At 41.0% G+C, this 125,798-nt stretch overlaps 2 protein-coding genes across 3 annotated transcripts; one reads left to right on the top strand and one right to left on the bottom strand.

Annotated features, from left to right (window-relative positions):
* Window positions 1-6,853: 6,853 nt before the first annotated feature.
* SMAP1 (small ArfGAP 1) lies at window positions 6,854-82,841 on the top strand. Of its 2 annotated transcripts, XM_073000039.2 has the most exons (11): window positions 6,854-7,531; window positions 31,184-31,317; window positions 33,818-33,903; window positions 35,758-35,833; window positions 42,750-42,827; window positions 43,495-43,575; window positions 57,909-57,993; window positions 72,601-72,731; window positions 76,603-76,768; window positions 78,550-78,881; window positions 80,700-82,841. In XM_073000039.2, exons 1-11 carry the CDS (start codon window positions 7,414-7,416, stop codon window positions 80,832-80,834), a joined length of 1,422 nt encoding a protein of 473 aa, XP_072856140.1. In that variant the 5' UTR covers window positions 6,854-7,413; the 3' UTR covers window positions 80,835-82,841. The 2 variants fall into 2 exon arrangements, with proteins under 2 accessions (XP_072856140.1, XP_072856143.1); XM_073000042.2 differs by lacking the exon at window positions 42,750-42,827 and having other exon boundaries at window positions 7,033-7,531.
* Window positions 80,291-111,262, bottom strand: B3GAT2 (beta-1,3-glucuronyltransferase 2). The gene is given in 6 exon segments (XM_020785810.3): window positions 80,291-82,136; window positions 82,226-82,374; window positions 94,305-94,449; window positions 110,004-110,402; window positions 110,405-110,483; window positions 110,485-111,262. Coding segments are annotated over 6 exon segments (960 nt in total). The 5' UTR covers window positions 110,586-111,262; the 3' UTR covers window positions 80,291-82,049.
* Between the last annotated feature and the right edge of the window lie 14,536 nt (window positions 111,263-125,798).

Raw genomic sequence — 125,798 nt, 5'->3', positions numbered from 1 at the left:
TAGACAAAGATATTACAGAATATTGTCTAACTTGTCCAGAGTGCCAGAAAACACAGGCTAAACCAGGACCAGGAGCAAACTTAATTCCCATGCCCCTGGTGGACCTACCTTTCAGCATGGATATCATGGGATCATTGTTACAGTCAGCTGGGGGACACACTCACATCTTGGTTATCATAGACTACGCCACTCGCTATCCAGAGGCTATCCCTTTGAGATCCACCACAGCTAAAGTGTTAGCAAGAGAACTGATGCAGGTGTTTTCATGACTGGGTTTCCCCAAAGAGGTCTCAATTGATCAGGGCACAAATTTCATGAGCCAGACATCCAAAGAAATGTCACGCTTGTTGGAGGTGAAACCAGTCCATACTGCTGTTTATCACCCACAGACAAACGGACTAGTGGAAAGGTTTAACAAGATCTTGAAAAGCATGTTGAGGAAATTGGTGATGGACAAACCACAGAGGTGGCATCTGTTGATAGCTCCCTTGATGTTTGCTGTTCAGGAGGTGCCACAAACCTCCACCGGTTTCTCCCCATTTGAAATGATGTATGGGAGGAACCCCAGAGGAATCTTATTTCTGTTGAAAGATAGATGTTGAAAATGAGAACGTGGGAAGGATGAAGCTGAGACAGTGGTGCAACAAGTGATTGAAATGCATGAACATCTATGAAAGGTGGCCAAAATAGCTAAGGACAATCTGATGAGAGTGCAACAGGGGCAGAAAAGGAGATATGATGCGAAGGTTAGGCCTAGACCTAGACAATTTGTACCAGGACAGAAGGTGTTACTGCTGATGCCCGCCGAGAATGCTAAGTTATTTGCTAGGTGGCAGGGATCATACGAAGTCCTCCAGAAAATAGGACAGGTAGATTATGAAATTTCAATGCCTGACAAAACAAAGAAAAAGGGGGTCTTTCATGTGAACCTCTTAAAGGAATGGAAAGAATGGGAGGCCCTATGGGGAGAGGTTGGAAAGGAGAGCTTTGGCCCAGAGGCAAAGAATTGTCTGCAAAAAGACCTTAAGATGGTTCTTAATGAGGAGCTAGAAGAGGGACAGCAACAACATCTGAAGGAGATAGAACAAGAGTTCCAGCATGTATTTTCAGGTTTACTCGGGTATACAACTCTGACCAAACATCCGATAAAAACATTGCGATCAAGGGGTGGTGTGATCAAGGGGAAAGAATTGGCCTCACCATTTAAAGGAGACAAAAAGGAGATTGAGAACAGAATGTTTTAATGAAAAAGGTAAAAAAATGAATTGTTTCTAAGAGGCACATAGAAATGTGGTACACGTGGAATGTCAGTCATACATACTTGTCCTTCCATCTATCTATGTGCTAGAGCGGTGCTTCCCAATTCCGGGTCCCCAGATGTTCTTGGACTACAACCCAGAAATCCTGGCCAGGACAGCTAGTGGCAAAGGCTTCTGGGAGTTTTAATCCAAGAACATTTGGGGAACTATGAATGGGAACTACTCTGCTAGAGATTGGTTTCAGGTGGACACAATTAAGACTTCTTTGCTGTGCAATGATATTCTCCACAGAATTATATTATCTTACTGCAGCGAAAAGCCCTGCCCTCACCTGTCCGTCACAGTACAACATTGAAGAAGGAGCCAATGAGTGGAAGGCGGAGCCAAGGGGGGAGGGAGCTGGATATATAGACTGGTATATGGAGTCTGAGCGAGATTCTGGGAGAGAGAGACTGTGCGTAACTTGAAAGTGTCTGGAAAGTGACTTAGAGATCTGTAAGAGTCTAGATGGAAACAGAGGGTTAAAAGTACTTTAAAGTTTATATCAGATTTGATTCAAATATAAGTGATTAGCAGCCTGTGATTTATCTATTGAATATTAATCATATATTAACTTCCCTGATCTAATAAATGACTTAAGTTTTAAAAGCACACATGTCCCCATGATTAAATGGTATTAAAGCAGTAATACCTTGTGGCAGTGAAGAAAAAAGCAGAGCGAAAACCTCATGAAGGCCTGGGGGGATAGCGGCTTCGGAGGGGATCGCCATACTTACATATCACTATCAGGGTGCAATTCAGAAATGTTTTGAAACTGCAGGCCTTTTTCTGGTCTGGTAGGGACAGATTTGGTTGTAAGCTTTACAAAGACATCATCACTGTCTTGATAATTTGGGATGGGAAGATTCCTTTTTTGGAGGCTGTGGCGTTCGCCCTTGTGGCCCCTGCCTGTTCTTCTATCACAAAGGCTCACATCGTGTTTTCCTCTCGCTGCCACCAGTGGATTACCTCAATCCACAATATAAATGATGTCTGTCTGAACACTTGACTTGTTAACAGAAACAGAACTTGTTTATTGAAGTGAAGCAGATTGAATAATAACAGATGTTTCTCAGATAAACAATATCCACAAGCAAATTAACAGTTCTCTCAGTATATACTTCTTTTCTCTTGCTATATCATTACCACCTTCTCTAACTATTTTCTAACCAGCTCTATATCTCTCAGTATGTTCCCTCTTTTTCTGACTAAACAGCCCTATTTCTCTGACTCTTTTTCCCGCCAAGCCTCATGTAGCTGCTGACTCAACCTCTCCAGCCCTCTCATAGGCTCATGCAAATCAGCTTCTGAATATGAATGGCATGAGTGACATGGGCGATCATCACAGAGGGCAACTTCTAGAGACCAGGAGTTCAAAAAGCAGTTTTTAAAGCTGTGATCTGGAGACTTGGAGGGGGGCAGTAGTTGAGAGCAGTGAGAAAGGAACAATGGGATAAGGGAACTAGGGGTCATAAAGCTAAGGCAAGTTCTATATAAACTGCCAAGAAATGTAAAAAATTTGAAGCTCCAAAAAGTGGAGAACCGATGTAGATAAGGAAAGTTATTAAGACGAAATTAGGCATGATCATTGGGCTTGGCGTGAAGGAACCAAGGACTGAAAGTTTTTTTTTTAATGATGTCAGAAAACAGACAAAAGAGAAGACAGATTCTGTATTATAACAAATTGTTCGGGTGGGGGAACAAGATGCTGCTCTGATGTACTATTGCAAAGGAAATAAAATATGGTTTCCTACTGAAATGTCAAATCTAAATAAAGAACTGTCAGCTTCAGAGGAGTGTGAGAATATTGAGGGGCTGCTAAGATTTATGAAGCTGATTTTGCCTATCATAACAATGCATGATTGCATTGCATAGCCAAGAAATGACATACTGCTAGCTTAATTTTCACACAGCACAACATATAATGTATTGATGTAAAAATATTCTCATTGCTATAGCAATTGGCTTTGAGCATGAGTTGAAGAGTATATTGATATAATCCATCTGTTCTGCAGATAGAGAGAGATGCCGCATGTTGCAACGTGGTTTTTAAAAATTCTACAGCATTTACATGTGTGAATACAGGAAGGTTTCTAGTTGCCAAGGAAAAAGAACCAAAAACCTAGAGCACTGGTTGAGATATAATCTAGATATTATTGCCTATGGAAAGGTTTATGAGCTGTTATTCTGAGTTTGATATTTTCAGAGGAATAATGCCACTAGATTTTTGGAAACTGGAAAATGTAGACCACAATCTTCTTCTGATATACTTCCCACTAAATATGTTTTGAAATTCAGTATTCAGTTATTGTTAGACACAGCAGACCTGGCAGTAAATTCAAATCTTTGTTCAGGTATGCGTTGCTCACATCCAATAAGTGTGTTTCCTAGCCTATCTTCCCCATTTCTAAAATACAAATAGACATCAGTACAAACATCTTCCTGAGCATCATGGATTGGATGTATGAATAGTATATATTTAGAAGGAATAATGTGCTAATAATATATATTTAAAAGGGGCTGTGCAGATACAGAAAGCTTTTACTACCACACTTTGTCATTTGAAAAAGTCCAAATCAAAATAGAACAAGTGGTATGGAGCAGGAAGTTATATGAGCCTGGAAGGGGCCACAGCTGTCCCACTTGGCACTAGGATTCTGTTCTCCTGCTCATTCCCCACACTGTAAGGCTCAGAGAATTTCTTTTCCCTTTCTTTGGCTTACTGGAATTTATTCCTTTCATATCCCACAGCTTACTGGAATTCAGTTCAGATCCCACTGCTGCCACCACTTACGTTGCGCATCACCAGTGTCCCTAGTTTGTTTCCCTCATGCCCAGGTCCACAACTTGCTTATTTCTCCTTTCACCAACTGCCACCAGTGGATCTTTATCCACACTTTACCAATAATGTTGCATAGACACGCGTTGTCAAATATAACTGATTATTTGATTGTTGAATCACACAAGTAGGTTCATAGATGTTTCATTATATTGCACTCATTAAACTTGGATATTAAACACATTTCTTTATGTGTATTACTTCACATCAATCACTGGAATCAGATATGATGACTGTCTATCTATTTTATTATACTTCTATCCTTTAACTTTTCTTTAATCTCTGTCCCTCTGACTCTGCCCTCCTGTCCTCTCATAGGCTCCAGCTCTAGAGCTCCACATGATGGACAGGTGGGACAGGGATTCCACCACAGCCATCTTGGGTCCTTTAAGGAGAAAAGTGGTCTGTCTGTCTGTCTGTCTGTCTGTCTGTCTGTCTGTCTGTCTGTCTGTCTGTCTAAATAAATAAATAAATAAATAAATAAATAAATAAATAAATAAATAAATATTTTTAGTCCTCCCACATATACTGTACTTGAATATATTGAAAAACAGGATATAATAGAAAATTGTATTATTATTATAAAAACATAAATTGTACTAGATATATCCATTTATTATAATTTAAGATACTGTAATTCTGACACAACATTTTAGACATTTGCACAGCATTAGAGGTCAGGATAGAGAAGTTGTGCTCATAATACTACTTTTGCAATATATTAAAAGAATGGTGAACTTTTAAAAGCAGCAGTTAATAATACCTCTGGCTACTTCCCAGAAATTCAAGTTTTAATCTTCATTACAATATTGTCTGGCTTCAGCTGCCCTTTGTGATTGTGGCATCAAAGCTATTATATAATTTCTGTAGAGACTTAGTACAGTCAGTGCATGACTCATCTAGATGCCTCAAACATTCTTTTAAAGATATAAATACATTCACAGTGACTCGGAATTGCAGCTCTTCATGAAAACAGAAAACTCAAAGTGCTGCATGGCCACTTCTGGCATCCCAGGATGCAATCATCTGATTTAAAATAGCAGCACCATGCAATGCACTTGCATAACACAGACATATGTGGAGAGATGGCAAGGCTGCCTATGATTCACTTACCATTATAAGATCTTCATACACCAAACTACACACTGATATGTTGTAGCAATTCTAATAGGAATGCAACTGATAAGACATTAATGGCATGCCCCTCCCCCTATGCCTCTCCCCTTTTCATAATAGCTCTCCTGTCCTTCAAGATCATGATTTTCATTCCTATGATTATTTGGAATCACAAATGGCCTGTGCTAGCTGCACTGCATTAAGGGTTGCATGTATTGATGTGACATGCCAAGAACCCATTGCATTAAGTAATATATGATTGACACTAGTTCCTTATAATTACTTTCTAATCTACAGTACAGTATATGCTTTATACTGTATGTAGCCAGACAAACAGCATAGCCATTATTCTGAAATTATATATTGTTCATCTATATAATATCTATCTCTTTTGGAAGAATGGTGATTTGGGAGGTGCACTGACAATGGATTTTCATGTACTGCACTAGACCAGTGGTACCCAACTTTATGTACTAAACTAGTGGTTCCCAACTTTGGCCTGGGAAGCACAAGTAGGCAAAAGGTTTGCATTGCTTTAGTTGTGTCTGCAGTGGTCCCCAACCTTGGGCCTCCAGATGTTCTTGGACTACAACTCCCAGAAGCCTTCATCACCACCTCTGCTGGCCAGGATTTCTGGGAGTTGAAGTCCAAGAATATCTGGAGTCTGGGGAGCATTTTAGAGAATGTTCTTTCCACTTTTATGCTAGGTACTGAGGATGACCTGATATACTCTAATTTCCCAGGTTAAAATCTGAGTGTTCACTCTATCATTGCTAAGAAAAGAAATCAGGCCTTGGCTTCAAATTCTTAATTCCTCTAGTTTGCTAGGTTTTGCCCTGATTGATAAGGGAACTTGAACTCTCTGGAATGAGACATCCGCACTTCTCACCTAACGATAGGCAAGGCCACAATCCCCAGCCCACTAGCAGTACACCTTGAAAAGCAGGATTTACTTCTGAGAAAACGTTGCTTAGGCCTGTGCTGCACGCCAATCGAGTAAGAAAGATACAGAACCCATTGGCTTATTAGCTTCCCAGGGGAAGGTGAGCCGCAGTTCCTTTCCAGGTGCACTATGTAGAGACCTTCCTAATCCCCCGATGCTGCCAAAACCTCCTTCACTTGCAAAGGCCATCTGCCTCCTTCTGTTTCCCCGTCTGGGAGCGGGCATTGGGTGGAGCGGTGCTTCAGAGCAGTCGGGCTAGGCTAGCACGGAAAAAAAGAAAAGGGCAAGACGGGCCCAGTTTCCCTCGTGGCGGCTTCTTGCGGGCGGGCGGGCAGCCAGGCGAGGAGGTGAAGCCCAAGAGGGCCTGGGCGACCCTGACGTTGGCGCCCGTCATTCCCAGTCCTCTTGCGGGCGGGAAAAAGAGGCTCTTCTCTCCGGACGTACCCCCCCCCCGCAGGCCTCGTAAGGAATGACTACCTACTGCCCATTTTAAGCCCCTCGGCGGGCGAAGGTGGCCGCATTCAGGCTCCTGAGGTGAACGTACCTCACCCCCCCCCTGCTAGTATAGGCCTCTTTCATTCAGACGCTCCAGTCCCCCGCCCCGCCCTCGGATGTACGAGGGATCTGTTGCCACCCTCCGGCGGAATTCCCTCTCTTTCTCCCTCAGCCTCGGCGTGGCCGCCACGACACACACCGCAGGGACTACTTTGTACCGAGTAGGGAGACAAAAAGACTTAAGAGACGCGTCATCCCAAGGAAGGACGGAAGACGACGAGGAGAAGGAGGTGGTGGTCCTGCGAACGGATGGCGCCCCCTCGCCAGGATTAGTTCCGGTGGCGGAAGCCGAGCGGGCCTGCCGCGTCCCCTCCTCCGCCTCCTCCTCCTGCCGGCCTTGCCCGACTTCCAGGCGGCCGCTGGTTGGCTGCGCTCGCGAGGGCTCCTCTCGCTGTTGGCGTGACGGAAGCAGAAGAGGTCGGAAGCTCGGCCGCCGCCGCTCCTCTTGGGCTGCCGGCTTCGGCTGAACTTCTTCCCTTTCGGTGCTAAGTGTCGGCGCCCGCCCGACTCTCCTTTTTTTTCCCCTTCCCCCCCCTCGGGGCCCCCATTTGAGCGCCTGCTCGCTTCAGGCCACCTGCCGCGCGGCCGGCCCCCCAATATCTCTCCCCTCCCTCCCCCCTTTCTTCCCCCCCCCTTCCTTCCTTTCTCTGCCCTTCTGAGCCATGGCCACCCGCTCGTGCCGGGAGAAGGCGCAGAAGCAGAACGAGCAGCACCAGGCCATCCTGGCCAAGCTCCTCAGGGAGGAGGATAACAAGTACTGCGCGGACTGTGAGGCCAAAGGTAGGCTTGTCTTTCTGAGGGGGGGTGGGGGCGAAAGGGAGGGAGGGAGGAGGGTGTTTCGGGTGGTCGCGAGGCCAGGCGAGGGAGCGCGCGCGGCAGCCGACGAAGGTGGGGGGGGAGGGAAAGGCGCTGGGGGTGTGGCTTGGGGGTGGGGGCGGGGACAGGTGAGTATGGGTTGGGGTGGGTGGGAAAGGTGCCCAGAGGGTCGTGGTTTCTGTCAGGGTGGTTGGTGGTGAAGAAGGTGGCAATGGAAAGGGGCGATGAGGAGGATTTAATTCAAGGATGCTGCTTGGCCTGCTTCTACTCAACCTGTAGTATGTGTACTCTCCTGCTAGGATATAGTAGCAGCCTAGTTGGGAGAGGATTTTTTATAAGGGTTGCTAAGAATTCACTCTTTTTCAGTTCTCATTTTTTTCCCCTCACACTCAAGTGTGGCTTCTACCAACCCAACCAGCTACGGACTGTCCTTCTGTGACCATTTGATAGGCCAGCAGTGACTTTGACTTTCTTAGTTTCTCCTAGTTCATTATTTGTCTTTACGATAAATGGTAAATATTTATTTATTTAAAATAGGTTTACTCCTTTAAAAGACCCAAGGCTCTTTGCATCGTTTGAAAAGGTAGCTTAAAAAATAACAATACATTGTTCAATTGCCTGTGAATATATAAATGTACAGTAGTTGAAAAAAAGCATGTTTCTTGTTTATCTCATAGTGACGTGTATGTTCTTGGTGGGACTTAAGGTACAAAAGCTGATGGGGACAGCTTCTGTGGCTGTTGGCTGTCTTGCAGTTTCTTTTTTTTATCACGGATGTCTTTGAAACTACTGTTTCCTGAAGCTGATATTTGTGGTAGCTTGTGCACTCTTTCATTCTATGCTGAAAACATAATTGGAAGTTATTTTCAGTTTTTAATTGCCATTGCCAGTACTTAACAGTTTTCAGAAGTACTTAAATAAGTGTGTCTCTGCTTTGGAATATAGGGCTTAATCTGTCCCAGGGATCACCAGATGACAGGCCCACAAAGCCTTCCCTTCCCATACTTCCCGTACTATGATTTGTTCCTGAGTCAGACTCAGGAATGATACAGGCTAAGTTCCAAAGAGCTATATGAAGTGTTCAGGTGTATTTAGTAGGATTTTTGACATTAAAATAAATGATTGGTGGTCATTCCATATAGTAAATTGCTGTTAAAATTATTCTTAGCTTTGAAATAGTTGCTATGTAGACACAGCTCAATGGAAGGGCTCCTATTTGCATATAAAACATTCCAGTCCCTTGAATATCTGAGTAGGTAGGGCTAGAGAAGAGTCCTGGTGAAACATGGAGAGTTGCTGCCGAACTGTTGAGAATACAGTGGTGCCTCGCTAGATGATGATAATCAGTTCCACTGAAATAGCTGTTTAGCGAAATCATTGTCTAGTGAAAAGCATTTCCCCATTGGAATGCATTGAAACCTGTTTAATGCGTTCCAATGGGGAAGAATCGTCGTTGTCTAGCGAAGATCGGCCATAGGAAAGCCGCTTTGTGAACCACCGATCAGCTGTTTAAATCGCTGTCTTGCGAAGCTTAGGTCCCCAAAACACCTGTTTTGCGAACGCGGAGGAAGCTGTCAAAATCGTTGTCTAGCGAAAATCGGTTTGCGAAGCAGGGATCAAACATTGTCCAGCGAAATTCCCCCATAGGAATCACTGTTTTGCAAATCGCTATAGCAATTGCAAAAAGTCAGTGTCTAGCGCAAAAACTGTCATGCGGGTTAACTGTCTAGCGAGGCACCACTGTACTGGGCCTAATGAGCTAATGATCTGAATCAAAATAACATACATTTCCATACTTCCTTGTACAATCAAAGTGCTTCTGTTTAAGATGCATAGGACTCCTCACCCCCCAGAATCCCTTGGTTTTATGGACTTACTTGCCCCATGCTTTGGATTTTTGTTTGTTTGTTATTTGGAGCAGGCTACTTCAGTGTAGTGAACTGCACATATATTGAGGTACAACTCTCCTATTTCCTGGCCAACCAAGCTTAATAGGAGTTGTTCAACACATGTGGGTTGCAGCAGCTGAAGAAGACTGATTTAGAGTAATGTTTAGGAGGGAAACTTTTGTGAATTTCTCGTGAAGACCCTGTGACTTGTTGGGCTGGACATACAAAGATTTCTGTACTGTACTGTAAACAACTGGAGGCCTGAATTCTAAATGTTTTTTTTTCCTGAATGTTTTTTGGTTTTGATGCCTGAAGGTCCTGCTCCTTACACTGAGCTTTACGTTTCAGAAATGTGATATAAGATTGTTTTTCCATCGTGTTGCAGCTGTATTTTCTGCTGAATAAAGGCAGTGAGTCCCCATGTATATGAGAACTGGATTGATTGACTGTAGAATTGCTTGTGCAATATGTAGTAGGTTTCATTCATTTTTTACTTTAGATATTGAGCAGCGTATCAAAAATTTAGCAAGGATATATTAAGTTCTTTCCTCTTGAGTGACATGCAATCTGAAATTTTTTTATTTTGATATATTTTAAAACTGGTTCTTCAAAAATGGATTTCAGGCTCATAAACATTCATTTTGGAAATGTTTGAGTGCATATAAAGTTTGTAATGGGGTGCTGAAAGGAGAGCAGTAATAGCACTAGGTGTGGTTCTTTAAAGAGGGCAGTCCAGAATTAGGTAACCACTTCTCTTTCATACGGATATAATCCACCTTTATTATTTATGAAATGTCCAAAAGGGCCTTCTCTTATGATCTCAGTGTGCAGACATGGTTTTATGAAAGGAGGTACTCCTTTAGATATCTGAACATAAAACTGCTTTGTTACCTGTAAGCACCAGCACTTTAAATTGAATTCAGTACAAAATGTGATTCCTTCTCAATAATTTCATCTAGATAAACCACCCCCAATTTTTGTAGTTGAATTCTGTACCAGTTACAGTAAAGCTTTTGAACTGCTCTCAGGAGTAGCTTCATATAGAATAAACATGGAGGGATCCACATTGTCAGACTGAAGCTGATCCCACAAAATAGGACCAGCCAATGCTCTGGGTAACACCTTAAGATCTGTACTAATGTTAATGTCCAGAGCGGGATGAATTTGAGTGCTCTCAGAGTGCCTTGTAAACTTGTCATAGCAAGGTACTCTTTTGTGCAGATGGACAGAGCTAAAATAAATGTGGCTGTTTGAGCATGTGATCTAAATGACAAATGATAGTGAATCCAGAAATTATCAAAGGGAAGGCAGAGGAGGGCCATTATCACAGTCTTCGTATTGTGGAACATTCGACTGTGGAAGAAAAGGAGAATCATTGCATTGGGATCTTAGTTTAATTAGTTAAAGTTGATGTTGGTTAGGCATGATGAAACATAACTATGTCAGTCTCTTCAGTCAGTAGTGTATTAATAAGACAATTCCTAGTTTCATGGCAGAACTCTACAACTGAATTTTTTTTTCAAGGATTCCCTTTCTCCTAGTTCTGATGATCCCCTGTCATGAATATCCATCATGCTATCCATCGCAGAAGAGAACTGAGGTATTGCCCTTACGGTGAAATTCAGAAGATTGTGTTTTACCTGTTAGAAACATGTGTTAAATTTTTTGAAACATCTGTCTTGTTTCACATGTTGGTTTGCACCTAAAGCTTTTTAGTGAGGTTATCCAGCACTTTGAAGTGTCCTTGGAATGTTGATGACAGTCAGTTCTATATATTTTCATCAAGATGACGTGAGATTAAATCTGTGTTTTGGTTCAATGATGGGCTGGATGAGCGCTAGCAAAATTTAGTCTCGACATCTGTTGTGGAGTGGTTCATTTATCTAATTATTCAGTTTGTCCTGTCAATATTTAATTCTTTCTTTATTTTTTCTTTCATTTATTATTTGTTTTATTATTGTATGTGTTATGGACTGTTTGTAAAATTCTTATGTTTTATCTTATACACCTTATTGGAAGCCGCCTAGAGTGGTCGACCAGACTAGATGGGGTGGGATATAAATCAAATAAATAAATAAATAAAAAAATAGAGTTGTAGTCCCCGTAAAATACCTGGTTATGAAGCTTGAGGGTGTTTTTGATGCAGCCTTACCATTGGATGAAATCTGTGGCAAGTAGTGCCCTCTGCCAGGCAGAATATGTGCCAATTGCAATCTATCATAGAAAAGATCTGACCACTATTATTTGTATTCTCATGACATCTAGATTATGACACTGCAGTGCATTGAAATGGCCAGGTTACATTTGAAGAGGATGGAAATACAAGTGGCTTAAATGTAATTTTTAAGTTGGTGATAAAGACTGGCTGAGTGAAACCAATCTTTTCCAAATACCTGCCAGACTGTTTCTAAGCACAGTCTAAATATGATGGTGCTGATCAGGTTATGTGATCTTTAAAAATATATGAAATACTGCCAGCTCCATCTGAGGATGTAATTGCACTGGATTTGATTTGCATCCTGTATTATATTTGAGATTGCAGTCAGTGCTTACAAAGGAGGTGCAGATTGATTTTGGAGTTCATTGTTCATACTGGATGTGATGGGATTCACATTCCAGCCCACAGCATTCCTCCCCCCCTTTCCTGTAGTCCCACCTATGCTGATCCTTCCTTTTGTCCTGCCTCTCCCGACAGGGAACTGACGGAGGTGTAAATATGGGAAATAATAATGATGACCCAACAATAAGACAATAGGATGATCTAGTGCTAATCTCATATATGTAAGAGGGTTTTTTTTAAATGTGAAAGCCAGAGTATGATTGGGGAAAAGGAAAGAATGCAGGAGCTTGTTTCCCCGTTCCTGAACACCTCACCCCAACTGCCTTCATTACTGATACACTACCTGCAGACCCACCCACCCCACCTTTACTAGATCATGTCACAACTAACCATATGGGGAAAAATCCTGTTTGAATCATTCTGACTTTAAAAAGTAGATGCCTCCCAATGGCAGGAAAAGAACCCACTTTGGGAACAAAAAGGGCTGGGCCAATTTGAATCACCTTTGCATCATGTAGTCAGTAATTTTTTTTAGAATTCATCCAGTCTATAAGCAGAAAAAAAATCCTGCAATATTTGACCATGTAATCACAGCCTGAGTCTGCCCAAATGGTAATGTCTGTAACTTGAAGCCCATACTGTATTGAACTGTCACTGCCTTTACAGAAGGTGTGCTTGGTAAATGGAGAAGGGGCCTTCTCAGTTGTGGCTTCTCAGTAGATGTCTTTTAATTGCATCATTAGATTGATTTTATCCTCTGAATTTGCTCTGGTATTCTGCTATTTTAACTCTGATTATTTTTGTATTATGTTTATTTTAAATTTGTACTGATACTCTATACACATTCTAGAAATCAGAGTTCAACAATTATAATAACAATTCTGAGAAAGAATATACTGTATACAGAGACTTCCAGTATTAAAGAAGCCCACAATTCCTTGAATAAATTAGCTTGTTTCATTATTTCAAAGTCAGGGAAACAGGCTTTGTTGTTATATATAGTGTTTTACCTAGAACTTCCTTGACATTTCCTTGGCTTTGTCCCTCCTCTGCTGTACATAACAAGGCAGAGAAATGAATCATATTAGTGAGCTGATGTTTGCTTCATCTTAATACACATCAGCAAGGTGACTCTCTAACGGATAATGAATTATTTGTGTTGAGTGTTGAAATAGAATAAAAGAAGGAATCGTTTCAGAAGTCAGAATAATTTGAGCCTAGAAACACTAAATGTTGCAATGACTCAGTTCATAGAACAGCTGCGTTCCTTACTTAGTTTTCCAAATTGAGTATGTTCTTTCCATGTAATTTTCCTAATGCTTTGAAGGTTTATAGAAAAAAAATCATTTTGTTTGATCAGGGAACTGTCCTAGCGATTTGTGTGCTCCTGCAAACTTAAAATAGTATTTTCTACACTAGTTGAGGAAATCAATTTCTATGTTCAATTAGTACTGTAGTGTTTTATCTTGGAATTCTGAGTAACAAATGATGAAATGTTGAGTGAATGATCAAGGCAAATTGGCACCGTAATGAAAATGACAGAACTATGCCACTGAAGAGCTACCGTGTTTCCCCGAAAATAAGACAGGGTCTTACATTAATTTCTGCTCCAAAAATGCATTAGGGCTTATTTTCAGGGAATATTTTATTTTTTTCATGTACAACAATCTACAGTATGTTTATTCAGATACAGTCATGTCATCTTCTGGTTGCTGCACAATGGTGGAGGGCAGGGTTTCACTTCACTAGGGCTTATTTTTGGGGCAGGGCTTTTATTATGAGCATCCTGAAAAATCATACTAGGGCTTATTTTCAGGTTAGGCCTTATTTTCAGGGAAACAGGGTATGTGAGATAGTAGCTTCAGGTGTATAAATCCCCTGTAGTACAATCATATACATATCTTTTGATTTAAAAAAAACAGTTAGTTCAGTGGAGCTCATTTCTGAGGTAGCATGCATAGGAGTACACTCTTTAATTTTGTAGTAAATAGTTGCAAAATGAGGGTGAAAGAGGAGAGTGCAAAAAACGGTATGAAACTCAACATAAAAAAAACTAAAATCATGGCCACTGGTCCCATCACCTCCTGGGAAATAGAAGGGGAAGATATGGAGGCAGTGACAGATTTTACTTTCTTGGGCTCCATGATCACTGCAGATGGAGACAGCAGCCACGAAATTAAAAGACGCCTGCTTCTTGGGAGGAAAGCGATGACAAACCTAGACAGCATCTTAAAAAGCAGAGACATCACCTTGCCAACAAAAGTCTGAATAGTCAAAACTATGGTTTTTCCAGTAGTGATGTATGGAAGCAAGAGCTGGCCCATAAAGGCGGCTAACCACAGAATAATTGATGCTTTTGAATTGTGCTGGAGGAGACTCTTGAGAATCCCCTGGACTGCAAGGAGAACAAACCTATTCATTTTGAAGGAAATCAACCCCGAGTGCTTACTGGAAGGACAGATCCTGAAGCTGAGGCTCCAGTACTTTGGCCATCGCATGAGAAGAGAAGACTCCTTGGAAAAGACCTTGATGTTGGAAAAGTGTGAAGGCAAGAGGAGAAGGGGATGACAGAGGATGAGATGGTTGGACAGTGTCATTGAAGCAACCAACATGAATTTGACACAACTCCGTGAGGCAGTGGAAGATAGGAGGGACTGGCGTGCTCTGGTCCATGGGGTCACGAAGAGTCAGACATCACTAAATGACGACGAGTTGCAAAATTAGAAACTGGCAAAACATTTCAAGATGATTAGATAATATACGTATAAGAATGTTTCTTCAATGCTGTAGGTTATTTTGTATTAAAATATCTTCATAAAATGGATTTTGACTAATTACTTGTCTTAGAAAAAAATTCAGTAATTCTGAAGGACAAAATAGGATCCCCACTTCTTTAATTCTGAACTTACAGTTTTCCTGTTAGATACTCTGCATGTTTTGTTTTATATATATACAGAGTGGATGTGATCGGGTTCTTCATGAGCTGGTGATGGTTCCCTCATTTTGGCAGGAATAAGAGATGGCGGCGGTTTTGAAAATCCAACGGGCTCAACTTTATTCACATCAACTTCTGATTCAACTAAAACGGGTCAAAACAGCTCAATTCGGGTATCGTCTTGTAACTTAAAATCTTAGTGTCTGGCGTAAACAGGTCACTTCTTACATAGGGGCTGGACCAAAGAGCTTGTGATCGGTTATCACCCTCAAGGGGGTACTCCTTACCGTGCATACTGTCCCACAACAGGGATGTCTCGCCCAGTCCCCTTCAAGAGGTGGATTGTTGTAAGAGGGACTGGGATGAATCACTTTCCTCCCTCCACCTTGGTTGTGGGGGTAGACCACCACCGTCCATTCTAGTGGTCTAACCCCCTTCCCTCTGTGACTAGGTAAGCCTGGATCCGGGAGCAATCCTCCACTGGTTTTCAGGTTAGGGAAATCCTTTAACAGATCACAGATGTTGTCAGGTATCTCCTCATTCTTTTCTGTTTGAACCACACAATCTCTAGTAACTTTCTGTGTCTGGTCTGTTCCCACTCTAAACTCCCGTGCATCACCCCACTCTTTTATAACCTCCTCCCTCGCTATCTTGCTCCTCCCCTTTGTCCTCCTCCTTGTCTTCCACCAGACATACTTCTATCACCTTCTCTTTTACTCCTTCCTCTTCTATCTCTATAAGCACTCCCTCTGCACATCCATTCGTTTCCTCCTGTACACTTTTGGTTGAAGACGGCTCACTAGCCTCCTGTCCTTCACAGTGGATATTAATAAAGATATCTAATAAAAGATATGAAGGCTGGGATGTGGATAGAAATTCCCCTCCCTAAACACGTTATATATAAAAAACTATATATAACTATATATATAACAAAACATGTTTAGGGAGGGGAATTTCTATCCACATCTCAGCCTTCATATATTTTATTAGATATCTTTATTAATATCCACTCTGTACCCAATTAAAGCGTTTACAAATCAGGGGCAACCACCTTGTATTGTTTAGGAGGTGTTCTGACCCACTTCTTCCCTAGGTCTGTAACATTTTGTGTGTGTTTTAAAATCAAGATCATGTTTCCAGATAATTGATTTTTTTAAAATGAAATCCATGGATGCAAGAACACACAAATGGCTATGACTTGGTGGGAGGAGACTATGCAGCATCCTGGCGGTATGAACTGTCCACTCAAAGCCTGTACAACAGTCATCTTTCTGCAGTTTTTTACACACATATTCAATCCTCATGATGTAATAATATTTTAGAAAATTTTATTAAACTAAGCTGAATGAGAGAATGGAGAAAAAGAAGACTACTACAGAATGCAGAAAGGCTTTCTAAACAGCAACAAAAGTCTTTCTCTTTGCCCTGCAACTGCTCAAGACTGTTGGCAGGGCAGCTGCAAAGGGTAACATATGCATATTGGCCTCAGTCTGAGCCCCTCCTATTGCCTTAGTGGGAAGTGTGCAGGGAAGATATTGGGCTTTATGGATGAGGGCTGTTTTGTTTTCCCTCATTTCCACCTTTGGTACCAGCTGTTCAGTCTATCACTGCTGCTGTATTATTCTCAGTTCTCCTTTCTTTAATTCAAATTAATGACCATTTTTTAAATCCTACAAATTTGAAGTTGGATGTGAAGTAACTGTTGTGGTATTGTTCTCCCTTGGGGTGATCAATGTCTTCTTTCTCCACCCAATAGAGTGGAGAAACCTGGCACAAATACTCAGGTTTCAATGTTTTTGCATGGTTGTCCTAAGACAGTTCATAAGACTATACGAGCCTTATCTTTATTTAAAAATAGTTGCCTTAAAAACAAAAAGAGAAGAGAGTATGATGATTTCACTGCCTACCTGGTGGTCTCAAGAATTGATAATATCTACTCTATAGCCTGTTTGTGCAGTAAATAAAGATTGTGCAACTTTTGAATGAACTCTGATGCAATTTGGTAAAACCTTTAGGCTTTACATTTCTCTACAGTTAGCAATATTGAAAGTGTAATTTTTAGTAAATATACATATAATTTTACATTTAAAAAGTATCATTAATATCAAACAGTAATGTCAACGGAGAAGTTTGCACTGTTTCATAAAACTTTTTAATGAGCAAGCGAGAAAACTGAAACATCACTGTTGTCTTCAGTATTGGAAGTGTAAACTATAAATTAGCAGTAGTAAAGAGTAAGCTTACTATCGAAATGGATGCATATAGAAATAGTAATAAAACAGCATGTATTTCTATATTTGAGTTAAACAGTTACTCAAGAAGTATGTCAGCACTAATATAACTGATCAGAAGTCAGATTCATTGATGAATGAGGCATCTGAAAGAAGCTTTGAAGAATGAAGTAGCATCTGTATCCTCGATTTTCAGCCCAGGAAAGATCTGTTAGAGAGACAAAACACTTCAAAACACCTTTGAAACTGTACTTGGGGAATTTACTTTAGAAAGAACTTGTTTCAAGTGTGGTCTTTTACTAGAATTTCACAGGTCTTGATCTTTACAAGTCTGCAATAAATGGTGAAAGTATACGGGTCACTTGCAGTGAATGATGGCGGATGTGCCATTTGATAGATAAAAAAGGAACAAAACCAGGAGTAAAATGTTGCATGTTATGTGCCATAAAGGTGCAACTAGCTTAGAGTGACCCTAATAGGGCTTTCAAGGTAACTGAAATGTTTCAGGAGTGGTTTTACTATTTCCACCCACTCAGTGAGCTTCTATGACTGAGTGGAGATTTGAATCCAGACCTCCTAAATCGTAGCCCATTACTCTATCCACTACACTACAGTGGGTAAAATGTTGCATAGCTACTACTAAAGAATATGTGAGAGTTTATATGAGGTAAAGATCAGTGATCACATGGTAGAAGTAAAATTTATGTTGTAAGCTCTTTAAAGGCTAACAATTTTATTTTAATGTTAGCTTTCATGGATCAGAGAAGCAAGAAGTCAAGCACATGTCCTCTGTGTTTGTCTAGGGTGGTGAGGCATTATGTTGAATAAGGATACAGAAGGTTATGTTTTGTTAATTCAGGAATGGGAATATTGAGCTGTTAGTTACTTCAGATTGCAGGTTCTAACCAGAGTGATAAGCTATATGCGGCTGCAGTTGTTTTGACTTATACACTGCCCGATAGTGGTAAAGCACTTTCTGGGCGGTTAACACTCCGTGCTCCCATCAACCTAGGTACTCAATTTACCGACCTCGGAAGGATAGAAGGCTGAGTCAACCTTGAGTCGCTACCTGGGATTGAACTCCAGGTTGTGAGCACAGTTTTAGCTGCAGTACAGCATTTTAACCACTGCGCCACGAGGCTCATTTGTCTTGCGAAGCATGGCCATAGGAACATTTGTCTTGTGAGTCATCAACCCCATTGCCAAAACCATTCGTCTTGTGAGTTTTTCATCCTGCGAGGCATTCGTGTTGCGAAGCACCACTGTATATATTTGCTATTGGCCAATTGGAAAGCTTTTTTACTCTATTGAGGTCAAATCCTGATGATTGAAATAATAAAATCTCTGTAGAATTTTGTTATACGCAAAAATAAAATGTGGATTTTAATAATTTTCCTATTAATAGAGTGAGTGTTCTGTGTGCGGACATGTCTAGAAATGAGGATGTGGCTGGACGTTTGAGAGGGTGGGTGAAGTATATGGTAAAATTCTTTGTTTTGTTTTGCAGAGAGGTCTTCCTCTCCATGTCCCCAATCTAGTGGGGTCAAGGGCTGTGTGTATGGTGCCCTCGTGTTGCAGTGAACATTTGCAGTAGATAGTGGCATGCAAGAATGAGTTCTCTTACTGAGACTGGGAATCAGAGTGTAACTGGCATTCTGTTCACAATTTGAAGGACTGGAGTGCATTAAATGTGCTTCCAAATTTATTTAAATTGTTTGGCTTTCCACCTTTTGCTTGTACAGTTGTGCCTCGCTTAGCGATTGCCTCGTTTAACTATGTATTCGCTTAGCGATGAGGTTTTAGGAGCGATCTTGCGCTCCGTTTAGCAATGTTTCCAATGGGGCAATTTCGCATAGCGATGTTCGGGACCATGCCTCGCATAGCGATGACAGTTTGTTTCACTTAGTGATGTCCGTTTTCACTATTTTTAAAGTGTCTTAAAATGTTCAAAAACTGTTTAAAATGCTTGGAATCGTTAGTGCACCTTGTAAAACCTTTGCAAACTTAATTTGGCTTTGCAAACTTAATTTGGCTACAGTTCAATGCATTTCAATGGGGGGAGAAAAAATTCACCAAAAATTAACGAAGACTCAGAACAAAGCCAAATTAAGTTTCCAAAAGTTTTACAGGGCGCACTGACGATTCCAAGCATTTTAAACAGTTTTTGAACATTTTAAGACACTTTAAAAATAGCGAAAATGGACCTGTCAAAACCATTCCAATGGGGGAACCGCGTTTCGCTTAGCGATGTTTCCTATGGCGAGTTTCGCTTAAGGACGTTAATCCGTTCCCATTGGAACGGATTATCCGGTTTTCAATGCATTTCTATGGGAAATGGTGTTTCGCTTAGTGATGTTTTCCCATAGCGATGTGTTTTTTGGAACCAATTAACATCGCTAAGCGAGGCACCACTGTATTGACACCCTGAACAGATTTGAGTACCAAGGAATATTATGTTATTCTAGTCACTTTGATAAGGTCAGATGGAGAAAACCTGGTTGTTTTTGTGGCTTAGGTTCTTCCAAGGCATTCCTTACCAGAAGGTGGTCTGAGAGTTTCACCCCATTGAGTTTGGTTTACGGGGTTGTCATATGAATTGATCTCGTTCCATATCTTATTCATCAATTACACTGACAGACGACTTCTGGAAAATTGTTCTGAAGTATGATCATACTTCATTTAAGTTTCCCTAAGTTTTTAAGTGTGACAGTGTTCTTTTTATGGGATGTATATCCAGTCCGAGCAACTACTTATTCTCCAGAAAAGCAATGTATGTCTGCTAATTCTTCATGTGGTCAGCACTCAGATGAATCCAGAGAAACAATTTTCTTTTTTTTTCTAGTTAATTAAGTACTGTAATTCCATTTCTACACTGCCCCATTAATGTTGCCACTATCTGAGCACTTTACAATATGTAATAAAAGCATAGCAACGATATATAGTAAATACAAGAAACAGCAGTTAAATATAGTTAAAACCACTTTTAAATAAAAATATACTAATTAAAACACATTTGAACATTTCAGGACAAATGTACATTAGCAGAAGGCAGTTTTGTATAATTCAGCCTTAATTAGTTTCCTAAATGTAGGAAGGGATGGCACCTGGCAAACCTCTATAAGAAGCTTGTCCCAGAGGAAAGAGGTCAAGACGTAGAAATTTTGGTCTCCTTAGGTGTTACAGTTCTTAACATCACGGACTGCAAAGAGTGTGTGGGATGGGTAGTTATTTTTGGGAGGTACGTTCTGCTAAATATTCACCAGTCTCAACTTTTTTAAAACATTCAAATGTAAAACAGTGGTAGCTTTTACACTGTATCTTAAGTAAAATAAATGGCACTCATTTTATGCCCTCCTCTGGCAGAAAGATTTATTACATGGGGGAGATAATATGGGAAACAACACACACAGTTGTTGTAGTGCAGAATTGGAGGAATCACTTAAAATTTAAAACAGAAGTACTTGGTTTAGCTCCATAAGCTACCAGATGTGCTTTGTAATTGATAAATACTAATTACATGCCATCAATCTCCTTCCAGGATTTTCTAGGGGTGGGGGCTGGCACCATGCACAAGATTTTAAAAGCCATGGTGTGAGACCCACTTTCTCTAGGTTCTTGCACACACTTTTGTTCCTATCTCTGTTTCCAGAGACTGTGGTTGTACTGTCTGTTGCACCAGCACAATAGAGTCCTATAGCACCTTAAAAATTAAATAGTTTTATTTGGCACAAGTTTTCTAGGCTTTAGTGCAAGATTTCTTGTGTCTGGAGGTGCAAAGAAGAATTTTGTACACACACACACAAACATATTTATACACCAAATTTGGCATAGGTGTAGCAGACTGACTGCTCTTTGCTCTGTGCCTAACCTGCTGGGCAAAGGGTTTTCAAGGTATCATTTTTTTAAAAAGTAAAACTGTTCCTCCCTCATTCTGAAACAGGCAACCCTAAAAGTCCCCAGATTTAAAATATATAAATTGAAAATACCAGTCTTGCTTATTTTCAGAGAGAATGGTTGAGCCTACATACTTTTTAAAAAAAATTGAAAAGAATCCAGGCAGCAGAGGCTAACATACCAATCCTCAAAACAGACCTTTCAAATGGGACAAACAGTGGCTTTGTTATAAACTGTGAGTGTGTGGTATAAGCTTACCAGGCAGATATTACAATGTATTGTATGAGTGCAGGAGAATTACTGGTCAGCAAAAGTTCACAGCTATAATAGAAAGAGTTTTAAAAAGGGCTTGCTTTAAAGAAGGTAATGGGGTGACAGTCCGTCAGAGCAGGGGACATTTTTCCATATACCTCCACGGAATTAGCATATGATTTTATAAAGCACATTCAAAACATTTCTGTATTAGAAAAGCACAGAGCAGTGTGTTTGTCCCAGCCCTGAGTGCTTTCAGTAAATAGTATCTCAGGTTTTCTGGGACCAGACTCCTGAAACAAATTTTCGAAGGGGAAATCAGCTTCATCTTTGGGGGTAATTTGAACTTTTAATCCTGTCACTCAGGACCCAATTGAATTTTGTTTCTTTTTTTATATATATATCAAAATATAACAAAAACATAAATGATAAATAGAATCACAACCGAAATACACAGTGTAACCTATCACCATTGGAAATATAAATTTATGAGAATGTGTGTGTGTTTGTGTCTGTTTCCAAAAATGATTCTTGTGTTGGGATATAATATTTATGTTTTGTAATGGGCTCGATTGAATTTTAACTCTTTCCTAGACAAAGAGGGTTTGTGCTTGCAAAGCATTTTTGTTGTTGTAAAAATATTTTAAGGGGTATTTTTAAAAGAATAGAGAACAAATATTCAGAAGCACACTAATTTAAGCTGTGAAATTACTGCTTTTTTGTGGCTAGGAATATCTTGCTTGATGTTAACAGAGCTTTGGTGTCCATACCCAGTCATAGTCTCAACCATTTCACCTGTCTTATCACTATACAGTTGTTTGGTAATTGAGAAAAAAAACCTCCAAAGGTGTTATATGCTATCAAGTTGTGCACTGACTATGTCAGTTAATAACTTCAAAACTGTCTTATCATTAATAGCTCTGCTCAGATTTTGGAAACCAAGAGCATCTCATGTTAAGTTTTGATGGCACCTCTAGTGTTCATTTCCATTCACACTTGTTGAAAAACAGCCATGAGAATTGCTTTGTGTTTGCATGAGAAATTGTTAACTGTTGAAAAAAGGAGTCAGCTTGTGTGATTTTTCTCTTGCATACTGTCACTTTATGAATGTTAGCAAGCACATCTTATAGACCGAGCACATCTTATAGACCGTTTTGACTGTTGCCATTGGTGTTGTCGACACTCAGGCTGCCCTTTGGTATGTAAAGCTTGGCATCCTTTATTCTGCTAGCAATATGGTCACAATATTGTGGAAAAACAACAGGCCATTTCCTGGCATTTTGAAATTTGGATGCAGAAGCACAATATGTCACATTCATAAACCAGAGATTTTTTAAAAGAATTGAATAACTTCAGATGACAGCACGTTATGGTCTTTAGTCGCATTTTATAGGTTCTGTACTTTGCATACTCTAGAAGAGGAGCTTCTCTGCATTCATCTAACACAAGAGGCATACAGGTAACGAATCTCCATCACAACAAATGTAGTTGGCTAAGATTCTGTATTAGGGTCCTTTTGTTGTTTGTTCTTGTGGCTCTCTTATAGAGCCTTTCCCAGAACAGCAACAGAAAATGTTGGATAGTTAATACCAGGTACTAAAAGATTTCCTCAAAAAATCAAGTTCCACATTACTTTTGTTCAAATCATTGTGACTGAGCTTTCCAGTAGCAGCACACTTTATTTATTTATTATTTGAATTTATGTCCCGCATCATCTGGCAACCAGGCCACTCTGGGCAGCTAACAACAATATAAAGATGTTAATATTAAAAACACAATAAAAATAAAGTAATACATCATTAGGGAAATTAAAACAGATGGCAATAAAAGTGATTAAAAGAGTGATGGAGGGCATGGCAAAAAGAATGGTAAAAAGGGAAGGCGAGATCCTAGTGCTCTGGGAAAGCCTGGTGGAAGAGCTATATGTCTTATAAGCAAACTGGGCATGCATGCGCATATGCATGGCTCCGCTTCCACACCACTGTCTTTCTCTGTGCAGCTATCGCGTTATGTTCCAGTTGCAATGAAACCCAACACATTGGGGGGCAGAGTTATATGCACATGCAGGGGAGAAGTCGCGCACGTCAGAGGGTATGAAAATTAGAAGATATGTTGCTTATAAGCATTTGGAAGTGAATTGAAAGTCTTGTGAACATTTTATGAAATATTGGCTAAATTCCAGTAGTAAGCCACAACTACAGTGGTATCTCAACTTATGAAAGTAATCTATATTGGAACAATGTCTCTAACTCGAAACATACGTAAGTCGAAGCACCATTTCTCATAGGAATGCATTGAAAACCGATTAATCCATTCTGGCCGAAGAAAAAATACCCCAAAAATAAAGCAAGAAAACACTGCAAGCCCCATAGGAATGCGCTGGGGCTGCAAAAAACAAAACAAAACCCAGGAGAGAAAGGGAGCCTCAAAGGCTGGCCGAACCTGTCCGGGAAGCGCTCGCCTGCCTGCCCGCCTTGCTCCTCCGGAGCCCAGCAAGCCGAGTCGGAAGGTGCTCCCTTGTTGAGGCTTTAAGAAAAAACCTCAAAAAACAGACACTAGAGCCACCTCCATTGCTGAGGCATAAGAAGGAAAAACACCCTCAAAAAATACAGACACACACACTCGCTCCGAAGCAGAGCCACCAAACCCAACCAGAACAGTTTTTTTAAAGGAGAAAACAGCAGCTTACCTCCCTGCAGACACACACACGAAGCAGGAGGCTCTCTCAAGCCTCCAACTGCGACACACCCTATAACTGCTGAAAGAGCTACAGCACAAACAAGCAGCCTCATCACCATCTACAGTTAGAAAGTTGAATTGCCCGCCTTTTTCCCCTGCCTGTTTCTGTTCGTAAGTGGAAGCTCCATTCGCAAGTCGAAGCAAAAATTTGTGACCGGAGCTGTTCATAAGTTGAAATGTTCATAAGTAGGGACGTTCGTAAATCGAGGTGCCACTGTAGAATAGGACCATTAAATCAGTTGAATTTACAGAGAAATTGACTTACCAAATCCTCATTAATTCAGCAGGTCTACGCAAATTCCAACTCACTGCTGGATTGCAGCTGCTGAATTTAGTGGAGTTTCCTTGTGTTTTTAGTGAAAAAAGGACAAATATTTTCTTTTAACAATAGTTTCAACAAATAATTAATTTTGAACATCTTATACTGTAGTAGTACAAATAGCTATGTATATTTTAGTAATTTGGATGCTTGTCCCATTGTGTAATTAGCAATGAGCAGAGTGAGATGTCTAGAATTTTGTGGGGTTTTGTGATCACCATGCTTTCAAGCTTCTTCCAAGTGGTATTCCATAACAATAGCAATTTTAGAGAAGGGATTGGAGGTTACTGCTTCTGAAAGGAATTCTCTGTTCTTGAGATGTGTTCTTTCATGGTGCTACGTAGTGCTGTTGAAGAGTCAAACTGGGGGTAGTATGTCTGTAAATGCATTTGACTTGCTACTAAAAGATTCACTTGTTTGCCTGGTAGGTAACCATGGGTTCATAGCACTTTTCAAAATTGTGGTTACAGAAGTCTGTGGGATTGTGGCATCCTTATAATTGCACAGAGAAATAGAATAGACCTTGAAAAGATGCAAGGTAACAAGGTTATTCCACAGGAACTTGGTCAGTAGATGCATGTAAAAGAGGCATGATAGTTCATACATGAAGGCTACATTAAGTTCTGTTTTGCCACCAAGAATGTAAAATTACTAAGAGTACTGCTGTTTTACAAAAATGTTCTAGTATTCAGCAGCCTTTAAAGGGCAGATTTGCTTGTTCTGTATATGTACAAATTCACTATGCCACTAGATGGAGCTATTAATCCAAGTGAATAAAACTTATCAGTAAACATCTAATTTGGTTTAGTGAATCTGAGTGTTGTTAGGCTGGCTGTAATGAAGAGTAGATGAGTTACTGGAACCTCTAATATAGATTAATGCCAAGAATGCTATTTACCTGCTGTGCCTAATGATCAGATGTCATAAAGAGTGTGTAAATAAAAGTGTTTCTCAATATATGTTTATGCTGTGGATAAAAAACTTGTTAGAATGTAATAAAAATAATCCAAGCTACACAAATGAGATGTTTTTATATGGTTCCTATTTTTGTTATTTGTACTGAATAAAGTAAGTTAATATTGGAAGAATCTGAAAATGTTTTATTTCTTTATATTGATATCAAGAACGTTGATAGGAGGGTTGGGTTTTTTGGCAGTAATATAACAGGTGTCAACACTGGTCTTGGCTAGAATTTTTAAAATACATACTTATTATGAGCAATCAGCTTGTTGATTCTGCTTGATCACTCCTTTGGGCTTCTACTGCAGACAAGAAGAGCTTAACAAGTGAAGGGCTCTCTTCCTCACACTCAGCCAAAAAGGAAGAAAGTTTGTTTTATTTGACATGAAAGCTAGGCTGTACCTTGAACTGTATGCCTGTCATTTTGAAAAATATTCTTTGAGTTAAAACATATAATTCACCTTTAATTTGTTTGCTTATGTTTGAAATTTCTGCTGTACAAATTCTTTAACAGTTTAGTCCACAAAACATCAAATGGAAATAAGCTGTATTAACTGCTGATTGTATTCTCAGCACTCTTTCAGATTTCCTATTCTTTGGTTATAATTCAGTGGCACAGTCTCCTGTGAAACAGTCCTCAAACAAACACTGTTAGACACTCTTTGAGCAAGAAAGAAGAAATTTGTGTTAGTTGTCAGATATGTTATGCATTAGCAGAATACAAACATATAATATGTGCATTGTAGTAAACATAGCAATTTTCTATTTAATATATTTTTATCTTCTGGTAATTAGCATAGGAAACCATGATACAGTAACAATTTATTGTTATTCAGTTGTCTGACAGATATAATTTTGGGGTGAGTGAATTTTTTAAAAAGCTCAGTTCTAGCATTTTGTTTAGAAAATCTGTCATTGAACTCTATTCAAAGCACTATGAAGGAAAGGCAAATAGCTGCTAATGATTTTCTGCAAATCCATGGTTCATGCAGTAAGGTTCTGTAACAGCTTTCATGCAATTGGTGGTACAAGAATTTGCAATGGAAGAACAGCCTCGGCTATGTTTTCAAACCTAATATAAAACTCTAGTGCAGTGTGTACAATATTCCTTCCATGGCAGAAGTTTCTTTGTGTGCGCAGAAGGGCACTTTTGGCTCAACTGCTCATCCTTTAGTTTTTAATGTGGGCCAAAGACTGTTGTGTAAAAACAGGAGCTGTCTTGGTCCTACAAGAGATCTCATACCCTTTATTTATACTTCACCCATTCACTTGGCCCCTCTATCCCATCAAATCAATTGAGCAAGGATTTTCCAAACTAAGGAGGAGACTTCAAGGAAACAGTAAGCTTATTTAATACTAGATTGAAGCAAATGTAACATGCCCTACTCCAGGCACTGGGTGTTAGAGATGCCTCTCCCTCTTTTGCATCAGATTACCCCTTGCTGGGTCAGGGGATTTATTGATGCTACTTAATGATATTGGTCCTGCCTTTGAAAGAGACATATATCAGAACCCAAGACTGTTGCCTTTAGAGGAAATAAGCCTAGATTCTCCAATTGTGTCTTTTAGAAGCATTCACAAGTATCCTGATATGATTTTTGTATCAAAATAAGATTCAGCCTTGTGTTTAGTTTTTTCTCATTTGATGTGCTCCTCGTAACAGTATAGATGATAATTACATCTTGGGGTGGGGAGATGAACAGATACTTTTATGCTGAAGTTGAGAAGAGAGTCATGACTAAGGCAAGGATTTTTATGACCTAAACTGTCAGAAATATGCAAACACATCGTTATGCGGATTCTTCGTTAAACGGGGCGCTCGTTATACGAGGCACCACTGTACCATAGTTCAACTGGAATGCTTTCACCTCCACTGGCTTTGTTGTTAGCCGCACTTTCTAAGTTCCACTGGACTTCACTCTCCAGGATGTCTGGCTCAGGGTCAGCAGCCACACTATCTGGGTTGTCCGGGACATCCGGATCTTTCTGGTATAATTCCTCTGTGTATTCTTGCCACCTCTTCTTGATGTCTTCTGCTTCTGTGAGGTCCCTCCCATTTTTGTCCTTTATCATGTCCATCTTTGCACAAAATGTTCCTTTAACATCTCCAGTTTTCTTGAACAGATCTCTGGTTTTTCCCTATTATTTTCCTCTATTTCTTGGCATTGTTCATTTAAGAAGGCCCTCTTGTCTCTCCTTGCTATTCTCTGGAAATCTGCACTGCATTTTCTGTAACTTTCCCTATCTCCTTTGCCTTTTGTTTCCCTTCTGGTCTCTGCTATTTGTAAGGCTTCATTGGACAGCCACTTTGCTTTCTTGCATTTCCTTTTCTTTGGGATGGTTTTTGTTGCTGCCTCCTGTACAGTGTTATGAGCCTCCTTCCATAGTTCTTCAGGCACTCTGTCCACCAAATCTAGTTCCTTAAATCTGTTCTTCAGGCACTCTGTCCACCAAATCTAGTTCCTTAAATCTGTTCTTCACTTACACTGTGCATTCATAAGGAATTTGGTTTAGATTATAAAACTGAGCCTCGTGGCGCAGTGGTTAAAACGCTGTACTGCAGCTAAAAAACTGTGCTCACGACCTGGGGTTCAAATCCCAGGTAGCCGGCTCAAGGTTGACTCAGCCTTCCATCCTTCTGAGGTCGGTAAAATGAGTACCCAGCTTGCTGGGGGGGGCAATGTGTAGCCTGTATAATTAAAAATTGTAAACCGCCCGGAGAGTGCTTGTAGCGCTATGGGGCGGTATATAAGTCCAATAAATAAATAAATAAATATACCTGACTAGCTCAGTGGTTTTTCCTACTTTCTTCAGTTTAAGCTTGAATTTTGCTATAAGAAGCTAATGATCATAGGCACAATCAGCTCCAGGTCTCGTTTTTGCTGACTGGATAAAGCTTCTCCATCTTCGGCTGCAGAGAATATGATTAATTTAATTTCGGTACTGCCCATCTGGCGATGTCCATGTGTAGAGTCGCTTCTTGTGTTGTTGGAAAAGAGTGTGATGACCACCTTGTTCTCTTGACAAAACTCTATTAGCCTTTGGCCTGTTTCATTTTGAACTCCAAGGCTAAACTCACCTGTTGTTCCTTTTATCTCTTGACTCCCTACTTTAGCATTCCAACCCCTATAATGAGAAGAACATCTTTCTTTGGTGTTAGTTCTAAAGGTGTTGTAAGTCTTCACAGAATTGGTCAACTTCAGCCTCTTTAGCATCTGTGGTTGGTACATAAACTTGGATTATTGTGATGTTGAAAGGTCTGCCTTGGATTCATATTGAAATCATTTATTTTTGAGTTTGTATCCCATTACAGCTTTTCCCATTCTTTTGTTAACTGTGAGGGCTAATCCATTTCTTCTACAGGATTCTTGCCCACAATAGCAGATATGATAATTGTCTGAATTGAATTCTCCCATTCCCGTCCATTTTAGTTCACTGACATCGAGGATATCAATGTTTAATCTTGCCATCTCCTGTTTGACATTAATATTTTGTAGTAATTTTTCCAGTAGATTTTTATATTTATATGTTTTCAAGGCATCTCTGACTTCACTGTGTAGATTGAAAGGGTTTTCATACATTCAAAAAATCTACAGAAAAGCCTGCCTGAGGGTTAGACACCAAAGCCCACTTTGTTTCTAAATGGATAATTTACAGCCATTCACTAGTAATATACAAGTCCTGTCTCTTTTCACAGTATGTACCTATCAATCTTGTTTCAAGACACTTTACCACTTTTATATTTGGTACAGTCAGAATTTTCTTAAGACGACGCCAGCATGCTTCACTTGTTGAAAGTAGATTTCTTTGTTTTGAATATCCTTCCATCTCAAGCGTCAGCTATGCTTTTAAGCAAGTAGGCAGACTTTTCGGTTCTTTCTGGAAAGCTCCAAAAACTGCCGTTTATAGTAATAGTCAACAAAGCAAATAAAATGCTGGATTTCATTCATTTGTTCTGTCTCTCCCAGTGAACTAAAGACAGCATATATCACTTTCTTGTTCCCCAGTTTATCCTCTTAACAACCTTGTGATGTAGTCTAGACTTGAGAGACAGAGAAAGTTTAGCTCAAGGTCAGCCAATTAATTTCATAGCCCAATGGGGATGAGAAACTGTATCTTTCAGGTTCCACTACAAAACCACAATACCACATGTTTTCTTTTCTCCCTAGTGCTTTTTAGTTGTGAAGAGAGTTGTGTATAAGTTAGTTTCCAACATTACATAGAAGTGTGCAGAACAGAGAGCATTTCTCATTCTCATCTTGTTCAGGGATGTCAGAAGCAGTTCTTAGATCCTAGAGGTGCTTCATGCTAGTAGGCCCAAGAACACAAGTCGGCATCTCCTGGATGTTTCATGTGGCTTGTTCCTTTTTTGTAGACAGAGTACTGATACTCTTATTCCTGTATAGGAAATGAGGCTTGCTTTCCCTCATTTCCTGTACAGCAAGGTGTTCATACAAACCACATGAATAAATAATTCTGTATTGGAGGGGGATCATTCCATATACAGTGGGGTCTCTACTTAAGAACTTAATCCGTATTGGAAGGTGGTTCTCAAGTTGAAAAGTTCTTATGTTGAATCTGCATTTCCCATAGGAATGCATTGAAAACCATTTAATCCGTATCTGCTCTTTTCCGTCCATAGAAACTACAGTGGAACCTCTACTTAAGAACTTAATCTGTTTTGGAATGGTGTTCTTAAGTTGAAACGTTCTTAAGTTGAAGCAAAATTTCCCATAAGAATGGACTGAAAACCAATTAATCCGTTCTGGCTGTTTTTTTGTTATGTAGAGGTGCGTTCGTACATTGAAGCATTAGTTCCCATAGGAACTAATGCAAAGCTGGTTAATACGTACTCTACCACTAGGGGGAGAATTTTTTTTTAACCTAAGATGACCTAAGGTTAAAAAAAGAGCAGGAAAGTTTTTTTTCCTGTTCTTATCTTGGATTTCTGTTCTCAAGTAGAAGCAAAATTTAGCAAATGGAGCTGTTCTTAAGTTGGATTGTTCTTAAGTAGGGACGTTCTTAAGTAGAGACCCCACTGTATATGAGTCATCTCTATGTAGTAAACAAAAGAAAATTCTTCAAAGACTTTTTTGAGAGTCTTGTTATACCTTTTTTTGCAGTAATTATACTTTTAAAAAATGTCTTGGCTCCTAATATAGATACTTGAACAGTTTATTTTGGGGATTGTGAGTACAACTGGCTCTGTTTCTTCTCTTTTTCAATGGTAACATTAGGATGATATAGAGGTTTCTATAGAGTGTCCATCGTAGTGTAGTAGATAGAGTGAGGAGATAGGAATCAGGGACCTGGATTTGAATTTCCACTCAGATGTGGGAACTCATGGGGGCATACTAGTAAAACCACTCCTCCGATGTTTCAATTACCTTGAAATCCCTGTGATGCACACATTGGGTATACCTTGGCAACACATAACAGAGTTTTATGTAATATGTCTCTTAGCTAGCTTAGATTACTGAAGATGCTAAAACCCACGAATAAATGATGTTAGTAATTTTATTTGTGGAAAATTTGCTCTAAAGATGCATTGTAAATAGCTCTTCAAGACCTTCGGTCTGATACAGGGTCTGTGGAGGGTGATGGTGAGTATACCCCTCCAATGAATTTTGAAAAGCAACTTTGCTGTGTCATACAAGTGGACCACTGTCTGAAAAGTAAAGGCAAAGGTTTACTATAAACACAGGCAAGAAGAGCATGAGCTTTTCAGTGGTTAATAACAGAGACTAAAATTAAAATTGTGAATTATATACCTGAAACAAAACTTACTGAAAAACTTCCAATCTTGCAATAATTTAACCTTAATCTATTTTCCTTAGGGCCAAGATGGGCTTCCTGGAATACAGGCGTCTTTATTTGTATCAGATGTGCAGGGATACATAGAAATTTGGGGGTTCATATATCCAGAGTCAAATCTGTCAACCTGGACCAATGGACACCAGAACAAATACAGGTAAAAAGAAAACTGGATTTCCATTGCACGAAGGGAAAAAAACTCCAGGAAGTTCACACCAGAGCTCTTATAGGCTAAATAGATTATTTTTGCTCATTCTAAAGGAACTTTTTAGTTCTAAAGGAACTTTAGAAAGAAAGAGCATCAATATTTTAGTAGTTCCAGGCATTCTAGTCTGGAGTATACTATAAAGCAGCTGCATTTTGCCTTTTTTGTGTGGATTTCTGCACTTCTGCTTATCATAATGTCTGCCTCTTGAACAGTGCTTGAAAAAAGTGCTTTTGTGGCACTTTCTTCTGGTATGATGTCGTTTCATATGCACAAGATTGGCACATGCGGTTGTTTTTTCTGCTTCCCCACTGTGAAAAATTATTGTTGATATCTTGTATGTTGCATCTATTTTGTTATATATCTTTCTACTTGATAACATTAACAATGTACTAAATTTTTATCTCTGAACATTTCCAACATGGAGATACATGTTTAAGGAATGGAGAACGGTTCCTCACTTCTAAGTTTAATATTTAAATAATATATTTATATACTGTTCCTCCTTGTATGATTCAAGTAGCCTACAAACATAGTAAATAAAATACAATAAAACCCACTATCTCACCGCATGTAACTGATTCTTTGAGTGAAGGTTTTAAAAACAGTGTACAGAATGAGTGTGTTTCACAGTAGTTATTTTCCTAACAAAAACAGAAAACTTCAATGGCCTGTGAATGACACTGGTTCTTAACGAAGAGTACTTTACCCATGAAAATAGTTAAAGTAAAATTCTACAGATTTTAATCAAACAGGACAATCAGTTGTCAAAATGCAATCTAAGGGAAATAGTCTAAATAACAGTAATCATTGCACCAAAATTTAGAAACAATTAAAGTTATGTTAAAAGTCAATGATCTGTGTAGGATGATTTGTGTAAAATGCTGAACTATGGTTTAATGCTGTGTGCATAATCTGAAGCAAAACTACAGGTTCATTTGCTGTCCTGTCCTCCGCCTTCATGCCTGAGTAGAGGACATCTGCCGTTTCCCACAAATTCTGATTTGTTGATATAGATGAACAAGAAATCACAGTCAGTTTGTAAATAAGTCAGCTTTAGATACTGGGTTTGAAGTGCTTTCTGTAGAAGCTGCTGTTTTCAAAATGTTTGGTTTGGAGAAAGTGAAATTAAATTCTGCTGAATTTGTAGTACCAGCCACTTGAGGAGAGCAGTGGGGAGAGGGATCACTTAGGATTGTTCTAGTTTCCATTCGTGACATTGAATCATGGCTAAGTGAAAGCAGTCCTATAAGTTAAAGTAGTTGAAATGTTTTCAACAGTGCTGTTACATTCTTTTCTTCATTATATAAGAGAATAATAATAAATATTATAATTTATGTAATCCCACCCCAATAGAGCAAAATGTGTGTGTAGATGGTTAAGAAGAATTTGTATAACCCCACAGTACACTTAAGCAAGCCTAAATCCTGCTGGTATTTGAAAAAACTGTATCCTCTTGATGTAATCTAAGTCTACAGTGGTAATATATATTGGACAAAATTCTGCTGGCATAAATTTACCCATGAACCATTAAAATTTAAGTAAAATTAATTAAAAGCTTCATACCCCTCTGTTTTAGGTTCTGAAATGCTCTTGGGCTCTGTTTTGCCCTAAAGAAGCATTTGGAAGCTTTGGGACAGGGCAGGAGCTTTTAATCACCAAAAAATGTAGCCAGATCATCAGCTTTTGCCATATAAATTTGTCCATTGTTTCTACCTAAAACAATTATCTGTTGTAAAGGAGTTCACAACAACAACAACAGGGAACTGACAAAACGAGAAGATATTTAAGATGCAGAGATTTCAGTAAGATATTGCTATGTGTAGCAAGCAGTTAGTCTAGATACTTGCTTTAGGTTTTTCCAGCATCTGTGATACCTTTGTCCTGCTCAAAGCATGCAAAGTATGTTGGTATACTTGTGTTCACTGAATAGAATGCATGGGGGTGGGATTAAGACTTTCATGATTTTGGGAAATGGGGATATGCACCATTTCAAAAAGTTGTTACTGTGTATTTACACATTTTAATACCATTGCAGGACCACTTAGTCATATTTACTTAGAAATTCCTCCCACTGATCTTGATAGTACCATATTTCCCCGAAAATAAGACAGGGTCTTATATTAAATTTTGCTCCAAAATGCATTAGGGCTTATTTTCAGAGGATTTTTTTCATGTACAACAATCTCCATTTATTCAAATACAGTCAGGTCATCTTCTGGTTGCTGCACAATACTGCACAATAGTGGAGGGTGGGGTTTCACTTAACTGGAATTTATTTTGGGGGTAGGGCTTATATTACGAGCATCCTGAAAAATCATACTAGGTCTTATTTTTAGGTGGCACTGTTCAAATTGCAGTGCATCCAGTCTAAGCAGTTTCAATTAAGAATTACAATTGTCATGTCTCTCTCTTTCCTTCTATCCCTTTCTTGCCCCTGCCCCCTTTTCAGTGCATGCAGGACATGGGAAATACCAAGGCACGGTTACTTTATGAAGCTAATCTACCAGAGAACTTCCGAAGACCTCAAACAGATCAGTATCCTTTGTGCAATGCCATATAAAAAGAAAGATGGAATTATTACATAGTGGCTGAAATTCTATTGAGTGGGCTATTTTTGCATAACTCAGCATTACACAAGATGTAGCCATAATAGTGCCAGGGCTGTTCACAAAGTTCTTCTGCAAGCACACTGTCGAATCACTTGCAACAGGAACACTTGTGACTGATCATGCAATTGACTCACACAATCCTTGTCACCTGCACATAATGCCTACCAAAGTTATGCCTGCATTGGATTCTGTCTGTTCTGTTCATCTTAATGGTTTCACAATGGGCATATGCTACATAGTGATTAAATAGAAATAATGGGTTCAAAGGAAGAGTTGAACAAAATTGTGCAGCTGGCATCGATTTAAAAAAATATAATTTCTAGCCGAATCAAAATATAATACATATAGGTGTGACAATATGTTTAGTTAAATAGTGTTGACGTGGGGAAAACATTGTGATAAGAGTTGAGTCTGGTAAATACAGTGGTGCCTCGCATTACGATGTTAATTCGTTCCAGCGAAATCGCTGTAGAATGAAAACATTGTAAAATGATTTTTAAAAGCCCATAGAAACGCATTAAAACCCGATTAATGCATTCCTATGGGCTTGAAGCCGTCTAGTGAAGATCTTCCATAGCGTGGCCATTTTCGCTGCCCATGCAGCGAGGAATCCATCCCAGAAAACAGTGGGCGGCCAATTTTTTACCCGGTGGCCATTTTGAAACCGCCAATCAGCTGTAGGGAAATCGTCGTTTTGCGAGAATTGGTTCCCAAAGCAGGGAACCAATCATCGCAAAACGAAAAAAACCCATAGGAAACATTGTTTTGCAATCGCTTTTGCGATCGCAAAAACTTTGTCGTTATGCAATTTCGTCATAAAACGGAGCGCTCGTCTTGCAAGGCACCACTGTATGTTAACTCTTGATAGTGAGAGAAATAGAAAATAAGAACTGTATCCAGCCTTCTCCTTTGTCTGAGAGGATAGTCCCTGACATCTTTCCCATCTATGTTTGTGCAGTGTAGATTAGTCTTTTGAGAAAGGACCAAACCACTCCTGTAATGTACCTGTTGCAGAATTGGTGTTGGATAAATGAAGAGCGAGGAAGCTACAGTAGTATATTAGTACTCTATTATAACTGGTGTTGGGCATGAATCTTGAAATTGGCTAATAGAAACTAACTCCTACAGTACAAAAAATCTCTCGCCCATTTTAACCTTGGCCAAACACAGCAGCTTTTCAAAGTGGTTTGTAATGAGTTTATGCCACTGCTTATTGCCATTTTCCTGATTTGCCCTCCTTTCCCCTTTATTCTGCATTCTCTCAAGCTTATAAGAATTGAGGTGAGTGGTAGACAGAAATGCTGATTAAACCTCGAGGGTTCTTCCAGATTTTTTACTCTCCTCAATGAAGCTTTCTGAAGATATTTATTGCCTCCATAAACAACAGGAACTATAAAATCAAATAGCACAGTAGAGAATGCTAGTGAGACTTATAGTGAAGGAAACATCCCTTCTGCCCACACCTCAGTTTGAGTCTGAAGTACAAAAAAGCTGGGGAAAATTTAAAGAGATCTTACCAAATTTGAACCAGTCCTCCTTGTGAAATTACTTCTCACATTAATTTTGAGAACTAATTCAAAATCACTTGTGGCAGGTTGACAAAGCTATGGAGCCTTGTGATATCAAGCACTGAATGGTACCGTGTTAAAATACAAATTAAATCTGAGGCTGTGTGCTAATATAGCATTTCATTTCTGGCTTACCTGGACTGTAACGTTAAATGTTCTGTACTGTAAACCTTCTTTATTTTAATGTTTTGCCTTAAGTTACCTTATTTCAGAGCTGTGGAATTTTTTATCAGGGATAAATATGAGAAGAAGAAGTACTACGACAAAAATGCACTTAGTGTCATCAATGTAAGCAGAATTATTCTCTTCTGAATTTCAACTAACCATATGAATATAAACATGTAATTGTGCTATGCGTAATATAAACGTTTTGTTGAATACTAAATATAGATAAGTTGCAGGGGTATTACTGGACTGACTGTAGGTTAAATGTAACTAATATCTATACATATGCATGAAGAGATTTATTTTTGTTACCGATAATCATGGAATTGGTGTGAACCAGTTGTGTGAAAAATAATGACCCTTAACTATTAATTAGTTATACCATCAAAATTTGAACTTTGTCTTGTAGATTACTAAAAGATATGTTCTGTAAAGCTGAAACTGCAGTTTTTATTCAAACTGGATCATTGCTAACTCAGAAATAATTAATACACAGTTTCAGACAGAGGTCCAGCTCTGGGTCAGGATGTAGCTGCTGGTTTTGATCCAAGATGGAAATCCAGTAGCAGTCATGCCAGTTTAAAGACTTTCAGGAGGGTGATAGGATTTACAGTAGAATGTGGCAGGAGGTAAGAAATGGTGCATCACAGTTGTAGGTAACCTCGGGATTCTTGAGGAACAAAATTTTGCTCCGAAAACTCAGAAATTGCCATTTTGGTACATGTTCCTTTTTAAAATATTGTCCTAAAGACCAACAGTTTCCACTTCTTTACACAAGAAATGTAAATAAAAGTACTACATGTACTGTGTTAACAGTGTTTTTTTTTACTCTTAACGTTTTTTTTTAATAAGGCATTGATCAGAAATGTAGATCAAATCAGAATGTTACCACATGCTTTTTTTAAAAGCTGCTGTTATTTTCACTTAGGAAGGTAACTTGTGTTTTCAAACCATGATTGGTTAGGGTTTTATCATGGGGAAACCCATATTGATTTTATTTCTGCACCAACCAAATAAATTTACAGGGGAAACATGTCTTTCAAAATATTAGATATAGTTTGGCCTGGAAGAATTCAAAGTAGCAGTTTGAAAATATTAAACAAAATTAAGTGAGAGCCAGCTCTCCCATGAGCTACACATCTCAGCCAGTGAATGAATGGCCAGTTTAAATTTGTTTGCAATGGCAGTTGCTTCCATTGTAGCAAAATAACTGCAACACAGGAGGTCCCTGTGTTGTATTTGTTACTGCATGTGTCTCGAGAAACACATTAAATTGCACACATTCTGAGAATACAACAGACATGCAGTCTTTGAACCTTTTCAGATTAGTCCCAGTGGCACACTCACACAGTGAGATTTCTCAGGGGTGTTTTATTGAAAATCAGGAAATACAATATTTACAATAATTGCATTGGGGAATAGCAAATATTACTCCATGATTCCTAATAGGGAATCAGTTGGTTCATACATGACATGGTCCAGTGTATACTAAATAAATAAGATAAATGACAGGAGAAATAAAATAACTTCCATAAAGCATGCTTTGCTTGAAGTAGGGGAAGATAAGTGAAAATGGTGCACTCACTGTAAAAGCTGAGGTCATGAAATTCTAGACTATATGGCTTGTGCAGATGCCAGTGGGTTGAGTTTCACATCTGAAAAATTATAGTAGCCACAATTCAGCAAATTTGAGAATCTCACACATTTTTTGGAAGAGAAGAAAGAGAGAAGGGGTACAGAAAACAGAAATGAGAAAAAGTATTCTGGGTAATTACTGAAAGATAGAAGGGGTATAGAGACTAATCCTTGTGCTGGTTCACAGTCCCAAAAGGAATAGGCAGCACAATAAACTTCTAACAATTGTTTAACTCATTCAAGGCAGATGCCTTTCTCAAGATCCTTTTGTTTTCCACTTAGGAAACTGTTAGGTGCCTGATTTTGTTACAGACTCTGAAGTTCATTCTGTGTCTTACCAAACACCCTCAAAAGGACCCATTAAGATAGGGATTAAGTCTGGGGGAGAGAAGAAACATAAGAGGAACCAACCATACCAGAAGAAGTATGGCCACAAGCCCCATTCTTGAAACGCCAGAGAAAATACTGGCTGAGATTACAATCCTAAATGGTTTTTAAAAATTGATCTAATATTTCTCTAAGCACACTGATAGAAAAGAAGGTGCAAAGCAGGAGACTACGATTTACAGGGAAAGAATTTCTAGAATACAGAATAGGGCTTTCAAGGTATGTTCTCTTGAATCTCTTATGAGAGACATCTGAGAGTACAGAAATTCCAGTTACAGTGGTGCCTCGCAAGACGAGGTTAATGCGTTCCACAAAAATCGCTGTCAAGTGATTTCGTTGTTAAGCGAAACACGGTTTTCCATTGAAATGCATTGAAACCCTGATAATCTGTTCCAATGGGAACGGATTGCCATCGTAAAGCGAAATCGCCATAGGAAACATCATTAAGCGAAACACGTTTCCCAAGCAAACACAGCCATCTAATGAAACAGCGACCATTCAAACGCCCGTTTAGCGAAGCGAACCCGAGCTGTCAAAACCATCGTAAAGCGAAACACAGGGACCCAAAAATTAACCATCTTGCGAGGCAAGGTCCCCACCATCGTAGAGCGAAAATCGCCCATAGGAAACATCGTTAAACGGAGTGCAAGATCGCTCCGGAAAACTAATTGTTAAGCGAATTCGTCGTTAAATGAAGCAGTCGTCTAGCGAGGCACCACTGTACTGTTGAAAAGAAAAAGTAGAACTTAGCAAAGATACCCAACTAAATAGATCCTTGGATGCCAGAACTGAGACACTTAGGAGGAGAACCTGATGAGGTCTTCTGCTAAAAATCCTATGCCATTGTCCACAGCAGGATACCCTGAGGGGATGTGACCCCTTCAGCTGAGTGTGTTGAGAGCTTTGGCCAGATTAATGATCCTCCTTATCCTCAGAAGAAACTACTTGGAACATTTGCTGACTGGAGTTACATTTATGATCCATGTTCTTTGTGTGTGCTAAGATGTCTGTACATTGGTGCCTCGCAAGATGAAAATAATTTGTTCCACGAGACCTGTCGACTTTCAAAATTTTCATCTTGCGAGGCAGGTTTTCCCATAGAAATGAATTGAAATTTAATTAATACATTCCTATGGGCAAAAAAAAGACTGAAAAAGTCAATTACCAGGTAGAGAGCTGGGGAAGCACCATCGGAGGACTGATGGGGGTCCCCTGCAACCACGATCACTGCTTTCAGAGGTCTCCCGGCAGTCCTCTGATGGTGCTGGGCAAGCCTTCCCCAACACCATTTTTGAATTTCCTACCCTTTTCCCCTTCCTTTTTCCGTTCTGAGGCTTGCCTCCGATGGTCCTCGGCAAGCCTCCGAACGGAAAAAGGCAGGGGAAAAAGGTGTTACAAACAGTGGCTTCCAGCAGCATTTGAAATACCATATCTGACTTATGGTACTTCTTTCTAATGTCACAAGTTAGTGATAATTATACAAATTGAAGAGGCTGCTGCTCAGTGATAGTGTGCTTTCCACAAAGTTAGTTACAAGTCCAATTGTTGCAACCTTCAAATAAAGGATTTCTTATTAGTCTCACACTTTGGAGCAGGAATCCCCAATCCCTGGTCTGTGGCCTGGTACCTGGCCGTGGCCTTGGCAGGACTGAGCTGCAGAGACAGATATCCCGCCCCCCACTCCGCCCATGCACACCCACCTGCACGCATAGCCCGCCCGCATACACGCACGGGTGTAATGCCGATCTGCACATGCGCTTGAGGGCCCCCCAGACCCCGCAAACAGTCCACAGTTTGGAAAAGGTTGGGGACCACTGCTTTGGAGAACCACTGCCGATCAAGGTAAACCCAGAATTGCAAGACCCATCACAGCATAGATGCATAAACCCACCACCCAGCCCAAACCCATGCTGCAAAACCCACCCGCTCAGAGCAGCCAGATTTTAAAAAGTAGAAAGCAGCACCTTACCAGGCAGTCCAGAGCCTCCTCTAAACACACATCCTCTAACCGCTGGGGTGAAAGAGCTACAAAGAAGCAGCCTCTCCGCAACCAACAGTTAGCAGTTTGAATTCCCCGCCTTTTTCCTTGCCTTTTTCTGGTTGTAACTCAAAGCTCCGGTTGAAAGTAGAAGCAAAATTTTGCGGCTGGAGCTGGTTGTAACTTGAAATGGTTGTAAGTAGGGACCGTCACAAGTCGAGGCACCACTGTATATTATAGCATTCCAAACAGGAACTCAACTAAGACATGTGCTACCACAGCCAAATCGGACAAATTCAGGAAAGGGCACTGTTGATGCACTAGTTTTAACTGTGCAGACACATTCCTGGCCACTACCAGAACCTGGGAATCCAAGCTGTGAGATGAATTCAGGAGAGCACCCAAACTGCAGATGTATGTGTTCAGGATGAATCGGCATTTCATTTTGCCTTTCAGCTGACCAAGAGCACCTCTGTGTTGTCTAGATTAACTTTCAGTTCGTTTGCCCTCATCCAGTCCATTGCAGATACTTGAAACTGGTTTAGAAACAAACATATTTCTTGGATTTAGATGTGGTAGATAAGTAGAGTTGGGTGTCAATCACCATGTTAGTGGTGCTGAATGCGAAATCATATGCTGTGCTGTGTCATGCCATGCTGTGCTGTGCTCTGCTATAATATCTTGGCATCAAACAGGAATACCCATCACCATGCTCTAAGCCCATCCCTTGAGGAATGACCAAACTATTGCAGACTTCTCTCTAAGTTTGATCCTAGAGAGGCAGCCTAAAAAAAATCACAGTTCATGCATCTAAAGTTCCTTCTAAACTTACAGGGACATGATCCCTCATCTATGTTCTGGCATAAGCCATCCACGGAGATAATTGAAACTGTTTCATCCCATAACCAACCTTGAATCCAGAGCAAAATGGATCTAGTGAATCTTTTGTCCCAATGGCCCATTTGCCGTCGCCACCACTGTTTTTATGGGCGAGGAAGGACAGGGGCCATTCACCTTCTCAGGCTGTAAAAATGGAAAAGCATCATTTTTTTACTGCTCAAGCATGGGCCTTCCACACAGACTGTATCAAGTACAACATCCAAATCAAAACATACCCAAGTGATATTATACCTATGTTCTATGCAAATGGATCACAGCAGTCTGTCAAGTTGTTTATTTTCTCCTTCCATGGGTCAAAGCATAATAAATTACATGTCACAGAAATCCTCCCACTAGTGATGAAGTAAGTGGGATGCAGACTACAGCAATGATTCTAGGCTTCCTAAGGTTTGCTAGAGTCTGACCAAACATAGGATAAAGCACACTGAAAAGTCTTTTCTGTGGAAGCACTTGAGGGGGTGGGAGAAATTCCTTTTGCCAGCATGGTATCTGTTCAATTGTCTAGGAAAGCTGTTTCAAATGGTCCTATTTTTCTGCAACCTATGTTTAAGCTTATGAGTGGGTTTGAATATGTTTATGAGTAATCTGGTGAGGTAAGGAAGGCCAGATTACTCATAAACATGTGTTGCTTATGAGTTCAAATATAGGTTGCAGAGAAAATGTGAAATGTCAAAGAAATCCGCCTCCTATTCATTACCCTTGGTGGGGGGGGCATGCATGCTTAGGAACAATTATGTCAACTTTCCTGGTAATTTCCATCAGTCTGTAGACCCACATTCCAATATGAAAAGTGTTTGTATCTTAAATTGTAAAGGACATCTTTTTTTTCCAGTCAGAACCAAATTGCTATGTTGGGATAAGGTATCAATTTTGAAGTTTTTGACCAATAAGAAAAATTGTATGAGTCACAAAATGCCCCACATAAGTTCCTGTTATGTATTTGGCACTGCAACAGTTCTAGTTTGTGTGAAGAAGTGGACAAAATAAGAGGACATGGGATTTTTAGTGGACATTGAGTGTATGCAGTATCTTAAGGGCATGTGAATGAGAGGAAGAAGAACCTCTGAAGATGTTTCATCTATCTAGTTTCTAATCATCAAAAAGTTTGGGTACATGGTTTCTGGCCCACTATAGTTTTACGTGTAGGCACCCAAAACCTGTTGCTAGTCACAAGTTATAAAGAGCTTTCTCAAGTCTTCTGATCATAACTGTACATTAGGAGCATATGAAAATCTCTGAAAGTACTTTTAAATAAAACTCATTTACTTTTGATAATTGCATGTATTCATGAACAGAGTGAATAATATGGTGAGATAAGAACCACCATACTGGTTGTATTTGTATGTAGATACACTCAAAAGACTATACAAACTGCATTATAATATGCCTGACAATTTTTAGTTAAAGAGCTGTTGCTTATTAACTAACATTTTCCCCATTGCTGTTTTGAACTGGAAGGCTTTATTTGCAAGTTATACATTTAATTAGAGTTGGGAATTATTTTCTTTTATTCTTAAAATAAATAATTCTGTTAGAATGAGTAAGAACAAAGGCACCTTCACCTCCTTCCATTCCCCATGGGGCAGTGTTCTTTTCCAGTTCCAGGGCATTAATATTTCAGCAGTCACGCTGAATAAATCTGAACAATAGATGAAACTTAATTATTTTCCTTCATATTTGTGATGTGATCTTATCTAAGTTCATTCCTTGTTTTATATTCTACTGAATTCATCCATAAACCATTCACTATAACCTGATAATTTTTCACCTTTAAAAATAGTTTTAGTAAAATTCAGAAAGATGAGGGGATGGCAGACTGTATGAATGTTTCTGCATAATAGTAATTTTTTTTTTTTTGCAATGTACAGTTAAACTCCTACATTGAGCTCAGGTAGTCTCTTCAGAATCATATTTTTTTAAGAATACAAGATATTTTTTATTCTTTCAGTAGCAAAGTTAGCCTAGACATGTAGCTCTCTGCATTAATCATTTTGCACTGTCTTTCTTCTTTCTGTCCTGCCTTTTCTGCATTTTTATCAGCATCTCCTAAATAGGTAACCATAAAACACATGGATGGCTATTCTGTATCTCATTAGTTAAAGCTGCTTTGGTGCTTTTTCTCATCTTTCACCTACACAGATGTCTTCCTCTGATCCTCCTCAGTCTCTGGCATCCTCTCCTTCTCTGCAAGCTGCTTCTGAGAAAAGCAAATCAGAGGTATTCCTCTTCCTAAGATACATCTTATCCTGGATTGCAGATTTTCTCTGTATTTGATATCCACGATAATATGCAATAAATCCTGTCAAGTAATACCATGACTTGTCATTGGGACGGCAGCAAATATTTTAAGAATGTCCAGAATCATGTAGGGCTACAGTGGCAAAGCCCTATTTCCCTTCCACAATCTGTTGGACTCCACTTTTTCACCAGCGGAAGTCAAGTGTTTGATATTCTCTGATATATGAAGTGTAATTGTAAGGAGGAGCCCTTAATAAGGCACCAGCTTAAGGCTAATCATGGTCACTGTCAGCATGGAGAGAACATTAAAGTGTTATGAAAACTATGAAGAGACGGGAGTATTACCTGGACACCTTTTGTAAAGCTTTCCTCTGTTTCTTTAAGAAAATTATCAGAGGAAAATCCTTACCATTTTTCATGTATTTGAAGGGTCACAAGATATGAAGTACAGCCTGATGATAGCATTGTGTAAATTTGCTGTAAATATATTAAAATAGTGTGACTCCCAGTTCCTACTTAGATAAGTGTCTTTCTGAGGTACTGAATCCTTCTTGAAATACTGATTTAAATAATCTTGAATGGAAAGATATTTTGATATTTTAAATGCTCACTATATGTACTAACAGGTAAAATACCTTTTCTATAGAAAGAGAAGGAAAAAAAGAAAGAAGAAAAGAAAAAAGACAAAGAACCAGAAAAAACTTCAAAATCCTTAGGAGCTGAAAAAGTAAGACCAGTTTTTCTTTGCACTTCTGGATATTTAAAGAGTATATTATCATTTGTAATTAAAATTTGTTCCTTGAAATGAATGAAACAAGTATTAGTGTGGATAATGATAATATCGGTAGTTTTAATAACTGTGAAAGCTTTAAAAAGATAACAATACTGTTTAGCAGCATGAATCATATGGAAATCTCAGTTGGAAGGGCATATGACACAAAGAGGCTCCTGAACGTTTCTGTCAAATGTACCCAAAAGAAAAAGAATAAACTTAACTTTTTAAAAAATTTCTGAAATTATTTTCCTTGGGTACCTTTTTGTGCTAATAATAGCTGACACAAGTTATCTGAGGGAGAGTCTTTATCTAGACAGGAATCTTGGTTTGCGTAACATGACAGTTAAGTAGAGTTCCAGATCTGTTTTAAATCATGTCTAGAGATGGGGACCATTTTGGCGAGTCGTCCCACTTTGTGAGTCGTCAAAAGTTGATGACTCACGAAGCACGAAGTTGCCCCCATGAAGCGATGAATAATAGTTATTCATTGATTGGGGGGGTGTTATTAGTAAAACCACCCCTGCTGCCACCCCACCCACTGCCGCCCCCTCCCCGCCGACACCCCCTTACTGTAATCGTCATTGCTGAGGTCTCCATCTGGCCTCTGCAGCCATGGCATGTAAAAAGGGAGACTGATTGCCCTCTGCAGCTTCCCTACCCTTATATAAAAATGTATTAAGGAGCAGTGCAGATATGAAAGCTGCCCAGTTTTTTGACCTGCATTGAGTACTGGTTTGATGACAGCAATGTGCTTAATTCAAATTATAGGAATACAGTAAAGTCAAAGAGCTGTGGATTTCATGAAATAATCTTTGATGTGTGAGCATCGGTTTAGTTTCTCAATAGATGCTATAGAATTTTTGGTCTAGAAAGTGACCAGAAGAATGAAGGTTTAGAAGAAGTTAGTCTGTGCTAGCATGTCAGGCAAAAAAACAAACAAACAAAGAAGAGAAAAACTTCGTGGCACCTTAAAGACTAACTACTGTATTTTAATATGATCTTTAATAGACAAGTCCACTTCTTCAGATGGATGAACACTTTCAGTAATATTTTAAATTGTTAGACAATTTAAAATTTCTTTTAAGGGTTTCTTGTAATAGGACATAAAGTGCCCTGTGAGACATATTTTACTACTGAAAGTGGTAGTCCAGGAACAAAGAGTTCTTAAAAAATTGGTGGCCATTCTTCTACCTGGATTTTTTGCATCCGAAACCAGACTTCTTCAGGTGCCAATGACTAGGGCCAAAATCCTATTGGGAGAAACCACGTGAATGGTTTTTCTCTTTAGTTGTATACTGTATCATGCAACCAGTTCTGCAATTGGGGGATGACCAGGCTTGCAACCATTTGGGGGATGACCAGCCTGAAAAATAGGTGGAATTGGTTGTGCAATTTTCATTATGGGATTGTGTCAGGTAGTTGGAGTCTAGCTTAGACATATTATTTTAAATCTGTATTTAAACTTAGTTTGTCCTCCCATACAGAAGGTCTCATTCTCCCCCCCCCCCCTTTTTGGCTATTAGTTTACCTACAACAGGAGTGGAAAGATGTGGCCCTCTAGTTTGGTTGGATTGTAGCTACCACCATCCACCACTGTTGGTCAGCACTGGTGCGAGTTGCAGCTTCTTGGAAGGTCACATGTTTCCTTTCTTTGACCTTCCTTATACAGTCTTGTTTATAGATTATGAGCAAATTTTTGAACTGAATCCTTTGGTTCTCTCATACCTGCTGCAAATAACTGAGTAGTTATGAATATCTCTCTGGTACAAGTAAAGCAGCTGCTTGAATGACTTGAGTATCTGTTTTTCGTGCTTTAAATGTAAGCCCATAGACATTGCTTCTTAACAGTTTAGATGATTATCTACCTATCCCAGTATCCCAAAAATGATTGGGCAGCAGGTCTCAAGAGGTCTTTTGCAACCTCATTTAGAGATCTGGGGATCCAAACTCATACAAGGCGAGATGAGTCAAGTGCTATGTCTTCCTTTCTTAGATGAGATCCAAATGATTGGCTCCACGTTGCTGAGAGAGATCATAGAGATCTGTAGTGAAAGCCCCCTTTGCCTACCTCCTTAGGATAAATCCTCCTTGTATCATTGATACTAACCGTTGCATTTCTTCTGCTAATCACATTACACTCTGCACCAACCTGGAAGCCCCATCAGCCATGTTTTACTGTTCTTCTTCATAGTTGTATATCTGGTGGTCAGACATGCCAAGTCTCAGATCACAGAATGGTGGTAGGTATGTGATCCTGATATCAAGTTGCCTCGACTTACAGTGTGGCAACTCCATCCTCTGTATGTCTGCCTAGGAATATCTTTGTTAACAGATTAAAAAAACCTGTTCCCTTGATCTTATGACATTAAACTGACTTTATGTTTATTTTATTAATATGCTGCCTTTTTCTCTAGGGGATTCAGGGTACGTAGTTCAAAGAGTAAGGAGGTGGAAAAGAATTAGATTAGGCTTAGTAATAAAACTGAATTGCCTGGATTAGCTCAGTGGTTTAGGTATCTTGCTGTGGAGCCATAGATTGGGAGTTCAGTTCTCCACTATGCCTCCCGTGAGAAGAGCCAGCCTATGTAGACATGGGCAAGCTAAACAGTCCCAGGAAACCCCTAGAAGAAGGGAATGGTAAACCACTTCTGTGTATACTCTTCCTAGAAAACCCTGTAAAGGATTTGCATCAGTCAAAATGTACTTGACAGCATGCAGTTATTACTATTCGTAATAAAGCTACACTTTACTGAAACTGTTTTTGCAATAAAAATTACTTAATTGAATTCAGGTGAAGTGAGGTAGATGTCGATTACCTGAGGGTTGGCTGTGTGGTGAGAGTGGGAAATACCAGAGTGAGTGTGGCAATAACCAAAACATAGGAGCAACTAAAGGTTGGTGGTAGTGACTGATGAAGATTGTAAGATAAATAAATGTTAAAATACATGATTATTCCTGTGGGTTGTGAGCCAACACAGGCCTAATAGTTCAAATGGCAAGCTAGAAAGATGATATATATGGTGAGTTAAGGGTATGACAGATTTAAAATAATTATAATTAAAAAATCATAAGACACAACATTAAAAAACAATTAAGCATGCAACAATAATAAAAACCACAATTAAAAATACATTTGAAACATTTAGAAAACATTTCAGTAATCTCTAAATTCAATAGATACGGTATTCCAAAAACCCACGCACTGTTTCAAAGGCTGCCTCACATGGAAGGTCTTTGCCAGATGATGGAAGGACAAGAAGAGGGTCGGAAGCCTGACTTCCAAGGGCAGTGCATTCAAAAGAGTGGGAGCAGCCACTGAGAAGGCTCTCAGTTTGTTGTCACAAGTTTTAATGAGTTACAAAGGATTGGGACCATATGTGGAGACTGGGTGAGGTCAAGCTTTCTAAAGCCAGTATGTGCTGAAGAGTACGTATATATGAGTGCATTGGTAGCTTGAAGATTACAAATTACAGATCAGCAGCTTGCCTACAATAAATGTATGTGGGTTCTTTTTCTTACGCAGAGTATTCCACATTTTTCTTTGTGTAATTTGACATTTATCTTAAAGACAAATGGGATTAATTTACAAGGCCAGTAGTCATGGCATCTTCTATTGGCTTCTGGCAGTAAGGGTAAAAAGGTTACACGCTTTTAAATAATATTTTAAATAATATGAGCTGCAAATAATTTGTGTTCTACTAGAAAGAAATAATTATGAGTAGTTACCATATCTTTTAAGCATATTTTAAAGACAAAAACATAAATCTATTTATTATATAATATTTAATTAAATTGGTAGTTGGGGATTTTATAGGCACACAAATTTATCCAAACCATTAAATCTCTTAAGTACTTTTTAGTTTGCATTTTCTCTTGATATGATACTGTAGTGAACCATGCCAGTTCTCTCCATTTATTCATGAAGTTCATGAAATTGACAGGAAGATTGTATCAACTCCATGAAGCAATAAGCAAATTACCACTCATTAAACATCTCATTTACCTGGAAAAGCCCTATTAGGGCCAGTGTAATTTGGTTCTGACTTGACAGCACATAACACAGAGACATCCATAAAACTTTATATGCCCAAAAAGGTGGATCCAATTCTGTTACACTTTCAAGAAGATTGATGTAATATAGTAACAACTTTGAAGAGAGAAGATTTTGTTGATTGCATGATCATTCCAAAAGTTTCATTTCTAGATAAACAACCTGTCCTTGATTCCTCCAGAAACCATAGGCTGCAGGTACGAGAGTGATTTTGAACTCTCTTGCTAGATGGTTCTTTCTACCACAAAAATAAGGATATTGAAATCAAGTATTTCTTCATCTTTTTCATTGAACTCTAAAACTATTTCTTCATGTAAAACTATATTTTCACCTTGTGTAGTGTTAGAGTTCTGTCTAATTCCCATCAAATCTGATTTAATAAGAAAGATCTCCTTGTCTCTTATATTTAGGGTTGTTATCTTAATTTACAATAGTTTTAGTATAGTCTTTAGGATAATATTTCAAACACTGTATTTCTTGTCATATTTATAACCTCATCTAATGTTGCTTCTTAAACAGAAAACAACATACCTGTTCATTTTCCAACATTTGGTTTTTAATATTTGTGAAAGCCACTTTGACACAGAGCATGACCTGCACTCTCCAAGTATTTGCTACAATCTTTTAATTCCTGTGTTGAACACTGTGGAACAAATAATCACTCAAGTCTGCTTGGTACATTTTGTATTGATCACCTGGGGTTTTGTACAAGCCTAGAGAGAAACAACTAAAAATGAAACAAATTTTAATTATTTTTTTCCTTATTGATGTTCTATTAAATATTATTGTAAAATAGATTTGGCCAGTATTAATTGAGAAGAGAAAAGATTGTAAATAGAACAAGGTTAAGCCTCTAGTTGTGAAAAGTATACAGGCTAATCAAACATTGCGTGAACAATACTCAGGTAGTACAACTGGACTTTCTCCTCTCCAATGATCCTCTTTGCTTCCCAAAAAAAAAAACCTGGTCTGAAGGCTTTCTGGACCCTATGGAACAGATAAGAAGCTGTGTGTAGAACCAGCTCTGTCAGCAGAATGACAGCACTGGATACATCACTGTGAGTTTACCTTTACAAGTAAGCATGTATATCTGTGAAGATTCTTAATCATCCAGGTGTGGTTATCTGGAAGTTGAGTCATGGCAACTGGACTTCCTTCTTGTTACGTTGAAACATTTCGCTACTCATCCAAGAAGCTTCTTAAGTTCCTGTGCTGAAGAAGCTGCTTGGATGAGTAGCAAAACATTTCAACCTAACAAGAAAGAAGTCCAGTTGCCGTGACTCAACTTTCAGATAAGCACGTATAGGATTGCAGCACTTAATGAGAACGCAGTAGGGCATATTAACTTTATTTTTAAGCATCTGAACTGTCCCCAGACCATGTTATAAGAACCTTTCCAGACTCACTGATAAAGTGTGGTGGCAATTAGTATTAATTTAGTGCTTATTTTTGAAAGAAAGCACAGTGAAGTGATTTTTCCAAGTTAGAACTGGTGAATCTAGTTCTCTCCTCCTCACATGTACCTGGCTTCATTTTATTCTGTTTCAGAAGGAGGACAACTAGCTGAAATCAATGTGATACATGTTCATCTAGACTTTAACAAGACCTGGTAAATCTAGTGGAGCTTGCTACCAAATAAGTGGGTATAGGGTAGAAATCTTGAATGAAGGCATTCTGCCAGAGGGAAAGGAATTCTTCGTGTATTATCAAAGAATTATAGTAAATCACTATTTTCAGGCAGATAATAGTTTGTGTTTGTGTCTCCCCCCCCCCTTAAAAAAGGTTCTGCTAAGGAATGGCTTGATAGATAAACTACTTTGACAGCCTTGCTTAATCTGCTTCTGTTTAAAGAAAAGCTTGTTTAAAGAAAAGAATGGGGGAGATAGGTTTAACACATACGAGAGCACAACAAAGCTACAAAGTGTGAATAATTAAAATTCCCTAGGAGGCCTGAGTCAGCTAAATGGCTAAGCATTGTGCAGGCTTGGAATAGGCAAACATGTTTAGAATTGTCCTAGAGCATAAGATCCCAAGGGTATCAAACTGGCATATGGTCAAGAACAAAAGGGACCAAAGACTCAGAACACTTTGCAGTTTTCAATCTTTCATTTTGCACCCGTAAAATTGTATCTAACAAATGCTAGAAGAGGATGGGTAATAGAGCAGTAACTATTTCTGTGCAAGCATCATGGTGATTTCTGTTGAAAATTAGTATAGGACTTTATATACTGATAAGATACTGCGAAATGGCACTTTGCAAGTATGTCTACTTCATGAGATGCTCTGGCATCAGTAGATGTATAGCATGGTAAATACTAGGGTATGTTGCTGTATATTTTACAAAACTTTTGTCTCTTATGAGAATCATCCAAAAGTTGAGGAAGCTCAAATGTTGTATAGAGACGAATTCAGGAGAGACAGGCTGATATCTTATCATGGAGTCATAAATGAGAATTTATTAGGCCACTTGTGATTATGTTGGACTCACACAGGAAGCTAGGCTGGCCCCATCTTTGCTGTCCTACTGCAAGTAGGGTTTTTAAATGGATTGTTGTACCTTACTGCATTGAATGTGTTTTGTTGTTTCTTATGTTTTTTGGGTATTGTGTTCATTGATTCTTTTAGTATTGTATTTTAGCTTTATTATTGTCGTTTAATGATGTAAGCCACCTTGAGTCCTTTTTAAGGCGGGGTGATACTTAAACTCTCCAGAAAGCCTTGACCTTGCAGTTATAACTCCCTGTGCAGTTTCTGCTGCTGTTGTATGTTTATCTGTAAAATGATAGATAAGTTCTGTTTTCAGAGTTTAGCTCGCACGCACATATTCTCTCTCTCAGTCTTCTCTCCTTCCCTCCCTCTCTGCTGAATAGAATGCAGTCACAAGGACTACACTGTGCTTCAATACCTGCTCAAACACTGTGGAATAATTTTTCTGCAGAAGTCTATCCCAGATAGACTTTTATAACAAGTACCCTAAAAGACAAAGATATTTAAGCTGTCTGAAGAAACACTGTCAAACTGGTTCATCTGAACCAACCTGAACATGGCATCAGTGTTAAGCAGAATATACTTACTTTGAGTATTCATTAAATTTTTCTTTTCCATTGAGAAGGCCATTTTAGATGAATCAATACCTCTTACGAGCAGCATTCAGAATTTCCTGTGGTGATACCTCTTTTGACACTAGATTGTGGAGTGTGGCCAAGGAGAATAGTAAAGGACATAACTACATCATATATTTCCACGGAGTACTTCTACAAATATGTATTACTGTATAAGTATTCTTCAGATCTATTGTTGTTTTAACTGTTTTATGAATAATTTTATTGTAAGCCGCCCTGAGTAGACATTGTCTAGAAGGGCGAGATAAAAATCAAATGAATGAATGAATGAATGAATCTATTTCCCTTTCACTTGGAAAACTCTTAAAGGCAAGATCCAGAATGACTTTGTTCCACAGGGTCAATAATCAGTTTTTTAATAGCTTATCCTAAACCATAGAAAGGGTTCAGGGATCAAACTGTAATTCAAGCTTCAAGATGAGAAATATATTGTAAATGTACATCTCAGAGTTCATTTTCCACCTCAGTGTTTAGTGACGAGAATTTACAGTGTATCTTAAATTTTCTCTTTAAAAATCTGTGCTGGAATGTAATGTGAAGTTGTATTGATTTATACAGTGTTTGTGCCTTGCCTTTCCACTAAAACAGAGTGCTCAAACTTCTTAAGAGAATACAAATGGTAAAACCAGAAATAGGTAGAAATTATATAACCAAACCTGCTGTAAAGCCATTAAAATCAAGTAAATATATTAAAAACAATTAAAATCACCAAAGCAGGCAGTTAAAACTTTCTAATATTGATACTTTCTGATATTGTATGCTCATTGTTGTTAGATTTAAATATTATCTATTAATGATGTAAACCATTTTGGGTCCTTATTACATTCTAAGCAAGGATAGGTATATGAATTAGATCAGACCTCATTTCAAATTTTATAAAAAAATTAATATTCTGTCATGAATCCAGTAGCAAGTCATAACCGGAGTAGGCCCACTGAATCAGTGAACATACCGTATATAGATTTTGACTCTCCAGATTTCCACTGATTCAGTGGCCTACTCTAGTTGCAACTAGCAACTGGATTTCAGCCTCTGTTAAATATGAAAATACAAAAACATACATACCAGGTTAGCGTTGACTTGTATGTGTAAAAAAAAGTCCATTTTTTGATAACTGTGTTGCTGATCTGTCTGCTACTTTATCTTATGACACCGCCATAATTATATTATCAAACTGGTAAAAAATAATTCTTTAATGTTTTCATTCTCAGTATTTCCAGTGTAATCAATTGATCTGCAGAACTATTTCACAAAATTTAACAATTGACCAAATGAGATAATTTTATCAATTTATCTGTTGTTGCTGAAACATAATACATTGTACACTAACAAAGATTATTTTAAGATGCCTAAAACAAATGTTTGCATGGAAGCAATTCATAGTTGTTTGTGCCAGCTCATTCTGCTTTCCGAGAACTGCAAGTATTTTTAGTTACTGTCTCCCATTCTTCATGATACGGTGACATTAGAATGCTACAGGAAGAGGAGCTGTAGGTTGAAGGGTATAGCAAAAACACAACAGTTCACACCAATGGACTCTGATATGCCACAGTAGTTGAGCGATTTAAAGATAAAATCTGGAATGGATACTTAGTTTAGTGTCAGGTGAGCAGGGAAGTGTCTTTCCTAGGGTGTGTATGTTTTTTCTGCATTACTCTCAAATACTCTGCTAGGTTTCAGAATTTGCTAGAGGGTTGATTTGACCTTATATATGTCTGCGCATATATATGCTTTATAATTACAATATATCTTTGCATGCCTCCTTTAGTTACCTAGAAAGAATTCCAATTTATAACAATAACTATCAATGGTTGTTTAATTGTCTTTTTTATTTTGTTAAAACCATCTATTTAAAACCGTAGAGAACTGGAATAGAAGGAGACCTAGCAAGGAGATAACACTCTTATTCTACTGTATATGTAAATTACAACTCCCTAGGTTGGTGAAATTTCTGCTAATGAAAACATTGGAAATATAATTGAGACATATTTTAGTACTGTACAAATTATGTTTATGGAATTATTTCTGTCTCATTAAACTGACTAACATCATAAATGGCTTAATAGCAATTCATAGCTTACTGATTATTATATTTATTTTAAAAACAGTGATTGCTGTGATTTTTGAGTAATAAGGTAATGAGTAAGTTGATTTAAAGATTTATTTATTCATTTACCTTAGTCCTATTTTGTAGGTCACTTTCTCAATTCAAGAAATTCTAAATTCTTAATTTCTTAATTTTCAATTACAGTAACTCTAATTTCAAACACTTTTGTCTTTTTTATACTGGCCTTTGTTAAACTCACAGTTTCCATACCACACAGTAGAATTGAGAATATATAGCATCATATAATGGCCATCTTCAAACTTAATTTTTTTTGTTATGTATCGCATCCTTCATCTTTTGTTATGTATTACATTCTTTATCTTAAGGAGTCTGTTGCAGGCCATTTGTATTTTGTCTTTTGTTGCATGGCTATTCTGCTATTCAGTGAACTTCCAGTGTATTTGACAAACCATAGTGGGAAAATGCTATGAGAAGAAAGTCTACAAACCATGCTTAACAAAAATGATAGCTTAGATGACACTTTAACCATAGTTATACCCAAAACTCAGGGAAGATAAAGTTAAAGGTTCCCCTTGACATTTAATCTAGTCATGTCTGACTCTAAGGGGTGGTGCTCATCCCCGTTTCCAAGCTGTAGAGTCAGCATTTGTCTGAAGACAGTTTCTGCAGTCAGAAACTGAGTTAAAACTCAGGTAAGCAGATGCAAGGGACGTGGTGGCACTGCAGGTTAAACCGCAGCAGCCTCTGTGCTGCAAGGTCAGAAGACCAGCAGTCGTAAGATCGAATCCACGCGATGGAGGGGAGCTCCCGTCGCTTGTCCCAGCTCCTGCCAACCTAGCAGTTCGAAAGCATGTAAATGCGAGGAGATAAATAGGTACCACCACGGTGGGAAGGTAACGGCATTCGAAAGAAACTCAATGTGGCGGTGGACGAAATTGGCAATTATAGGCCCATCACCAATGTTTCTTTCATGAGCAAAGTGGTTGAGAGGGTGGTGGCTGATCAGCTTCAGGCTTACTTGGATGAAACAGATGCCCTGGATCCGTTCCATTCGCGCTTCAGGCCGCGCCACGGTACAGAGACGGCATTGGTCGCCCTGTACGACGACCTGTTGAGGGAGGCCGACAGGGGGAAAAGTCTCTGTTGGTCCTCCTTGACATCTCGGCAGCCTGTGATACCATCGACCACGGTATCCTCCTGGGGAGGCTCTCCAAGTTGGGAATTGGTGGCTCGGCTCTTTCCTGGCTCCGTTCCTTCTTGGGGGACCGCCCCCAGAGAGTGCAGCTTGGGGAGACTGTCTCGGCCCCACGGAGTCTCAGTTGTGGGGTTCCACAGGGGTCGATCATCTCCCCAATGCTGTTCAACATCTATATGAGGCCACTGGGAGGGGTCATTCGGGGATGTGGAGCTTCGTGTCATCAATATGCCGATGACACCCAGCTCTACATCTCCTTTTCACCTATTGCAGGTGATGCTGTACCGTCCCTTCAGCGCTGTCTGGGGACTGTACTGGGATGGATGCAGGAGAATGGGCTGAGGCTGAACCCAGACAAGACGGAGGTTCTGAGGATGGGTGGCCCCGTGGTTGGTGGCTTGGGAGACTCTCTCACGTTTGGGGGGGTGACCCTAGCCGCGAAGAGTGGGGTCCGCAGCTTGGGCATACATGTGGACCCGATGCTCACCATGGAAATGCAGGTGGCGTCAGTAGTCCGTACCGCCTCTCTCCATCTCTGGCGGATTGCCTGGCTGCGGCCCTATCTCGACACGGGGGTGCTCACCACCTTGGTGCATGCACTCGTAATCTCAAGATTAGACCACTGTAACTTGCTCTATGTGGGGCTGCCTTTGAAGCTGATGCAGAAACTTCAGGTGGTGCAGAACGCTGCAGCCAGACTCCTTACCGGAGTGAGAAAATACCAACACATTTCTCCAACTCTGGCCGCATTGCATTGGCTGCCCATTCGTTTCCGCGTCGACTTCAAAGTTTTAATGCTTACTTATAAGGCCCTAAACGGTTTAGAACCTCGATACTTGGCGGAACGCCTGCTCCCTCCTAGTTCTACCTGGATCACCCGCGCGAGTCAGGAGGTGAGGCTGAGGAGCCTGACGCCGAGAGAGACCAGGAAGGAGAAGACACGAAACCGGGTGGCTCCTCGCCTCTGGAACAACCTCCCTCCGGAGATTCGCGCAGCCCCTACGCTGGGTGTCTTTAAAACCCAACTAAAAACACGGTTATACATCCAGGCCTTCCCTCCAGCCAATTCTTTAATTCTTTTTCTAATTTTCCTTATATTATTTTCCTTATTTTATTGTGATTGTTATTCAATGATTATGCACATTTTTGTATTTTTATTGTATTTTATTCCTTTATTTTGTATTGGAAGCCACCTAGAGTGGTCTGGTAGTCCAGATAGGCAGGGTACAAATCAAATCAAATAAATAAATAAATAAATTCTGTGTCTGGTCACGTTGGCCACAGGACCACGGAAACTGTCTATGGACAAACGCTGGCTGTACGGCTTGGAGATGGGGATGAGCACTGCGCCCTAGAGTCGGACATGGCTGGACTAAATGTCAAGGAGAACCTTTACCTTTAAGCAGATGCAAACATTAGGAGGAGGAGTACATAAACTCATGAGATACTTCCTGTTACCATGCTATACATTATATTTGAACTAATCCAACAAGTAACTTCAAACTACTTTTTAAAAGGCCACCTCTTCACTGCTTCCCAAAGACTTTTATTCTGGTCAGATTTTAGATCATCTTTGGATTTGTTTTATAATTGTTTGATCTATTGGTGTTGTTCTATATATGGTTGCATATTTTATGCTTGATTGTTCTGGTATTTTAAGTGTTTTGGTTGTCATAAGCCAGCCTATCGCAGTAGATGTCATAAAGTAGATTTTTTCAACCCTAGCTGTTTTAAATTACTATGCCTAGGATCCTTGAATATTAGCAGTGTTAACTGGGACTGGTGAGAGTTGGTCCAAGACATTTGATGAAGGGTGTTGTAAAGGGTATGGTTTAAGTCTGTCTTATGACTGACTGACTGACTGACTGACTGACTGAATGAATGAATGAATGAATGAATGAATTCTTCATCTACACAACACACATCCTCTTGGAAGTAATTTCTGTGGATATGTTTATTATGTATTTTGCAACTCTGTTGGTAATCACCTGCCAATGTTCAGGTGTGGGGCTTATTTGAGGTCTGGTGGTAGAATAGATGAAAAATTATTCTATCTGGATCTCATGCCATTTGGTCTATTTTGTTGTACATAATTTTCATATTGTGCAAAATAGAATGTACTGGTTTGAATCATTAATTTAGCTTGTCCCTGAAACATTTGAATGAAATACAATATGTAGAATAATTTGGCATTTTAAAATAAAGGTGTAGAATTACATATAGTAGAAAAGGATCACTTATTATCTTCAAGTGTAGCCACTGAATTTTGTTTCAGTAAAAAGATATTGCATAGTTGACACAATATGCTTTAGGGCCAACCTCTAATCATAGGATGTGTTAATTTGTTTTAATTCATTAAAGATTGTAAACTCATTAAACACTAGTCTTCAATGTTTTAAAATATTTTGACCAGAAACCTATTGGTATTCACTTAAGGTTTATGTAAAATGCAGCAGGTAATTTGCTGAGTTGCTGGTATATATTTCAGTAACATGTTTAGTCATGTACTTATTTATGCAACCAGAACGCTGCCCATCACCTTGTTAATTAGCTGCAGTTAGTTTCCACAAGTTATGCAAACCTTAACATAAGCACCAGCAAGATTCAGTCATTCAGAGCAACTAATTAGCATGGAGATGCAAAATGAATGGAGAGGTTTAAAACTATTTTTATCTGCTATATGGCATGAAATTGTAGGTTTTTACAGATACTGTTGTAAAAAAGCATTTGAAACATGCATTTATTTCAAGGTGTGAACTTGTTCTTGAATCCAGAGTGTGACCAATCAAGAAATACTAAGACAAATGAATAAAGATCAAGACAAGAAATAATAAAACATGTAAAATGCAGAAAGCTAGAAATTTGTGTGACAAAATAAGAAAGTAAATGTAAAGATTGATCATTTGAGATAAAATGATAAGAGAAATGTGGGGAGAGACAAGCTTATTGATTGAAGAACCTCAAACTGGCACCAAGTCTCGCTGAAGAGTTCATTCCATGAATGGCATCACAACTGAAGAACTCAGCTGCATCCTCTCACTGTATGTGGTTGATTCGGCCTAAAAAGAGCTCTCAGGAAATAATCAGAATATGCGCAGGATTGACTTGTATCATAAGATAGTAATAGTGAAATGTTAAATAATAACAGTTTTCTGTGGTGTTAATCTCTCCTGGCAATATATACATAATATTTTTCAATATGTTGGCTGAAATCCTGTTGACAGGAAGCTGTGGGGATCACAACTGCATGTAAAACCCTTCTGGAAGCAGCAATTTTCAGTACTTAAAGGCGTTCCCATCCCCACCCACAGACCCAACAACTTCCCAGTGATGAAAGGGATTACATGGGAACTCTAGAACAGAAGTTAAAAAAAAATAATAATTTCTGAAAAATCACAACAGTTGGTGATACTGTGAGACATATGCAATGTTAGTTACAGCTAGTTAATTGCAGTTAGTTAATTCATTTTATTGATTTGTTAAATTTATATACTGTACAGTCTGTCTCCAACGTATTCTGGGCAAGGTTTAGGTCCCATTGTTTTACCCTTATGGTGGTTTCAGATGGAGTACGCTGAGACATGGTGAGTAGCCCAGAGATATCCAGAAAGCACAATAACAATGTTGAGTTGGACTGACATTTGAGTCACTGCAATGACTCTTTATAAAGGAGTAATATATAAGTAATAATAAATGAATATTGGTCTTACATGGTAGCTAGGTCTTGAGTTCAGATCACATTTTAAACCTAAGGTATAGGAAATATTACTAAAAGTGTAGCTGTATGTTGTTATGCTGTAATGTTTTATTTTTGTTTCTATAAGAATCTCTCTCTTTTTTTAAATAAAGCCTCCAAAGAAAGAGGATCAGCAATTGGAATTTACAGGAAGTCCAAAAAAAGTACCGGAATCCACTGTTGATCTTTTAGGGCTTGGTAAGTAGTCTGTAATCTTTGTCTTCTAAAGAAACAGTTGTAGCAAGACCTGCCTTGCAATAATCTAAAGGCTTGTTCTTTTATATGCTGTCAAATATTAATGGCTAAACTTTTAAAAAATGTCATGGTCTGATTTACTTAGGAAAAAAATGTGATGAGATCTTTGCCTGCTGTCAACTAAACTGCAAATAATGAGCTCCTTGGGGAAGGAGAAACTGAAATAATTATTTTCAAAGTATTGTGGACTGTGACAATCTTTTTAAAAATGTGTTTTAAAAAGGGTGCTGTACTTGTCTTCAAAAAGTATATAATTTTGTAATAACTTGAAAATATTATGGAGTTTCTGCTAAAGGCCCACATGCTAAAGAGCTGTGCAGTTAGGCTTGCATGGAATCGCAATGCAAATCCCTTTGAACTGGATTTCTCAAACAGCAGCTCCATCCATCAAAAATTATTTTTGTGAAATTAAGGAAGTTGCATGATGAGGTGGGATCTGCTTGTCAGAGAAACAGACCGTACCTGTTGGTGACATTAAATTCTTGGATAGCAATTTGGAAAGCAATAATTTATCTATTACTTATTTAAAACATTTTTGTGTCAATAGTTTTTTTTAAAGCAAGGGATGTATTCTTTTTTATGTTTGCATTTCTATAATTATTTCCTAAGGGTTGTATCAGAATTAGCCACCAAAGGAAGCTAGGGAGTAGTTTTTTGTATTTGTCTGGCCAGTTGGTAATGAAAATATAATGTGGTAATGAAAATATAATGTGTTAATAATGTATAATGTGATTCCTTACCTACATAATTGAACCAGCGATAATGATAACAGCAAGCTGGCTGCAAAGAAGTAGTGAGTAAGGCAGTGAGTTCCTCTTAAAATTGTAAATTCCAGCTAGCCTTGAAATACAACTAGTAAGTCCAGTGCTTGTACTACTGTGAGGATATTTGGACTGCTGTCAGGACTGTTTTCAGGGAGTTGTATCCAGCTGTTGTCCAGTGTAAAGCTACTCATGCAATAGTTTTCCTGCTCTGTATCACATCCCAAAATTATGTTGATGATCTTTAAACCCGTTGAGAGAAGGATTAAAAGGAGTACAGAGGTCTCTCTGTAGATGGAAGGGGAGAGGTTCAGTTGTCCAAACAGACTTCTTTTTGCACAAAGTCTTGGTACAGGTCCATGTCTCTGTGGCAGCCTTGTGGCCAATGAAGTAAATCTGAGGTGCAACTATCACTACATGTGGAGTCTTTTGGCATTTTAAGTTTTAACTACCCAGAGTATTGTTTGCATTAATGAAGCATAGAGGCTTTTTCAACATTCCCTTCTAGTATCAGCTGCCTTTGCTTTGCAGAAACTTAAGGAACTCTCCAGAGTGACCTTCCATTTTGCAGTGGAATGAAAAATGCCCTTAAGCGCACATAGAACCACTTTTGTGCCTATATACATGGTCTTTTCTGAATCATGGATGTGGTTCTCACATGCTTCTCCTCTCAGCTCTGAAGAATCTGAAAACAACTTTATACAGTATTTCGTGTTGACCTATCTATATTCACTGAAACTTCATTTGTTTATGATGTTGAAGATAGTTTGGTAAAGAAAAAGGAACTCTGCTCTAGATCTCTGAATTTTGTAGCATATGTTTCTTATTCATATTGGCCATACTAGTCTTCATCTCCTAAAAGTTTTTGATTTCTATTTTTTTCTGCTTGCAGTTTGACTTAGCCTTTTTTTTTGCAATTGATACATTTCTTAAAATACAGTAATTCTGTATTTAAGACAATTAGGTGACACTAGTTCTAGATAAGGCAAATGTTTATTTCTCAAAAGAGGTCACAGTCTCATTCAAGAAACAGAAACATCATAGGAAAGGCAAGCTTGGGAAACATCAGTTGCAAATTAGCAATATTTGATATGGATATTTTAGGGACCTCTCTAATAACCATATACAGATGGTTATGACTTGCTTGTTTTTTTTTCATTCTTCTTAATAAGGCTGAAGCCCAGCCTGTATAACTGCAATTCAGAATTGAGTGTTATTATTGTTATGGGTTTAATTAGCATCTTGTAAATTTGAGGAAGCAGTATTTGTTTACTTTTTTTAATGTAAAGTTTTTTCTTAAGCTCATGCTCCTTACTTTGAAGAACAGAAACATATTTTCCCAGTGTACCCTGATACATCACTCACCTGTAAGTGACAGAGACACTAGAGAAACCACTTCACACATCTTGCTTCCCCTTCTTATATATAAGACATTCAGTAGGTACCAAATGGTTGCAGTTTTGGCCCAGTTGTATCAGGTTAATAAATACATTAGAGAAATACACCAAAAGGTCAGAAACTTCAGAGCAGCCTATTTTATTGCACATGCATTTTGCTTATTCACTTGGAAGACATCCAATATTGTGTGAATAGAATCTCCTTCTCTACCTGCCCCCAAATTCACCAAACAGTTCTGGGATCTCCAGCATTCCAGAACATATTGGGGAGTGCAGTAGAGGCTGTTCTCCCAGTGATGTGCAATGTACATGCCACTGGTAAACAGATGTAGGTGGACAGAACAACTCCTTTCTTAAAATGCACGTTCTGCATTTTCATTCTTCAGTGTGGTGTTCTCTGCCAGGCAGTGTAGGCCTTGCCAATTGCTAATGTTCTACAATGTGTGATTCATTTTGTACTTTCCCCAGTTCAGCATCCTTTTTTATCACCGTAACAGACAAATATTTGTCATTTCACCAGATTATGTGTATAAAACTGGGTGACACTGTAGATTACAAGTCATAAAGCATATGACGGACATAGGTTTTCCAATTTGTAAATGTACCTTTTCTCTTGAAATGACATTTCATAGATATGGCAATCCTCATTTTGTGAAATGTCTTGCAGCACTACATTATCTTGAGGCATTACCTTGTATCATGTTGAAGGGTTGAATTTGCAATAAGCAGCAAAACTCATTTTCCGTTTGCTGCTTCATTTACCACTTAGATGTTTCATATAGAAAACAGATGAATATGGATGGTTGCACATGTTAAAGTAACCATCACAGTGTATTACCATTAAAAATTAATAATTCTAACCTTTCTGTGGGGGCATGAGCAAATTGCCATGCTCTTTCCTTTCAAATTTATTATAAATGTGATGGAAGTTAAGAGAGGTACTTTTTGAAAGCAAGCTATATTTGTAATCTTATTAACCTTCAATTACAAGAAGAGCAGAAAGAAGTTCAATAGAAATTAGAATATGTCTGCTAATCAAACAGACTAGTCAGTGCATATCTGTCATGCTTATTATTATTCATCGCCCTCAGAAACATTACCCAGCCTTGAGGTTTTCTGAATAAGGAATCTGCCCATGGAGATTTTTAGTGAAACTCAAAGCTGCCGTTGTAGTTGTGGGAATCCATTATTGGTTATTATAAAAGTATTATTGCTTATTATAGATTAACATTTATGATGTAAAGATGTAATGGTAAAAAAGTTCTGATATGGGGGAAAGGATTCTACTGTAAAGCTGGAATGAGATATTAAAAGAAACAGAGCTATTTTATGCTCCGTGTTTTTCTCTGTTTGCTTTGAAATGGTATTGAATGCTTTTCATTTCAGTGTTAACAAGATATGGGTGAGGAAACATGTAGCAAGATGGCATCGCACTGAATGTAGACCTCATTCAGATGTAACACCAAACCAGATACTGTTCAGCCATTAGACAATATGCCCACCATGAATTTAAGTCTTGCTGTTTTTATCAAACTGTACTTAAGCTACTGCTGCCACTGCATCTTCTTGTGAGTTCCCTGTGTTACTCTTTTCCTGCAATGAAAGGAGGATGATATTTGCATGCCTGAAAGTCACCATGGATTGAGTTTTATCTTTCTAAGTAATTCCTAAACAGGCTCTTACGTCAGGGATGTGACCTTGAGAAAAATGCATATTTTTAGATGTATACACTTTTTAATAAAAGATATATTCACTGTGCCTTACAGTGACAGGTAAGACTGCTCAGCTTACCTGTTAAGATAATCAGGGGAGGCTTTTCTCTTGGTCCCACTACCTTCACAGGTATGTCTGGTAGGGACACGTCTGGCCAGGAGGCCAGATATTCAAAGCCAACCAAAACTCTTTGATGCTGAAATATCTTTTTGTTCAGGGGGATTCAGACTTGAGAGGTGTTTAGTCATAATCTCACAAATACAGACATGTGAAAAGGGAAGTACACCCTCTTTGCTTTTTGTGGTTTTATGTTTCAGGATTAAAGATGGGGGTGAAGCACCAAATGGTGCTTTATCTTGGTTTGTGACAGCCAGTAGGGCTATCTAAAAAAAGAGGCTCCCTTGCCTCCACGGCCTGCTCCCACCCCCTTCCCACTGTCACTTATCTTGCCCAGCTGCTGCCTCCTCCTGCTCTGTGGCGGCTTCATCTAAGGTTCAGATCTGCTAAGGATAGTGTTGTCCATTTCTTTTAAATTTTCCTCTTTACACCATAGTCTTGCTTCTTATACCTCCCCCTTTCTCCAGTTTTGAAAAAATGCTTTTGCTATCAGGATAGAAAGACAACATCTATGGTGACCTGAACTTTATTTTTTAAACAGAAATGAAAGAAAACAGTTTATGTTTTACTGCTTCTCTTTTTGAGGTTATTTCTGTAGATCACTGTTAAGTGACTTTCTAAGAATGGGCAGCTACACTGTTCCCCTCAGGAACCCAGCAGGGACTGCATCCTCCCAGCAATGCCATCAAGAATTTACTAATAACTTTGCCATCACCCAATGGGAGCACAATTCTGCTTGGAAACAAGATACACATTCTCTGCTTGTATCTTTCCCAGTGGAACTCCTGTTGGTTTTGCTTGTTTATTTTATTTTAGTTTTGTTATTTGCTTTTGATGGCAGCAGAACCTGCAGCAGGGACTGGAGAGATGCATGTTGCCCAGCCCTGCCCTGGGTAGGGAGCAGAATTGGTTAGAAGTGTGATGAGCAGATAGTCTGCTGCATTATCCTGATTTCTTGTGTGTTCTGTTTATCTTTTTTCTTTCTTTTCCCTTAGCTGTGCAGAGTATCGTGGGGAAGATACTGTAAAATAAGTTTACCTTAGGGATCACCAGTTAGGAATACAAGGGGATAGATTATTCTGCTCTATGAAATACATTTTGATTTCTCATTTCTTAAATTATGGCCTGCTTTGACATGTGCAATTGAGAGTAGAAACTTGGTTTGTTGAGTATCAGTGTCAACAGATAATAGCATGTGGCCACTTGTTTTGTCTTTTTTTTTTCTAGAGAAACAAATCCATATGTTAAAGACTAGTGGACACATTTTATGCAAACTCCAAAACTGTAATCTTCTGAGGGAAGATGGAAAAGGTACCTTGGAGCACTGCATAAACAAGCAGCATTGCTATTGTGAGGTTTATAGTTGAAATGTCAAAAATGTTAGTTTTAGTTGTGATACATTTCCGTCCCCCATCTCCCATTCCATGTTATAGGAAATCATTACTCTTTATGGGTTAATACATTCATAAATGGTGACACAGTTATGATTCCTATAGGAACAACAATTTTGATTACCTGGCTATAGTGCTGAATCCCTGGAGTACGTACTGTTGCAGTAGCACTTTTGCATTTACTTTCATAACAGGAGAGGCATGAAGTTAGCAAAAATATGAACAAAGACCTCATGAGTCTTGGGATGTGCAGCTCAGTTGCTACTGAAGGACTTAGATTAGTTGTGAAGTATTGCATAAAAATCTTTCCATGTAAGGTAAAATACTTAGATAATACAGTGGGGTCTTGACTTGCGAACTTAATCCGTATTGGAAGGCGGTTTGCAAGTCAAAAAGTTCGTAGGTCAAAATCTGCATTCCCATAGGAATGCATTGAAAACCATTGTAATCCGTATCTGCTCTTTTACGTCCATAGAAACTAATGGGAAGCTGCTATTCCGCCTTCTGCCACTAGAGGGGGATATTTGTTTCTTTTTTTCTGTACTGAATCCCAGGAAGGCGAAACAGGCAGCCAAACATGGCTTTTCAGGCAACCTTTTCAGTGTGTTCCCTTCCCCTTCGTGGCCCCATCGCCAAGGCTTGCTTGCAGGTGTCCTCCTAGGGCGGCTCCTGCAAGCGGCCTTGAACCCCCCCTACCTGGGCTAAGGTGCCTGACTTTGGGGGGGAGGAAGCCATGCCCTCGCCTCAAGGCGCCCCCTCCGGGCGCACCCTCCCACCTTCCTGCGCCCCTCTGCTCCGGCGAAGGTGGCTTTCCCCGCCACCGCTGCCCCCCGCCGGGTCGCCCTTCCCTGAACACTGGTGAGGCTGGTCTGGGTCTCGGCCTCGACGCCACAGCAGCGGCGGCCTCCACTCCTCCCCTCCCCCCCGGGGGGGCTCCCGGCCTGGCCCGACCGGGCGTCCGCAGGGCTGCTGCTGCTGGCAGTTCTGGTAGGCAAGGACCGAAGGGATGGAGTCTCCTTTTCCTCCCAGCTCCAGGGGAATGGGCCGGGTGGAGATAGGAGCAGCAGCAGCACACACACCCCCGGCGTGTCCTTCAGCTCAGGGACACCATGACACGTGGAGAGAGGTGGACCGCCGCAATACCGGAGGCAGAGATGGGAAACGCACACGGTGCCCGGCCATCGAGGCTCCCAGCGGCCCCCACGGCGCTCCCTCCCTCCCCGCCCGGCCCCCGTTTCCAGCCCCAGCCGGATCCTGGCAGAAAGTTCCCGGTGGCCCCCGGCGGAAGTGTCCCACCAGAGCCGCGCCTCCTTGGCTTCCCTTCATTCAGGCAGCCATCGCAGCCCCCAACCGCGCCGCCCTTGCCCTCCTAGTTCCCCGGTGTGGAGCCCTCCCAGCGCCAGTGCCACCCCGCGAACTCGCTCCCGCCCTCCCGCGTGAGCTCACCAGGGTGCTCGGAGGCTCCTCCGCCATCCTGGCCGCTGCCTTTTGCCGCCGCCGCCGGAGCTCGGCTCAGCGGGGCCCACCCAGGACAGGCGGAGGCCCTGGCCGGGCTGGAATCTGGCGGCCGGAACACCCCGAGGCGCCCCCGATCCGGAGCAGGAGCAGCGCCACCGCCTCTCGCCACGTCGCTGCCACCTGGCTCCAGGTGCTTTCCCACTTTTTTCTTTCTTTCACTTTTTGGTTCGTACGTCAATTCTCCGTCCACAAGTCAAAATGGATTTTTACGGACGGAGAAGTACGTAACTCAAAAAGTGCGCAAGTCAAGCCGTTCGCAAGTCAAGACCCCACTGTAATTACATGTACAAGTGGGGTCTTGACTTGCAAACTTAATCTGTATTGGAAGGCGGTTCGCAAGTCAAAAAGTTCGCATGTCAAAATCTGCATTCCCAGAGGAATGCATTGAAAACCATTTGATCCGTATCTACACCCCTGCTGCTGCCTTCGTACCTTTGTGCCATATGCTCCTCTTCCAGTCCTTGGCAGTCTCCTGGCTGCTGACGAACTGGAACTCGTTGGGCGTCCTCCGGGAGAGGGTGCGGGTGGGGGTTTGCGGCGTGAAGTCCAGATAGGCACGCGGGTGCGGGTGGTGGTGATGGGCAGCGGTGGCCGTGGCGGCGGCGAAGAGCTGCTTGTAGGCCGGCATGTGCGGGGTCACCACGGGGATGGCGGCGGCCGCCAAGGGGAATCCTCTGAGCAGGTGGGCGCGCGCGTGCCAGCCAGCAAAGAAGCAGCCGAGCAATCCAGGGAGGGAGAGGTTGCCTTTGGCAGCCGTCGCACCATGCTCCACAGAGCTCAGGGCAGGGGACGGGCCGAGCAGCCAGAGGTGGGGGAGGGAGCTGTTGCTGCTCCTCCATGCCCTCCCTCCACCCCGATCTTCCCAGCTTTTTTCCCCGAGCTCCACAGAGCTCAGGGCAGGGGACGGGCCGAGCAGCCAGAGGCGGGGGAGGGAGCTGTTGCTGCTCCTCCATGCCCTCCCTCCGCCCTGATCTTCCCAGCTTTTTTCCCCGAGCTCCACAGAGCTCAGGGCAGGGGACGGGCCGAGCAGCCAGAGGCGGGGGAGGGAGCTGTTGCTGCTCCTCTACGCCCTCCCTCCACCCCGATCTTCCCAGCTTTTTTCCCCGAGCTCCACAGAGCTCAGGGCAGGGGACGGGCCGAGCAGCCAGAGGCGGGGGAGGGAGCTGTTGCTGCTCCTCTACGCCCTCCCTCCACCCCGATCTTCCCAGCTTTTTTCCCCGAGCTCCACAGAGCTCAGGGCAGGGGACGGGCCGAGCAGCCAGAGGTGGGGGGAGGGAGCTGCTCCTGCACCTCCACGCCCTCCCTCCGCCCCAGCTCCCCCGGTCCGGCCGCTCCTGCTTGATGGTTGGCATGCTGGCGGTGGCGGCAGCAGCGGGAGACTGGAGGAGGACCATGCGGTGGCGGCGTGCACCGACTTCCCTGCCCGGGCTCCGAGTTGCCCGCACAGAGGCAGCCGCCTGCAAACGCAGCAGCACCACCAGCCAGAGCACAGGCAGGAACAGCTGCAGCCACAGGAGCAGCAGGCACTGGCCTGGCCAATGGACGAACGACAGCAGTTTCCCCGCCTTTCCCGCCCCCTTTTCCCCCCACTTTTTGGTTCGTACGTCAATTCTCCGTTCGCAAGTCAAAATGGATTTTTGCGGACGGAGAAGTACGTAACTCAAAAAGTTCGCATGTCAAGGCGTTTCCAACTCAAGACCCCACCATAAAGGCAAATGGGCCCTATAATTAACTTTTATTGGACAATCTGATTGTATGCCTTCTAGCCAGTACCATATCTGAGAATAAGATTTCAAGTTTAGAAATAGTACAAATTAGTCAATCTCAAAATAGTCAGAATTCATAATCTAGAATTCAAACCAGGTATCAAAATTCACATACAGTGGTGCCTCAACTTACGAACGTCCCTACTTGCAACCATTTCGAGTTACAACCAGCTCCAGCTGCAAAATTTTGCTTCTACTTGTGACCGGAGTTTCCACTTATGAACAGAAAAAGGCAGGGAAAAAAGGCAGGAAATTCAAATTTCTAACTGTAAGTGGTGGCAAGGCTGCTTCTTTGTAGCTCTTTCGCCCCAGCAGTTTGTGAGTGTGCATCCGAGGAGGCTTGGGACTGCCTCCTTCTGCTTCTGAGAGTGAGCATGTGTGTGTGTTTGCAGGGAGACTTTGGGCTGCCTGGTAAGGTAAGGTGCTGTTTCCTACTTTTTAAAAACTGTTCTGGGTGTTTTTGCCACCTGGATTTGAGCTGTGGGCATTATGTTTCTGTGCTGCGATGGGTCTTGGGGGGCTGTTTGTTTGTTGGCTTTTTTCCCCCATTTCCAATAGGTCTTGGGAGATTTGTTTGGTTTTTTCGTTTTTTGTTTTTTATTTTTGTTTTTGTTTTGCTGGACGATGATTCGGTCCGTGCTTCACGGACCGTTTTTTCTCAAGACGACGATTTTTACAGCTGATCGGCAGCTCCGCAAAATGGCTTCCCTTTGGGCGATCTTTGCAAAACAAGTGTTTTGGGGACCGAAGCTTTGCAAGACAGTGATTCTCACAGCTGATCGGCACTTCGCAACATGGCTTCCCTATGGGCGATTTTTGCTGGACAATGACTATTTTCCCCATTGGAACGCATTAAACGGGTTTCAATGCATTCCAGTGGGGAAACACTTTTCGTTAGACGATGTTTTCACAAGACAGCGATTTCAATGGAACGGATTAACATTGTCTAGTGAGGCACCACTGTAATTCATGCCAGACTGACTAACCTTATCTTGCAAATTCTTCCAAGCCACAAATTCCAAAATTGTAGCTCTACATAATATTGCTGGGGCAAAACTTTCTTCAGGTTATGTTTGTGCACAGAATTACAAAAGGGAGAGAACTCAGACATCTTGCTCCTTTCTTGTGTTTCTGTCATCTTTGATCTATGGAGGGCAATGGTCTGAAGAGAGCAGCTTTTCTCTCTGTGCAAGATACCTGTGCAGTTTGCTCATGGGGATTCAGAATTACAGATGTGTGAGCATATGACAGTCATTTTAGACTGCCTGTACTGGCCACATTTCCGGCACATTATCAGGTATTTAGTATTAGCTATAAAATATTAAATAGCCCAAGTACTTAAAACAGGGATGGAGTTTCCTACCCTTGGGGTTTACTAGAAAGAGAAATCCCTGCTTTTATCTCTAATTAGAGATGTAACTGCATAGATTCCCACATGAAGTCTCCCAAGCAGGGGGCTGAGCAGCTTGCTAAGTGTTTTGCCTGTCTCATGTGTTTCCCAGTAGGACAGTTAAATGCTTTACTGAGATCCTTGCAAGAGAGCCCATAACCAAGTCCCAAACCAGAAACAGCTTTTACCCAACAATCTTCTTAATACCTAACAAGAGGAGGGATGTCAGGGCCCTCTTGAATCTCAAGTGGCTCAACCAGCCTCTATGCAAAAGACATTTCAAGAGGAAGATATGGCAGTCTTGTAGCAGCTGGCCATTATTGGACAGGACTTCTGGTATACTTAAAGCTTCCAGAGATGGACTTCAGGATACAGTCAGAAAGGGCAACAGTGGATTCCTTGAGGCGTCTTTTCTTTTCTTTTGGGCAACAGCCATCATTTTCAACTGCTGATTAGCATCAGCATCTTTGGTTTGAGAATGCTGGTAGCACATCAGCTGTTCAGAGAAATGTATTTTTATGCCTTAGACTGAATCATGATCAGGACTAATTAAGGGGTGTGTTTTTTTTGAAGAGCCACCATGAACAGAGAGATGCCCAACCTCACAGCTTCTGTTGTTCCCTTGGAGTTTAGAAAGTCCCACCAACTTCTCTCTTTGCAATGGCCACAGAGAAGAAAATGCTGGGGCTCTGGTGTGCATTCTGAAATTCCTCTGAGAATTTGGATTTTTTGGCTACAGATGCCAGAATTCTGACTGAGGGGAATTCCTGGTAAATTGTGTCAGCCATAGTGAGAAAAAATCCAAATGCCCCATGCCTACTACCTGCTACAGTATTCAACATCTTTTCAGAAAACTATAGAGTTGCACATATTTCGCTGCTGGTACTATAAAAATGATGATTATGATAGTTTGGAAGAGAACTGTAGTAATATGTTAAAATGCAAAAATAAAATTTATTTATTTATTTATTTATTTATTTATTTATTTGATTTTTACCCCGCCCCTCTAGACCATGTCTACTCGGGGCGGCTTACAAAATAAAACAAAACAGTATAAAAATATATAAAATCATAAAATTACAAATTTCAATTTAAAACAATTAATTTAAAGAGAGGATTACCAAGATGGAATAGCAAAAAATGTTGATACACTGAAAGATGTATTGTCAGCAGTTAAGAAGGGGAGTAGAGGAGTAGCCTTTTTGTTGAAGATGGTGGGGGGAATTTTACAAATATGAGAAAGCTGTCTGCCATGGTCATTAACAATGCATATCACAAGATCTTTGCTTCAAGAAAAGTGGAGTACTAGACTAGAAGAAATGGCTGAGAAGAGACGTGGGGCCTTTTCTCTCTTATAGCTTAAAACAACGGACTGTTGGAAGGAAATAGTATACATATTAAAATCTAGAGCAGACATTCAGAAATTGTGACTCATGAATTTTATTCAGGTGGCCCATGGAAAGAATGATCAAGAATATACAGTCATATGAAAAAGTACACCTTTGAATTCTATGGTTTTATGTATCAGGACACAATAAAAATCATCTGGTCCTTTGCAGGTCTGAAAATTAGGTAAATACCTCAGATGAACAACAACAAATGATACATTATGCCAGTGGTTCTTAACCTTTGTTACTCGGATGTTTTTGAACTGCAACTCCCAGAAACCCCAGCCAGCACAGGTGGTGGTGAAGGCTTCTGGGAGTTGCAGTCCAAAACTCCTGTGTAACCCAAGGTTAAGAACCATTGCATTATGCCATATCATGATTTGTTTTTACAAAAATGGAACCAAAATGGAGAAACCATGTGTTAAAAAACTAAATACACACTTACTGCTTCCATGGGAATTAAGAGGCTAGGTAGTATCCAGGTGCTGCTAACCAAATGCCCTTGAGTAATTGATCATCAGTAACCACCACTACAAAAGCCAAAGTCTTAGCAGTTTGCTGGTCTGGAGCATTCAGATGTGTGTTAACACATTGCCAAGGAGGAAACACATCAGCTGTGATCATACAGAAGCAATTGTTGCTGCCCATCAATCTGGGAAGGGTTATAAGGCCATTTCCAAACCATTTAAAGTCCATCATTCTAAACTGAGGAAGATTATTCACAAGTGGAAAACATTCAAGACAATGGCTAATCTTCCCATGAATGGACATACAGTGGACCCTCGACTTAGACGGCTCGACTTACAGACTTTTCGACTTACAGACTTCTCTGGCCGCAAAATTTAGGTTCAACTTGCAGCCTGAGAATCGACCAACAGACCAGAAAACAACAACAACAACAAAACAAAATGGAACTAAAATGGCCGGTTATGGGATTAATTGGTTTTCAATGCATTGTAGGTCATTGGAGACTCGACCTACAGACTTTTTGACCTGCAGCCACCGTTCCAATACGGATTAATTCCGTAAGTAGAGGGTCCACTGTACAAGGAAATTCAGACCATGCAGTGCTCAGAGAAATTGCACACACCCCCAAGAGTTACATCTCAGACTCCAGAGGCTTCAGTTAGCATATGAAATGTTAAGGTAAGGTTCATGACAGTATTACTAGAAAAAGACTGAATAAGTTTGATTTATTTGGAAGTGTTGCCAGGAGAAAGCCTCTGCACTCTAAAAAGAGCATGGCAGAATATCTTAGGTTTGCAAAGTTGCACCTGGGCAAACCATAAGACTTCTGGAACAGAGTCCTTTGGACAGACTAGACCAAAGTAGAGATGTTTGGCCATAATGCACAGCACCACCTTTGGCAAAAACCCAACACAGAATATCAGCACTTCATACCGTCAAGCACGGTGGTAGAGGGGTGATGATATGGGCTTGTTTTGCAGCTACACGACCTGGGCATATTTCAGTCATTGAGTCAACCATTAACTCTTCAGTATACCAAAATATTCTAGAATCAGAAGTAGGGCCGTCTGTCCAACTGCTAAAGCTTGTCTGAAATTGGGTCATGCAACAATGACTGTTGCAAATTTACAACAGAATGGCTGAAAAAGAAAAGAATTAAGGTGTTGCAGTGGCCCAGTCAAAAACCAGACTTCAACCCGAGTGAAGTGCTGTGGTGGGGTCTTTAAAGGAGAGGGGGCCAAAATTCCTCCATAACGATGTAAAGTCATACAGAAAGCGTTATTGCTGCTAAAGGTAGATCTACAAGTTATTGAATCGTGAGGTCTACTTAGTTTTTCACACATGGCTTCTCCATTGGTTTTATTTTTGTAAAAACAAATCATGATATGATATAATATATCATGTGTTGTTGTTCATCTGAGTTTGTATTTACCTAATTTTCAGACCTGTTGATATGTATTACCATATAATTCAAAGAGGGTGTACTTGCTTCTTCGCATGACTGTATGTAATTGGTCCTGACATGTGACTGCTGATCTGAACTTTCTGCTGACAAATATATGCCCATGTTCACATAATATTTCTTGAAAACTAGATACCGTATTTTTCTCTCCATAAGACACACCTTTCCATAAGACACCAATTTTTTAGGAGAAGAAAACAGGAAAATATAATCTGTTTTCTTCGCTCCATAAGACGCACAGACTTTCCACCCCCCTGTTTTGTGGGGGAAAAGTGTGTCTTATGGTGCGAAAAATATGGTACATCAGTAACATTTAAAAAGCAAAAACATAATGCTCTTTTAAATGACTGAAGTGCCTTGATTTGTAGAACAAAGTTTAAGTGGGCTGCCAAAACTTCCCAAAAAGGAAATGTTTCCAAACAGCAACTCTAGACAACATATCATCTGTGTATAAACTTACATTTATAACCACTGAATTTTTGACTGCTTATAAATAAGATTTCTGTTTTAAGATAGAATCCTGGTGTTTGACAAAGCAGTTGAAACTTTGTGTATATGTATAATTCTACTAAAGCAACTCAGATGCCATTAGGTGGTTCTCAAATTCTATTTTAATATGTTCAGATCGTGCTAATACATTGGTAAGTTGTAATTTTCAGTTACAAGAAACTGGTCAAATACTAGAGGAACCAGTTTGCAATGTTACACATAAAGGTAAAGCTTCCCCTTGACAATTAGTCCAGTCAGCACTCATCCCGGTTTCCAAGCTGTAGAACCAACGTTTTGTCCTTAGACAAGCTTCTGTGGTCATGTGACCAGCGCAACTAGACATGGAATGCCGCTACCTTCCTACCAGGGTGGTACCTATTTATCTACTGACATTTTTACATGCTTTTGAACTGCTAGGTTGGCAGGATCTGGGACAAGTAACAGGAGCTCACTCCAATATGTGGATTCAAACTGCTAATCTTTCGCCCTTGCAGCTCAGAGGCTTCTGCGGTTTAACCCGCAGCGCCACCACATCCGTTTGCAATGTTATACATGCCTATAAATTTCTGCTCACACAGAATGCCTTTAAGCAGTAGCAGTGTAATTGGCTTAATTATATACATACTTTGCAAAATCTCAAAGTACATATCCTGTTTTAATGCTTTTCATTCTAAAATACTGTAATTGAAGACGGTCCTGCTGATTCCTCTGTCACAAATGGAAGCATAGTTACTCCTGCTACAGCACTGAATGATGACCTGGATATATTTGGCCCCATGATCTCTAATCCTCTGCCAGCCACTTCTATACCTCCTTCCCAGGTAAGCAGCAAAAATGTGAGTCTTAACATACGAGTCCATTTTGAAATTGCAAGGTTAAAAAGGTTACATTTTAAATGAAAATCATGTTATATATCAAGATCGGATAAAATTTGGTGAACAAAAAATTAACACTGTTGGGTTGAGCTAAAACATGTCATAACCATAAGTGATTCTAAGAAGCAGTGAAGCTCTGTTACATTAGGACAGTTTATGGGAATTCTCTCTCAACCATTGCAAACCTGCTCTTGGAAGGATTACTCTTGACTAGAGATGGGCACAAACTTTGGTTTGGAGGTTCATGCCCTTTCGCTACACGTTCTCTTCCCTCACCTCCCAGGCTGGATTCCCCCATTCACCAGCTGGAGTGCGTTCCTTTCCTTCTGCTTTTCGGCTGTTCAGCCAGTCTCCGACAGGAGCACAGTCTTCTCTGCTCCAACTCCTTGGCTGATTGCTCACTCAGACAAGGAATCAGGACAAGCAAAGCTATTCTCCTGCTTGGGAGTGGCTGAACAGCCAACGAGGAGGAGGAGAGGAGCACGCTCCAGCCAGTGAATGGGTCATTGGCCAGGGAGGCGGGGGAAGGAAATGCACAACATGAACCTCCAAACCAAGGTTCATGCCCATCTCTACAATTGACCACTTGTTTCAACACAGCTGCTTCAAAAGGAGCAAATACTTCTGAAGTTCAGCAGAAGAATTATTATCAAGTTACAGGAAGTGAACTACTTCAAAATGCGGGAAGCATTAATGGAAGAACTGGAGAACACCTCCAGAAAGTCTCTGTTCCTTTCCTTGACAAAATATCCATAGTCCAGATTTTGTTATGTTTTCATGGCTAGACATGGGCACCAGTTCTGGCCTTGTGTAATTTTCCCTTAAATGTTACTGAATCAAACATACAGAAACTGAGTAAATGCAACAGTGTATCATGTTCAAAGAGAGGGAGGCTAGTATAATACTTAATTTAGGTTTTTAGGATACATTAGGCACATGTTTAGAGACTAACTCTATAAATGGTGTTTTAATAATTACAGCTGTAATTGTAAACTTCATGTTTAGAGATAATGGCCTTCTGACTAGCCATTCTGATTTCTGAATTGTGAAATAAACATTGTTGCTATAAACACTCACTATCACTAAGTTTATGAAATTGCCTGAGGGGGATCCAGCAGTACCACTGGCTAAGATAGAATGTTCACTTAGGACCAAAGGCTTGAAAAATTCGGTTAAAGGCAGAGTATACTGTCTATAAAAACTTGGTAGTTTCAAAAGTAGTAACACCCAGATCACTTAAAGCAAAGGATCATTTAAGTGATTAGTAGACAATTCACTTCGATACATTTTTCTAATATATCAGAAGTTCAGCCGATTTTTTTAAAAAATGGGTTGCTTAATTCATGAAATTTTCAGAGGTTTCAGTATATATATCTACATATATTTAAAAGCTACTTTTTAATAAAACATTTATCAATAAGTTATAACCATTTTTTTCTGTTTCTCAGTTGTGTGTTTTATTTGACCCAAAACTGAGGAACAATCTAGGATTCAGGAGTACAGTAATTATTTTATCCTTTCATTTATTTACTGTGCTTCTGTGCTTTGGTAATCCTTTGATTTATCCATTATACTTAATATTTTGATGTATTACTTTTATGATGTTTCATAAAAACAAAACTTTTGGACAAAAGCTTTATTCCTTTTCCATGGTCTTTGCTAGCCACAATCTTGCTCCTTGGTTGATTTTTTTTTAAGCGGTGTGTCTTATGTGGGATGCCTTCTGCCTGCCTTGCCCTTCAATCAGTATGAATTTCCAGATGGTCTTTCTTAACTTAAGTATATTAGAATACGGACATATAAAGAGTAGGGTTTTTTTTTGGGGGGGGGAGTGAAATATATGCTGTATTTGCAATAAAAAATTAAGCTTGCTTTCACTGCATATTTTCTTCTAATGAAAATGAATGCAGCCATTAGACCAAAAAATGTGTGTAGGATATGAGTGCTGCCTACATCTACAGTATGGGCAGGAGTTACCATACCTTTACTCTCACACATATCACTTTGTATTATGAGACCTGGCATTTTAAGTAAGCATAATGTTGTCCTTAAAAGTATTTGGCTCATTCCAAAAAAAAAAAACGTTTTATCCAGTTCCCCCCCCCCCCCAAAAAAAAAAATTCCCCAGTTTTCAATTTACAGGGGGGTTTTTTGCTTTGGAGAGAAAAGCGGCAAAGCTGGCCAAGGAAGGGGTGGGGCTTCACATTTCTTAGAAGCTACTTGGTATACAGACCACTTGTTGGGAAGGAGGGCAGGCACCTCTATATAATGTCACAGATAGCTAAGGGCCTAATGGTGAATACAAGTTTTGCCTTAGTACCAAGACTTACTTTAATCTTACCACTGTACCTAATACGGAAATTGAACCCTGTAAAATATAATTTATTAATATGTAAAAGGTTCTCTTCCCTATATTTTGAATAACATTATTAATCAATTTAAACAGATAGAAATTTTTGCACATACAAGGATCCCTCTAAGGTGTGGGGCTGTGTGCACATGGCCCTCTGCCTCCCTCCGTGCTGCTTTCCTCCTCCTCCTCTGCACAGCCCCTTTGGTTCTGGTCGCAATGGAACCCAGCATGTGTGGGGTGTGTGTGCGGAGTTGTACATGCACGGAAAGGAAGAGGCATGTGAGAGAGAGGCAGAGCCCTTCCCAGCAGGGCTGAAAATGAGAGAGTACATTGGTTGCACATATTGAATTTATGAATTCTTTTGCTGTCTGTTCCTAAAGGGCTTAAGGTAGATTTGTCTCTTCTTTTGCCCTTAAAATATCCCAGTGAAGTAGGCTAGGCTTAGGGAGACTGGCTGGTTGAGTTCCCTAGAGTGGGATGTGAACCTAAGTCTATACTGCTGCACTTCCTGGTTCTAATCATTGATTTGCTGTTCTGTACAAAGTTATCATTCTTGGGAGGCATTTTATGGTGTGTGTTTTTTCATGCTTCATTCACTTTGTTAAAGACATGGGAATGTTTCTTGGCGAAGTGCAGCTTCCTAAAGAGGTCCTAGAGTGCATCTTGCTTGCATACTTAGGCATGTGGGTGAGGGGTGCCCCAATAGCTCCTCAATTAGCTCCAGTTAGTTGCAGCAAGTTACACACATCTTACGCAAGCACCAACAGGATTCTGACCACATAGTCTGAATTTTTTTTAATTTAAAAGAATAACAGGTAAGTAAATAATTAAATTTTCTAGTACAGAGTGTATGTGGTGAATTTTGACAAATGGTTCAAGTGAACCCAGACAAAAATAAAAAAACAAAAAAGTAGTGGCATCTTAACGACACCATTATATTTCATTGTGAAGCTTTGGGGATATCACAGTGAAGATATTTCACAGTGAAGGTGTTTAAGGTATTTTGTTTTCTAGTTTTTTGTTTTTATTTTTGTGTGGATATCCCTGAACAAACTAACATGGCTACTTCGTTGAAAAGTGTAAAAGTTAACTTGTAGATCCAGTAGAGGTATTCCTGATATGAAGGCCAAAATCTCATATTTCAGAAAACAATCTCTTCAGTGAAACTGCAGGTTTAATTGGCATCTTAAGTCAGCTCCAGTTTATGCATCCAGAGTACCTGCTGTGCATACAGTGATGTTCCTGCAGTAAACATGTAAATATGGTGGGTGTACAAGTATATACAGGCATTCATAAACACCTCTGTTGATGTTGGCATGGGCAGCATTTTAAAGTGATGTTTGTTGCAGCTATTCTAATTGGAAAATGCTTTACAATTGTTTCTCTGCTAGATCGCTTTATCTAATATGCCGTTTAGTTAAAACACACACACACCAGTGGTCTCCTTTGACTTTTATTTGCCAGACTGCTTCCACCAACCCAGTAGCTGCCACCTTATCTGCTGCATCTGGAGATCTTGATCTGTTCACTGAACAAATAAAATCAGAAGAGTCAGCAAAGAAACTGCTCTCCAAAGACTCCATCCTGTCACTGTATGGCACAGGGACTGTGCCACCACAGAATGCCTCAGGTAACTGGTTTGTAAATCTGTTTCTAAAGTTACTTAATGGAAATCTGTGCAAAGAACACATGCCCCTCTTGTGTGTTAAACCAGATTTGTTTCCCATTTTACTTCTGAAATACTAAGATCAAGCAGCAAATTGAGAATTATCACTTAAAAGCTGCGCTTGTTCGTGTTTGTTATGGCTTTTTTGCAAAAAGAAAGTGGCAACTATTGGAATCCAAATTGAAGGCAGATTGATGTAAATTGTGATGAGCAACCTATTGAAGGGAAGAATCTTATTCATCTTGATTCCCTCACCTCACTGCTGCCTTCGCTGTACTCAACTGAAAGGTGCCAAGCCTTTGTTCACTGAATAATTTCTGATTAGGGTCACTGATTGGTCTGCGGAAAGGAACACTGAATATGCCCACAGCCATTTTATTACTATTACTGTTGTTACTGCTGAATGGAAAAGAGAGAACTGACGTACTCTTTAAAATAATTATATTATCAGAACACCCTGTAATCTCATTAGTTCATAAAACAATGCTGTAAAACAACCTGATCACACCAGATTTAGCGGCAAAAGTAAGACAGTTATCCAGAATAAACTGCATAACCTACCAGTGGCCTGCCTGAAGGCAACAGTTTTACACCTCTCAGATGCCTGGTTGACATACTGGATTTTGTGCTTTCCTAGTCTTTGCTTTCCTTCTCTCCAGTTGATTAGTTAGAGCTTAACTCTCTCTCTGAGTAGTGAATGAAGAAGGGCCAAAGATGCAGCAGTAAGGGAAGGTATTTTTCCATTCCCACAGAAGCAAAGTCAGCAGGGCTGATGTTGAGACATTAGCTATGCCCCTCTGCCCCCGTTTTTCTACTTTATCTAACATGGAAAAAATGTGGGTTTGTCATTAATGAGGCTCTTTGTCTACATTCATTGAGACATATGTAGAACTTAACAAAAAAGTCAGTTTGAAAGTAATCTTTTTTTGCTTTCCACCACCAGTTTTATTTTGACATTAGTGTTTTCATCAGATACAACCAATGATTCATCAGGATTGAAATTTTGGGAGGGAATATTAAAAATATTATTGAATGCCTTAAACAAAATTTGATCTGATTTAAAATATTTATTTGACTTATAGTTACTTTTTTTAAAAGCATCTCAACAGCCCAATAGTATTTGAATAGAATTATTTGATTATTATTTTAAAAAAAATTAAGCATATTTGCACGTTATGCTGTGATTGGCTAGAATCCTGCTAATGTATATATGTATAACTGCATAACCTGACACAGCAAATTGCCACTAACAAGGCACAGGTTGTGTTATAAGGCATGCACCTACTAATGTAACTGGTATCTCATTTGGGGCAAGCTGGTGCACTGAGTTGTGCAACTTAACTCACATCCATGTAAATCACCAACAGAATGTTGACTTTGAACCCCATTGGGTTCATGGCGGCTATTCAGGTTTCAGTTGTTGTCTATAGAAACAGCTACCATGCTTTGTTCAGTTTCTGACTGAGGCAAATTGACATTGCTTCATTGTTACTTAAAAATTTTAGGCAACCATTATTTTTTCAGAAAGGGAGATTTTTCCACAGAAAAATTAAGCACTGGAATTATTTTTAAGAAATTTGCCATTATGGTTATTTTTCAGCGTAATTTTTCCAACCCACATCACTGGTTACAGCTGAAGCTTGTATGTTTAATTTTGCAAACTTGGAGTGCTATTTCTAGAATATAAGCTTTTTGTTCCCATAATGAGATATGCTCCCCCATCTCTCCCCTTTTGTCTACGACAGGTGTATTCATGGGACCACAGACTTTACCCTTTTCTGCACAACCAGCAGCTCATTTTCAGGGCTTTCCAGCCATAGGTGTACCTGTACCTGTTCCTGCACCCCCTGCCATGATGGGAAACATGATGGGACAATCAGTGCCTGTCATAGGACAGAATGCAGGCATGATGGTAGGGATGGGAATGCCTAATGGCTTTCCTGTCACCACACAAACTGCTCCTTTGGGACTTCCTCAGAGTGTTGGTGGACCTCAAGGAACCATGGTGGGCCAGGTAGCCCCACCACAGAAATATGGTATGCAGCAAAATCAGCAAACTCAGTGGAATCTTTCTCAGGTGGGAATGTATTTTTATTTTTTTCATTTAGGAGTATATGTTTGTGTGCCTACAGAAAAAAAACCATGATAGTTCTCTTTTAGGATTAAAGCCCAGTTATAAGAAATGATATTTACACCATTTGGCTTTAGTTATGTAATGTGGAATGTTTTTGAAATACAAGTGAGGTATAATTGGGGGGGGGGGATAAGCCGTTTAGGTAAAATTTAAAAAATCAAGAAACTGTCTTTTGTATTGTATTTAAACATTAGTTAGACATTATAGTCCCTTCACTGGTAGCTTACAAATGATACAAAATAAATAAATAAAATATCTGTGACACTTTCCCAAGTGCAGTATTAATAACTATAGGCTAGTTATTTTGTTTGCTGATTGTTTGACATTTGTGCTCTTACCACAAAACCTGGACCCGAGATAGCTTTGTCCTCATTGCAGAGTAATTCAGTGCAACTGCCAGCCACCTTCCCATACTTCCTCAGTATGTTTGTGTATCAGACAGACAGACAGACAGACAGACACACACACTCACACACACACACACACACACACACACACACACACACACACACACAAACCCAGCTTTAGTTTAGAGAAAATGTAAGCATAAATGTATCTGAGGAAGACATGTAATCCTTGATTATCTAGTAGCTGTTTCTGAATCACCTGCACTTCAGATGTTATTTACTAATGCTCTCCTGGATTTATTTGAATGGAAGGTACAAAATACAACTAAATAATTACATGTTCTTTCTGAACAGCAGTATAACAATAGTACGTACAGTAAAACTGTCTATATAAGGGTTGGAGAATGTGGGGCTCTCCGAGTGGTATGAACTGCAGCTATCATAGCCATGATGGTTATGACTTACAAGACTTGTAGTCCAGCAACCTCCAGAAGGCTACACATAGTTTACCCTGCAAATCCGTTTCCCTCAACCTGACTATCATTTTCAACAATAATTGTATATCACAAACTCCGGCATAATATGAAATTATTTTTAGCAAACATTAAAACATTTTGATGTAAGGCTTTTAAAATTAACACAAACTATAAATTTGTTTAGAATATATGTTCGACATATATTGAACAGAACCCAACTGGAATTTCACTCTGGAATAAGGGAAATTGCCTATGTCATTATATACTCATAGAAACCTACTGAGACAGCTGTCCTCCAGGTCAGCATTCCTGCTGGTGGTTTGTTAAGTTGCCATAGGGATCATGCCATTATCATTGCTTCCTGGAGTTGCTACTAAAGTATGGCATCCAGCTGGATAGAAATATTGCCCACACCATTCTGAGACCCTCTACTTTGGTCCTTTATCCTCTTATAGAAATCCTGTTTCAGATGTGGATTTTCTACAAGCTAGAGTTCAGATATTCAAAAAATGTTCCACAGTGCAGAGTCTTATGTGCCATTACTAAGTTTTTACTTCTTTATTTTAGTAGCACAGTGTCAGCAATATCATAAATTTTCAAGGAATCTGTAATGAGTACAAAAACTTAAATGTTAAACATATGAATGTGAATGACAAGGCACCATGTTTCTTAACTGCATTACTTTAAAAGAAATCAAAGTAAGATTAAGAAAGAAAATTAGATTCTATTTTGTAAAGGACACATTTTCTGGAAATACCATTTGTTAGATTGGAAGAAAACTATTTTTATATACTGTAGATGCTATAAAGGAATATATATTGAGATAGCCAGTATGTTTTGTTTTTGTAGTGGGGTTTTAAAGTTTGGGTCTTATTTATTATTGAACCCTGGCGTGTCATTTGAATACCTATGCACTAAGAATTGTGTACATTTCACAGATGAATCAGCAAATGGCTGGAATGAATCTAAGTAGTTCCGGCAATATGATGGGCTTTGTCCAGCCTCCAAATACTATGGCAGGATGGACTGGAACTTCCTCAGGCCAGACTCTCAGCACACAACTCTGGAAATGAAAACTGCAATAAGAAATGAAGACCTGACATTCCACGCTTTAAATGCATCTAGTTTCCTCGGTCTGTCCACGTATATTTCCCCCTTCAACAATTTCAGAGAGTTTTTCCTGTTAAGAAGTTATCTTAACTGACCGTGTTGTGGTCTGTATTGACTTAAATTTTGATGTAGTAAAAAACAGATTGAGAACACCTATTCATCGGCAGATTTTTTTCATTCCATGGTACATTTGATTTCATGAACCATATCTTTCAGAAGAGCTACTTGACCAATTAAATATTCAAATTATTTTATCAGTTACATATAAAACATTTCCATATAAGGGAAATAGATATCATGTTACTACTGTCTCTTAATATGTAAATGCCATCCTGCAAATTACCCAGTAATCCTGTAGAAGATACTGTATGAACAAATGTTAATCATATAAATAAGAGTGTATATGTATCACTGAAGAATGCTTTTCCTTGTGTAATAATTATTTTGTTTCATTATTATTTTCACTGTGATATTACAATGATGTGTTGAGCAGGGAAGAAGGTTGTTAGCGAAAGTGAGATAAACCTGGATGTCACTGTGACTCCATCAGTTTCTTTTGTGTTAGCAAACACCTATTTGAGTCTACTGTCAAAATACAAAATTGGGCTATAACAGCATGTAAGAAGGACTAATCTACAAGTATGCTGCACACCATGCATACAAGGTAACTTGCTCAACAGAATATTTTAATTTTGTTTTCCTATCTGTATCCAGGTTTATGCCAGTAATTGTGTTTACATTTTATGGTGCCTCGTATTGATAATCTGTTGCTTCCCTATATTAAAGATTTTCGTAAACATGTGATCATTGCATTCTGTCAGATCTGTCTACTGTTAAAAGCAAAGCTGTGTAATTAAAGAACAAATAAATGCTGAACATCGGTAATCCAGAAGCCGCAATTCTAAATAACTCATTTAAGTTTTACATTTTTTATCAGTATATTTTCATCATTTCACTGCATTTCATCAAACGTGTAAAAACCATCTAAGTAGTTAAAGTACTAAAACCAACTGGAGAAACACATGCAAAACAGTGAAGACAAAGAACGCACTTCTTGTGCCATCTGACAGAAGTCGCTTTCAGCCAGTTAAAAGGAACTTCAGAATGGCAATCTGTACAGTCTGAATGTTTAACTGCTGGATCTGTAAATTTTGGCTGTCCAATTTTATGCTTCCAGATCATACTTCAATTCTGACACTATCCATGTGATACTTTGGCTCATTAGCTAGATTTACCTTTTCTGTTCTAGTGTGCCATACAAGAACCTGAAAAGAGTTGGATAAAAGAAAAATAATATTAGTTCTGGGTTACTTCAAAAAGACAGGTTCCTGTAGTAAAATAAGGAAAGTAATACCTTTGTGCAGTTGCTGGCTTTGGGCTCCAGTTCTTCCATTGTAGTAATCTGTCTCAGGAAATCAGATTCCTGCATTCCAGGTTGTGACCCATGGCGCCTGAATACAGCTTTAGGGTTGGATAAAATCACCTGAAGGCTTACAGCAAACCCTTTGTAAATCAAATTTTATACAATTAAAACCAGTTATAAACATGTCATACATTTTAAATTTAGCTTTCAACTTTTTTTGGTGGGTGGGGTGAACAACATGCATTTTTCAGACAAATACAAGGGGTTATGCAGTGGCCTATAGTTTCACTTTCATTGTTGCCTCATGTAATTTATGCAGCTCATTTGTCATGCTAACAAAGCCACTTGGTCTTAACTCTGAAAAGTTAACTATGCTCCTCTATATCTATTTAATTCCTTATATGTTTTGTTAGAATGTAAACAGTGGCATTTAATGTAATTAACTGGAGTTTATATATGATGAATAACCTGTCTGGTAGGAAAAGGTGAATTTTAAAAAGAACAAATCAGCCAACAGCCCTTGTCCACCTTTGTAATTAATTGGAAATTAAAATCTGAAGTGAATGTAATTGTTAATTAGAAAGCAAAATAAAATTGAATTAAACAATTCTCATGCAAACTAGTTTTTTATTGATACCGAAGGTTATATCCACTCCACAGCACATAAAATGACTTACAGTACTCTTGAATGAATGAATATTTACACCAAATGATTTCTTCCTCAACTAATTAATCTATCTCTTAGAAGCAGTATCACTAAATATATGCCAGAGGGAAGTCTGTTTAAACTTGACATATATGATCCTTGGTGCTCAACAATGGTCCGTTCCTGTGTCTGACTTTCCAAATGTAAGAACATGCCCTACCTTTTGCTTGAAGGCTTTTTTTCTCTTCATTTGTAACAACCTACAACCTTATTAAAGCCTTTGCCTTCAAACACTTCTTATTCTTTTCTTGCCTCCATGACTGTTCTGTTCTGTAATTCCCATAAGACCCACAGGTTACGAAGCAGAAGGTCTCTTCCACATATAGAATAGTTTCCTCCCTGATACTGTGGATTATATGACTTTTATATTTAGTGCTTTTCTGCCTGCCTGGACGCCCAAAATGATGTACTGTACAACAAAACAGACAAAAATGGCTACAGTGACTTCTTAATTTGCATTGCGCACACCGAGATGCACAGGTACATATAAGAGAAAACAAATTCAAACGGATGCTTCCATTCAATCACTTTTTACACCATTCCATGCACAAGTTGTTAAGATAAATGCTGCCATGGGCAGTTTGCATCAACTCTTACGAGTGTTTTCAAAATGCTGCCACAGATGTGCATTAGATAAACTAGATGGAGAATCTGTCTAAATTTTTCTCAAAGTATTTACTTCCAGGTATATTCCTGAATTACAAAAAATCCTTACACTAGTATTCCCCAGTTACTTTATATTATGTACTTAATGACCTTCAGCAGCAGTTTTAAGAAAGGACAATTAGAATGTCTTAATAAAGCAAAAGGGGTTGGAGTTGTTCTGCTATATCTGGCAAACACACCTCTTTCATGTGGATGCTCCTAAGGCAGAACACAGAGGCCAAGATATTGAGGCCATACTCCTGTCATAGTGGCCAAAGATACAGTTGCAGCGGGTTACAGCTATGGCCGAGTGACCAGTGTTCTGTCTCAACCAAGGTCCTTCAGTTGTACCCGCCCTTCTCTGCTGTTATTTCAAGATAACCCTCTCTTTTGTAAGACTGGAGGTGCACTTCTGAGATCACTCTTTGGAGAATGTGTTCTGCCATCAAAGATTACTTAGGTCTAACAGCTTTCTATATCTCTTGTATCTAGGACTGTCCTTGTTTTTGTAGCATACAAGCTAACACTATGACACTATATATCACGTTTTATGAACCAAGATGCCATGCTTCCATCATCTTTCACATTAAGAAAAACAGCCATTTAAGGGCTCATAACACACAAGCCAAAAGAACCCCAGTTATATCAATCTGGCTGTTATTTAGATTGTTTCATAATTTGCTGTTCACACAATGCATGAGCAAGATCAATCATTTGCTCCAGTAATCAGTTTATTTCCCCCTCATTGGAAGGGCTGTTTTAAACTGTACTGATGATTTATCACTTCATTCCTTATTATTTCAGTGTGTGTGAGCATTGCTGTCAATTTATTTCTTTTGCAAAGGGGTCAGGTTCTTCAGCATTGTGGCTACTTCATGGCCATTGTGCTTGTACCCTCTCTAAAAAACTTTTTTTAAAAAATACCTCTGTCCAGAACCCTGTCAATAAACTGCTAGTAGCTCCTGGTCTTGGGGTCCTGGTCGCAGGGGCTCTTAAATCGGGTCCCAGCTGCTCCTGCCAATCTCTCCCTCTTCTTTGCCTACTACTTCTGCTCTTCCTCAGTGGAAGGGGAATTGTACAGATCCAGCATGAACAGCGAAGCTGCGTTTGGCCTCCCAGGTGAAAGAGTGTTGCTGCCATGAAAAGGGCACATCTGGGTGCTGAGTCTGTAACCCATGAAATGGCCAATGAGGCAAGTTCGGGTTGGACAGGATTTCCTTCTGCATCTCCCGTAAATTTTCATGTAAGTTGAAGCACCAGTAGAGGAAGCCCGCAGGTGAGGAGGAAACTGGCGGTGTCTGAAGCTGGTCCTTGCCATCGTCTGTAGTGCTCTCCTCCAGAACGGGGGGAAATGTCCCTATCCAGGTGCAAACTCTCACCTCTCTCACACACACAGTGGTTGTGGTTTTGATTTAGAGGATTGCCGCTTGTCAAATGGTGGAATTCTGCCAGGTGACTTTCTCAACTTGACTAGATGGCAGCTGGTTTGCAGCTCTTACACTGAGGAAGCAACCAAGCCCCTTTCCCTTACAGAAATGGAGCTCAGAACATGGGAAAGATGAGGTTTTTGATAAGAGGTACCAGTGGGTGGGAAAAGTTGAAGAAAGAAGAGTGTGAAACCAACAAAAATAAATGCCCCAAACTCATGCTCATTTTGGAAGAAGAGGAAAGGAGGTGTTTTACATCAATTCTCTTTCCCCAACAAGCTGTTGGTCCCACCTGAAATTATGCTCCCAAGGATCAGGAATCCCTCCAGATTGACATCACGTATCATGCCTTGTGGCTGTATCAACTCATGGAAAAGGCTTCAGGAGTTAACCTAGAGGCAAAATCCGGAGCTGGAGTCCCAAAGGCAACTTGTGTCATTTTGCCAACTCCTGCGACGTTGCTGGAACCAGTCGTATTGGCTCTTGCCTTTCCATTGGAGCATTTCAGCAACGTGGAGAGGTGGGATTTGCTGCTTGGGTAACACCTTATCCTCCATATTACTTTACCCGGGCGTCATGCTCTGGAGAGGACACTCCTCGATTCAGAGCATGTTACCATAGTCTCTCGAGACTGAAGGATGCCTATATGTATCATGAAAGAGAGTGCCAGCAAAGATCCATTCCTTTCTTTCTCCGCCAGGGAGTATCCACTGGATCTCCCGGCCTTCTGTGCATAGACAAGTCTTCGTGTGGTGGGAGGACTCTTCCTCGAACCCATTTTTCCCACAACAGTTTGAGATGCCATTTGTTTTCAGTGTTGGGTTGGGGATCAAGTTGTTTCCATACGGTTTATGCTTCACTCTCTGTGGGTTACATTTAGCATCAGGTAAGTAGGTAAATTCTGTGATAACCAGTGATAAGAAGGAACAGGGCAAACCATTTGGGATGCTAACAAGCTGTGCTTGCTGGGCTGCCATGGCAACTCCTATGACAGGCTGTTCTGGGTGCCGCCACCACAAAAACTCAGCAGCTGCCATGGATTTAAGTGCTGCTTTAGGTATGTCTCTGGGCACTGTAGCTGTAACTATGTCCACAACTTACTCAAACCCCAGAAGACAGGGGAAAGGCACAGTATTAGTCTTCCTTAAGAGATCATGCTACACAGACTCTCAAGACAGCCAAACAGCAACATCAGCATATACCTTTCTGTATTTCCTGTGCAAAACCAAGTCAGGCACAGAGTTCTGTTTGAGCTACATGAGCAAACATGACTGGCTATGCTACAGCAACTGAAGCCATCCCACAAGCATGGTTGTTTAGAAAAAAAATATTATCTGAAACAGCAGGTCTTGTTCCAAGCAAGTATAGCTACAACTGGGGGTGCAGTTAAGTTTAGAATGCCACTGAAACTGGATTATTTTGCTCTCTGGAGGAGAGAAAACTAAATTCAAGTCTAATTATACCGCTCTCCTGGAGATAATGTGATTACCATTTCCTATCAAATCTGATAGTTCTCTCAGGGCTCTGCTGGAATAAAAATAAAGACAGACACTAGATGGACTACAAAATGAATCACCCTGGATTCAAAATCTAGATGTCTTCCTTTCTTTCAAAAGAAAAAAAAACTATTTTAATGACATGCATTATTAGTCACATGGATTCTCCTACTACAATGTTCGGGTTTTTGAGATTTTTAGAATGTCTTTATCTGCAGCACTTTTAATTTCTGTGACATGATGTGGTGCCAAATGGGCAGAGTTCTCCAGCCCCTGCATCTGCTTTTTACAGCAGCAGAGAACAAGAAGATAGCCAGTCAGGGCTGCTGGGTAATTTGTTCTAGCCAAGATAAGAAGTCTGTGAAAAAGCCAGCACCATACAAGAGATGCTTCTTAGGCATATAGGAGTAAAGGTTCCCCTTGACAATTTGTCCAGTTGTGTCCGCCTCTAGAGGGCGGTGCTCATCCCCTTCTCCAAGCCATAGAGCCAACGTTTGTCCGTAGACAGTTTCCGTGGTCACGTGGCCAGCGCAACTAGACATGGAACACCATTACCTTTCCCACCGTGGTGGTACCTATTTATCTACTCGCATTTACATGCTTTCAAACTGCTAGGTTGGCGAGGAGCTGGGACCAGCAACGGCATATACTTGTATGCTAAAGCACCAAGCAAGCAGCAAGAAATGAAGCCCTGGCATGTCCATGGCTTTGAACATGATATGCCCTATGCTCAGTTGACCATTGTTTTAAAATGAATACCTCTCCAAGAGACACACTATTATGTGAACATCAAAGCAACAGTTAAAGAGGAACTAGAAAAGTCAGAAAATGAATTTTTGAAACAGGTCCCAGACGAAAGCAACAGGAAGACAGGCAAATGAAATTGCAACAATTATGAGCTCTTTCTTTGTACAAGGACAGGCTTCTAACCAAGGTGTTGCTGCAATATAAACTAAAATGAAGTTTGTGGATCCCTTGATTCTAGAAGGATTCAAAGCACAACAGTTAGAAATTAAGCCACATCTCAAATGGACAGCACGTCAGAGGCTTGCTGTCTAAGTTCACATCAATTAAAAATAAAGAGATGATTAAACAACTATGGGGAAAAGACTTTCATTGCAATTTTTTTAATTGACTTTGACAGTGACCAATGAATTGCATCTACTTTCTGGCCTCTGAATACCCATGGAACGCCATATCCAGAGAATTACATCTCTGGATTTAAATGCTGGGATTAATGTTTGAGTTAGGCAACTGTACCTCACCCTAGTCAAGATAACATTGCACATCACCTTTTCAGTTCAAGAATTTGGACTGAGGACTGTGCGTCTCAAAACTGTCCATGAACAATGCACTATGGAACACTATTCCATGCAAGGTCTCCCTCAAAGGATACAATGCGGGCTTATGCCATCAAGTATGTTTTAATCCAGAGGTGAGTGATCTTGGCGAGGCCAAGAACTAATTTTCAGTTTGACTTGCAGCTCAAGGGCTGCCCCTCTAAAAAAAGCCTGAAAATGGGCAGCACAGCTTCTCCAGCATTTTCCAGGTTTCACAGCAGCTATTTCATGTTTACCTGAACTTACTTTCAGCTGCTAAGTAAATAAATATTGTTTACCACTTTTCGTGTAAAAATACATTGCTGGGCCACAACTGTCTTAATTATGTGAGGATTACACATTTAGATGGTTTACACAAAATGTTAAATTAAGCAGCGTGTTTCAACGGTAGCATGTTTATAAACAGCTCAGGTAAAAGAATTAATCATGCAATATAAATTATCTAAATATAATAATTGCACACCATCAAGTCACTTCAGACTTATGGTGACCCATTCCAACATTTTTAGGTACAAAATACTTAGAGGTATTTTACCATTCCCTTTTCCTAGGGGTATTCTGGGACTGCAGCTTCCCTCTAAATGCACATAGACAGAATAAAAAACAGAATTTGCTGAAAGACAGAAATCCCACAGCTGGGTACCAAAAATAATTTGTCATTTGAGTTACACAGGGTCTATGCAAAAGGCTGGCCAAGCATGTAGACTCGCAGCTAGACAGAGCTATACAGTCACTCACTGTACAGCAAAAGATTGATGGCATTAATATTTGAAGTTTTTCTGCTTTAGCGGTGGTTGTCAACTTTCCCCTAAGCATGGCATTTCAAACTCTTATCTACCTATTGTATGTCATCACTTTTTACAGGTTTGTATAAAGCGATTTATTTTCCAGTGAACCAGCACCTTCTGCAACCCTTGACCTATCCCACAGAGCCTGTTTCCCAATGCAGATTGTGGTATTCATGCAATGAATGAGATGAGCTGCCTGTAGTAATTAACAAAGGTACAGAGAAGAAATTCAGTCAAGCGTTTTAAACAGAAATATCGTCTAACCTTCAAATCAATGAGAGTGGTTTTGCTATTATTAAAAAGTAAATTAAATTATTAGAGCAGCAGCTCTTGCTAGAGAGTTAAAGATAAGACATGCTCATGCACAAAAGTTTTATTACTTTCAATCTTTGCCAATCGTTTCCAATACTACCATTAACTTCTAAGCCTGCACATTCTTCTAAAAGCAGTCATGAGTACAAGACTAATTTTAATTCACTCAGCTTTTGCCAGGTCTTGCTGAAAGGCCATGAAATACTCCATCCTGCTACTGATCACTGCATTCTTCATTTCCTATATAAACGTATACACAGAGTGCCCAAATATCTTCCTTTTCAATGTTTCCCCTATAATGCTTTCCAATGTCTCCATCTCCCAACATAAATCCAGGCACCCAACTTGTTCACTCTGTGTTCCATCTGTGTATAGTTTGTTCATGGCCTCTGTCCCATGGACAGGTAATTCCTTGCAAAGGGTAGCAAAATTACTGCAGAATTCCTAGTGTTCCTCTACAAAAACAACTACCTGCTTCTTCAGCAGCTAGCAAAGCAGAGTGGGAAGAATTCTACCACATGTGGCCTACACATAATGTCTGAATGTTATCACTAAAGGTTTTGTTTAAAGTTCATCGTTTATATGACATGAAAGCTAAAGCAAGCATCCACATCCAAAAGCAGTATACAGTGGTGCCTCACATAACGATGTTAATTGGTTCCAAAAAAAAAATCGTTATGTGAAAACATCGTTATGTGAAGCACCATTTCCCATAGGAATGCATTGGAAACCGGTTAATCCGTTCCAATAGGAATGGATTATCCGGTTTTCTCCCTCCCTCCGCGGCTTGGATCTGACCCACGGTGGCTAACTCACCCATGGCTTGACTCCCTAGAGTCCGGCCATGGCTGGGGTAGCCGCCGTGGCTCGGATCCAAGCCGCGGGGGGAGGGTGGTGGGATTGGAATGCCTTTCAGGCATCCCGGGCTTGGATCCCACCTGCTGCCGGTTACCCAAGGGTAACTGGCGGCGGGTGGGATGAACGGCTGGGGTATGCTACCGGCATCGGGGACAGGGTGGGGGGGATCGGGAAGGCTTGAAGCCTACCCGCGCCGCTTACCCAGGCCGTTTTCGGACTTCTGGAAATCCAAGAACGGCATGGGTAAGCGGCGCGGAGAGGCTTCAAGCCTTCCCGATCCCCCCCACCCTGTCCCCGATGCTTGAAGCCTCTCCGCGCCGCTTTCCCCAGCCGTTCTCAGACTTCTAGGTGTCCGAGAACAGCCGGGGTAGGCGGAGCGGGGAGGCTTTAAGCCGTGGGGAGAGGATCAGAGGCATGGATGGGCTCTTCGGCAGCCGCCGAGGCTTGGATCCGAGCCTCGGCAGTTGCTGAAGAGCCCGGCCATGCCTTCCACCTCCTCCCCGCTGCTTGGATCCCACCCGCGGCCGACTACCCCAGGCATGGTCGGACACCTGACAGTCCGACCATGGCCGGGGAAGCCGACCGCGGGGAAGGGGAATCCCGGTGGTGGCCTCTGAAGGACCCTTCAGAAGGGTCCTTCCGAGGCCACCGCAGGCATTTTCCCCCAGCTGAGCTGCGGGAGCGCTCCTTGGGAGGCTCCCGCCGCTCAGCTTGGGGGAAAATGGTACCTATGGGGAAAACATCGCAACATCGTATGCGATTGCTTTTCCGATCGCAAAATCCGCATCAGTATGCGGATTTGTCGTTAAACGGGGCACTCGTTATACGAGGCACCACTGTATTCACAAAAGATCAGGCACCATAGCATATAAGTTACAGTATCATTCTTATCCTGCTTGTCAGCTTTATCATTAAGACCAAGACTCCTGGATTACATAGATTATGGGCCAGAGTGAGAAAACGGTTAAATTCAATTTTGCTCAGCTCCGTTTAGCATGTGAACCAGTCTTCCTTAAAGTGGAAACATGTAGGGTTAAAAGGCTTCAAGTTCACATCTACTTCCTGCTCCTTTGTTGTGAAGTCATGCTTACATTCAGAATGGCTTCTTGACAGTCTTTTCTTTTTACAATTAGCAGAAACCTGATAGCCAAATACTATTTATGTATCCCACACATAATTAATTTTTTCCCTGCAATGGCCAGGTTGGCAGACAATCCTGTGAGTTACATTAAAAAGTAACATTTCCAAGATGTGGTTAAATCCAGAATATTTATTCCCACATTCCTATGCCAACGATGGAACCATACCAGCCCACCAACTTGTCCAACAGCTGTTTTCTATTACATGAGAACTGCATTGCAGTTGCACTCCTAGACCAACATCTTCCAGCTTGCCTTTACTATCAAACTAATCTCCAATAGCCCATTAAAACTGAGATTTGGCAGCTACAGAGCTAGAGAAACACAAGGCGTAGGAAACATAAGTTACTGCCTCTACTAGCCCTATACCAAACATCGGTAGTGGTATTTTAACACAATATGGAAAATATAAGCAACACAGAGAACATTAACAGTGCATTAAGCAGAGGATACCTGCACATGTAAAAATATTGCCTGCATGTGTGTATTTGCTCTGCATGTCAGGCTCAGCAATTAGAAAAGTATCCCCATAAATGCATGATTTGACAATTACTCTGCCAAGGAAATGTGCTCCGCATGGTATCTTACCTCTTGGTAACTATCATTTTAGTTTCAGATACCATAGCCATAATATCTGATTTAGGTTTTGGGGTTTTCTACTCTTCTAGGCTTTTGCTTTTTCCATCCCACAATCAGAAGAGTTGTGAAGATACTGAATTTTAAATATTAGCTGGATTAATTAAATGTATGATCATTACTCTGAAGTACGGTAACTGGCCAGAACAAATCTGGGACGCTGCTACTGCAGATGTGAGATTTCCCACACACACCCGCCCCCACCATCTAGCATGAAAGGCCATCCTGTTTTTCAAAGGACTTTGGAAGTCATTGAGATTCCTGCCCAGATAGCCTCTACATCCTTGGGGCACATCTGAGAGATCTACCTTTTGGTTACAGCCATACCGACTCCCTGCTGCATTCAGAGGCAATTTACATTAGTGATAGGCATTCTATTTAAGGCTTAGAGATGGGTTTTTCCTTTGTCTTTGCCCTAGAAGCTGGAAAGCATGAACTGAAAGGGAAAAGTCCAGGTTTAGGCAAACTGGTAGATTACAGTATTTCTTTAAGAATAACTTGTAATATAAGAATAACTTGTAATGTAACTCCTTTGGGTTATCTGCATTCTCAGTTTTGTAACCTTGATGTGATTCTTTTCAATTGGCAACAATCTCCTTCTTCCTATTATTTTCTTTATATGTTTTCTTCAATAAACTTTAAAAAACTGGCAAGTCTGGCTTGCTGGCTAACAGACAAAGAGAATTAGCTCTAATTCTAGTCTTAGACTCTTGGTCACTTTGCTGAAAAGTACATAATTTAGACCAGGGGGTCTCAAACATGCGGCCCAGGGGCCATTTGCGGCCCACCGGATGATAGTTTGTGGCCCCTGCCTTGCCTGGCCCCCTGAAGCGCCCACACATCCTCTGCTGTCAAGAGTCAAAAAAAGCCTCGCCTCACTCGCTGTCTCTCCCCCCAAGACAGCGCCTCTTGCACCCTCCATCCAGAACTGCAGCCTGCCAGCCAGCCCACCTGTCTGCCGGCTGGCAGGCTGCAGTTCTGGATGGAGGGTGCAAGAGGCGCTGTCTTGGGGTAGAGCCGGCGAGCAAGGCGCACTGCCAGCCCTTTTCCCCAAATGCCCAAGCCGCCGTCAAGCAATGCCTGAGAACGGAGCTCGCTCCCAGCCCGTCCTTGAAGAAGAGCACCTCCAACAGTGCCACCAACAGCAGCTGCTGCCGCCGCCTCTTCCAGGGAAGCGGCTCTCCCGCTCTTTCTCTCTTGGCACTCCCAGCACCAGCCCAGACAGCGGCCGCCTCAGCACCCAGTGGTGCTTCCTCCTCCTCCTCCTCTTCGTCCTGCTTCAACCGCCTTGGCTCTGGAGGCTGCCTGGGCTCGCCTCGCAAAGTTTGCTCCCCTGTCATAATGGTGGTAGCTGCTGCTGCTGAGTGCGCCTTTTTTTGAGGGGGCCTTCAGAGGAAGGTTGCTGGACCTCCGTGTGTGTATGTGTTTGTGTGAGTGCGCACGAGCGCATCTGTGGGGGGACCCGCCCCGTTCTGTTTCGCAGGTACCGATGGGGGCTTTTCTCCTTTGGCAAGGTGATTCTGTTGAGTGTTTTAAACAAAATTATGTCATGCCCTTCCCCCCCCCGGCTAGGTGGTCGCCGGCGCTCCCTCCCTTCTCTGCTTCTTCGTCCTGCTGCTGGTGGTGGTGGTGGTAGTGAAGAAGGAGCTGGAGGGGGTCATGGCTGGCGACGAGGGCTCACACACCACTCCTCCTCCTCCTCAGAGCCCCAACAGGTCTAAGGAAACTCCTGGGCGGCTTCCTCAGGCTCTTGCTCCGCTTGGCGGAAAATCTGATGCGGCCCAGCCTCACCCAGACTCTACCTCCAGCGCCCCCCAGGTCAATTGAGTTTGAGACCCCTGATTTAGACAAGGGTCTCCAGTCCTTTGTTTTGGAAATCTGGGGTGGTGACAGCTAACTTGCACCCAGGGCTTCCCAAAAACGTGGTCCTGGGGCAGAGAACCCTCACTCTGAAGTGGGGTGGAGAACACAGAATCCTTGTAACAGTTCTGAGAACTGAAAACCTTACTTTATTTTGAGGGGCATGCTGGTTAGTCCTAATAAAGTATTGTCCACATTGTTATGTTACAAGATGGGAGTATACTTGCACATTTATTTGTCACCTTTCTCCCAGAAAAGACTGAAGGTGGCTTCATAAAACATATTGGCCCAAATCCTGTGGCACAGCTCTACATCCACAGTGGGAATGGGAGTGGCCGTAAATTCTTGGTGATTTCAACATGCACATGCATTTATTACATTGTTTACGAATTGTGCGCACTGCACAAGTGCCAAAGGAAGCCTTTAATCAGCAGTGTTATGCCACTGCTAATGACAAAATTCTCATGGCGCATGTGAAGCTGCACAACAAGATTTCAGCCATCAAATTTTATTTTAAGAATGTTCCAATTTGTCAAATGCAGCCATAATAATTTTGTTTTAAAATGCACCTTATTGTGACACAACCTCCCTAACAACATATTTATATCTTAAGGACTAGAAAATTATATTTTACAATATTTAGGTACCCATCTATCCATATGCTCAAAGTTTTAAATGAATGTTCTGTCAATCCTTTTTCATGCTTCAGAACAAGAAACAGGACTGAACTGTTCCACGCCTGTGTATATTCTACATGCAAATATTTGGAGCGGACTTGTTTACAGCAAACACAAGCAGGTCATGCAATGTCAAACATGCATTTACAGAAATACAAGAGTAGATGCCATTCTGTAGCTACTCACCTGCCATATCAATGGCGAAAGGCCTGCCTGCCCGCCAACCAGTGTACCAGCCAACAACCTTGCCCTTTTCCACAACTGGGCGCTCATAGCGTCGTCCGCCCACCAACCCCACAGGCCATACAGACACTTTTCGGGTTGTGCGCATCTGTAAGAATGAACCAGAGAACCCTTTTCATCAACCCGATACTGCGTTATAATGACAGCCATCAAGACATTTAAAATAACCATCAGCTATTAGAAATGTAACTGATGTCCTCTTGATCCTATCTCTAGGGAGCTACTACTCAAAGTAATGCTATCTTCCCAGAAGTTCCTTAGTTAAATGATTAGCTATTTAAACATTTGAACTTCCTCAAGAAACTCACTGGATAACCCTTCGCCAGCCATATACTCAAAAGGACCTACCTCAAAATTACGAAGCTAAAGTGAGGAAGAGAGCCATGTACATCACCTTGAGCGCCTCAGAGGGAGGGCAGGATCAAAACACAGCAAATAGAAGTGTTTTCTATGGGACAGAAAATTCACATTCAGACTATAGCTAGCTAAACTGTAATTGATATTAACCACACATTTTTGTTAGGATGAACTATGGTTAGATAAAAGCATAATTATACAAGGCAAGCTTCAGTCTTGTTCCTGTAGTGTCAAATCACAGATGGGTAGTTTCCTGGAGTGGGGTGGGAGAGGGGCTGAAATAACCCCCATCTCATAACCCCCTGAGGGGGTTGCACCTTTGCACTATTTCTGCCACTACTGGAAACAGGCCACAGCAATTGTCAGGAAACATGGTGTGAGAAACATTGCATGTCCCAGCAGAGTCATGTTCCCAGCAAGCTGCTCTAAATGTGATTCTGCAAGGAAAAACAGTGCATGTATATCGTATGTCAACTTTCTTGAACAAAGTGGAGGATTTTTCTGGTGTGAGGGACCCAGACATTGGGCACACAAATGGCTAAACACTGATTCACCTATACAGTGGTGCCTCGCTTTACGATCGCTCTGTTTAACGATGAAATTGCATTACGATTAACTTTTTGTGATCGCTTTATGATGTTTACTATGGGGGAATTTTGCTTCGTGATGATCGGTTCCCTGCTTCGGGAACCAATTCTTCACGAAAGGATGATTTTCCTCCAGCTGATTGGCGGTTTCAAAATGGCCACAGGGTAAACAAAATGGGCCCCCTGTTTTCTGGGACGGATTCCTCACTGCACAGGCAGAAAAAATGGCCCTATGGAGGATCTTCGCTGGACGGTGAGTTTCCAGCCCATCGGAACACATTAAATAGGTTTTAATGCGTTTCTATGGGTTTTTTAATTTCGCTTTACGACGTTTTCGTTCTACAGCGATTTTGCTGGAATGAATTAACGTTGTAATGCGAGGCACCATTGTATACTAAACTATGGTTGAATCCCATCAATACAGTATTGTATTGTGTAATATAAGGTGTACAGTATTATACGGTGTATTGTACGGTGTAATGTAGGACTCAGTGAAATGGGTTCATATCCCTGTGCTGAGCCACTGGATGACCTTGGGCCAGTCAGTCACTCTTTATTAGCCACAGAACTCTTGTGAAGGTAAGTGAGGAGATGAGCCATGTATGAGGTCCTCAACTAACTGGAAGAGAAATGTAAACATAACTAACAAGTAACAAATAGAGAAATACATTAAATGTTGTGCATAATAAACAGAGCCGGTATGTTGGCCACAGTCACTGATAATTAATAAATATCTCCCATTCAAGCTAAAATGTACAAAACCATGCTGCCTGTCTGCCTGCCTATCATCCTCTTTCTCCCAATAAAGGAACACATATATATGTATGTTGTGCATATTCTAGAAGTTGTACAGGAAAATCTGAATGATAATTCTTTTACAAATGTACTGGCTGAAATTCTATTGCACTGTTATTCAAAATGCTTAACTTTTTGAGGAGAACTACCATAAGTTAAACAATCTCCATGGGTGCTATCTGTTACACAGTGAGTAGTGCTACTCAGCATACAACAGATTATGTTAAGGAGAGCTCCTAAAGCAATTCCCCTACAAAAGTTACATTTTTTGCAACAGGATTTCAGTCAGCGAGTGGATAAAAGTTAACAACTCAGTGTTACACTTTTCTGGAACCACGGTTCTTGTAAGTTTATATCATTAGCATTAATATAAGTACAGTATGTTAAACACAAACCAACTTTGTCCTTCTAGTACACGTCTCCTTTCACGTTAGCCAATGAAAAAGATCCAAGAGATCAGTACTTAAGAACCCTCTTTGTGCTGAGATCTTGAATGCACGCTTATCTCTTGGAACCACCATCAAGAAATCATAAAAGATTACAGCATCCTTCATGTTAGCCTCTGGTACTCAATAAAAGACAAGAAATCAAGCATTCACGCAAACATCTCTCATGCATTATTCAGCTTCTTAAACTAGTTTGGAACATTTGTTGTGCTACAGCCTAGAAAAAAAGACCAAAAAAGGAGAACGCTGTAAAGTAAAACACGTATCTAAGGAGACACATGAGTGAAATCTTATTTACTAATTAACTAAGAAAACACAGAGCAAGAAAATGCTGGTTATACATACACAGTTTAGGGAAGCAATAAACCCATAATTCCATGAAAAATCACTGCGATCAAATAAGCTTCTTCAGGAAGACTCAAGAACGCCTGCGTGCTTTATGGGAAATGAAATATTTCCGGTTAAAGAGAAGGTCCTAAGGCTAAACCAGAAAACACTTTTGAAAATCCTCTCATGTGAAATGTAGGATTGGTAGTCTAAACACACTTTGAGTCTGTATATCACTGGTTAAAATCCTGTTGCTTTTTGTAGTTAAGATGCAACTAGAGTAGGCCCACTGAATCAGTGGGAATTCCATGTGTTAATTTCATGTAAAGCTCCACTGATTCAATGGGCTTACTCTAGTCAAAACTTAGTATGCTAATGGTTGTTGTCGGTTTTCAGGCTCTTTGGCGGTGTTCTGAAGGTTGTTCTTCCTGATCAGCTTTGACATAGTATCCCTGTTCACTAAGGTAACAATAAAGGACACCCTGACACTCATCCAGCAGATATTTCCGGAAGACATCAAAGCCCTCTTCCAACACTGCCTAACAACCATCTATTTCCAGTGGGATAATGAATTCTATGAAGAGACAGATGGAGTGGCCATGGGCAACCCCATCAGCCCAGTTATAGCAAACTTCTACATGGAGCATTTTGAAAAACCTGCCCTGGCTTCGGCACCCCTCGCACCCACAGTCTGGTTCCGATATGTGGATGATACCTTTGTAATTTGGACCCACAGTGAAGAAAAATTGGAAGAATTTCTCAACCATCTCAACAGCATCCACCCAAATATACAATTCACCATGGAAAAAGAAATAGAGGGCCAACTCCCGTTCTTAGATGTCATGGAGGAAGAACAACCTTCAGAACACGGCCAAAGAGCCCGAAAAACCCACAACAACCATTAGATCCCGGCCGTGAAAGCCTTCACGAATACATTAGTATGCTAAGTCACAGGATTTCAGCATGTAAAACACAGAATCAAGAGAGTCAAAAGAAGAAGGATTATAAAAAAAGAACTATGAAGCAACAAGAAAAACAGCAAGCTCTGTCTCCCAGAGCAGTCAATGCCTCTGAACAAGGAGCACAACCTACAACAGTCAAAACAAGGACATTGGTGTAGGTCATGGGATGGCAGCCTGTGGTCCTTGGGTACTTCCTGTATCCTCAGATTTCCCCTCTCCAATTGCCAAAGATGCCCTCATCACTCAAATTCCAGCAATTCGGCTAGGAAACGTTGTGTTAGGAGTATGCAGGCCTTATTTCCTGGCAATCCTAGCAGCTGCCGGGAAGACAATTCTGTTGGGAAGCAAGGTGAGTGATACCTGTGTAACATGTTTCCCCTCCCAAAATAAGCAAGAATCTGGCAGCATTGCCAGGTTGGGGGCGGCAGCAGGAAGGTGCATCCCTAGTGGCTTCTGGGAGGGCCAATCCAGAGAAGTCATCAGTTCCTGGTGTAAATAGCTTCTACATCTTACTTCTTCTCCTTGATCATTTCAAGACTCTGGCTAGTTTTCAATGCCTTTTCTACATCCAAAAAAGTCTCATCTGTGCAATACCATATGTTCTTCAAGACTGTATGTAGCAAATCCACTTTATGCTTGGGATACTTCTAAGATCAAGAACAAATGGATAAAAACTTCTCTATAGAAAGATTGAGACAAAGAGTCACCAGTCCTTGGCATCGCGCCTTTGATTAGCAGATCAGTGAACAATGCATCTCCTCAGGTCTCTCAGCAGGGTTTCCGTTTCTGCCTCTTACTTTACGCTGTATTCCAACTGTTAGTTTGCCCTTGTGCTGAAAGTATTAAAAGCTCTTATCAAGCTACTGGCTGTTACTGTTTTCTTTTGACTACACACTGTCATTCTTATATGTACTTATATCCTCAGAACTTCATTCCACTCAGTTCTGCTTCTCAGAAACATGCACCATCCAGAGCTTGCAATAATAATAATAATCTTACAATAATCTTGGAATTGCAGAGCTGGAAGGGACCCTATGAGATACTCAAATCCAGCCTCTGTCAAGGAGGCACAGTGGGGAATCGGAACTCCCAACCTCTGGCTCCACAGCCAGAGACCTAGGCTTGGTAAAGTTATTGTTCTAGCCAACTCCCAGCATCCCACACTACTGTAGCTGGGAGATTCTGACTGAGGAAAAAAATGGAAATGAGTAGGTGCCACTGCTCTGACCAGAGTCACAAACTCCAGCAAGATTTCTTTACCAAAACCAAACCAAACCAAACCAAAACACCTGGCAATTACGAACTCAGACCATTTAGTATTTTAACTAATGTGGCCCTATAGTACTTAAAAAGTCCCTTGGCCAGACCTAGAGGCTGCTCTTCGAGGGGGGGAGGCCATCCAGAAACTGACCACATGCTGTTGTTCCTCCAGTCTAGTCTCAAGCAAAAGGGACTGTTCAGCCATGACACCTCAGAAGGAGAGTGAACTGCGTTTGAGCCAGGCATGGACTTACTAAAGGACACCCACTAATAAGCTATCTATAGCACTCGCCCTCAGGGAGCTATTTTAAAGATTCTGTTCCCACCAGAGTGTTTCTTCAGAGCTGTGAAGGCTTTATGGGATCGATCCAAGATGCTGCACCTTATCAGCAAAATGGACGCAGCATGCTGAATAGCTGGTTTACCTTTCAGACTAAAACCCACACTACATTCACTGCTCCAGAACATTAAAGAAAACCCTAATTCTGTACGTATGTCATAACCACAAAACTGGGATGCTTTTTTCACTCATTGGTGAAGACCTTTATGTCCAGGCACTTTAATAATCAAGAAAGATGCAGAATCTTGCTGCATAAGATTTTTGCGACCTACAAAACAACAAGATATCCCTGTTTATAAGAAGGCATGGAAAAAAATGTACTGTATTTCTACATTACAATTAACCATACTGGCTGAGGGATACTATGACTGTAATGCAAATATGCATTTCCAAATTTTGCCCTCTACAGCAACTTAACATGAGATATCATGAGGTACAAAAGACATAATGAGTAAATAACTGAGTGTTCACAGATCAGTTATAAAATACAAGACACCCAAAATTTGCAACAGAGAATTCCAAATATACTTCCTAGGAGCTATTTCATATGTTCTTGGAATTATTTATTGATCAAAATTTGCTGTTAACAGGCAGAAAAGTTGAAAACTAAACACCTGGAGAAATAACCTTCTTTTCAAACCTTTCGTAGAAGGTGTCAATAACTTTTTGAACACCCAAGTTTAGGGGGAATAAAACCAAAAGCATTCCTATAGGATTTAAAATACTCAATACTGCTCCCCCATGAAGTTTAGCCCTCAAAAATATCATGTCTAAAGCGAAAAACAAAATTTATGTCTCCAGAAATTAAGCAGGAAAACCCTAAGGTACATATATTAAAACAAACATAAATAAAAGCAGCAATATAACTCAAAATCAATTGAAGTCTGGCAGATTTATTCTACGTGCAACCTTGTTTTAAGCTCTTAACTCTGCCCAAGTCTTCAGCACTATATTGTTTATACACCATTGACAAAAATGACCATCTAAGAGAGAAAAACACAAGGGCTGCACCACATATTTAGCTTCTATAAGTGGATCCAACCAAATCATCATCATCATCACATGTAATCAAGTCAGGTCTGACTTAAGGTGACCCTTTTTAAGAGTCTCAAGGTAGAAAATATTCAGAAGTGGTTTACCATTCCCATCTTCTGGGAGCATCATGGGACTGTGCAGTTTGTTGAAAATGTAAATGAGGTATAAACTGCCACAGCAAAACAATCAGCTAGCTGCAGCCAAGAAGGGAAGCAAGGTACAATTGTCTTGCTAAAAATCTTCTTTCATGCCTGACAGTTGAACATGTACAACTGATAACTGTGTTAATAGGGTATTCAAAGAACTGGTTTGTATTAAGTAAAATGTTGCAATGTGTTACCTCCACAGATTCAAATTGGCTTGAGGTGAGCACTTAAGAGTAATTTTCTGTGTGCTTATGAGTAAAGGCTAAGATAGTCATTTTCTTTAATATATTTTACTTTTCAGAACTTTGATATTTTAGAGATGTATTCTGGTTGTTTTTTTTTTAAATTGTGCCTTTTCAGGCTATTAGCTCCTGAATTTTTAGAATGCAATTAAAACATTATTTTTGACATGTTACTGTACTTTTAAGCTCCTGTACCTCGGTAGGAAGGTAACGGCGTTCCATGTCTAGTCATGCTGGCCATGTGACCATGGAAACTGTCTATGGACAAACGCTGGCTCTACGGCTTGGAGTTGAACACGACTGGACTAAATGTCAAGGGGAACCTTTATCTTTACTTTGAATTTAATACTGACTTAAATATTTGCCTTCAACTTAAGTTTAGTTTTCATATATTTTAAGTACTTGTGCCTACAGTTTTTTCATATCTATAAGACTCTGAATGTTTTCAATGAATCTGAAGTGTTTGTGCAAATGGAACAGAAAAGCTGTGTAGATAACGTTTGTAGAATTAGGCAATCTGATGTTGCCCAGAATCATTGCAATAATGAAAAGACTGACATCTTGATACCCCAGTTGAATTTTGATATGATTGCAAATGGTTTCCTGATTACATTCTGGAATTAACTCTAAATGGGATAAATGCTAGTTGTGATAAACATAGGCTTCTGTTTTTTCTCTAAAGTTCTATAGGGCTTTTAGGAAGATGGTCAGGCATCAGACTCCCTGTCCTGACACAAGAGACAGTCAAAAGGAGCTCACGTCTTCACTATAAGAGGAGGGCGAAGAAAATTCAGTCATGTATGACCTCTTGCTGCTTGAAGCAAAACTGCCAATGAAGAAGAAACCAAAGGAGAGAGTATGACTTCATGAAGAAACTTCACAGTAACAGTGAACAATTAAAAAGGCAGATCTTATTTTCACTGACTTGTTCTGATCAGGATTTTCCCTGAGAAAGTTCCCTGATACTTAATAAGCAATGCGAGTGGGAATAGCAGAAGGGATGTCATTGGATGGGAAAGAAGAACTAGCTAATTTGTGTTTGATACCTTAAGAGCAATCTAAGTGACAGTGATGGCCATTTTTCAAATTTATCAGCACCCTACATTTATCCCCTATGAACTATTTGGTTCAGATCAATGGGTGGGTTAACCTTAGGAAGGGGCTGTAATTCTAAATTCCAGCTGAGAAAGAGAGAGAGCTAGAGAAAGCAGGAGCTGATATTCCCCCACAGGATAAAATAGACCCGTATCACTTCAGTTTAGATAACAAAAATTCAATAGGAGGAGCACTGGAAGGGTGAATCCATGTAGCCTTACTGTTCATTTGTATCTAAATTTGTATTTCATTTTAGGGCCTTAAAATTTTTTATATTGTCACAGTATGGGGAGAAACACCAACAAAGGAAGTCGCTTGCCTCTTGGGACATATGTGGAGGCTGTACGTGTCAAGATCACAACTTGAGAAATTGACCTCCATAGACTGCAATTGCCTCTTCTGGGTGGGTGGGGATTTTCAGGCAGCTAGGTCCCCAAATGTAACTTTTCCAAAATCTGTTGAAGACTAAGAAGGTGAGGGAATAAAGCTGCAACTGCACCACTACCCTCAACGCTAGTCTAAGTAACTGAACCAATTCTATTCTGTATTGGTTAAAATGTTCAAACAAGGTGCTTTCCTTTTTTTTTTTTTTTTTTTTTTGGATTGGAAATCCTTTCTTTTTTTTTTGCATTTTTTTATTTTATACAAAAAATACAGAAAAAAAAACACATACATAACATAAAAAATACAAAAAAAATACAAGTAATAGTGCTTATAACAAGGTGCTTTCCGGTAACATACAATGGTTCATTGCCCATGAAATAATATTGTTCAAATTAAGTTCCTGAAATGATACACCAGCTCTTAAGTGCTTGGAAAATGTCAGAAATAAGACTTGCACCAGACTGAGGGGAACTGACACTTTTGAAACAGGGGGGGGGGCTATTTCACTGCTCTTCCCACTCCTATTCAAAAACTGTGTCATGGTGAACTACATGTGCTTCAACAGGTATGTTGTCAAAGAGGTCTTCTGACTTCAAATGCAACAAGGAGAGCAGCTGGATATTAGCAGTTTGGTCACAACTTGAAAAGAGTGCCAAGCCTCATTGGGTTTCTAACAGAAATACTCACACACAGCAGCAGCTGCTGCTAGTAGTGAGGGAAGGGGTGGGGGAACACAAGGCTTGGGATCTGTATGTGTGCAATTAATATATCACATATTTCCTAGGTTCTTAAAGAAGGGGGGGAAATCTTGTCAAGTGGAATGGTACAAGTTAGAATGACTACACTGAAAAGCTTCCTTTTTAAAAAAAAAGTTCTGAGGTTGAGTATGAGGATTTCTCAACTTGCACTTTTGAAGTTTAATACATTTTCAAACAGTCCTAGTCGTTGAATCTATTCAGAAAACAGGGCACACCTCACTACTCCAAAAAATTAATAAAGTTCTTGCTTACCCTGTCCTGAATCCAATTACTAGTCACAGCAAAAGTAGACCCACTACCTTAGTGCATCAACACGTATATAAATCCCACCAATTCAATGGGTCTACCCTGGCTGAGACTAACAACTGGATTTTGCCCCTCACCTCATATTGTGATGGCATAAATCTGCTTCTTGTGAAAATGGATCATTTTCTTTCATTAAAAACTCAATATTTATACGGTCTGTGGATTAAAATTTACTGATTTTCGGATATTGGGAGTAGGGACATTTGTACGAGGGGGACCACCTACAACTGACTGAACACAGCAAAACTCCTAAATCAGCCATGCACAAGCAAATGTGAATTATTTCATGGCAGAATATTGGGGGGGGGGGAATACCATGTACCAGTCCACACATCTGGTATAAATCCTGTGTGCTTATGAAAGTGCATGTTTTGTTACATTGTGTCATGGCGCCACCCATCTGTTGTACTAAGATTCAGTTTCTATACTGGTGTTGAATGGTTGCTATGGTAATCATGCCAGTTTAGGCGCTCTGTCTTGGTTTTTCCATCTGTATATAGACTTACATAACTTGACTTCGCCTTTTGAGAACACAGAAGGCAAATCATTAAATGTAATTATGTTACAATGTTATTGGGGGTTTTTTAAACTGCCTAGCAAATATACTGTTGAAATGTTATTTATAATTTAAAAGCATAGTTATCAACTGATGGGTTTTATTACCCTAAATGCTGCTCAGAGTTCTAAAGGAATTGCTGTCCTTTCATACAACATGGTTGTTGTCCAACTACAATCCCTTACTTAGCAGTCAGGACCAATCTAGTGTGTTGCATGCCATCGGATGCAACCTTTTAAAAAAAGCACAGCATCAGGAGGCTGTAATCATGAGCAAAGGAATAGTGAAGCCTGGGGAGCAGAGAGGGAAGGCTACTTTTTCCCTTAGCCCATTTTTCTGCTCAAAGTCACCTCCTGAAGCTCCCTTTTCTTCCTAGAAGAGAAAAGATACTTTGCATTCCTCCTTGCCACAGAATGATGCTCTAGACTAGAGCACAACTTGGAAAAGTTTTCTTGGGGGTATCTCTTTCCATAATCCAGCTGCCAAGGTTTCATGTCCAATATGACTAGAGAGCACCAGACTGGGGAACAGATGAAATTTTAAGAGCAAGCAATTTGTAATGTAAATGAATCTCAAATGTGAAAAGTGCGGGATGCAACTTCATGCCTGTGACTGCCTCTACCTATGAAACCACAGTAGTAATAGTAATACAGTAGTAGCACAGTAATAGCAATTCCAATATAAAATAGGAAATGAAAGGAATCCAGTCTGTTTTACACTAAACTCAGTGGCAATACTTTTGGCACACTGTGAATTTTGGATGGAAAATCATTTAACTATGCAGCAGAAGAATCAAAGACCTACAGAGCCGAATCAGTTTCAAGTCTTCCCAGAGTAAAACACATTGGTTCTTATCAACCGCACATTCAATCATTCGCCCTGAGGCCTTGGTAAGAGAAAGAATAAACATTCCATTTACTCACTGTTCTGAACAGATTTTTAAAAGTACAGTGGGCCCTCGACTTACAAACTCCGAAGCCGCCAATCGCGGTGGCGGGGACCCCCAGGGAAGTCTCCCATGGTGGCGTGCAAGCCCTGGGAGACCTCCCTGGGGGTCCCCACTGCCGCAATTGGTGGCTTCAGAGGTTTCAAAGGGCTTTCCCCCGACATCAGAGGAAGCCCTTTGAAACCTCCAAAGCCGAAAAGGCAGGGAGGAAGGGCAGGAAATTTGAATTCCCCCCCCATTGGAATGCATTGAACTGCAGGTTTGACAGCTGTCAAACCGACAGTTCAATGCTTTCCAATGGGGGGTGGTGGAATTCACCAAAAATTAATGAAGACTCAGAACAAAGCCAAATTAAGTTTGCAAAGGTTTTGCAAGGTGCACTAACGATCCCAAGCATTTAAAACTGTTTTTGAACCTTTTAAGACACTTTAAAAATAGCTTTTGACAGGTCCGTTTTTGCAATTTTAAGTGTGTCTTAAAAGGTTCAAAAACGGTTTTAAATGCTTGGGATCATTTTCAAGGTACGAATGTCCTTCCAGAACGGATTAAGTTTGTAAGTCGATGGCCCACTGTACAGTGGAACCTCTACTTACGAACGTTCCTACCTACGAACAATCCAACTTACAAACAGCCCCGTTCGCAAAATTTTGCTTCTACTTGGGAACGGCGCTTCAAGATACAAACAGAAACAGGCAGGGGAAAAAGGTGGGCAATTCAAATTTCTAACTGTAGGTGCCGCTGAGGCTGCTTCTTTGTACTGTAGTTGTTTCACTTTCGTAGTTAGAGGCTTGCTTGGGAGAGCCTTGTTCTGCTTCGGACTGAGCATGTGTATGTCAGCAACGGAGGTGGCTCTAGTGTTTGTTTTTCTGAGGGGGTTTTCTTAAAGCCTCAACAACAGCGCACCTTCTGACTCGGCTTGCTGTGCTCTTTGTTCAAGGTCCTGTAGCCAACCACTAAGAATGAGGAGGAATGAGGCATGAGGACTTTATCCCCCACCCCTCCCAGCTATGACAGAATACCAGAATGCCTCCACTCATGAAATTAAGAGATTAAATTTAAGGTAAATCTGTTCTTGGCTGAGTCAGTCAACAACCATAACTGCCACAAGGAGGCCGGGAGGGATTTCACTTCACACGTTATTACGCCAGTTTCAGGAGATTTCTGCCACATGAGACATGCCTCAAGGCTGCTTTCCTTTCTTTGGGGGGGGGGGCAGAGCAACACAGCATTTTAAAAATGTATCAAAGTCTGAAGGTGGAATAAGAGTGTGCGACACTCAACAGCATCAAACTTGAAACCACTACCATTTCCCAAACTTTCAGTATAGCTAATATAAGCTCTGATCAACAGACAACTGAGAAGAAAACCAAGGAAAATACCAGTCTTCTTATGTTAGTAATGTATAACAAACATGCTTAGAGTATTTGTCAAATGTCTCCTTTAGTATTTTTTTAAAATTTAAATTAAGCCAACAACTTTGGCAGGTCCAGGGAACAACTGGGATGCACAGACCACAGAACAATATTAAAAGTGGTCAAAAGAAGTCCACTTGTGGTTTTCTGAAATGAGTCTTCTTTGTTTCCTTTTTTGTTGTGCATCTGTGTTTAGAAGAAGAAGAACAAAAGTCCAAGAAGCCTATTTCTATGGTGTGTTGCATCTTCTGGAGGCTCTGTGAAATAGTAATTCATTTTCTTTTTGCTAGTGAAATTTTTTGAGGGGTGGGGAAATCTAAAGAGCAGGAACTGCAAAACAAAACAAAACAAAACAAAACAAAAACAAAAAAACACAGTTCTTGGCCCTCCCTCAGCCACAATCTAGAGATCCCAGTTTAAATCAATACTGTAGGTCCAAATCAGTACAGAGAAAGATAGCATATCCATGCAGAAAATGATTAGCTCTGTTCTTAACATCTAACATATCTAATAAAATCCCTTCTCAAGGAGCAATGCACTTCAGTAGGAGAACAGAAGTGAAAATTAGTTGTCTCAACAGCCGAGCCACTCCATCCAATTCTTATAATGCAAATACCGTATGTTACACTTCCAGTGAATGCCTTTTGTTGTGAACTGCAGCCTGTTCAAATCTTCTAGTACTACTGAAGCATTCTCTCTCTCTCTCTCTCTCTCTGTATAATTGACAAACTACAAAATCTATCAACCACTGCCTTCTTTTTACTTTCAAACTAATCCTTACAATGAGTATGCCAAAGATGGTCTTACTAGTATCACTCAAATTATTAATAAAATGATGTTAAATTTGTGTCCTTGGAAATAACCATTGAAAAAAAACATAAATCAAACCCAATGTGGAAGCATATTCTTAAAGGTTACTCAGCAGCGCCCTCATCTGGTATGTTTTCACCTGGAGTGGTGCTTACTACAGCTCATTTCTTCCTTTCCTAGCAAGCAGTATTTTATTTATAGCAGCAATTTAAATTTTAAGAAAACAATGGTCTCTTTCTCGCAACACCTTTTTTCCCTTCAATACTTCTTCAGGCAACAGGACAGATTCTGGGCAAAATACAACCCTCCACCACTAGTAAAACTCCTTCTTCCCAGAAAGCTCAGTTGACATAATTACAGCCAAGAAGATGAATGCTGGAAATTTCTCAGCCTTAGAAGAGCTGCTCACAGACTCCCACAGTTTAGTGAGAAATAAATGAAGGCCTTTTCAGCCACTTCCAAAAAAAGTATGGCTCACACATAAGGAAAGGCTCTTCTGCTGAATGAGGGGACCAGGGTTGGAGAGGAAAGTGGTAACAGCTGCCAAGAGCATATTGAAGTAGACCCAAACCCATTTCAAAATCTAAGCACATATCCGTAGGATTGGGCAAGCCCTTCTGAAAGGGTTCTTTGGAGATTCAGATGTGCAATTTCGGATGTGTCTTTTCCATGGTGCCTTGGCTTTAATCTACAGACTCTAAATGCACCTGCCCTAGTCTGCAAAATCCAGGAGTCGATTTGCATGTAGCAACCCCCTCAAGGTGGTGCCAAAGCCAAAAAGAAAAGAAAAACTGTTAACTTAATCAAGTTCTGTGAAATTCTTATCTGTGAAGATTATTGTCAGATGAGTTACAACTGTATTTTTGGAAGATATGGAAACTCTCTGTATTAAATCATACATTCAAGAGCCAGCAAGACAACCCATTTTGAGAGGGGTATAAGGATCTATGTACCTTGCCGGTCACATTACGCTACCGTCCCTATACACATGCAGTTCTCTTGCAAACCTTACACATTTTTCATTTCTGTCTTTCTTGCACTGTTTGATGTCTCCCCTTTTACTTGGCATCTTCCTGCCAGTGGGAAAATCAAAGGGGGAAAACCTGGCCAACTTCCTTCAGTTCTCTATCACATCTTTCCCAAATATTTAATAACAACTTCCATTTCAGAAGAGATAGGGAAGGAGAAAGTGAGCGTTGAAAAGCTTGCCTTCAATCCAGAGCTCATAATTAAGAAAAATGATTCTTTTTCTCTCATCACACAATAGAGACATATTACATGACGTTTAGTCGCTGGATAAATGCATTTTTCACTTGTTTCCACCCACTCTTCTTGTTTTTAACAGGAAGACAGGCAAGCTCCAAGGAGTGGGCAATTATGAGAGACAGAATAGATCATTCTGGAGGAATTTACAGCAAGGAACATAACAAGAGCTCATGATTTTCGTAAAAAGCTCTCCCATAAAGTAAAAAAGAGGAGGAGGAAGAGACAGCTAAAGTAATAAAAATAGAACAGGAGCCCTTTGAGTTCTACCTTAATCATCCTTCTTCCAAGTGATTCTAATGTGAGGAATTTTCTGAAAGTTGCTTAGGAGCTGCAAAGCAGGATAAAATCATTTCAAACCCCAAAAAATGATTAAAGCCCCAACAGGGGTCTACCAGTGGAGCAAAAGAATGAAGCAAAAATCAAAGGCAGTCAGATGTATGGTTTGTCAGTACAGCACCTGGTCATTCAAGGTCTTCTTGGCCCTATTTGACATGAACTGTAGAAAAAGTGCTACACATGGCAAATGCATGCTTTCTGATCTGGTTATTTCTAAATGAGTTTTCTTCTTATTTGATTGTAAGCTGTGTCTAGAGTTGTGCCTGACACACTAAGTTAAGTAGTATATAAATAAATGAGATAAATAAATACACTGATGGTATGTCAGCATCCTTTCTTGAGAGGTACTCTGTGCATGTTCAAAGGTGATCCCTTAATATTTCTTTCCATACTCCAAACATATACAGTATGTTAAACGCTAAATTCTGTGCTTCCCCTCTCCCATTATTGCTGGGCCCCCAGAAAGAAACAGGAGTTCTCTCTCCCTTCGGCTTCACATCAAACAGCAACAACGTATAACAGCAACAATGCCTAAAGGCGAGGAAACATTGGCTCCGGGCTGTAGCTCGTTAAAGTACGAGCGCCCCTTTCCAAGGAGCCGGGACAGAGCCGCGGGTCCTGGAAGTGGCTGCGGGCCGGGCGCCTGAGGAGTGCGGGGGAGTCAGGAAGCACGAGACCCCGAAAGAGGGCACGGGATGGGCAATGCCAGGGGCAGCGGAGCCCGCCGGGAGCGAGAGCGGAACGGGGCGCGCGGAAGCTGAAGGAAGTCATCCGGCGAGCTCCAGGGAGCTGCCCCGAGCGGACTCCGAAAGGGCGGGAAGCCGCAGGCGCCGCTCACCCAGATGAGGGAAAGGCGTGAACCTGGGTCGGGCGACGCCACCACCGCCTGCAAAGGCGCCCCCCAGGGTGGGGGGGAGGAGGAGAAGAAGAAGGAGAGGCCTTCGAGCGGCGAGGCCTGGCAGGGGGGCTCCGAGGCACCGCACAAGTGCGTCCCACCCGCCGGGCTGGACTGGACGGCGGCGAGAAACCTGCGCCGGCGGCACTGGGCCTCAGGCGACCCTCCCCGACGCCCTTACCCAGGAGTTAAGTCCCCCTCGACTCAGGGGAGGTTTTACTTCTAAGCAGGCGCGTGGAGGGCGGGGGGCGAGGCTGCGGATGCGACGCCCGCACTTTGACACGCGCGAGTGGCTGCGCTCCGCAGGGCGCCTCCCACGCCCGGGAAGGGAAGCCCCTCTCCTGCCCCGACCCGACTTCCTGGCACCTCCACCCGGCTCACCTCCTGGAAGAGCTCCAGGCTATAGGTATTGTCATCGTCCGCGAAGAAGAGCACGCCGGGCTGCGGGGCCTTGGCGTGCTGGTACCGCTGGCGGATCCAGGCCAAGCCCGCGTTGCGCTGCTCCGTGGCCCGGGGCTGCCCGGGCCGCTTGTACCGGCGGGGCGTCAGCACGTGCAAGTGGGTGCAAGGCGGGCCGCCCCCTCGGTTGAGTCCCGCGGCGAAGCGGCTCACCAGCTCGGTGACCACGGCCGAGTCCTCCACCAGGATCCAGTGCAGGCGCGCCACCTGCCGGAGCGTGTTGGCCAGGCGCGTCAGCTCCGCTTTCTGCACCGGCCGGCTGTAGGTCGGCGTGATGGCGTAGATGATGGGCAGCTCCTCTTGCTCCGGCGGCTGCACCTCCGCCGCTCGCCACTGGGACGCCCCCTCGTGCCGCCGCTGCTGCTGCTGCTGCTGGTGGGGCCGCCGGGCGAGGAGTGAGGAGGGACGGGGCGCCCGGTTCCGGCTCTCCATGTCCAGCATGAGGATCACCAGCAGTACCCACGGCAGCAGCACCAAGAAGCGGCTCAGGAGGAGCGACTTCATGCCGGCGACCCCGCTGCTGCTGCCGCTACCGCTACCACCCCGCCCGCCCCCAGCCTCCCCGACCGGGGCGCCGCTGCCGCGGCTGCAGCCCTCACAACAATGGCAATGACAACGCGGGAAGCCGGAGTGGCTGCCGCTGCCACCCCTGCTGCCGGCGCCGGCGCCTCCTCCGCCGCGGAGATTCAGACGGTGCTTCCCTCCTCGCCATGGAGCGGGCGGCAGGGCGCACGAGGAAGGGACGCCCGACTTCCTAGCGTTGGAAAGCTCGGCGGAGCGCAGCCGGACGGGCACCGGCCGAGGCGGGGAAGGGATCGCCCGCTTTGGGCCCCACACCTTGTTGGAAGAGCGCGGGCGGGCGGGCGGAGGAGAGGGGGCGGGAAACCCGCGCCGCTGCCTGGTCTGGCGAAGGCCCCGCGCTCGGAGCCCTCCTCTTGCCGGACAGAAGCCGCTGACCTCCCGCCGGTGCGGGGAGAGCGAGGCAGCCGGGCCTGGCGAGGGGCCGGCGGGTTGGTGCCGGAGCGGAGCCGCCGCGCAAAAGGGGGCGCCGTGCTCGCGAACTCTCGGGGCTGCTTCTTCGCGCCTTCTGCCTCTGGAGCCAGAGGGGTGGCTGCGACGCCCGGGCCCCTCGTTTTCAAATAAACAAATCAAAGAAAATGTTTCAAAACGCGACTTCTGCCGGGATTATTTCTTCTTCTCCCGCTGTTGTTCCGCTTTCTCCCCTCTCTTTCAGCATCTCTTCTGGCTCCGACCCAGAGGAGCGGGACGACCCGGAGGCAGGCGGGGAGGCTGAGGGAGGTTTCCCGAACTCTCTCTTCCCTTCGCGGCTCCCGCGTTGCAGTGGGGGGGGCGGCGGTGGCCCGGGTCCTTCTCCGGGGTCCCGGCGCGCAGGGCTCGGGGAGGGGAGGAAGACCCAGCAAGCAAGGGGGGTGCGAGGCGTCTTGGCGGCCACCGAGCTGCCTTGGCTGGGCGCTTCTGGCGGTGTGTGCGTGTGGGGAGCGAGGAGGAGGAGGAGGAGGAGGGAGCCCCCACAGGGCTGATGCGGCGCAGAAGGGTGGGTGGGTGGATGGGTGGGAGAGCCGAGGGTGTTCTCTCGCCGCGCGCCCGCGCTCCCTCCCGCTCCCTCCCTCGCGCTTTCCCTCACAGGAGCTGCAGGGAGAGGGTTCGTGGCGGCGGCGGCGGCGGCGGCTGCTCCCGTTTCTTCGCTCGCTGGTTCTTTCCTCGGCGGGGAAAGAGGGAAGAGGCTTTCTCACGTGCCTGAAACTCCAGAGACCTGGGGAGGGCGCGAAGGGGCTGGGGCTGGAGGGGGCGGGAGCCGGCTTGTGGGAGAGATTAGTCACGCCGCGGAAAAGAAAATGCCCTTATTTCTAATCAACCCGCCAGCCAAACAAGCGAAAGGGATGGCAGAGCCTGGGTGAGGATGGGGTGGGTTGAGAGAGAGAGGGAGAGAGAGAACGACGAGGAGGGACGTGGGCAAGACACCGATAGCGAAACAAAGCCTCGGCAACGGATCGCCCCCCTCCCACAGGGGTTACTTATCCCTGCCTTGCCGGGGATTCAGGGGGACGGAAAGAAAACCCCAAGTGTTTCAATAAAAAACTCCTGGTTCCTCCGTCTTCTTTTTTTCAGCGGCCGGTGAGGTCCGAAGGAGCAGGGGGTGTTTTTTTTTTTTAATCTCCCCCTCCCTGAACTCTTTTGTTCAGCATCCGTAGGAAAGCGCGTTTGCTTGAAGCTGCAAGGGGGGGGGGGCATACTGTACAGTCGGATTTAGGGTAGCTCTAGAGATTTCCAGTGGTGTGTAGTAGATAGAGTGGCGGACTAGGACGCTGGAGTACAGGATTCGAATTCTGACTTGGCCAAGGAAACTTACGGGGAGGAATGGGTCTGATTTGAGGGCACCGAACACCCACACGCGCACAAAAGCGTCTAGACGGACAATTTCCAGAGCTTCCAGTCAGGAAAGAGAGGGGGAAAAAACGCCCGTGTACAACTTCTTGGCTCCCTCTGCCCCCCTGTTTTATATGGTAAGAGAACAGAGGGCAGAACTAGTGGGAAAATACTGGAAGAGTCAAATAGTATAGCCTGTAGCTCTATCAGCTTCCCTGCTTGAGATGAGACGATCGCACAATTAAGGTTTAAAGTGAGGCTCCTTAAAGCAATGCGAATGAATTCCTCCACCAAACTTACTCTTTTGGAAAGTATTTATTTATACAAATATTTATTTAATTAATTAATGTCGTTGGATTTATTTTACTGTATTATATTTTTGTTTGCACTAAAGGGTTCTCAGATGTATGGCAGTGGAGACAGCTGAAATCATATTCCAAAAATTCCTGAGGTACTGTGAGAAATAAAACAGCTAGAAATTCATCCTGGCACAGTGTTTTCCTGCAAGGAATATTCTGAAGACGATCTATATAGCTAGGATTGCTGGATGAAGCCCCCAGTACTGCTACAGCTATAGGCCTGAAGGCAAGAGAAAATGCGGTCCAAAGACACAATGAATTCCGTCTTGGAATTCTGTTCTGCACCTGCCAATCTCTTTACAGGGACCAATTGGGCTCAAAATCCAATCTCCCATAGCTTGGAAAAGTTGCTTTCTTGGTGTAGAGTGCCAAGGATCCCCAAACTGGCAAGACCAGTGGCCATTCTGGGAGGATTAATTTTTAAAAGTTTTAAATATTGTCTTTTAATTGTTGTAAGCTGTGTTGGGTCATTTTAAGGAGAAAGGCAGATTTAAATTTTTTTAAAAACAAATAATAATAAAGGTAACTTGTTCAAAGTCTGCTGAAACGCCAGGTATGGAAGAGCAGTGGTTCCCAACCTTTGGTAACCCAGGTGTTCTTGGACTGCAATTCCCAGAAACCCCGGGCAGCACAGCTGGTGGTGAAGGCTTCTGGGAAGTGCAGTTCAAGAATATATGGGGCTCTGAGGTTAGAGGCTCACTGAGGTAGACTATCTTCCTGTTCAGAGCACAACCAAATGCCAAATGTTATACATCAGATTGCAACTGAAGATGTCATTTTCTAGGAACTAGGTTGAAATTCAAGAGTACTCCAGAGTTAGTTCCATTGAGCACTACAGGACTTAGCAGATGTGCTTAGGATTTTGCTATTACTTGCCAGTTATTGAATTTGCACCACTGCTGCATAAAATAGACTTTAAAAACATAATTAACATGCTGTCTGATTCCATATGTTCACTGAAATTGAATTCTTCTGAGTTCAGTGAGAGTTACCCTATAATACATCACAATCTTATACTGCAGTCCTAAAAGGTAAATCTTGCAGAATTCAATGATGCTTTTGCCCCGCAGTGCAGCAATTCTCTAAATTTTGGCCCCCCAGACTGCCAGACTTCCAATTCCTAGAAGCCCCATCAGACAATAGTCATGAATTCTGAAAATCAAGGTCTAAAACATGGAAGATCAAAGATCAGGAATAAAGTCTTTACCTGAAACAGTAGCACATTCACTTGGGGCTACACCTGAACCACATTTGCACATTTTATGGGAACATGTTCATTGGAGCGGGGGCAGAATAAAAACAATCATCTCATCCTGGTATGGAAATTTATGACCTGAAAAAGTGAAAAGATACAAGAAAATAAAATGCCTTTAGTAATTTCTTCTGCCATTACTAGATCAAGTGCTGCTAGATATGTTCCTCACTTTAGTAAAATAATATTTTGTTAACTAGAGCAGGAATTAATTCAAGCAATTCTTGCTCTAATTAGTAGTATGCAGTATAATATGCTTTGATTTTATAAGGACAAATCTTATTTACTTCAGGCCACACTTTCTGGGTCAAACACTGCAATCCTGTGTAGAGGTAGCTGGCTTAGATTGTACTTAATCCTTAAAAACTACAATAAACCAGCACAAGGAGAGGTGCAAATGTGAGACTGCAAGGAGAACAAACCTATCAATTCTAAAGGAAATCAACCCTGAGTGCTCACTGGAAGGACAGATCCTGAAGCTGAGGCTCCAATACTTTGGCCATCTCATGAGAAGAGAAGACTCCTTGGAAAAGACCTTGATGTTGGGAAAGTGTGAAGGCAAGAGGAAAAGGGGACGACCGAGGACAAGATGGTTAGACAGTGTCATTGAAGCTACCAACATGAATTTGACCCAACTCTGGGAGGCAGTGGAAAGCAGGAGGGCCTGGTGTGCTCTGGTCCATGGGGTCACAAAGAGTTAGACACGACTTAACAACTAAACAACAATGTGAGTGGTGGAGCATTTTCTGACTGCATGATTATTCCAGTGTATTGGGGTGGGTGGGATAAAAATGCTCCATGTCTGTAGAATTGTTCATGAAAATGGATTATATTTCCACCCAGACACCCAGAGACAGAAAACACAAAAGTGGAATCAGAGTAAGATAAAAGCAGAAAATAAAGCATAAGCTTCTTGTATTAGAGGGTGTTTCCTGATTCCCCCTGAATGGAACAAATGTTTTTTCCCAAATGGGAGTAACACGGACAGCCAAAGTATGTCACATCTGCTTTGCCAAAGTGGCATGGGAACATTTTATGTTACATTGGCTGAGACAACAATGTCCCAATGTAATGTACTGACTAGGATAGAATTGTATTTCTATGGCAAACAATAAATAGATTTGTTGAGACTTTTTTTCATCTGAACCATTTGTGTTTCTGTAGAGGAAAGAAACTTGTACAGTATATGGAAAATGACTAAAGTCTGAAAGCATTGTCAACCATATCGCAGTAAGCAATATCATGAAGTGACCTACATATATAGGTCTACATCTGTGTACATTCTGCAGAACAAATAGGCATCTGGGGACTGCCAGACCCCATCTTAGATGAAAGTTAGAGGGCTGGGTCAGGCATATACAATTAGGCCAGCTGTGTGGAAGATTGCAACCAAGGGCATTCAATCATTTCCAAACAGTTCCCATATGGACAAAACTATCCATTTTATACAGGCACCTATCTAAGCCACATATGTCTACTCGCTATCCAGAGGGGACATATTAACCCCCAAGGGCTCAGATGCAGAAAAGACATTAGAATGATATAATGCAAACTGAAATCTATGTGAAATCAGAGTGACAAATGGCTACACACTGAACATCTAAATGAGGAAACATCTGTGCAGGAGAGAGATAATTAGAGTTAGCATGTTCTGCAGAGAAAGAGAAGGCTTGTTATGTGATTAATGAAATAACACAGGAGGGATGCAGCAAATATAAATAGTTCAATACATCCCTATCAGAGCATCTCAGACATGAAATTACAGTAGCCCATTTTGTGCTGATGCAGTTTATCTAAAGGCCAATAACCCAAATAGCTTCTCTCCTACAATATCACACATTTTCCACATTTACTGTGGGATGGTGGCTTACAGATAGCACTTACCTGGATAATTTGGCATATGAATTAAAGATGCAATTAACAAAGCTGAAATTTCCTTGCCCACCAAAAAGGCAGGAGTCGTAGAGATGAATTAATTTGAAATCTGCAACCTTCAACATACTGTTACCATAAGGTAAAGCAAAAGCTAAGACAAGGGAGGGAGAAACCCAAAGTGCCAATGAAAGGAGTAATGTAAGAAAGGCACCTTTCATTATTTAAGGTTGCCAGCTTTGTAAGCGGCTTTTCCTCGATGCTGTTACCGAGCCTAACATGTAGAAATGTGTGTGTGTTGTTGTTTTTTTAAGCTTCTCTTGCAATCTTCTCCAACCTGACTCCATTCATATGTGTCGGCCTACAGCTCCATTATTAACCATGCTAATTAGAAATCATGGGAATTATAGCATGACACATGTAGAAGGTAACATGTTGGTGAAAGCTATGGAGGCGGTTATTTGCTAGCAGGAAAGCAGCATCTCTCACACACTTAAGGTGTTAGCCCGGGGTAGCAGGCTAAAAAGGCAGTTCCAAAGAGAGCTGCCAAATTTAAAAGGAATTCAGAAGGGAAATATTATGAGGGGATAAAAACAAACCTTTTACCTTGAGATTCCTCATATAAAGTTACAAGCATCAACCCCTTTCTCTGGCTTCTAGTTACCATTTCTGGTGCCTTATCACATATTCTGTTACATCATTTTTATTGGTTACTCTGCTCAGATGTCTCCTGGTTGGTATTGATATACATATTCACTTTCTGGGCAGTTCATGGAATTTGTTTTATTTATTTTTATTCTCTTCTATTTGCTTCTTATGTATCCGTTTCTCATTTATAAACTAAATGATTTATTGCTAGAAGCTTTACAGTTCTGTTATTCCCAAACACTGTTATTATGTATAGTTTAATTCTTCCATGTCCAGTTATTAAAACAATAACCACCCCAGGCACTGCTCTTAAGGTTCTGAGATCTCTTCTACATGTGGATTTTAAGAGTGTCTGTGTGCTCATATGCATCAGTTCCCATACACATGTGTACGATAACAAGTTGTGTCATTTCATTCAGGCATCTGGACAGCATATGCAGTAACAATGTAGCATCATTTTAAACAGAGAAATAAATGTAAAAACAATATATAAACTCATGGAGGCCTGTATTTTAGTAACCAGTTTTTAAGCAGCACGCCCTGCTTAAAAACTAAGTCAAGATTAGAGGTAAAGGACAATAGTTAAGGGATGGGCAGGCTGCAATCACATACAGGTTTACATGAAAGGAAGCTTCATTGAATTGAATGGTGCTTACTTGTGATATGCATGTTTATCAGATATACTCACACTTACGTTTCCTATAGCTATAGAAAGTCTAAGATACATAAAGGGCATCCCAGTTTCCATCACACTAGAACAGAGCCGGCCCTATTATTAGTCAGAACTAGGCAGCAGCCTCAGCCAACACATTTTGGGTGACATGAAAGGGCAACAACTTAATTGCTTAATTTGCTAACATTGGTAGAAATCCTGTTGCCATATGTGACATACGCGTTACATTTCTGACTTATCTTCCAAAGCTCCTCAAGTGCTTTCTACTATTAGGAAGTGTGGAAGCCACACAGAACAAGAAGGGGAAATCTTTAATTACGCAAAACCACCACCACCACCACTGGACAAGTCATCCTGCCAGCAGTGGTTTTCACTCATTAAAGACTGCCGCCTCCTGTTCCATGGCCTTCAGCAGGTTCCTGATGATGAAAGAGATTCTATGGGAGGTTCCCAGGATCTTTGGGGAAGAAATCGGAAATGTGTAATTTCCTTTAAAAAAAAAAAAGTCACCACTTCCGATGATGTCATAAGCCTTACAGAGCATGAGTTATGGCAACACAATTTCAGTCCTGCTAGAAAAGGGGAGAGGTCTTTAAAGGATTTTCTGCCCCCTGCAAGTCATTTGGAGAGCTTACGTTACTATGCCTCACGGCTTAGATGGGTGATGCTGGCCCTGCAGTGAAATCTGCTGGAAACATGCTGTGAAGTGCACTAGCCCCTTGGCTCTGAGCTGGCTGTCTCTTCTTATTAGAAAAAAGGAAATTACTGACTACCTAGGCTTAGCCCCGACATCTCATATACAATTAAGCAGTTCAATGTATTGTATACATGACAGTATTTCAAAAGAGTTTAGGCTTCAAAATAAGATATTCCTTTAAAAAAAAAAAAGAACATATAATGTTGGGTGCCTTTTTTATTGGCTCATCAGCTTCTGAGCCATCCGGCTGTATGAATGCCAGAGGTTATATCTTTCTACAACAGAAATGGCCTTCAGCCTTTATAGATATTCCCCAAACCTGAAGATGATCTTTACAGAGTGAAAACAATCTGTGCTGTGTTACTTGAGCCATCAGGGTGCTTTAATTTGCAGTTTGTCTCCACATCTGTCAGAAAAAGGTGGTGTGGGATTGTGCTTTCACAGACACAGTTGCTTCAAAATGTCCAGGGGCCTGAGGGAGCGCTGTTACACCATTAAGCCTCTCAGTCAGCATTCAGCAATAGCATCCCACCGTGCTTTGTCAGTACTGTATCTGTTAGATGTTCACTTTTTTTTTTCCTGTTTGGCAGTCATGGCTATTACCCTTGCCATCATGGAATGAAGGATGACCTGTCCCAAGGAAAAGCCACCGGCAGGAAGCAGATCTTTAGTTCGGCAGTCCTCTCTCCTTTATGTTGGACTTCTACCTGTTCCTCCCAACCTGAGGGCCCTTTAATTTATTTATTTATTTATTTATTGGATTTATATACCGCCCCATAGCGCTACAAGCACTCTCCGGGCGGTTTACAATTTTAATTATAAAGGCTACACATTGCCCCCCCAGCAAGCTGGGTACTCATTTTACCGACCTCGGAAGGATAGAAGGCTGAGTCAACCTTGAGCCGGCTACCTGGGATTTGAACCCCAGGTCGTGAGCACAGTTTTAGCTGCAGTACAGCGTTTTAACCACTGCGCCACGAGGCTGTACAAAGAAGAAATGCTTTCGAAGTCTGTACTTCTGTTAGGGGTGTATGAGCACTCCCCAATCTACAGTATATTCAAATATTTCTCATGCAAATCAAGACTCAACTTCTTTGACTGAAACAGGGGTTTGTTCTGAAGTTCCTGTATCTTTATAGGTTTTTGGACCAGCATTTTTTTTTTAAAAAAAAAAGTGAACTAAGATAAACAGTGGTGACCCGGGAAAACACTGTCAACTTTGAGAATGTGGTGGACCTTAAATACAAGCTTTGGTGTGCTTACCTTTCAGATAGTCATGCAATTTTTTCAGATGTGGAGGACAGCCATTTCCAAAGTAGCACTTTTGCACCAGGAAGGGAATAATCTGCCAGGCCAGTCAAAATGGCAAACTTCTTGCCAAAGAATCCAGAGGTGGACCAGCTATGTGGGTGATTCTCTCAACAGGTAACCTGGCCTCCTAAAATATGCCCAGGCAACTCGCAAAATGCACATAAACAGAAAGACTCATTTGAATTGAGAAATATTCGGTCCTGTTTTACTTCTGCCAATAGACTACAAGAGCAGCGGGCATTGGCCCTTTTTTTTCTTTTTCTTTTTTGCAGTCCACCAGCATGGAGAAAAGAATGAAGAAAAAAGTAGAAGAGGGAGCAGAGCAGAATATAGTTCCTATCGTGACCTGTCCAGTCATATTAAAAAAAAAAAAAACCACACACAACACATTCATCTGTCCATATCCCTCCAAATCCTGATAGCATAGTGGAAAACATGTAAGCTGATTTAATGCATGTGTGAGAGAGGGGGAGAGAAATATAGAATATAACAGCTAGCCTAAAAGCAATGCAGCACCTTCCATTGACCCCATCTAAATGCAAAATATCTGTCCATAGGGAGATATTTAAACTCTTGTGACTTCACTCTGAGCCCTTTGCATGGTCTCACCTATTGGATTGCCAAGGAGATACCTGGGAGTTAAATGGTAGTTCGGGTGTCAAGATGCTTCTTCTCTGGTGTTCCCTCTGTGCGCTACTGTTTTAAACTAAATACTGCCTGAATGAACCACATGATCTGCCGGTGTGCCTGGACCATCTGAGGGGTTACTGGTGGTGTCTTGCTCCATCATGAGATAAAGAGACTCCTGATTTGGTCCATTTTGGAACTCTTCTCCAAGAACAGTGCACATTCCTAATTTCTGCTCAAAGAGGAGAGAAAACGTTAAAGTGCCTTTTGCCTGTATGTCATCTTGAGAACTGGGAGTGAAGCCAATACTAGAGAGACATTGTCCATTCAAAAATAAAATGACCCCAGGATAACCAGAGTTGATATGGGATGAAAGTTAAAGGACATTACTAGACCAGTATGCACTGATTAAACCCAACCACAAGAACATACGACTTGCAGATTTTCACCATGAGCTGCTTCCCTCTCAAATGGTGGTGATGACCTGCCCTACTGCTTTCATTTTTCCTTAAGGATTCTGTATATTATGATCCTAAACCTTGGCTTAACAGCGTGTCTGCTTAAAATTACAATTATAGATAATAGCACTGAGGAGAAGCTATTACAATTGATTATTCTGCATGGGAAAACTATTCTGATCTTTCAGAGAACAGAAGCAGTTGGAAAAAAAGGTATAAATGTTCACTCTTTTGTAATTAGAATATAAAACAGCAATGGAAATCTAGCTCTCTTTCAGGTGATTGTGGTTGAAGATATTAAACTTTAAAAAAACCTTATTGGCTTGAAATTTGCCTCCTGATTCTTAGCCACTAGCAACTCTTTGCAGTAAAAAGTAAGAGGAATAATTCTGAACATATCTATACAGCCATTTATAGGAAACCACGGAACTGAATCATATGGCCATTAACAAAAATCTGTCCAGAACAACTTTCTAGCAATCATAGCCCATTGAGAAGGCAAGTGTAAATAAAATCTTGTGAATAGTTCTGAGTATCTGAGTTATTTCCTCATCCACAGATTTCTAAACACAAATTTGAACTGTACCAAACTGCATCCATCATTACTGTGGGAGAACTAAAGATTTTAAAATGGGCAGTTTAGTTTTTTGAGGGGGGGCACAGGAAGAATAGTTAGTTGTCATTATCAGGCTGTTCTAGGCTTCAACTGATTTTCATGCAATTAATTTGCTTCCTTTAAAAAGTGGTGTCTGTTCCTAGCAGAAGCTAGTGAAAAATGAGAGAATTTCTGTTGAAAGACTGATACATCAAACTAGCCACTAGAGTCAGATAACTTGCATGTCAAATCCAAAGGGACTGAACTCATTTGATGGCTGTGGGAAGAAACAGTTGCAAGGATGCAAACATTATGGAAGAGCTCACATAAAATTCCTAATAGTAGAGGGAAGACATGTTTAGCATAGGTCCAAGTGCTCAATGCTTTTCCTGTGCAATTCTCTGGCCTCGTTTGTGGAAGTGGGAATGTGTGGTGTCAGTATTCCAGGCATTATTATGATAATCACCAACAAAAACTCTGTTAAAGAGGGGAAGGTAGAATAACTGTGCAATGCCTTCTGACTGACAGAGCTATGAGCTGTCCTTCAGGAAGCACTGTATGCAAACTCCATGTGGCAGAATTTGTAAGGAATAATTCAGTTTTCTATCTATCAGCCTTTGTTTCCCATTAGCCAGATGCACACATATGCACACTCCTCCCAGTTTCTTTACATTCCCAGTTGCATATTTCTTGAACTCCCTAAAACCTGGTGCAGCAGCTCTAAGGAGCCCATGGAATTCAGATGCTAGACAAATGTCATTTTCTCTCTCCCCCATCCCACATTCAAACACAGAGGCTGACCACAACAATATCCAATTATAGGTATTCCTCCTGCCCAGTGCTGTTGAACTCTCTGGCATTCCCTCCACCCATGTGGCCTCAGGAGCATGACCCTTTTGTCCTGTCCTCTCACACTGGCTGCACGGCACCACACCACCAAGTAGACATAACAAGGACTGTGTCCTCATCTCTGAAGGAGACTGACCGCAGACACAGGCCGTTGTGAATGTACCTTTGGCTCAGGGATAGAAGAAGAAAACATATTCCTTAATGCTTGCTTTTCTCCATTTTTTAAAAAATGTGGCTCTTTTTCTTTACCCAAACTGAAGTTTCATTCAGTGAAACAAGCCCGGCGAAAAGCACAGATGATGCTCACCTAGTAAACTCATAAAATAATAATAACAACAGATGTGCCAGTTTAACACAGAGGCACTTTGTATTCTTTGGTGGTGGTTTCTCACTTTCTGTAGGCAATCCACAGCAAACAAGCTGCTTCTCTCATTTCTTTATGTTCACGAAGTGGACTCTAAACAAATCATCTTTCAGCATTGTATCATGTCCTCCTAACTCACTTGTGACTTCTCCATGGTCCTGAAAGAAGGGTGTAATAGGCAACTTAGCATTCATGATCAACAGAAGCTAAGGTTAAGCATAAAATCTATTCATCTGTACTAAAGAGAAATATTTTATTATTATTACTTTATAAGTGTTGTCAAGTGTCGGAAATTTCTCAGAAAGGGGCTAAATGCTCTTGAGTACCGTCAGCTTTATAGACAGGCAAGAACCTAAGAGGTAACTGTTACAGTTCGGTGGGTAGTACTACCTGATAGCACCACTGGGGTCAAGAGTTCAAATCCCCACTGTGTCTCCCAGGAGAGGGGCCAGCTGAGGTTACCTGGAGTAAATGTGACTGGAGGGTTACCTGCCTTGCCACCTGTGCAGCCTTGGGAAATCTGCACAATCCCAAAGGAACAGATAAACCACTTCTGAGTACTTTATACCTACAAAACCCTGGGTCATACAAGTCAGAATAGTTCTGACAGCGTAGAATTGTATTAACAATAAGAACACAGAAAACCTCTTCCAGATCAGACCAAAGGCCTGTTTAATTAAGGATCCATTTTTCTGTAATAGGCAAGTGGATGCTAATGGGAAACTGACAAGCAGGGTATGAGCGCAACAGCAATTTCCCATTCATGCCCCTCCCAAGCAACTGGTATTCAGAGGAATACTACCTTTGACTCTGAAAATTATGTAATGTCATCAGAAATTGTATTGTCTCAATAGTTTTATGCTGGCTAAATTCAGCTAATTCCCTTCTAAAACCACCCAAGATAGTGGTCATTGCTATGTTGTGTGATAGTGAATGGCACAATTTAATGATGTGTTGTGCAAAGAAGAGCTTCCATTTACCTGTTCCAAATCTCTGGGCTTCAGTAGATAACCTACATAACACTAGAATCGAGCTGCGTGGCTGGTGAGTGGTGGGGCCGCTAGGGAACATATCAAGCCGATTCTGTTTAAATTACATTGGCTACCAGTTGCTGCCTGGGCCCAATTCAAAGTGCTTGTTTTGACATATGAAGCCCTAAACAACTTGGGCCCTGGATACCTGAAGGACCGCCTCATTCCATATGAACCGACCCAGCAGTTAAAATCTAGCCAGGGGGCCCTTTTGAAAGAGCCGTCCCTTAAGGAGGTAAGAGGGATGGCTTGTAGACAAAGGGCCTTTTCGGCAGCTGCCCGCAGACTATGGAACGCCCTCCCAACTGAAATTCGCCTGGCGCCGACACTGATGATATTTCGGCGCCAGGTCAAAACCTTCCTGTTCCTGAAGGCTTTTAATTGAAATAATATCAGCTGTGGGTCCGATGGAAATTTTTAGTGTTTATATTTTAATTGCATTTAAATTGTTTTAACTTTTTATTGTATTTTAAATGTTGTAAGCTGCCCAGAGACCTTTGGTTAGTGTGGGCGGCATATAAATTAAATGAATAAATATAAGCTGTCATTTGCATCTATGGCCATGGCCCATGCAGGGAATACCATGGGCCACTGAAGTGTACAGTCCCTCTCTTCAGTGAAGAATACACAGCTATGCAACTGGGGCTTGGGGCTAATATCTAGAACCATCCAGGAGACAAAACATTTGAAATAATTTCCTGATGGTAAGACCTATTCAACAGTGGTATAGATTATATAAATGTAAAGCAATGCACATTGGGGAAAAAAATCAAAACATTATTTATCAGCTGATGGGTTTTGAGTTGTCCATGACAGATCAGGAAAGAGATCTTAGTGTGCTGGTGGACAGCTCAATGAAAGTGCCAACCCAGTGTGTGGCGGCAGTGAAGAAGGCCAATTCCATGCTAGGTATCATTTTAAAAGGGACTCAAAATAAAACAGCCAACATTATAATGCCATTGTACAAAACACTGGTAAGGCTGCAACCAGAGTATTGCATACAGTTCTGGTCACTGCACCTCAAAAAAGGCATAGTGGAACTGGAAAAGGTGCAGAAGAGAGCGACTAAAATGATGACTGGGCTGAGGCACCTCCCTTATGAGGAAAGGCTACAGCGTTTGAGGCTCTTTAGAGCAGGGGTCCCCAACCTTGGGCCTACAGATGTTCTTGGACTACACCTCCCAGAAGCCTTCACCACCACCTCTGCTGGCCAGGATTTCTGGGAGTTGAAGTCCAAGAACATCTGGGGGCCCAAGGTTGGGGACCACTGCTTTAGAGAAAAGGTGCCTGATGTGGGACATGATTGAGACATATAAAATTATGCAGGGCATGGATAAAGCGGATAGAGGGAAGCTCTTTTCCTTCTCACGCAATAACAGAACCAGGGACATTTACTCAAATTGAGTGTGGGGAGAGTCTGAACAGACAAAAAAAAATTTCTCTACCCAGCATGTTTTTAGTCTGTGGAATTCCTTGTCACAGAATGTGGTGATGGAATTTGGCCTAGAGGCTTTTAAAAAGGGATTGGACAGATTCCTGCAAGAAAAGGCCATCACATGTTACAAGCCATGATGGGGATGTGCAATGTCCAGGGTTAAAAGGAAGGTACCTCCAAATGAAGGGGAGGGGTATAAGGAGACAGCTATCTAGGTGTCTCGTGTGCTCCCAGAGGCATCTGGTGGGGCCACTGTGAGATACAGGAAGCTGGACTAGAAGCGCCCTTGGCCTGATCCAGGAGGGCTCTTATTATGTTATTATTGAGAAAAGTGACAGACACTCCTACATGGGAGATTTTATTAAACAGAGGCTGACTGTCCACCTGGACTAACCACCTGTTAGGGGTTATTTCTTAATTTTTCAGGAGGTTGGGCTGAATGATTCTTGGTGTCCATTCCACCTCTATAGTTATATGAATCCAGCAAAAGAACAGCCAAAAGAACAGCAGCAGATAAAGCAGCAAAGAGATCTAGGGCTTTTTTGGCAGCTGCCCCCAGACTATGGAACGCCCTCCCAACAGATTCGTCTGGCGCTGACGCTGATGACATTTCAGTGCCAGGTCAAAACCTTCATGTTCCAGAAGGCTTTTAATTGAAATAATATCAGCTGTGGGTCCTGATGGCAATTTTAGAGTATATATTTTAATTGCATTTAAATTGTTTTGTCTTTTTATTGTATTTTGAATGTTGTAAGCCGCCCAGAGACCTTTGGGTAGTGTGCGCAGCATATAAGTTAAACAAACAAACAAACAAACATCTGGGCCTGTATGGACATGCCAGGGCTCTCTGGGGATGACCCTGATTACCGCAGCATCCTTTCTTCTTAATTAAAAACATTTTTCTAGTCATGGGAATGCCGGCTTGGAATAGTTGTGGTTGCAAACATTGTAGTCTTCTTGTTTTTAAAAAACATATCTTTTTGTTCAACAAAATCATTTATTCCTAAATATACATGTTTTCACATTGGGGCAGTAGAATTTTGTTCCTTGAGACATGATGGTGTGTGAATGTCCATTTTCAATTAAAAGGACTTAGTTCTTCTAGTCCTACTGGGTAGTATCTTATTGTGAATTTGCATGAGACTAAGTATAATAGGA

This window comes from Pogona vitticeps, chromosome 1, assembly GCF_051106095.1.
Source record: "Pogona vitticeps strain Pit_001003342236 chromosome 1, PviZW2.1, whole genome shotgun sequence".
NCBI lineage: Eukaryota > Metazoa > Chordata > Lepidosauria > Squamata > Agamidae > Pogona > Pogona vitticeps.
Note: the sequence above shows the minus strand (reverse complement) of the source record. Positions and strands in the feature narration are given on the sequence as shown.

What these genes read in the sequence shown, in the direction of transcription:
- SMAP1 (XM_073000039.2), top strand. Translation starts at nt 7,414, where the DNA reads ATGGCCACCCGCTCGTGCCGGGAGAAGGCGCAGAAGCAGAACGAGCAG. An exon ending in CGCGGACTGTGAGGCCAAAG is followed by an intron (nt 7,532 to 31,183) that starts GTAGGCTTGTCT and finishes TATTTTCCTTAG; the next exon opens with GGCCAAGATGGGCTTCCTGG. An exon ending in AATCCTTAGGAGCTGAAAAA is followed by an intron (nt 43,576 to 57,908) that starts GTAAGACCAGTT and finishes TTTTAAATAAAG; the next exon opens with CCTCCAAAGAAAGAGGATCA.